Source organism: Arvicola amphibius, chromosome 12 (genome assembly GCF_903992535.2).
Source record: "Arvicola amphibius chromosome 12, mArvAmp1.2, whole genome shotgun sequence".
NCBI classification, from domain to species: Eukaryota; Metazoa; Chordata; class Mammalia; order Rodentia; family Cricetidae; genus Arvicola; species Arvicola amphibius.
The window spans coordinates 32585223-32707118 of NC_052058.2; the positions used below are offsets into that span (position 1 = coordinate 32585223).

The following is a 121896-nucleotide window of genomic DNA, read 5'->3' on the forward strand; positions in this document are numbered from 1 at the left end:
AGCGTGGAGCATGTCCACTGACATGATGGGAGTGTGTACATTGTGGAACATGCCCGCTCATATGAGGGTAGCATGTACAGCATGGAGCATGCCCACCAATACGAGGGTAGCATCCACAGTGTGGATCATGCCCACTGATATGATGGTAGTGTGTGCATTGTGGAACATGCCCACTCATGTGATGGTAGCATGTATAATGTGGAGCATGCCCACTGATATGAAGGTAGCGTCCACAGTGTGGAGCATGCCCACCCATATGATGGTAGCGTGTATAATGTGGAGCATGCCCACTGATACGAGGGTAGCGTCCACAGCGTGGAGCATGCCCACTGACACCCACAGAGTGCTGTGATGGGTGAAGCCGTCAATCTTCCTCTTACCATCAGGAACTGATGCAGTAGACACGCAAGTTTTGAAGCGGCTAATGACGGCTAGGCGGAATGGCTGCTCACACTTCTATTTAATTCTGGGGGAAATGCCCATTAATGTCCTTTACATTTTGTTTCATTTCGATAAGACGTAGAGAAATGCAACTGCAAATTGAAATTTGTTTTTTTTCTTATTTTGAGGTAAGATCCAAGGCTAGTCTTCAACTTCTGATTTTCCTGACTCTGTCTCTCAAATGCTGGGACTCTAGTTAGCTACCACCTACCACTGTAAGCAGTAAGAGATTTGTCAACCACTAAAGTGATGACAGAGACCCTCAAAGGGAGCATGCAGATGGTTCAGGGGATAAAGGCAACTGCTACCAAGCCTCACAACCTATGTTTTCAATCCCTGCGGCCCACTAGGTAGGAGAGATTTCTGTAAGCTGTCCTCTGACTTCCACACACATGCCATGACGCATGTGTACCCCTTTCCCTGCTCCCCACTTGCAACACAAAATAAACAAGCAAGTTGTAATAAAAATCTAAAATAAGAAAGACACATGGTGCTTGTGTGAACAGATTCCACTTAGTAAAGCCTCCCTAAAATCGCACAGAAATTATTTTTCTCTATTTACACTTATTGTTAAGACATAACCCCTGAGCTGTCTGAAAAACATTGCAGTTGTTTCACATGAGGTGAGACCTAAGCTCATCTTTTTACGTACTGATACAAACTTTTAGGATCGTTTACTGGCTGAGCACTCTTTCCCCCCCAAGACAGTTGTTTATTTGCATTATCGCTGAAATGTTCTAACCTTCCTCTGCCCTTGATTCAAATGTTTGCTAGAGCCTTTGTTTCTTATAAGGCATGCCTTTGTGTTTATACAGAAAGAAAGGGCTGGTCTCCCCCCCCCCCCCCCCCCCCCCCGTGTGACTTCCTGGCTCAGTAGGAGTTTGCCAGAGGATGCTGAATATGCCGGTGATGGTCTCAGCAATCCATCACCTTTTGTAACTGCTGGGAATTTAGAATTCAAAGGACTAAAGCTGGTGAGACTGAGCAACGGGTGGGTGTGCTGCCGGAAGTGTATGCGGAGCGAGGATGTGCCAGAAGACAAGGTGATTCTCTAAGTCTTTATGTCTGGGAGCTTCAGAGCTTTGGGGTGCTGAGAGCAGGCAGCTGCAGGAGGTAGGGCATAGCTTAGTCAGCCCAGTGTCTTCAGTATTTTGTCACGAGTTTGGCAAGTATTTCTACAGCACGTGTTAATGTGTTGAATGTTGCTTAAGTAGGAGCCATATGAGAAAGATGAAGGACCTCTCAGAATCTGCATTTCAAGAGAGGCTGGATCTGTTGTGATAACTACCCCCCTCCCAGGACGCTAAGTTGGAGGGATGGGTAGTTTGAGGCCAGCATGGGCTGGTTCAAGGTTGACTTCAGCTACATAGGGAGATCCTATCTCCAAAAACAAACAGCGAAGATAATTGTGTGTGTGTGTGTGTGTGTATACATATATATATATGTGTGTGTGTGTGTCTGTGTGTGTATACATACATATATATAATGTGTGTGTTTATATATACATACATACATATATATATGTGTGTGTGTGTCTAATGTCATCAAGAAAAACAAAGATCTTAGTGCCTGGGACAGACAGGAGAGACAAGGTCAAGAGTTCTGAGCCCAGGGGAGGAGGTTCCAGGATGTGTGGGCAGCTAAGAGGAGGTGAGGCTTTAAGAAGTGTGCAAGGCGCCCAGAAAGGGACAGTTTAGCTACTAGGGAGCTAGGGAGTGCTAGGGAGCCTACACTGGCCAGGTGGGCACTTTAGAAACAAGCCTTCTGATAAACTGCTTCAGTACTGTGGCTAGGCCATGTTGAAGTTAGGGGATGGCTGTCCATTCGTGAGCATATCTATGATTTGGTTCATATGGTGTGAGATCATGTGTGTGGATGTGTGTGTGCGGCTCAGAGTATGTTCCTCACACGCTGAGTATGTCTGTCAGTGTGGATACTGTAAACATATATACTAACGCGCTGTGTCTGTGTGCATGTTCACATTGATGTGTGTAAGAACCTAAGTGCTTGTCTGAATTCTTCTTTTTATATAATGTTTATAGATATTTTGCCTGCACATATCTCTGCATTTTATGGGTGCAGTACCCACAGAGGCATGAAGAAGACATAGGATTTCCTGGGGCTGGAATTACAAATAGTGTCATGTGATTGCTGGGAATGAATTCTGTGTGCTCTCAAAGTATAATCAGTGCTATTAACTTCTGAGCCACCTCCCCAATCCCTGGGCTTGAGTCTTTATGTTTGTACACAGGCTTGAGAGCACGTGCCTGTGTTTGTAGACGTGTTCCTAAGAACACCCCAGACAGCGGTCACAGAGGGAGATGAGCTCACAATGGGGCCCTTTCCTGGTAACCTGACACAGACTTTACCCTTGTCAAAGGTCACAGAACAGACCCGTGTCACTGATGACATCACAGAATAAAGCCAGGATTCTAGTGATCATGTGGTCACTCAGGCTGGGGCTGGTTGGGGGGCTTCAGCACAGCCCACACCAACTCTCATCAAGATTCTGGGTGCTGGTTTGAAGTCATGAAACACCATCTTATGGAACGCAGGGGAGAACAGACACCAGTCAGTGGGACCACGATCAGCATGGCCAGCCCAGAGTCCACAAAGGAGAACACGGGCGTGTGCTGGCCAGGTGCAGGTGCTCAGTAGATGGGGAATGGGCAGGTTGGTCTCTGATGTTATCAAAGAGCCGTGTTGATCTTACGAAGTAGATGGGGGAAGAGCGGTGAAGAAAGAGATCGTTGGGGGAAAGCTGGTTCTTCCTAGGCTGCTGTGCATCTAAGGAGTTATTTCAGGAGATGTGTAGATGAGAATGTAACTGTTCTCCTTCGTATATTCATTTTAATGTGTTTGAAAACAATGTGTCAAACCTGTAGTAATATAAACATTCCTTTATAGTAAGTTAATCTAGAACGCCAACTCAATGGCCACAAGGATGTGTCTTCGGGCAGCATTTTAGGATAAAATCTGCTCTTGGAGTCAAGAGACTCTGCCAGACATGCACATCCTCTTTGTCTTAATTTCCTTATCTGCTGGATAAAACTCCAAATAGATTCCTTAGGCTTGTTTTAAATCTTGAAGGACTCAAGGCAGGGCATTCACTTGGATGGTGAAAGGGACATAATGTGTGTCCACAGAGTGGATGAGGCAGAGAGAAGTCACAGAGGAGAAACTGGGGCTTCACCACTAGCTCCATTCTTGATTTTCAAGTGAGTTTTATTGAGCTGGTGTTGCATACACAATGTGTACAGTAAAAAGAACTGTTACGTTGTCCATCTGAGTGGCAGCTGCAACCAAAGCACACAATGTTATCATGATCTCAGACGTTCCTGAAGGCACCCGTATGTCTTGTCCACCCCTCCAGCTCTTGGTAATAATTATTCTGTCCCTATAGATTTTCTTTTTCTAGAACGTCTTCTAAGTGGACTCATGCGGTGGCTTTTCCCATTTAGCAGTTGCATTATTTCTTGGGTCTGTTCTGTAAACATCCCTGGTTCATTTATTTTATCCATGAATATAGTCGCATCCTGTGGTTGTACCACAATCTACTTTTTTGGTCTCCTGGGTGCTGGCCTTTTACACATCAGTTGATAAGATTCACACACTCTTTTATCGTTATCTCCCTATGAGGTAGCATTATGGTCATCTCTGATGAATAGTAGGCACCTTTCCCAAAGCCACCAGAGCCTGCATGATTCTATTTGTGAAAGTTACGTATGGCGACTTTAAAGAGCACTGATGAAACTGCCCTTCCACTTCTCAGGGACCATGAGGAGGAACGAATCATCTCCGAGGCCAGGGCCTGCCTTCCTCCCAGAGGACGACATCTACTTGGCAGCCCGGACACACAGGATGCTGGGCTGGAGCAGCTCTCCATCATCCCAGTCGTCCTCAGAGTACCAGTCTTATTCTCAGTACCAGTCCTGGGCTTCCAGCAGGAGCGAGGAGGAGCAGGAGGCCCCACCAGAGAGCGTGTGTGCCCTGTACACGCATGTGCAGACCGTGCGCGGCGTGGCAGTGGCTTGGGAGACTGACGAAGGCTTCGAGCCCGTCACCAGGAAGCCCCTTATCCGTGAGGCTGAGTTCATCAAGCGACAGCGGCGGAAAGGCTCCTCCTTCGAAATGGCCTCCAACACAGACCTGCGTTGGGAGCTGGAAGCCTGCAAGCACTACTGTCCGGAGCCTGAGGACTCTGTGGACTGCTGCTTGCAGGAGTTGCGAGCACCGCCAGACTGGTTGGTCACCACCAACCATGGCCTTCGCTGTGTGGCCTGCTGTAGAGTCTTCCCCACGTTGGAGGCGCTGCTGGACCACGCCCAGCATGGCATCCGCGATGGCTTCAGCTGCCAGATATTTTTTGAGGAGATGCTGGAAAGGAAGCGGGCCCGGGATCAAAGGCAGGACCAACAGCCTGTAGAGGAGGAGCAGAGCCATTCTGACAGTAGTGAGTGTTCCAAGTCCTGCACCAAGGATCTTCCCCAGCAGACACAGCAGCAACAGCAGCAGCAGCAGCAGCCACAGCAACAGCCACAGCAGCTGCCACAGCAGCAGAAGCCAGAGCAGACGCCACAGCAGCAGAAGCCACAGGAGCAGCCACAGCAGCATCCACAGGGGAAGTAGAGATTGGAGGTGAGGTGCCCACCCTCCCTCCAGCATCATGGGCTGCTGCTCCTTTTCCAGCCAGCAGGACCAGAGCCACCAGAGCAGGGGGAGAGGACCAAAGTGGTGGTGGGGGGAAAGCCATCCACGTGGAATGTGTAGCAACAAGGTGGGAGGGGTAGGAACCTTTCCCAAAGGTGCAGCATTTCCACCAGAGTCCATTTCCAAACCAGAATCCAAAGAAGAGGGCTTCAAGAATTCCTGACGGTGGATGCAAAATAAGAAACATGCAAGCAGGTGGCCACGGGGGTTTCCATTTTTGCTGCCGGATCCGATGCAGTCCGCATTTGCTGCTCAAGCACATGTGACTCACAGGGGAGCCAACTGTAAATGAAGCTTCAGCCCTATTTTTTTCATTGTTAGGAATCTGTCATATGCCCTAATTCTATGTCTTATGTTGTTGGGATTAAACTTGAATAAGACAAAGTGGTTCCAAGTGTCTGAGTGAACCATGCTACCTGGTTGAGTAACCCTTATCAGAAATATTTCCCTCTCTCCCAGAAGTGTGACTATTTGCATTTGCTTAGTGAAATGTCTTGAGAATGGGACCCAAGTGTAAACAAAATCTGTCTCATAAACACCATATACATTTATCCAGAAGGGGTCTGTTTAGCATCTGTCCTGCCCTTGTCTGTCACTGGACTCAATCACGAGGTCAACTGTGACGTTTTCCACTTGTGACATTATGTCAGTGCTCAGAAAGTTTCAGACTGGGGAGCAGTTCAACAGTTTGGATTTTGTTTTCTAGGGCTGGGGATGCTCAACCTGTATGCAAGCTCCATGCTGCCCATGACAAAGTCAATTGCAAAGCAAAGGGTTAATCTCATCAAGAATGTCCAAGGACCCAAGAGGAGGGGCCCTAAGACAAGTTTTCCGATCAGAAGGTGCTTGCATACAACATAAGCCAGGCAGAATACCATGCAGGTTTTTACAAAGACAGCGTTGCCAACACTATGAGCTAAATGATTCTTTGTGGAGGCCAGGCATTTTCCTTCCTGTGACAATCAAACATACCCAGGTAGTAACTGCCACAGAGGTAAGGTTGCTCCGGGTTAAGAACCCATGAGCTAGGTACAATGAGGACCTTGGCTGACAGAATGCCTCAGTGCATCCAGAGGAGTGCCAGCCGCTTGACCCAGCTGCAAGGCTGGACGTATTGCTCTGCCTCCCTTCAGTGAAGACAACACTGACCGTGTGGCAGAGACTGACCAGGCCCAGGAGTGAGAAGAGGAGAAAAGGAATGGTAACAGTGTAGGTGCTGTTTGGGGGGGGGGGGAACTGTAAGGCCAGTGGGGAGAATGAACTGATTCAAAATAGTAGCAAAAGGGGTTTTCCTTGACCTGCTGGGCCCTGCAGAGGTCACCAGGGGCACTTTCCATCTGCCTTAGCATTATCCGCTTCGCTTGCTATGTTCTAGCCACACTGACCTTGCTTAAACTAAGATTTCAAACCTCAGAGCCCTGGCACACGTACCAAAGGAGATGCCGTTCTTCCCCTGTCTCCTGGCTGACATGCCGCTCTGCTCTGGAATTTTATCATTCATGCTGCCATAGCTCATTCCTCGTTCCATGTGCTTGTTTAAGAATGCAGGTGACAGGATCAGGCCCACACATTTAAACGTACAATCTAGAGTGTGAGATTGGGAGAAGCAGCAAGAAAAGAAAGCGGGAGGTGGGAAGGTTTGTAATCTGGTGCAGGAGTCTAGGCCAAGAAAGATGGTGATTTGGATGGGGCAAGAGGAGTGAGTTGATTCGAAATTTATTTGGGGAATCAAGTGTGGAGGACTTGGAGATGAAGGAACAGGTGCACCAAGGTGGAGTCTCCAGCTGATAGCAGCAAAGAGTCTGCTGGCTGATATGGGAGACTTAGGTGGAAGATTGGAGTAGGTCTGTGAAAACGTGTGTGAACATGTGTGTGAACATGTTGTGAGCACGCACATATGCCTTATCTGACCGTGTTTGTGTGTGAGCATGGTCTCCACATGGACATAGTTCTGCCATAGTGGTCGGTTGGGGCATATGAATTCTCAGTGCTAATGGCAAGTTCAGTAGAGGTGTTGGCTATGAAGTGGTTTGTGAATTAGACACAGAACAGCAGACAAGTCTGAGTTGGAACTGCGCATGAGGATGCTAACAGAATTCCAGTAGGGGACAGATGAGACTCTAGGGGGCTGACGTGGAGTTAGACTATGTGGGTTGGGAAGTAGAACTGGGTAGGTAAGGATAGGGAGAGGGCTCAGCAGGTGAAAGCCAGGCTTCCAACTAAAAGGTCAGGAAATGGGGAGAGGATACTTCACAGAATTTTTCTTTGGAGCCAACTGATTTAAGGGAATTCGGTCTTCAAGGGTGGTTAGCGGTGCCAACTGCTGGGGGAGTTGAGTGAACCGAAGACAAAGCTGTGCTATATCCTCTGGGTTTTAGGAAGCAGGTTCAGTGACTAAGAAGAGTGGGGGTCAGATGGGCACTGGTCAGGTGAAGACATGAGACAAATCTTTAGGGGCCAGGCTGAAACTACGCTGATGGCAAAGCAACCATGGGCCAGAAGGGAACTGAGAACAGAAACAAGCGCGTACGCTAAGGAAAATAACCTAGAGGAGAGAGAAAGGCCAGAAGAAAGTCAGGGAAATCCAGGACCCAGGCAGGGAGGGGTGAAAAGAAAGTAAAAATTGACCCGGAAGTAATCAGCTCTGGGTCCTGTTGCCTGTGGATGGTAGTTAGGTAAAAGGAGGGCTTGCGAGTGCAAATTATGGAACTTGAGTTCCCACCCCCTGGCAATACCAAGGAGCTCTTGAGTGTTAAGCATGTCAGACTGCCTTTGTGAAAGACGCTGGTAAACATGGTGGAGAAGAGGAGCAGCGTGGCTGTGGACAAGGGGGTCCAGGTGTTCTGGCAGCTGAAGGGACTCAAGGGGAATTCAGAGGACTGTAACTATGGAGTCTGCCTAGTATTCGCTGAGGGAGGTGACCTGGGGTCTATTCTGGGCACCACTCTGGTGGTGAATGTTACCGCTAAAAGAATGGAGAGGGGGTTGAGGAAAGAAGGAGCAGGATTAACTAGCATGCTGAATGATAAGTTCAGAAGCATCTAGAAGGGAGCTGGTTTGAAAAGCGCAGAATGTGGAAGAGTGGTACTTATGAACAGAGATGATTTGTGACTACCTACACATGTATGGTTAACTGAGCCCACGATGTGCCCCATGGGCCTCATGTAGGATGTATTCCCTCTGTTGGTTGCAGAGAATCTGCCGTGGGAGCCTAATCTGTTTTAAAAGGCTGTCTGAATGTACTTTGGAAGATGCTAGAGGATCTAGATGTGACTCATAGAAAAGCTATTTCTGAGGGAACTCAGTTGGCTGAGTGGGTAGGTAGAACCCACAGACAATCTAGGAAAGAGGAGACTGCTGAGCCCCAAAAAACACTAGTGAGAAGGGAAATACCTTTATATCGATTTCAGTAGGTGAAGAAACTAAAGTCAGACAAGTTCAAGTCTAGAGCTTCAACCTTTGAAAGAGATGTTTACACGTGTTCACCCCTGACAGTCTAAAGGCCTTGTTTAAATTGCTGTATTCATTTTAAATCGTATGCATTCTCTACACCCCCACAAAAATGTAGCTCGCAACCTCATCTCTTTTTGTGTTGGTGAGTGACCCAAGGCTTCATCAAGGTCATATGGCTATGCATGGCGGGGTAAGCTTTCTCTTCCAGCAGCTTGACTCCAAACCTTCTTGTAACCATGACACTGAAACTTTAGCTTGGATGGGGATGCAGATGAAGGTGCCTAGGAAAACTCATTGTGCTCATCCTCATAGGCTGTGCTGGCTTTAGATTAAGTAGCAGCAGCCGGATAACAGAGAAGAGATGAAGGGGATGTAGGACGAATAAAGAAGAGCGGGTGATATGGCTGGGAGAGAGGATGAAATGATGCCGAGCACCGTGACCGGCCCCTGCAGACCCCTTTGCAGAGATCTGGGACCTCCTGGGGCCTCCACGTAGGACTTGTACCAGAGTGTGAAAAACCCTTCTAGAGTTGTAAAGGGGCCACAAACAGTCGAAATGATAAATCACTTCAAACTCTTTATTTCCCCAAACCATAGGGGGAAAATAGAACTCATGTCCCCAAACCTACATAAAGCCGATGACAAAGGCTGGAAAGGATGGCACTAAAAATCAAATGATGAATTAATCTCCTACGCACACATGACCATCAAATTTAACAAAGTATAAAAGGTATAATTCACCTTGACTAAGTTCGGGTTATCTCTAGACCAAGGATAGTTAAAAAATTATTACATCTGGCAATAATTAGTACTGAAAGAACAATCATATTTCAATAAATATGAAGTGGACATGAAAGGCAACCTTTTGAGTCCACGCCCATTCCAGGAATGCACGACTGTGCACTTATGTGTCTCCTTTCTCATGATGTCTTGCTTAAATTTATATTAAACCCTTTCCTACTAAACCCCAGTCTTGCTGCAAAAAATATAAAAGATGATATCATAAGTGGAGGTAAACGTATATATTTGTGATCAATTGTTTTTCTGATACAGACATCCAGCAAAAATTCATTGGGGGAAAGTTAATCTCTCCAGCAATTGAAACCAGACACAACTGGGTATCTGTAGTCAGACATTGGCGTTGAGGGGCTGAAGAGATGGCTTCAGTGTTTAAGAGCACTTGCTGCTAGTGTAAAGACCTAGGTTCAATTCTCACCCCTCATATGGCAATTTACAACTTCCGGTAACTCCAGGGGACCTAATGCTACCTTCTGACCTCAGTGGACACCTGAACTCATATGACACATATACATATATTCAGGTACATAATCATGCACATAAAAATAAGTCCTTAAAAATAATGGAGTTGGATAGCTATCATGTCATACACACATGCATACACTCATACATACACACATGCACACATTCATAGACACACACACATACACACACACACACGGGATCCACAGATGTAAAATCTGAGACTTGAAGACTTGTCTACACAAAAGCTTATATGTAGCTATTCAGAAGCAACATTACTTATGGTATAAAAACATGAAATCACAGCTTGCATGTCCACCCAATGGTGAACAGATAAACAAATGTAGTGTATAGGTACACAGTGGGACATGATCTAGGCATAAAGCATGCAATGACCATATGAATGCGCTTGAATGCCCTGTGCAAATGTGAAAGAAGCCAGCATAAAAGGCTTCCTAATGTGCAGCCTTGCACACGTTAAATATCCATATAGGTGAATTTACAGAGATGGTAGCATATGAGTAATTGCCAAACAAGCAGCCAAGGGGAGGCAGGTGAGCGATGCTAACCTCTATGGTGCTACTTCGTGGCATATAAATGCATTTCCAAATTGGTAGTGACGGGTATGAAGCTTTGTTACTGTAACAAGGCACTCAGTGGTAAACTTGAAAAAGTCAAACTTTATGGAGTATGAATTATATCTTAATAAAAGAGTTAATAAACACAACCACCATTGTGGGTCAGCAATGGGCCTTAATGCAGTGTAACTGATGACCTTACAAGAAGAGAAGGTGAAGGCATAAACAGCAAGTTCACATGTGTTAGTCGCTCTGCCCCTTCTCAGAAAAAGAAACGCAGTTAGCTTTCTTTATCATGACAAATATCTGGGATAATCCACTTAGGAAACAAAAAGGTTTGTTTTGGATCACAGTGTTGGAGATTTCAGCTTATCATATTGGTTGGTCCTGTTGCTTTGGGGCCTATGGTGGGGCAGATCACAATGGTGTGGACACGGAGCAGAAGAAACTTGGTTACTTGGTAGCTGGATGGGAAAGAGGGAAAAAGGAGGGTACAAGGTCCCACAACACCACGTAAGGAAACACAGCCAGGGTCTAAAGCCTCCCTCTAGGTCTGTCTGTCTCTCTTTCTCTCTTCTCTCTCTCTTCTCTCTGTATGCAGTATATGTGTCTGTAGGCATGCATGTGTGCATATTTATGAGTATATGCCCATGCGTGCTTGAGTGTGGCTGTGGAGGTCAGAGGTTAACCTTAGACATCTTCCCTCAGGAGTTGCCCATCTTGTTTGCTGGGTCTCTGTCTGAGACCTGGGACTTAGAGATTCATGGCCCTGAGGATCCTCCTGTTGCCACCTCCCCAGATCTTTGATCTCAAATTTACACTACAGTTGCCAGCTTTTCACATGGATGCTGACCATCAGACTCGTAGTGCTATGATTGCACCACAATCACTTCACTGGATATTTCCCCAGCCTCATAGGCTCTACCTCCTAGAGAGTCCGCCACCATATAGTGCCAACCTTAAGGTCAGTCCTTTAACACATGGGCCTTGCAGAACCATGTAAGATCTACACTATAGGAGAGGATGGCCATCTATAACCCAGTGGGGAGGGCAGGACTCAGAAGAAACCAACATTGGGTGATCAAGTCCGGAGACTCTCATCTTACTTTCAGACTTCTGACCTCTGGGTCTGTGAGACAATGCATTGTCTTCTTTTAAATGTCCTGTGTGTGACTCTCTGTGACAGCCCATGCGACGGAATCTGAGAGGCAGAAGCCAGAGGATGGCAGCAACAGCCAGGGATGAGCAGGGTTCCCTTCCTGCTTGGGAATCCTCAGGATAAGCATAAAGCAAGTGCTGTATAGTAACTGTGGGCGTAGGCACTAGAGATAACGGAAACTTCATGGAACAAGTGGACGAAGTTCGGTTCTGAGTGGCCTCAAGTCTAGAGCAAGCACTGTGTGGGGTCCCCTGTCAGAATGTTTGTAAGAGTAACAGCATGGTGACACTCTACGCCTGTCACTCATGATTCCTCTCTGGGGAGCCTGCTCAAGAGGCCCTCACAGAGAACGCAGCCAGACACAGGGATGAGGACGTTGTGCTGAGCTGAAAGGAAGACGGAGCGAAGAGATCTGTGTCACCTCTAGATCCCAAAGCCTAGCAAGCCCATGTGTGTGTGAGCACAAAAGCCCATGTGATCCTGTGTTGGTAGGTGTGAGAGTGTGCGTGCAAGAAAGGCTGAGTGTTGGTACACTTGGGAGTGTGTATACATGTCTGTGACATCCTGCTGGCCTGCACTGACACTAACTTGAGGCTTGGGGCAGAGCGCAGACCTATGGAAGGTCCACAGATGGTACATGCTCCCAAGGGTTTTTACATTCTCTGCAGGGTTTTCTGGAGTCTTCCAAGTGCAAACAAGGCAGTGTGAACTAAAATACTGTCATCCTCAGGAGAAGAGCACAAGAGGTCTAGGAGAATTGCCCAGGGGCTGGAGAGATGGCTCAGCCGTGAAGAACAATAACTGCTCTTCCAGAGGACCCAGGTTCAATTCCCAGCACCCACATGGCAGCTCACGACTGTCTGTAAGTCCAGTTCCAGGGGGTTCCGACACCCTCCCTAGACATACATGCAGGCAAAACACCAATTCGCATGGAATAAATTTTTTTTTTTGTTTTTCGAGACAGGGTTTCTCTGCAGCTTTTTTAGAGCCTGTCCTGGAACTAGCTCTTGTAGACCAGGCTGGCCTCGAACTCACAGAGATCCGCCTGCCTCTGCCTCCCGAGTGCTGGGATTAAAGGCGTGTGCCACCACCACCCGCCATGCATGGAATAAAATTTAAAAGAATTGCCCAGAGCAATGTCAAGTGAAGTCGAGCCCTTCCTTTCTTAGGGTCAAGAACCCATTTACTATAACTGCACTGACTCATTACTGCTGCTGAAGCTATTTAAGCAGCACAGACATAGAAATCCGAGTTGGTAGTTGCCTTTCAACTGCAAACCAACATGTTTATACATTAAACACACACACACAATTACACTAACAATGAAATTCAAAATAACAACATTAATTTTATATGATGGCTTGTGAAAGGGTTGGTCACGGCAGAGAGTGTTCTGGATTAGTGGTGTCTCACCACCATGTTCTGGATAGTGAGGCTGTCACTCCCAGCAGGAAGCTGATGGGCTTCGTGGGCCCAACTCCATTGGCCACCCTGCCTCTCTTTGACCTCTGTTACTTCCACAAGCCTTTTGGTATGGAATTACCCCAAGCTGGGAGTCTCCACTCTTGCAAACAGATAATCATAATTCTGCTTCAACAAGTGTGCACCATTGTGTCAAACATGGTATGATGTTTTCTTTTTCCAGATTATTAGGAGGCTAAAATGGGAACTTTCTGATAGTCAGGACATATATATATATATCTATAGATATATATATATCTATATATATATCTATATCTATATATCTATATATATATATATATCTCCTACGAGATCCATTGTGTGAAAACCTCTCTGAAATTAGAGGGAGGATTGTATACTTAATTACACCTTAAAATAACTGAACTATGAAAATTTGCATGGCATCTTAGATAACCATAGGGTGCTTGTATTTAACTATCAGTCACACAATAGCAAGAATATCTTGGGGCTGGAGAATTGGCTGGAGAGATGGTTAAGAGCACAGGCTGCACCTCCAGAGGTCCTGAGTTCAATTCCCGGCAACCACATGGTGGCTCCCAGCCATTTGTAGCAGGATCTGATGCCTTCTTCTGGCACAAAGTACATGCAGAGCACTCAGACATAAATAGATCTTAAAAAAGAACTTTTAAAGAGATTATTTTAAATAGTTTGTAAACATTTTGAGTGTATGTATGTGTGTGGTGTGTATTCATAAGTGTATGTGTATTTTGCATGCATGTGGCGTACGTGTATGAAGGTGCACGTGCATGTATGTATATGTGGGAGTGGAGACTCAAGGGTGCTATCCAGTGTCCTCCTCAATTACCCTCTCCATTTATATTGAGACATCCCTTGTGCTGAACATGAAGTTTACTTGGACTGGGATTGCAGGTGGACTGCCACACCTGCCGGCTTTTACACGGATTCTAGAAAGCAGTATCCCAGCCCTCAAGCCTACAAGACAGGCCCAGTACTTTCTGAGCCATCTCCTCAGCATGTGTGTTTGTGTGTGTGTGTGTGTGTGTGTGTGTGTGTGTCTGTATTTTAATTAAGATGAGATCTGCTATTGCCCAGGCTATCTTTGAACTCCTAGACTCAAACAGTCCTCCTGCATCAGCCTTCCAAGTAACTGGGACCATAGTCACATGCCAGCACACTGACCATATCTGATGCTCATTTCTAAATTTTATTTCAAAACAGAACAAAACTTGTAATAGCAGCACAATAATGTCTTTATGCTCCTTCTTGGGCCCTTCTCTCCAAGTGTGTCTCTCTACAGATATTTTAGAATACATGTTACAGATACATATTGGGTTTTTTTTTTTTTTTTTTTTTTTTTTTTTTTGGTTTTTTCGAGACAGGGTTTCTCTGTAGCTTTGGAGCCTGTCCTGGAACTAGCTCTTGTAGACCAGGATGGTCTCGAACTCACAGAGATCCACCTGCCTCTGCCTCCTGAGTGCTGGGATTAAAGGCGTGCGCTACCACCACCCGGCTACATATTGTTTTTTTTATATCATTTGCTTGCTTATTTAAGAATAGTTTGTCAATATCATGTCTGTTAAGCCCAAACACCAAGTGCCATCATCAGCACCTTGTCTTCCAGAACCACATCTAGGAAGTTAATTCACATACTGTATAGTTTGCTCTGTCTGTGTACAAATTTTCCAGTACTATCTTTTTTGGCAATTATTTTTTTTCCTGACTGTTGCTTTTTTTGTTTGTTTGTTTTTATTTTTGTAGACAGAGTTTCTGTCCTGGATGTCCTGGAACTCACTCCATAGACCAGGCTGGCCTCAAACTCACAGAGATCTGCTTGCCTCTGCCTCCCGAATGCTGGGATTAATGGGGTTCGCCACCACACGTAGGCAATTATTTTCTGATCCATCATACACTGAGTCTTTTTAACGGCCTCTATTTTGTGTAACTTTTGTATCTCTTTTATGCTCAGCAAGCATTTTATTTGGCGAAAGTGTAAGAACTGGTCTGAGGAGCCTAGTGTGGTGTCTGAGAATTGATGGTCAGTTGTAAGGGCAGCGTGATCAGGTCAGATGGCCTGACCCATCCCTACATGTTTTATTCTAATCTCCTCCCTCTAGAGTCTCGGACTCTGGGGCTCCTTTTATCTGCCTCCTGGGAACCAATGCAGACTGTTGTATCTAGTAAGCCTGCAGAGTCCTTGGCACTAGTGACACTCACTGCAGAGGGCATCGTTGTTTAAGTACGAAATGTCCCCAACAAGGAGGTGTTGAAGCCTCCATCCCAGTTGGTGGGCCTGTTTTGGCAGATGATGATAATGTTGTGGTCTCTGCACATGAATGCATGGGCACATGCATTAACACACACACACACACACACACACACACACACCTATATACAAAGAAAAAAGAAAAGAAATCATGTGGTCCATAAAACCCTGGGCATGTCTTGGGCCCACTTTGCATCTCAGTTTATTCAGCCCTGGGATGGGATGGAATAGGTTACTGGCTCATTCATGCAAGTAAAGTAGTTTCTGTGCTGTTTTCTGGAAGCCTTGGAGGGATGTTTGCATTCTCAAACAGTAGGACCCTGTTTGACCCTGAACTCCGCCCCACCCAATGTGTGCTTATGTGTGTGTGTGTGTGTGTGTATTACTGAGGATCAAACTCAAGGCCCTACATGTGCTTGGCAAGCATCGTATCACTGAGTGTCACACGTCCCCATCCTTTCAGGGTTTGGGATAAAGAGACAAGGTCTTGTTAAGTTAACCAGGCTGGAAATCCTCCAGCATGAGCTTCCCTATAGTTGGGCTGGCAGTCACTAGACCTGCTAGTCCTTACTTCTTGCCCTGGCACCAACTCAGCCGCTCTGCAGCTGCCTCCCCGTCAAGGTCGCCTCTGCTTCCACAGACCTGGCTCTGTAGCGGAGGGGCTGTTTCAATCCTGGCTGTCTGAGTGGTCAGTCCAGTCCCTGGGAAGCTCTTCTGGGGGGGGGGGGGAGAGTAATCCCCTAGGTGGCAGGTCCCAAAGGAATCAAATAGCCTGTTGGCCTGGCCAGTAAGAATAGAAGGTCCATCCTAGAGTTGTCCGAGTATCAATACCCACTGGCTTCCGGTACCCACTGACCGTACCTCTCTTCCTTCTCCCTGTATCTCCCCCAATCTTCCTCACAGCCTCTGAGAGGAAGGATGTGAGGCTTCTGCTTCCTCTTGTTCCACTCCTCTCCGTCCTCTTCCCACTCCCACCCTCCCTCCCCCTTCTCCCCGCTTCCAGGGACCCACAAGGGCCTACTGGCTGTTCCTATTTTCTGAAACCCCACAAAGGAGCCCCAAATAAGGGACACAACATGATTGCTGATGTTCACCTTGAGGCGTTGGGTAAACAACACTAGTCGGGACGGGATCATTGCCCTGCAACAGAGATCGGAAGACTCAGAGACACATGGAAGATTAGGCTCCTTCCAGGCTCTCCCCTGCAAAGTTCTTTAACACCTGCCAAGCCAGACCCAGGGAAGCAGAGCCCTAAATGGCTATTCTTGTCCGTAGTTTCAAACTTTTCTGTGTGAACCCTTTAACTTTCAAAGAATCATCACCCATCTCCTTCTGCAAGGTCAAGGTAGAAATAGAGAACTTTCTCTCTCAATTGCTATAAGCCTCAATGGGAGTTCCTGGGGAGCGAATATGTGAGGTTCAGTGTCAGGGTTTGTGAATGAATTCAGACTGTGGGTGCCTGGACCCCTCTTAGGAATGGCCGTGTTGGGGGATGGTCAAGGAGACGAAAAGGCCTCAGGAGACCACAACGTCCTCAGTTCTGTATGCCCTGAATCTCCTGGGTCACCTCAGTTTTCTCATCTGAGACATGGGCGTGGTGAAAGGGGACACCAAGGGCTGGCTGAGCCTGTTGATGGAGAGGCCGCTCCCCCAGCCCGGCGGCACGGACCCAGGGACCCAGCAGCGCTGGGCTGGCCCGGGCTGTGGCAGGAGGCGGAGGGGCGGGCCGGGTCCGGCGGGCGGAGGCGCTCTCCCGGGTCACAGCGCCGGGCGGCGGTGGGAAGATGCGGCTGCGGCTCCTGGCGCTGGCGGCGGCCGTGTTGCTGGGTCCGGCCCCGGGTAAGCGCGGCTTGGCGGGCGGCTGCGCGGGAGGCCGGGACTCGAGCGAGACGGGAGGCCAGGGTTGCGCGGGGTCCTGGTGGCGCTCTTCTCCCGGGCGATCTGGGCGGCGCAAGAGCTCCGATCCAGGTCTCCGCGGTTCCCTAGTTCTGTCGGCGTCCGGCGGTGGGGACCCTCTCTCGGGACAGCTCCCGGTCCCTTCTTAGCCGCAGGCCGCGGAGCACAGGGAGAAGCCAGCCGGATCGGAGCCCTAAGTTGGCGGCTTCTGTCTTCTATAGCAGTCAGGACCCGTGGCTGTTGCCAGCACCAACTTCCCTTCAACTATCTTTGGAGACGCTCCGAAAACGAGGCCAGGAAACCTGATTGTCCCAGTCGGGTGGGCACTGAGTACTTACATTTGAGTCTTCTGAGATGGTCAGACCTTGTTAGAGAGGGTGTTTGTTCTAGGCTTCGTCCAGGGGGTCCTTTCCCACAAACACACTGCTCTGGGGAGTACCTCTGCTTGCTTGCATTGAGCTTTACGGTTCCCACTTAGGGTCGCCAAAGAACCTTCTCTTCCTTCCCCAGGATCATGCTGGCTAGAATAATAGTCGTAGATACATTAGTGGCTCTTATTTCCCAGGCGACTACCAGTGCCTGGGGCTCACCGCCTCATTTAATCACAACGGATTTTCAAAGTAAGAACCTCAAGTGTTTATTGATCTAAGTACTTCGCAAATTCCTGGCGCTGTTTACCAGCCTACCAAGCTCTGAGGGTTGTGCAGTTTCCCCCTATTTTTAAAACGAAGAACAGAGACACAGATCTTAAAAGCAGAATCCTGGACGAACCTAGAGCCACCCTGTAGCGCCTGCTTGTGTGACCCTCATCCTGGGCCTGCCATTCACTCTTTTAAATGTCTCTTCCAGGTTTCTTCATCTCCATTTGCAAGGGAAAGCCTAGCACATTGGCTTAAGTATAAACCCATGCTTCTAGCTTGGGCAGTCTACCACATTCATTTGGGAGGTGTAATGGGAGTTTGTTGGTCACACCATGCTACCCCTCACCATACAGAAAAGAAAACTGTCAGTTCAAGAAGTCCCTAAATCCGGGCTGTGGAAGAGAGTGGTGGTTACGATTTGAAGTCGGCCCTCTCAGGCTTCAGTTTCATCCTGGCTATATGCTGTGTGAGCTTGAATAAACTGCTCAGCTTCTCTGGGCCTGTCTTGGCGGTAAAATGAGAATTAGCAGTCAATGCAGATAAATCAAGAAAATACTTCTAATTGCCTTAGAACTGTGTTGGGCCTGAAGTTCACTTGAGCAGATGTCCACCTCTGTATTCTTAGGTGTCATTTTTGGCTCACATTGAGTACCACGTGGGTTAGGTCTAGAGACACCTCGGCTGGGTGCAGCCCCAATGCCGCAAACCACTCAAGCAAGGCAGTGGACTTCTTCAGAGATGTGCTGTCTGGAATCAGACATCACTTTGCGGTCACTTAGAAGTTCCTGGCTCCTGGAAATGAGTGGAGCATTTCTTTAGGCAGAGAGGAAGACAGGCCGCACTCACAGCGTGCTATGCCCACCTTCCTGGCCTGCTCAGAGCTGTGGCCGCTTCTGCATCCGGGTGAAGCCTTTGGTTCCTGCACCTGAGGATGGCTGCTGTTGCTTCAGCGCCACCTGGAGCTCCATGGATTTCCTCCCAGAGAGCTGAGCTGTGATAATCCCGCTCATGACCTCATCATCGTCATTTATGCCCTGGCAATGCTTGAGCATGCACGGGCAGCCTGTTTGTGGTGGGCTGTTGTTCTCCAGTTGTTCCTATCCTTGGCAGTCGTAGATATTTGTGTGATTGTCATACGCAAGGTTCCACAATCTTCCTTTATGCTGTCTATCCAGCGTTTTTTTGGGCCTTCCTCTTTGCCTTATCCCATGCAGTCTTCCAAGCAGTGCTGTCTTCGGGTATCTGCTGTCCTTCAGTCTCATAACATGGCCGAAGTATCTCAAGTGCCATTGCCGTATCCTGTAGTTTACTTCCTTCTGTAGATGGAGATGTTTCTTAATGTCATTGCTGCACGTATTTAGTTTAGTCCTCATGGCCTCCCCAAAACACAAAGCAGTGCTTAGACTCAGGAGACACAAAACAAAAATTTAGGGGCTGTTCTTCAAATATATTAGACTTCCAAGCAATGACCAGTAAAGGCTAAAGGCAGTGGGCAGCTGTGGCTCTTACGTGCATGGAGCCTTCCTTGCTCCAGGGCAGTGTGGGGTCACTTTCCATGCCCCCCAAGTGACACGCAGACTTCAGATTTACAGCTCACCACAGTGCTTCACTTGCCCTTGCCATGAATGCTGTCATTTTCCCACCATTCGTGTGAAGAAGCCCAGGTTGACAGAGCCCCATTCCTTTCTTCTTCTTCTTCTTCTTCTTCTTCTTCTTCTTCTTCTTCTTCTTCTTCTTCTTCTTCTTCTTCTTCTTCTCCTCCTCCTCCTCCTCCTCCTCCTCCTCCTCCTCCTCCTCCGCCTCCTCCTCCTCCTCCTCTTCCTTCTCCTTCTTCTGGTTTTTTTTGAAACAGGGTTTCTCTGTGTAGCTTTGGAACCTGTCCTGCAACTAGCTCTTGTAGACCAGGCTGGCCTTGAACTCACAGAGATCTGCCTGCCTCTGCCTCCCAAGTACTGGGATTAAAGCCGTGTGCCACCACCGCCCAGCCCTCATTTTTAACAGAGGCAGGTTTTGAACCAGGACACCATAGGACACAACCCAGGCTCTCTACCCATCGTTTCTTTGCTCTCTGCTTCTTCTCTGACAACTGGAAAGGCCTGGGACCCTGTGACTTCCAGTGCCCAGCCCTTAAGGGATGCCTGGGGCTTTCTAGAGTCCGAACACATGCATATTGAAGGAATGGAATCATGGCTGCAGGAATCTTGTCCTTCTGCTTGGATCAGTGTCACCCATTTCTGTATGTCATCCATTGTCACTTTCCTTTCGTACGAACTGGCCTTTGATTGGGGTAGAGTCCCTGCCAGAGGACTATGAGCAGGAAGGGGCATCAGTCTAGGCAACAGTGGGGCATAGGTCGCAAAAGGATAGCCATCTTTCCAATTCTAGCCTGCATCCAGTTCTTCTTGCCTTGGGGACTCTGCACAGTGAGACCCTCTCTCTTGGAGGTCATTCTTGGCTGTTGGGTTCTGCTTCATTGATTCCAAGATAGACTTCCGCTCATGGCCATATTCTTAGGTTTCTTTAACCCTAAGGCCAGGATCAGCATTGTTCCGGGATATTCTTAAACCCTGCATGTTTCCTCCATGACCAGTGATACTGTAGTTGCAATCCCCATCCTTTGTCCTGATCAGACACTGTCTCAATCTCTAGCCTATTAGCTCATAAGGTCAACAGAGGCTGTGGAGACAAGGGAGCAGCAGAGACTGAGTGAGGAGGATTAGTGCGGAGAGAGCGTACCTTATTTCTCGGTAGGCAGCGAACATTGTCTTCTGCTTCAGGCTATTGTTGCAGTTTTGTAGGTCAGAGCGTGAGAGTTAGCCCTAACTGCTATATTGTGTCAGCTGGAGGAGGAGCGGTGAGTGACACCTACCCTATAAGGGTGTCCCTTGTGCTGGGGCAACAGTTCCTCGGGATACCTTTTCAGCACACAGGTTGTGCATGCTCTGTCATTCAGTCTGACCTGTGTGTCACCCCCCATCCCCCATCATTCTTTCTATTGCTCCCCCTCTTTCTGCTGAACCACAGGGGACACAATGACCATGGTGAGACAGGAAACGGTTCAAGCTTCTCTCTCCACATATTGAAGGAAGCTCCTTAATTTAAGAAGTCTCTGCTTGCCTAAGCTCAGCCTTTCGTGGCTGGGCCTGTGCTCCCATGGTCTGCATGTAAGCTGAGCTTCCACGTGTATGAGTTTGGCATAAGGAACCTCCAGCTCCAGTGCTGGGGGCTGCTTGCTCGTGGCACCTGGCTTTGACAGGGGACCCCATTTCTGAAAGCCTGTGACTTTCTGACAGAGCCTGAGGCACTTGACCATGTCAGGTTCAATGTTTCCAAACCTTTCTGAGCCAGTGCAAGGATCAGGGTCGGTGGCAGGTGAAAGGTTAGGGTGAGCCTTCATAGACAGGGCTGTATGCAGTTACCAGCTACCGGTAACGCCAAGTGGCTTTAACAACAGACATGCATTGACTAACAAAGGGTGAAATCTGAGATCAAGGTGTCGGGGCTGGTGTGTGTGTGTGTGTGTGTGTGTGTGTGTGTAGGCTGGATCTCCCAAGGCATCTCTGTTTAGCTTGCAGTATCTTCTCCCTATGTGTTCTGTCTTCTTCTCCACGTGTCTATTCTTACATGACCACAGTCTGAGTGGTTCCCATTGTCTCTGGGCACACCCTCAGGATCTCATTTGACTTAGTCTCTACCTCCGAATACACCCACATTTGGGGGTACTAGGGGTTAGTATTTTGATGTATGAATAGCCTAGGGTTCCTCACAATTCAGCCCATGATGAATGCCTTTGCACTCCCATGGGGGACAGCTATGTTTGGACCATCTGTAAGAGAACATGAGGTGAACCGAAAGGCAGAAGGGCATGCTAAGAGAAAAGGGTGCCCTGTGAACTCAGGCCCTTCGCTGCTTCCGGAAGCTGGGGATAGGACATTGAGCTGGAGCCATGGGAGGACAGGAGGGGAGGGGTTACGAGTTTGCCTCCAGGATGGAATCTGGCCTCCCATGGGGACTGGAACACTTGGCACATTCTCTTCGTTTCAGTCACTGTAAATAACCCCCTCTTCATGTAGAGCTAACGGGGAGCCTGGAGCGTAGGGTTCAGTCTGCTTTCATCCCACCCATGTTGTTTCCATTTCCTCTCTTCCCAGCCCCTCTGGCTCCAGTGGGGAGCCTTAAGGGGTGGGCCAGGCTGGCCTTGGATTCTGGAAGCCAGCTGCTGCAGTTTGGTGCTCTCGCTTCTGTCTAGTTCTTGGGGGCTAATGGAATAGGGGTTAGCCAGGGGTCTGAGACGCCTCCTTATTCACCGGGGAACTCCCACATGAGGCTATCTGCACTTCAGATGCACCTCAGCCATCAAGAGGAAGTGTTGTCCATACAGCCAGGTGCCAGCCAGGTGGGCAGGATGCACGGAAGGTGTAGGCCACGGCTCTGGTTCACTGTGGTTGGCCTCTGACAGCAAGGGCACTGTCCCTGGGGAAGGCAGGGAGCAGCCCATAGGACACTTCGAGATAGCCAAAAGCTTCTACTTAACCGAATAAGTGTAGAGAGCCCCTTGCCATGTGAAGTGACACTCAAGGTCCCTAAGCCTAAGGTGGGCCTTCTCAGATACCTGTTGATGTGCATTTCTCAATTATCCCTGCCCAGCTCTGAACCTCATTGCTGGAAAGAAAGGATTGGGGACCTCACACAGGTGCATAGCACCCAGCAGCCCTAACCAAAGGCTGTCGTGGTGTGGAGTGCAGAATAATGCACCCCAATATGTAACATCCTAACCTCTCTAGCGAATGTTACCTTGCATGACAAAAGGAACCAATAGATACAACTGAGTTAAAGTTCTTGCATTTTTCTGGAGGGTCCTGAGTTTAGCACCTGGCTTCTAAGAGGGCCAAAGGATAGAAGATTGATCCTTAGAATGTAACTTTCTGAATGTTATTTAAAATAATAAAAAACATGGCTACTGTGGGTTGAATGTGGCGTTTCCCCTCAGAAACTCTGTTTGTAATTTGATCTCCATTGTGAGATACTAAGAGATGAGGCCTGTAGGAAGTGGTTAGGACTCTGTCCTCATGAATGGATGGATCCGTTCATTCAGCATTTGGCTAGGTCTCTTAAGCACCCTGTCATGACCTGTGATATCCTGTGCTAAGTTGGGGATTCTTCTAGCAAGAAGGTCACCTCCTATCCAGTTTATGGTAAGATCTCTTAAGCACCTATGCCTTGATGTGTGATTTCCTGTGCTATCCTGAGACCCTGCAGAAAGCTGTAGTTTAGAATGGTTCTGAGGATACCTGCATGTGAGACAGTACTTCCCATGAGTTTCAGGGTGGTATGCCTGTATTGCATCACCCATGGTGTATAAATGGAAGTTTCTGTCCCACCTAGTCTCACAGTTGTTCAGTCCTAAAGAAATACACAGAGGCTCATATTAATTATAAACTGTTTGGCCTATTAGCTCAGACTTATTATTAACTGGCTCTTACAACTCAAATTAACGCATAATTCTTATCTATGATTAGCCATTCAGTAAGGCATTCTCATCTTGCTTCTTCTCCATGCAGGTGGTGACTGTACCTCTACCTTTCCTCTTCCCAGAATTCTCTTAGTCTGGCTACCCCACCTATACTTTCTCCCTGGCTACTGGCCAATCAGTATTTTAGTAAACCAATATGAATGACAAATCTTTACAGAGTACAAGAGCGTTATGATTGGGTGAGATGAATAAAAAAAAGCCTTCCATCTATAATGGTTCACCACAGGAAGTGGTTCATGAAAAAGGTACTAGTGTTCAGCTTCTTTAGGCTCAAATAGTCTGGGTACCCTGGTAGGTATCGGGGTGCCCAAATGGAGGTCAGTCAACTCAGGAGTAGAACTGTAGTTCAAATCAACTGTAGTGGGTTGATCAAAGGGCAGGTTGTAGGGAAGAGGACCCAGAACTCTTAAACATCTTTTGAGTTTTTGGGGAAACCCCATTTCCCTCTGGCTCCAAGGACTCCCTTCATGTTTTATTTTAACTTGTATGTTTCTGTTCCAAGTCGATAAGTCCTGAGTCCAAAGAAGCCACCAAGAATCCCCAGTTTCTCCAGTTCACTAGCTTAGTATAGCCCTCTGCTTGACCATTGTTGCCTATAGATGGACACACTGAGACTAAGAAAGTGAATAGGGAGAGAGACAGGCAGTCTCCTGGTTGGACAAGCCAAAAAAGGTTGCAGATCTGGCCTGCCTTAAACAACTGTGACCCCGCAGCCCTGCCAACATTGATTAAAACATGTCTTGGGGAGGTTAGTGGAGAAGTTGGGGTATGAGCTGAGTTTTCAAGAGATTCCCCAAGTCCATAGTCATGTATGTAATCTGAATGTTAGTGGCAGATTAAAACATTTTTTTGAGAATGTGTCTATTTGGATGGCCAGTGTTCGACTAATCACATGAATGAGACCAGCATAGTGAAGAAGGTTGGTGTCTGTGAGGCCCATAGGAGAGCTAGCCCTTTGCTCATAGCGAGACTGGGGAATGAGTGTAGGAGTCCTGAGCCCTTTGCCTCTGACAAAGCACCTAGATGCCAGCCGCATGCAGCATATCCCTTGTTCCTGGCAGTGGCCCAGCTTCATGAAGTCAGGCTGCAGCCTTCATTCATCTTCATCCATTTACTTTTCATTTGCAGAATTGTGTGGTGCTCTCAATGTCACTGTGTCCCCAGGACCTGTGGTTGACTACTTGGAAGGGGAAAATGCCACTCTCCTCTGCCACGTCTCCCAGAAGAGACGGAAGGACAGTTTGCTGGCTGTGCGCTGGTTCTTTGCCCCTGATGGCTCCCAGGAGGCCTTGATGGTGAAGATGACCAAGCTGCGGGTGATTCAGTACTATGGGAACTTCAGCCGTACTGCCAACCAACAGAGGCTGCGCCTGCTCGAGGAACGTCGGGGCGTACTCTATAGGCTGTCCGTCCTGACCCTCCGGCTGGCGGATCAAGGGCAGTATGTCTGCAAAGTCCAAGAGATCAGCAAGTACAGGAACAAGTGGACAGCCTGGTCCAATGGTTCCTCAGCAACAGAAATGAGAGGTAAGAGTGGCACTGGATCCCTGAGGAGGTGCAGAGTGTGGGAGGTCGGCGGTCCCCGCGTTTGTCATGATGTATATATTGGTTGGCTCACTGACTCCATTAGCAGAGTACAAGTCTTGAGGCCTCAGGTCTGTGAGTCAAGTCATGCAGATGAGGACGGACCTTGGACACTGTGGCTGATGTGCAGTGTAGATGTGGAAGTAAGGACAGAGGAGCGAGTGACTACCCCCATGCACATTTTGCCTGACATATTGGGCTATGTGTGCTGTCAGATAAAGAAAGCTGGACCCCACTTACAGCGGTCAGTATCTGTTAGAGCTCAGCCTGAACTGTGCCTGCTTTGGACTTCTGAGACTTTGTGGTTCTGGGAGAGAGTGAGGAAGATGAGGGGAGGTGACTGCTTGGGACATCGTACACTGAGTCGGTTCTGGGGAGCAATGGTCTTTGTTGCTTTTCTTGGTGCAGTGACCGAATACCAGACAGAAATCATTTAAGGGAGGAAAGATTTATTATGGTTATTGTTTTAGTGGTCAGGATGCAGCCACTTGATCCCATGCAGTGGGCCAGATCGTCATGCAGTGGGGGGATGGGGTGGTGGAGGGCAGCTGCTCAAAGTACGGTGAACACAAAGCCAAGGGCATGGTAGGGTGGGGCTGGGCATGGTAGCCCTCCAGTCTACCAGGGACCCACCTCCAGGGACCCACTTTCTCCAGCTAGGTTCTACTGCCCACAGTGTCTACTAGCTTCTCAGTTAGCACCTGCAGCAGCTGGGGACCAAGCTTTCAACAGTTAATCCTATGAGAACATTTCAGACTCAAAGGATAATGATATTGGAAAGTAAGTGGGGTCTTTGGACCATGTGGAAGTGTCTAAGCGTATAAGAAGCTTCCAGAAGCAGTATCCTTCCTTCTGACAGAGGCTGGAAGGTGAGGTATTTTCAGATATGATCAGGTAGGACTGGTCTTTGGATACCTTGAGTTTTCTCAGGTGGGCACTGTTGGCCAAGTGTGTCATCACAGACACAGTAACCCTGTCTGTTCAACTGTCCCCAAGCCAAGGCTGAGCCTAATTGGAAAACGTCCCAAGGAACTAGACTATGCTTTAGTTAGGAAAGAAACCTGTGTTGATGCCCAGCCCATTGTTCAGGGCTATGTCTCTGTGACCACCTTAACTAGGGCTACCTGGTACCCTAAAACAGGTGCATGATGGGAGGGCCTGCTATAAACTTCTAGCCCTGTTAATGGAGCAGCCTCATGCTTCTGATCTGCTGCAAGGCTTGGCTCAGCTAGCTGTGAAGTTTGAAAGTCAGGAAGGGTAAAGGCCCCAGGCTGACCTTCCCTTCTATAGGCAGATAGGGAGTGAGTTTGCATTTTCCAAATATCTTGGCTACCAAACACCACGTGGGAAGGCTGTCATTTTTATCTCCAGTGTTCAATGTTCTAATCACGAAGACACCTCTGGCAATTTCAATGCCTTTCTGTTGTGCACTCAAATCATGTCTTTGATAGCCTCAAACTTGGATTAAATTCCACACAGGATCAAGAGATTCACGGAGAAAAGCTGATTGTTTAAAATATGAGAGAGAGGCTAATCTTATCAAACACAATGTATAATATTAAAGCCTTTAAGCTACATTGTTTGGGTGAGCATTTTGAAAGGGGACGTTTTTTCATTTGTGGAAGGTGTTTTTTGCAGCACTGTGTAATAAGGGGCATGTTAAAGGGAGCTACTCCATGTGGGAGGTCTTTGAAGCAGCCACTTGTCTTTGGGCCTGGTGTTATGGTTTGTGGTATGATGTATTTGCAAAAATGCTGTGTGCTTTCCCTCCTTAAGCAAATTAATTCAAGAAAACAAATGACTGCTAATATAAATATATATTTTGGAAAAGAAAACAAGAGCAAAGAACTTCAGTGGCCGAGGACGCAAGCCACAAAGATGGTGTCTTGGTGCTAGCTACAACATGAGATATTTTGTTTAAGAGTGTGTGCGTGTGCCTGTGTGTGTGTGTGTTCAATGTGTGCATCCACATGTCCAATATATCCTGGAGTCATGTGCTAAATCTCTTGGCAGTGGCAAATGCTACCAATTAGCCTATGTAAAAAGGCCTACTGCCTTTAAGTAAGCAATCATCCAGTTTTTTACTTCATGTGAACCTGCTTTAAGTGAATGAAGCCAGGCTCCTTCCACAATGTTTATTTGAAAACTTGTTCTAAAACTCCGAGGTTGTTTGCAAGACTTCCCCAGAAATAAGGATCTTTTCCCTTCCTCTCCCCACTCCCCTTCCTTCTCCTCCCATCTCCAATCCTTCCATTTCTCCTCCTTGGCTCCCTTTCTCTTTGCTCATTTTCTTTTATATTTTTTCTCTTTTTTCTCTTTTTAAATGGAGTAACACTCCATTGTGTGTAGGTTCCACATTTTCATTACCCGTTTGTCAGTTTGTGGACATATGGGTGGATTCTATTTACCAGCTGCCGTGAATAGGGACGTAATGAAGAAGGCTGAACAAGTGTCTTCCCATGAGCATATAAAGACCTTTAGGTATATGTCTAAAGGAGCGGTAGAGCCAGGTCATATGGTAGATCTATTTTTGCTTTTTTGGGAAACTTCCATACCAATTTCCAAAGAGGCTTTGCTCTTTTAGACATGCACCAACACCATGTAAGCATCCCCTCCCCCAAGCGGGTAGTCTTTATCATTTGTGCTCCCAGGGCCATTCTGAGTGGCTGCAATAGAGCCTTTGATGCGGTTTTAATCTGTGTGTTCTTGGTGACTAAGGATCTTGAACGTGTGAAGGTGTTTACTGGCCATTGTGTTCCCCCGCTGAGAACTTTCTATTCAGTTCCACAGTCCACTCCTCAGTCCTGTTGTTTTCTTGGTGTTTAATTCTTTGAGTTCTTGGTATGGTCCAGACACGAATCTTCTGCATAGCTACAAAGATTTTCTTCCATTCTGTGGGTTGTCTGTTCACTTAGTTGTTAAGACCGCCAGCCCTAAAATAATGACATGGAATCTTATTATTAATTATGAATGCTCAGCCCTAGCTTAGGCTTGTTTCTAACTAGTTCTTATAACAAATTAACCCATATTTTTAAATCTACATTCTGGCACATGGTTCATTACCTCATCTCCGTATTGCCCATCCCGCTTCCTCCGTGTCTGACTAGCAACTCCTAGCATGCCTAGATTCCTTTCCCTCTTCCTTTCTCTCCCCGGAAACCAGAAATTGTGCCTACTCTTTCCTGCCTAGCCATTGGACGTTCAGCCTTTCATTACGCCAATCACAGCAGCAAATCTTCACACAGTGCACAAATATTCTGCAACATAGTTGACTCTTATTTTGTTGGGAAGAAGCTTTTTAGTTTCCCGAGGTCCCATTTGTTAATTGTTGGTCTTCATTCCTGTACAGCCAGAGTCCTATTCACAAGATTCTTATCTATGCGTGTTCCCTACTTTTTCCCTCTAACCAGTTTGGGCTATCAGGTCTTATATTAAAGTTCTTTATCCATTTGGAGGTGAGTTTAGTGCAAGGTGGTAAGAATGTAGTTTTATTTTTCTGTATGTTGCAGTCCTGGTTTTTCAGCGCTATTTTTTGAAGGTTCTGTCTCTTCCCCAGTGTATTTTTTGGTGTTTCTGCCAAAGATCAGGTATCTGTCATTACGTAGAGTGTATCTGGCTCTTCTAATCTTTTCCTATGATCTACGTGTCTGTTGTGTGTCAGTACCAGGCTGTTTTTGTTGCTATGGCTCTGTAGTGTGATTTGAAATCAGACATGGTGACACCTCCTTTTGTTCAGCCTTGCTTCGACTTGATCTTCTTTTGTGTTTCTACACACATTTTGAGATTATTTTTCTTAGTCTGTGAAGAAAGGACCTGGTATTTTGATTGATATTGCAATGTATCTAATCTGTTGATTGCTTCGGTACTGTCTTAGTTCCTGTTCTATGGCTGTGAAGAGGCACCATGAACAAGAAAGTTCTTATAAAAGAAAGCGTTTAACTCGGGGCTGGCTTATAGTTTCAGAGGGTTAGTACATGATCATCATGGCAGGACAGACAGACGTGGCACTGGAGCAGCAGCTAAGAGTTTTATTGCCTGATATGCAAGCAATAGACAGAGAGACACTGTGCCTGGCACGCATGGGTTATAGAAACCTCAAAGCCCACTCCCAGTGACACATCTCCTCCAAGGCCACACCTTCTGCAAGACCAAAGACCACACTTCCTAACCTTCCCCGAAGAGTTCCACTGCCTGGTGACCAAACATTCAAGTATATAAGATTATAGGGTCATTCTCATTTAAACCTCCACGAGTAGAGTAGCCATTTTCATAGTATTGATTCTGTTGGTGCATGGATTGGAAGGTCTGTCCATCTTCCAGTATCTTCCTTGATTTCTTCAGTATGTTCAAGTTTTCATTGCAAATGTCCTTTGTTTCCTTAGTTAGATTTATTCCCATGTATTTTGTTTTAATTTTTATGACTATTGTGGATTGAATTGTTATGTTTTCCTAACTTCTTTTTAGTACGTTTGCTATATATATGTATATATGTACCTATATATGTATCTATATATTTAACCTATGTATATATATAGATAGATAGATACATATATGTATATGAAGGCTACTGATTTTTATGTGTTAATTTTGTATCCTGTCACTTTGTTAAAAGTATTTATCAGCCTTTTTTGGTGGAATCTTTATGAACTCTCATGTATAGAATCAAGTCATATGCAGATAGGAATACTTTGGCTTCCTCTTTTCCTCATTGTATGCCCTTCATTTCTTGTCTTATTGCTGTAGCTAAGACTTCAAGCACTATACTAGACCACGCTATACTAAACCACACTATACTAAATGGTGATTTATGTAGTCTAACTTGTCATCATTTTCCATTGTGGTATTCCTTTTTCAGAAGCTGTTTTTATTCAGAAGTTGTAATTACACTTGATTAATTATACAGAGTACCTTTTGGTGTCTAATCATGGAAAGTATTTCCAATCTCATACTTATAAAAGCTTATAAAAGTATTTTTAATTTTCTCTTACACTTTAAATGTTAAAAACATTTTTATCTCCTTAAGATATATTTTTATATAAAGATAAATTATTTTTGTTTCCTACGATTCCAATTATTAGAGTAAGTTCCCGAGTTTCAGTGTTTCAGATTTCTTATATATTTCGTTATTTTTATGTGATTTATTTTTCTTTAAAATAATCTTGAGAAACAGCATACCTAGTTTTGTGGAATATTGTTTAATGTTTTGACTGGTATGTTGACTTTTAAATCTGTTATTGTGTTGATAAGTGCAATTATATTTTTTGTGTGTTTTGTGCTGCTATGAAAAAAAAATGCCCGAGGTTGGGGTTTTAATAAGGAAATGGGTTTATATAATTCACAGCTTTATAGACTATGAGTCCAAGATTGGGTGGCTGGATCTGCTTGGCTTTGATGAGAGACCTCTTGGCTGCAGCACAGTGTGACAGTGGGCATCATGATGGGCACGTGTGCAAGAAGCAGTGTTTACATGTGAGACAGGAAACCAGAGGGAAAGTCTAAGCCATGCTTGCTCTTTCTGTAACAGTCAGCTTTAAAGGAAACTAACTGGGGCCTGAAAAGAAAACATTAATCCCTTCTGAGGGCAGCACCCAATAACTTATGAAATGTCTCCATTTCTCCAAGATTCCAACACCTCTGAAAGTCCTTAGCTGGGGAACAAGCCTCTGGCACCCAAATTCCTGGAGAGAAAACTCATAATCATAGATACATTTTGCACATCTTTGCTATGTAGCTGTTCTTATCCAGGAGCCCTGTATTCCTTTGTCTATTCCATCTTTTTAAGCACCTTATGAAAAAAAAACCCACATATGACTCGAGCATTTTTATTTTATTTACTCCTCAATATTTCATTGTTGTAACTAAAATCCAGTCCTCCCTTCCATGTGTGTGCACACACAGTTTGGTTGCTGGCAAGTATGGAGTTCGACTTTTGTTGACTTGCTTTTGGCAGTGCATGGAGTTCTGTGTACTTCAGGTGTGGTCTTTTAATTTGCTTATCAGTGTGTCTGTGACTTTGTGTGTGTGTGTGTGTTTTAATTTTTTTATATTTATTTATTTATTTATTATGTATACAATATTTTGTCTGTGTGTAAGTCTGCAGGTCAGAAGAGGGCACCAGGCTTCATTACAGATGGTTGTGAGCCACCATGTGGTTGCCGGGAATTGAACTCAGGACCTTTGGAAGAGCAGGCAATGCTCTTAACCACTGAGCCATCTCTCCAGCCCTGTGTGTGTGTTTTAATCCGTGTCCCAGTACTCAGTACTTTAAACCATTTGCCCGTGTCCTTTTTGTACAATTCTACTATGAATTTAACTTCTCTGTTTGGGTTTCCGTCCCGATCACATTTTCTATTAGAGACTGTTAGAGACTCAGTTGCCTTAGGAAAAAAACAAGCCAGATTTGAGATATCTGTGATCCTTACTAATGCACTCACCAGAAAGGTCAGAAAGGTCATTGGGGTTGTCCTGGAGAACCTTTCCCTCTGCGGTTTCTAAAGCCCTTAGACGTCCGTTCTCTAAGCCTGTCAGAGAGAGAAAGCTCATCAGGTAAAGTGACATTCACACACTTCCAACCATCTGGCATTCCTATTCTCTAGGATTTCCCATCTTCCTTAGCTATAATTGCTTCTGCGCCTGTGAGTGGCCATCCCACAGAAAGGACAGAGTTGTGTTTTTTTCCCCTTGGAAGGGGAGGGAGGAGAATAGGAAGTCTTCTGGCTGTAAAGGGTCATCGCTAGGAAGCCCAGTCCAGGCCATTGAGTAGATGAAAGCCATCGATATTATTGGGGCTCGACAACCAAGGCTCATGCCTGTGGTGTAGGGTACTTAGGTAGTATTCAAAGTATTCATGTGTCTCACGATGCAGGGTCTGATATCACAGCACCATTCATATCACTGGGCTCTGGTTCGCATCTTTGAGTGGGAGAGCTAGGGAAAGCTGATATACAGGGACAGACTGCGGAACTTTCACCCTGCCCTACCCGCACCCACGCTGCATCCTGTGGGTGGTGGACTTCTGTGCTTGTTAAATGCACTACGAATATCATGCACAATAAAAACGGGAGCAACAGCAGTGAGAAGTCACGATCCAAACAATCAGCACACCCCTTGCCTAACTTTGTTCTGTGTCTGTGCCTGTGATTTTTCCCTAGGTCGGGCCAGACCCTGGAGCCTGTGTGCATGAAATGAGTAGCAGTTTAGTGGAGTAAAGCCTATGCTAACAGAGCTGCTGTTTTACATTTTCAGTGGAAAATTATTAAGCTGTGACAGAGATCAGGGATTTTGAAACGCGGGGAAATAGACAAGGGGCCCTGTCAGGAAATCACGTGCTGGATTTTGGCCATTGCTCCTGGATGCTCTCAAGGTTGCTAGTGTGATGTGACGCAAATCCATAGGCAGGAATGACGAGTAAACACTTGAGCCTCCTGAGGACCATGAAGTCAGGCTCGGCTTATTGTAGAAAATCCATCAGAGCTGATAAACATGTGAGTGGTATCTTTTTTTGTAAGAAGGCAAAAGCCAAGGCAAAGTGTGAGGCGCCACATGTCATGTGTTACTTGCTGGGTGAAAAACCCTGCTTAGAGAGAACTGGGACTAAGGCGTCCTCCGTGGTGCAGGGTGTCAGAATGCTGCTGACCCTGTGCAAACATCAGGGTCAATGTTAGGTTTGAGTGCACTTAGCTGTCTTACCAATGGTCTTAAAAAGGGTGCTCATATCACCCTAATGAATTTTCAGAAAATACAAAATTGAGAATTTTTTTTTTTAAAAACATCGACGAGGAGTACAGCATAATAAAAATGATTCCAGGGAGGTAGGAAGTACAGGCAGGAAATAACAAAATGAGATTCCATTTGAAGGCAGGCAGAGTAATACATTGGGGGCACATGAATCTTCAGCAATGTAGGATCGTCATCAGGAGGCTGTCTCCATGAAGGGTTGATGGAAAGCGATTATATGATCTTGTGCAACGTGACACCACGGTGTGTCCACTGTTGTCATTTGTATGCTTGAACGAATTAGCCTGACATCTCTCGGAAGTCAGGCAAGTGGGCCAGGCCCTGTATGGGTGACATTTCGTGAGACCATGCAATGAACTCTGAGAATACATTTCCACAAAACACAGATACAATCAAAAAAGAAAGATAAAGGTGAGAAAATGAAGGACAGCCCTGGGCGAGAATCTGCTCTTTCAGTCCATGAAGCTGTGGTTGGCGTAGTGAAGAAGTTGCCTTGGAAACATGCCTTCTGGTGCTCATTTCTTAGTTCACTTTTCTGTCATGGTAACAAATTGCCTGAGACTGGGTAAACTCATAAATACTAGAGATTTATTTAGTTCATGATTCCAGAGGCCAAGAAGTCAAGAGCATGTTGCTGGCACCATTGAGGGCTTCCTGATCATCGGTGTGGTCTAGGGCAGAGGGCTCACTTTTATAACAGAGCCATCCCTGTCTAACGCAACTTATTGGTCATGTCATTAATCAGTGAATGGATTTGGGAGGGGCCTATCCAATCACCTTTCTAAAGTCCTACCTTTCAGCATTGCTGTGTTGGTGACCAAGTTGCCAATGCAAGAACTTTTGTGGTACACAGATCACAGCAGCCTCAATAAAGTGACTAAGCCATTGGAATTCTTGGGGGTCTGGAAGCACAGGGGTGGATCCATTCTGCAGAGTGGACAGTCCATTGTGAGCTCAGTGGTGAAGGACACGGGACACCATGGCGTTTCAGAGGGCCCCTTGCTAGCCAAGAGAGGGGGCAGTGTTGGGGCTGACACTGATGGCTTATGATGGGGTATAGTATTGATAACTAGGGGATTACAGACTGGCTCACAAAGGTGCCTGTAGAGAACATTAATGCGTTTCCATTGGATGTCGCAGGACGGTGTTTTCAGCCTTGCCTGATAAAAGGCTTTACTGGAGGGTGTGGATTCCCAACTGTGTGTGGCGCTTTCGGCCATGGAAAACTGTAATGTATCCCACAGTTTCAGGTAGCTCTACTTGTTTGCCGACTGAAACATGGGTTTGAGGAACAAGATGAAAGGGGCAGAGACTGTTTTTCATAGTTCAAAGGAATGTTAAATTTGGCCAAAGGAAAAGAACGATGCTAAGGTGTCAGGTGAGAAACATTTGCTAATGGACCAAGTGGGGTTATGAGAGAGGTCTTTGGGACCTCAGGGCTGGGTGGAGCCCAGATAAGAGGTATCGTTTGAAAGGTTCCTCCCGGGGTACCCATATGTGTGGGCCTGCAGTTTCTTCCTGGGGTACCCATATGTGTGGGCCTGCAGTTTCCTGGGGTCTCACCATTGTGAGCTGATCTCTCTGTTTTGAATGGGTGAAGGTTTCTGGGAGGTGGGTAAGGTGGTCAAAGATGGGGCTGTGGGAAACACCAGTACTAGGGCAATGGAAGGGTACAGTTTGGCTGCATAGGCTCCTTTGGTCTGGTGGTAGAATCTGCTTTTCTCTTGTTGTGATAAAACACTTTGAACAAGAAGCAGTTTAGGGGAGGGTGGGGTTTATTTGGCTTACACTTCCGGGACATAATCCATCATTGACTGAAGCTAGGGAAGGGAATCAGGTAGAAACCTGAAGCAGAACCCACGGAGTAATGCTGCTCATTGGCTCATGCCCAGCTGCCTTCCTTATACAGCCTAGGCCCACCTGCCTAGGGATGGTGCCACCCACGGTGGGCCAGGCCCTCTCAATCAATCATCAGTCAAGATAATCTCTCACAGGCATGGCCATGGGTAAATTGGATGTGGACAAGTTCTCCACTGAGGCTCCCTTTTCCTGGGTAACTCTAGGCTGTGTCAAGTTGATAAAAAGCAAACCAATACAGGGGTATTCAGCGTGTTCTAAGTTGGAATGGATTTTTTTATCAGGCAAACATGATAGATAGCTCAGTAGATTTCCAAATGCCATTGGCTTTTGGTACCCACAGGCATAAAATGAAACAAAATAAGAAATGAACAAACCAAAATAGAGCTGTGAGGGTTTTACCAAGGTAGTTAGTGATTGGATAATCATCCTAAGTATCTCTGTCAACAACAACAACAAAAAAAAACAAAACAAACAAACAACAAAAACTGAGAGCTTTGGGTGTCTCCTAAGAGTGAGACAAAGCGTGCTTGTTCTCCTCAGGGTAAAATTCCAAGATCACCTTGGAAATGAGACTAAGATTCCATATCCAAGAGGTTCAAAACCTCTCATACATGTGAGAAATATGGTCAACTGAGTATCCTTTCTCTGAAATTCTTGGACCGGAAGTGTTGCGGATTTTAGATTTGCTCAGATTTGAGAGTGTTTTCTTATACTTTACTGTTGGAAAAAAAATCTCTAATCTGAAATCTTAAAAAAACTTTGAAATATGATAAAATTTCATGTTAGGGAGAATCAACCTGTCTTTGGCTGGTTACTTTTGTCAAGTAATGATATTTTCTGTATAATGGGGCTTTGCTCCTATAGATAGGAAGGCCTTGACAGAACCCATCTGTGCTTCCCGTCTAGTACTGACTGATCACTGATCACCAATCATATGTATGGGCATGGCAGTTTGCAACTCAAGCTGTTGTCTTCCTGGGCTGGAGCATGAGAGTCCCAGCTACCTTTCAGCAAGTTCCTACCCCTCACCCTCTGCCCGTGTCCATGGTGCTAGTCTTTTCTTCATTGATCTCTGAAGACATTCTTTTCCTCATTTGGCCAATCAGATCTCTTGGAACTTTTGGAGTCTCCCCACTTTGTGATTCCTCCAAACTATGTTGTGTTCCATAACCCATAGACTTGTCTCACTAGGGCACTGAGCTGTCCAGGCCCTTCCCAGGAAATGCAGATTCCATAGCTTGGTCAGCATGGCCCTGGCCACAGTGGGATCCTTGCTGTTTTCTTCAACTGTCTACAGTGGTGTTTCCAAGACGAAGTCCGAGGGTCCATAGGGTTCTGATCCAGAGTAGGCCTAGCCTTTGTCCTGGTGTCACATCCTGTGGTCACCAATTAAAAGCTAGAGAGGCTGGTTTACAGGCTCATACTGATGGCCCTGTATGAATGCAAGGCATCGCCTTCGGCTTTGGGTTGAGCTGTGAAGACTGCAATGGCTTTGGTCCTCTGGAGTTTGTGAAAAAATGACCTTTGGTGGTTTTTCAGTCGAGTTTTTGCAGGCTGTGGAATCAGAGGCAGTCCAACATTTGAGGTGAAATACTTCCCCTCCCTCTGCCCCGTATTCAGAGAGAGATCTCTTCATCAACAGTGCAATGTTCGGAACAGCAGCCACCTGTAGACTTCTGCAGTTTAACCAGGGTTTTACACTAACCACAAACAGTGCAGTTGAAGGAGCCAGACTGTTGGTTGATTTAATGTTACATAAGTCAGCTTTCAACGGGAAAATGCTGTTACCTTAAAAGTTTAGCGGCAGAGCTAACAAGATGACTCAGTGTGCAAAGCATTTGCCAGGCAAACGTGAAGACCTACATTCCATCCCCCAGAACCCACCTGAAAACTGCATCCAGTGGGAAGTCTGCCCCAGCACATCTCTGGGGAGATGAGAGGTGAAAGCAGCAGAATCCTCGGAGCTTTCTGACAGCTACCTGGGTTTCTACAGTGGCAAACGGGAAATCCCACCTCAATAACACAGAAAGTCAGGCACAATAGCCAGGTCTTCCTCTGACTTCCACATGAGCTCTGGGCATGTGTGTGTGTGTGTCCACATGTGAACACATGAGTGAATTAATCATGTCTGGATATATCATACACACACACACACACACACACACACACACACACAGAGAGAGAGAGAGAGAGAGAGAGAGACAGAGAGAGAGATGGAGACAGAGACAGAGACAGAGAGACAGAGACAGAGATAGAGAGAGAGAGAGAGAGAAAGAAAGAGAGAGAATGAGCATCATTTACAAGAAAAAATGAAATGTTTGGGGACAAAGATGAAATCAGAACATATTATCATCTGAGCATTTGACCCCACAGTGTGAGAGGGGACTTAATAATTAGATTTGAACTTAACACCACAGGGAACAGATACTTCCAGTTTCCGTGGAAGAAGTTAACTAAATCCCTTCTCTCTAGAGACATGGGACAGATAATTAGGAATGAGATTTACTGAACATTTAGGGCTACTGCTTAATTAAGCAAGCACACATCATGGTGTTTACAGTGTCAACAGGTCCAGACACTCAGAAAAAGCAAATTGACAACCAGAGTATAATTTAAACAACACTCAGACATATTCTTCATTGGACTAAGCCACAAGCCAACCACCAGTCTTGCAAAACACCAGGAGATTAAAATATCAGACTCCCAAATACGTAGGAAGCTTTCATTTATGAAGCTGTCCTTGGGACACTGTGTCCAAAGAAGCATGAGGTAGACAGCTAGCATCTCTGCTGACCTTGGACCACAGCCTCCTAATCTAGGAGAAGGGCATGAGGAGACAGGATGGAAAGGTAATACTGTATAGCAGGTGCCCTTGACATGGAAGGAAGGCAGGGATACAGTTTTGGGATGCATATGAGATCACAGGAGGGCTCCAACAGAAATGCTGGGCCCCGCATGTCAGAACCAAAGACAGCTCAGGCAAGCTGAAGCAGGAAGAAGAGAAACTCGAAGAATTCAGGGGATGCAAGTTAGGGGAGTGGGCAGTGACAAGCAGACAGGCTGGCGAGGTGACCTGGCCAGGGATTTCGGCACACTGTCAATTCTGAGGTCATTCCCCTGTGACTCTGTACCTGGGCACAGATGAGGATCCAGAACATATTTGACACGTAAAAAGTGAATGAGTGATTTAAACTCTTGGGTAAAATGTCCAGTTGAAAATGGCAAAAAGGGACAGAAAGGCGGGTGCTGAGGCGGATTCTGAGAGAGGCTGAGTCAGTGAGGAAGTCCCGCTCCCTAACTGTACAAAATGCTGACCCTTGTGTTCTGTAGCTGGCTCCCTTGAGGAATGTGAACTTCCTTTGCAACAGCCTGGGCACCCTGGGAAGTTTATTTATTTTTAATCCTTTGTTTTGTTTGCTATGGCTTGCCTTAGCCTGAGTGCAAAAGGCAAGAGGGGCTGAGGCTGAACAAAGCAGAGCCTCAGTGTTTATCACAGTGGCCCAAGCAGGTCACCCAGTGGTCTTTCCAACAGTCTGGCTCTGTCAGAACTGCCAGAGGGGCTGCCCCTGAACTGAGTCTTGCAGAAGCAAAGGGGAAAAGAAGTGACAGGCAAGCCTATCACCAAGTCTTTGTGTCAATGGCTCCTTCTCCATCTTGTGGGTCCAATTGTACATAGTGGGTACATGGCTAAATTTTAACAGTTCTTCCACTTGGGAATCCGGCCCTTGAAAACGGACAAATAGTGAGAGCCTCTTCACTTTGAACTGGGAGCAAAGGGGTTGTTGACTCATTCCTTTATTTTCTGGTCACCTACATATATGTTTCTTCACATGGATCTGTGTAGTATGCAGTCTGAGGAAACTGAAGCAGGGTGGCATCTGCTCCCCGCTGGGTACACGTTTACAAGGTTCACATACCAGGGAGCAGGTCTTAGACGTCTGCTCTTCTTGGTAGAAGCTACAGATCATCCTCTGCTTAAGGAATCCTGCTTCCTTCCTGTAGATCTGTAAATAAACGCCCATGAGGGGCAGGGCCAGGGCCAGCACATGTGGGCACCGTGAGCCCTGGGGCAGATGTGTGGCTAGGTCTCCATGGCTTCTGAGGTTTCAGAGAGGAAAGGAGGCTCGGGAGACATGGGGCTTCTGCCCTGACCTCTTCCCTGATGCTTCCAACATGTAATGATGTCATGGTCCTGCTTTCAGTTCCTTTTGAGTAGCCTACTTCTCAAGTATGCCCCACTGTACCGTACATAACCACACCATTCTATGCCATGCCATGCCATGCCATGCCATGCCATGCCATACCATACCATACCATGCCATACCATGCCATACCATGTCATACCTCACCACACCACGTCACACCAGGCCATACCATACCATGCCATACCATACCATGCCATACCATGTCATACCTCACCACACCACGTCACACCAGGCCATACCATACCATGTCATGCCATGCCATGCCATGCCATGCCATGCCATACAGTATGGTACCATATCATGGATTGACTAATTGATTCATTCATTCTTTTGTTTTCTACTAAGACATAGTCTTGATATATTGCCCAGCCTTGCTTCCAACTCCCAGGCTCCAGGGATCTTCCTGCTTTTGCCAAGAGCTCCGGGCACACATTCTAGAACCACTTCACTCCTGTGAAATAACCAAGGAGAATCCTAGAAAGTGAAGGAAAAGACAAAGATGCAGATAATACAAGAGGACATCATGGCTGGAACACACTCTGTAGGCAGTGATGCATTTTAAGACAGTACATTTAGCAGGAGTGTGGTACTGAGGTGGTGGATAGTCCCTGGAGGAAGGATTCTCTGACTCAGGATGCCTACAGGGCCCCAGCCTGGAGGTCCATTCTCTCTGGGAGACTGTGGAAGGCTGTCCTACCATAGCACCATTGTTATCTCCACCAGAGCAGCTGCTGTTGGCACAGGAGACCTTTAATATCCAGGGTTGTGTTTTCTCATGGAAGGAGGGATGGAGAGACTCATTGGACCCTTATCTGAGGTTCTGACTGCCTCTTCCTCCTATATTTTCCCCCTATCTATACGTAATTTTACCCCAACTTCAAGTGGTCTTGGGAAGTGCAAGTATCTAAGAAGTGGAAAGTTCATTAAAGGGGACTCAATTTATAAAGCCACGGGGAAGTTGTCCTTCTTTCTAGGTGAGACTTTCCTGTGTTGTGACTATTTTGAGGCCATCTATGCTCCAATAAGTGGTCCCAGTGAATTCTCTGGTTTACTGAGACAGGCTTAGGTAGAGTTGGTCCTTGGGGTCCTGTTTGAGGAGAGTAAGCCATGTTCACATCTCCCCAGGGAAAGTGCACACGGCAGAGATGTATCCTCCTTGTAGATACCCTCCCAGTTCTTTGGATGTAACTTCCCTTAAAGCTCTCCTGTGCACGTTTTCTGTGATGGTACATGACTCATGAATTCTGGAATCATTGAGAACACACTGCTGTGATAGGCTCACTCCTATGTGCTGTTTTTCTTGCTATCCCTGGGCTGTATTAAGGAGGTATTGTCTATACAGTTCTACTTGGGTACTAAGTCCAGCCCTGAGCTGGACAGGAGGCTAAGGCCCAAGGCTCCCATGACCTAAACCTCCACTCCCATATCTTCTTGGGCTTGGCTCCCATGTCTCTTCCAGCAGGGCTACTCCATGTGGGGTCCTGAGACCTGGAGCCTCTGATCCTTCTGAGAGGTGTTCACAAATTGCCCCTCCCCTCACTCACCCCCAGAAACCCAGGGGCACTGCCAGAGAATCTTCATTTTCCCAAGAACCAGTTGATTGTCTTGCATGTTAAGTGTTTCCCGCCTTGGCCTACTGGGTACCAGGCAGCTTCCCCTGAGAGCCACTCATGCAGAATTTAATGCTTTAGCCAGCCTGGCCAAGAAGCAGAGACAGAAAGGCTGAGGGGGGTCTCCCCCTACACCCTTCTAGGGACTTCTCTGTGGCTTTCTTTTCAAGTTAGGATTCAAGGCTGTTGATGCCCCTGTCTAGGCCAGGTTCCCTAAGGCCCTATCAAAGGATGTCACTAAAATTTTTTCCCCTCTCCTTGCAATGTACTTCCTGCAATCTTTTCTTTCTTTTTTCTTTTCTTTTTTTCTTTTTCTTTTTCTTTTTTATCTTGTGGCTGCTTTCTGCCAGCAGCTCACCGAGAGGCAGCAGTGTGGTGGATCTCACAACTTATTAGAATTTGTCCTGTTCTGCTCTCCTGGAGAGAGTCTAGAATAACTGGCAGCTTAGTTGTCTGGGCCACTGCCTCCTTGAAAAGATACACAGGGATTTTCTGCTGGTTCCAGGTCCCAAGGCAATGACAAAGCAGCCAGCAGTCAGGAGTTGACTGGGGCAGAAAGAATCTTGTTTCTTCTCCTTTTCTGTGATCTTTGAACCAACTAACCAATAGTCATAGTGGTCTGGTAGATCAAAGCCATCTCTATAGCTGATGTAGCTGTATTGAGAAAGCTTTCTTCCATCTCTGCATCCCTCTTCCTGCAGGTCCACAGAGGAACTAGAGGCCCTAAATTCTGTAGGTCCAGTAGGTTGGGTCCTACACCTGACTTTCCTGGATACAGGTAGGATTGATGAAAAGACAATACATAAATAATTGCAGTGTGAGGCAGGCAAAAGCCTCTCATTTGAAGGAGCTGGAGTGGTAAGCAGTCTCAAGGCATGCTTAGCCTCTGCCCAGCTACAGAAAAGCCTACCAGTGGCCGTCAGGTTACAGAAATTCCAGCAATGTGAACACAGGGGCTGTTTGCTGTCCCTCCCCACCACTCCTGTCTGACTACACAGCTGGTTTATAAGGAGAGGAGACCAATAGCCACAGTACTCAGCCTTGCTGTCTTCTGCTAAAGATCATGTAGTCTTCTGATAGTTAGCTAGTTCACTGGACGAGAACTCATTTTATTTCAGAATGTCTTGGGCCCTATGAATAATCTGTGGTGGACCACGTGGGACATTTTCTTTCTGTGTCTGTGTTTTGTGGTGGGAGGAGTCAAACCTAGGGCATCACACATACTGAGATGTCCTTGACCACTGGCTGAGCGATAGCCAGCCTCCAGCAAAGTACTGTCTACAAGCATTTGGTCTTCTCTTTCAGCCCATCCACCCTGGAGAGGCCTCTTTTACTCCGTGCTCATAGGAAAGATTGGCCAAGGTCAGTTTCTATCGGATTTGTGCATGTGCCACAGAGGGAGGGACATCAGAGCAGGGATCAGAGCCATGGCGGCTCCACAACAAAGCCCTCGCTGTGGACAAGCTGTATCAGACAGCCAGGGTTCCTTACAGTCTGTGTTCTCAGACACATAGTTTGACATTGTGTCAAATTCACTTGAGATAGCACAGGATTCACAGTGAAATAAGATAGGCACAACAGAACTTTGGGGGAAATTCCTGAAGCCCTGGCATGGTTCCTATGCAATTTTTCTCTCTTGTAGAAGCAGATAAGTGTTGCTAGTCTTCAGGCACCAAGCAAAATGACTGTCTTTCCCCATCAAATCGCGTAGACTGAGAAGGCAGGGAAGAGTCACCATAGTTTGGAAATCCCCAGTTATGAGAATTCTTAGATGTGTCTCCATGTTGTACTAAGTGGAATTGGCTTCCTGCTGTCAGGCATGAGGCAGAAGGACCTGCACTCAGATCAAATCAGAACCATGGGTTCCTTCCCTGAAAGACATATGGAGGTGCTCTCTGGATACCTGCCTTGGCTAAGTGGATGGAAACCTATTTCAACTCAGGGTTAGTCATAGGAGGGAAGAACAACGGTGATGCTGCTGACTTTTGGACCACATTGGAGCGTGACACTGATGCTGCTGACTCCTGGACCACACTGGAGTGAGACACTGATGCTGCTGACTCCTGGACCACACTGGAGTGAGACACTGATGCTGCTGACTCCTGGACCACACTGGAGAGAGACACTGATGCTGCTGACCACATTAGGGGATAGTCTCTGGCCCATGATAGCCATCTTTCAACTTCTGGACCTAAGCTATTCAGAGGGGGTTTAACACCCGTTCTGTGCTGTCTTCATTGGACTCTGTGGTATCATCACCCTTTCCCAGGCTCAGTAGATTGAAGATTGAGGTTGTGAAACTACTCAGGATAGTTCAGGAAATGGATGAAAGGTTGAAGGGTACGAAGTGCATGAAGAACATGCAGAATAGATAGCACATCAAGCTTCCTTGGACCTTGATCCCCATCAAGTTCAGGTCTCCACCTATACCTTCCTCTCTACTGCTTCTTTCATCAATTCCAGCTTGTTCTCTGCCATTCCCACATAACCGCTTCACTTTAAATGTACCCCACCACAGTTCAATAAACACATGCTTATTATTTTAAGTTCTGGAATCTTGGTTGCTCTGTCTGTCAGTAGAGTGAAGGAGTTCTGGATTAAAATAAATTGAGCAGGAAGAAGAGGTTGAGCTTGGATAATATATTTAACACACACACACAAACACACACACACACACAGAAATAGACAGAGAGAGAGAGAGAGAGAGAGAGAGAGAGAGAGAGAGAGAGAGAGAGAGAGAGAGAGAGAGAGAGACAGTCTACTTACTCCAGAAAAACATCAAGTGAAGCTGAAACAACTAGTTGTTCTAAAGAATTTGGGTTCTTCTGGGACAGGGGTTTCCTTTAGGAGGGAAGAGAAATCCCTCTGAATTTCTGCTTTCTAAACAGCATCTCTGTGTGTTCCCCAATTACACCTTTATTTATTTATAATTTCGATTTTATATTATATGTGAATATTTTGCCTGTAAGCTATGCCTGTGTACCATGCGCATGCTGATGCCCACGGAGGCCAGAAGAGGATGTTAAGTACCCTGAAACCGGAGCTACAGACAGTTGTGAGCTGACACATGGGTGCTGGAAACGGAGCCTGGTTCCTCTGGAGGGGCAGCCAGAGCTCTTTACCACTGAACTACTTCTCCAGCTGCATACACAGTTATTTATGACCTTCTGTACCTCGGCTGTCATATTTGTTCTTAGAAGGCCAGAAGCTTACAGAGGAGTCATGGCATTAGGCACACGATTCTTCCAGAAGTCCATTTCCCCATTTCCTGGAGCTGCTCGGCAGGAGCTGCAGAGAAAGCCACAGCCAGGATGTTCTGAGGGCAAATAAGTTTGGGGTATTCCTGTGGCAAGCAGTTCAGGCTTCCTGCTATGGGAGCCTGAGGGACTAAACCCAAAGCAAGAAATGGACCAGACTAAAAGTACAGCTCCTAAGCAACCCAGTCCCTGAATGGTTTAAGGTGATCGTCAATCTTCCCCGTCTTGCTCTCGGGGAACTGGAGACTTTTCTAGAGAATCTGTAATTTTTTTCTATCAATGTCTGACATTCACTTTGGAAAAATTCTCAGGCACACTAAGACAGTGTCTAAACCAAACCTAGATGGGAGAACAAGACCGCCGGTCACATGTAGACGTTGTCAGGCGTGGCTGTTGAAATGAGCTTGGCTAGGAAATTAGGTGAGAAACTTGAGGATTCACTGGAGAACTGGGCTGGTGAAGAAGAATTGGATAGATAATCCAGAGCGGGAAGATTCCATAAATGAAAAGGAAGACTGAATAAAGAAATTTTGTGACAGATTAGACACACGTGAAGAAAAGACTAACTGTTTAGAAGACACCTCGAAATCAAATATCCCATAAAGGTACAAAAAGACAAGAGGTTAGGAAGTAAGAATTGAGATCCATGACAATGCTAATTCAGAAACATACAGGAAGTGCAGTAAGATGAATGAACGTACAGGCCATGCCTACCTTATTGCTCACCTCTCAAAGTAATTCCACCTTCATTCCCCCTGCCTTTTCAAAATTCAAGTCCTTGGTTCTCTTGTCTAGAGCTCTTCATGTATGAGAGTTTAAATCTAAATTACCGAAATGGGATTCAATTGTCAATTTCACGTCTTGGTCAGACTACCGATGTTTTAAGTGCTCCACAGCCACACGTAGCTGCGGGGTAACACTCACGTGGAACCTTCCTGTTGACACATAAATTCCTATTGAACAGTCAAATGAGTTCCTGATGCTGTATGTGTTTTGTTGTTGTTGTCTGTGATGATGTTCAAGGTTTTACATATTATAGCTCAACTTTTTCTACTGGAAGCAGAGTAAATCCAGGTATCAACCACCAAATAGGTGATGTGGGATTCCCCTCTGTATGCTGTGAATACGATTGGCTAATTAACAAAGAAAACTTCCTTGGCCTGTTAATAGGTCAGAACTTAGGTAGGTGGGGAGGACTGGACTGAATGCTGGGCAGAAAAAAGGGCGGGATCAGAGAGAAGCCAGGGAGCCTCCACCGGAGACAGACATGTTAAAACTTTGCTGGTAGGCCATGACCTCATGGTGATGCACAGATTAATGGAGATGGGTTAAATTAAGGTGTAAGAGTTAGCCAATAAGATGCTAGAGCTAATGGGCCAAGCAGTGATTTAAATAATATAGTTTCTGTGTGATTGTTTCGGGGCTGGACAGCCGGGAAACGAACGAGCGGCCTCCTACTACAAAGAGGAGAGGACAAAATGATCTCAAGACTAGGAGCCTGTCGTATTTCAGAGTGTCGTACATTCAGAGTGGTGCACAGGCTCTGATCCCCGCCATTGCAGGACTCCAGGTGCTTCTGTTTGGAAATAAACACCCAGCACCGCACCATGGGAGATGCTCAAATCATTAAGGAAGTGATGATTCGGTTTCAGCCCCATCTCCGATCTATCTATATTTGAAGCATGTGGGGCAGGCAATGATTTCACTGAACTGAACTTTGGCCTTGCCAGTTACTGGCTTTTAAACTCAGGTTTTTGTTTGTTTTGCTTTTCCATGTCCTGGGGCCCAGGTTTCTCAGCTGTGCCGAGGATGCTGCTGTGTTTCTTCTTGGTATCTGGGTTGTGATGACTTAAGGCAGTTTTGTTAATATGGACATTGTAAATTTAAGAGACATTGGTACCACGTGGCCCCACTGGAGATTATAGCGGGTCAGGACTGTAAGGTGCTGTGTGTCACTCTGTCCTGTCTCTTTTATGTTTCCAGTGATCTCTCTCAAAGCTACTGAAGATCCATCACTTGAGAAAAAGAAAGCCACCTGGTCATTATTTGAAGGTAAGTCTGGTATCTTGATGCAGCCTCGTTTCCAGACAGTAAGAAGGGACTAGGAAAAAAACAAGGATTCTAGTTCCTTAACTGTTTCATAGTATCCAGTCATGTGCCCAGACTGATCTTTGCAGGAGTGATAGGGGAATCCCTAGTAGAGAAAGTGGTGTGAAGCCTTATGCTGCCCAATTCTGTCCCCCACCCGCACCCTGAATCCCTTTCCTGGGTGATACAAAGGAGGGACTTCCAAGTGATGTAAAATTAAAGAATATGCCTACTGAAGCGACCTTTAATTCTTCTTAGTTGTTTCAAAAGCTTGGGGGTCTAGAAGAGTTTGAAAGCTGCAAACAATGTTTGTTCACCCTATGGCAGAGCCAATCAAGAAGCCTTAAAAACAAGGTTGCTTGCAGGAGATTCTGACTTAGTTGAAACATACTAGTACCTCCCATTTGATTCCAGCACGCAGCAGGTCCAGCACGCAGCAGGCTAGGAGCCACGACCTGAGAGAAGGTTCCTGGCAGCAGCCCCACCAGGGAGCTTGTTATGAATTCAGGCTGAACTCTGGGGTGGTGCCCTATGCGTTTGGAAGGACGGTAGTGGCCAGTTTTGACACACTTTGCCGCATGATTTGAATCTCTGAGACACTTTGTATAATGCAAGCCTCTGGCATACATTCAAGTTTGAGTCCTGGAGTGGAGTTCTCTACAGGGTGTGCTTTTGCCCCTGTAGGGGACATTTGCTGATGTCAGGAGACAGTTTTGATCACCTCAAGTGTGGGAATGACATTAGCAACTTGGAGATAGAGGCAATGCAAAAGACCCTTTCCCCATCAAATGATTCTGCCCCCAAATGCCAAGAGTTGGGAGCTTACTGGTCTCTGCCCCAGAGAAAGGACAGTAGAGAAATGGTCATCACAGAGGATTATGACCATAAACAATGACATCATGCTCTCTAAGTGCTCTGTCAGAGCCTTTGATCAGGGGACAGGGCTTGTCAACAGGGGCAGGACCTTGGGAAGGATTCTGTCTTGTGAAGCCTTTGGGTTGATTGATGAGGAATGAGCTAGTCACAGGGATGAAAAAGAGGTGTGCCTACTCCCACCCGGGAGGCAAACAAGACAGTAGGTGGCAGAAGGAGAGCCAGCCTTGTGGGAAAGCACAGGAATTCAAAGCAGCCTTTTCCATAGTGTGTTAGACAGACACTGTATCTCTTTGAAAAAAATTCAACTCTAATTGTGGTTGGCAATCCATACACTGTGACATAATCCCCAGTTTGCCAGGACTTATTATTTAGTTTTATAGTTGTAAGTAGTTTCTTCTTTCTTCTTTTTTTCTCAGATCACCTTTTATCCAATAATGAATCTTTGTATTTCTGGAATTTTCTTCTACACTATATATACAGTTGCCTTTGTCTGTATCTGAAGACTATCCTAGCAAAACAGTCTCTAGCTCTCTTCCTTTGCCTCTCATTTGGCTTCCTTGTGGCCAGAGATAAAAGTGGCTCTCTTCCCGCAGGGGGAAGTTGTAGGACAGAGGAGCAAGGTTTTCTCTTCTTATTGCGGTTGTGTAAGATTGAGACAACCTGGCTGAGCTTTACCCCATATCTCCAAAGCTGTCTTAAACCCTGGTGTTATGATGGGAGAGAATGCGGGGAAGGCTGTGGGACTCTCTAAGGAGAATGTGCCAGAGGAAGTCCTGACTCTGCCTCTGCAGCTCTGATGGTCACACCAGGAGTCAAGTGTTCACAGGAGTGTGAGGTGGTTTTGATGGGGTGGTTGTCAGGACCATATTTTAAAACTGCAATGATATAATAATAATAATAATAATAATAATAACAATAACAATAACAACAACAACAACAACCATTTGGAAGGTCTATAGCAGTTAGTCTTGACACACTTTGCAGCATGATTTGAATTTCAAAGATACTTTGTATAAATGTCAACATTTTATAATTCCTCAGATGTAGACATTAAGTGCAATTTGTGTTCCAGCATGGACTTCCATTTCAGTAGAGACAATCACATCCTATCAAAGACTGGGAGCTGGTATTCTCACCATGCACCATGCATGCCCCAGGGCAGCAGTTTCCATGCCTTTTTTTCCCTGTGCTGCTGCTGTTGCTTGTGATGGTCATGGCACTGGAGGCAGCAACAGTAGCAACGTCCCTGTGTTCTGCATTTTTAACCCGCCATGGCTTTGGCAAGGTCAAGAGTGTAGTTGAAACTCTTTGGCAAAGGATCTCAGGCCTTTTGCCCTTTTGTTCCTGATTGGAAGAGCTTCAATGTGGGTTGTGGACAGATACCCATCCTCCTGGGGCTTAGCTGGGCCTGGCTGTGTGCCTGCCCAACAAAACAAGCATTGATTGTCAGGGCTCTGAATGAGATATTGGAGCGAGTTAAAATCCCTCAGGGCCATCACTCAGGTATGTTGCCCTGAACAAGATGGTATTACAGGCTGCATTAAAAACTAGTGGAAGTACACAGAGTTTTATTGCCAAACAGCTATTCCCTAGGTGTTTGCCTTAGAACTGGAAATGTGGTGTGTGTGTGTGTGTGTGTGTGTGTGTGTGTGTGTGTGTATGAATTGGGATGGGGCGGTGCTTGGCAGGACTAAGTAATGCTGGGGTCACTCAGTTTCAAAGCAGCACTGAATACTCTGCTCTGTTGCCAAGCAACAGGTGTCTTTGTCCTGCCTGACTTGTTTGGCAGTCTGGGAGGATGGGCAGGAGCTGGCACAGGAACCTTGCCACCCTGTGTTGGTCTCCCTGTGGTGTGCACAGTAACAGCAGCCTGCTGGTCCCACCATCTGCTTTGAGGAGACCTGGATTTTTTGCCACTTGTCTAAAAATGACAGTGATGTCTTTAGCAGTCCAGACAAAAAATAAAATTGCAAACAGATTTGGAAACTAAAACGTGATATTAGATATTGCTGTTAGGTGTGTAGGTATAAGTAGTAGTTTACTTTGTTATTTATATACCCATTTATTCATTTATTTTATTATTTATTTGGACAGTCTTACGTGGTCATTCATTCCTTTATTCATATCCTTTATTTATACCCATTTGGTACCTAGGGCCTCATGCATGCCATGAGCATTCTGTGACCAAACTACACACCCAGCCTCCCTCCCTTGAGCTGTTTAAAAGCTGATATTGTTGAATTTAGGCTTAAAGTTTTAGTTTTACTCTCCAAACAATGCTCAAATAGTCAATGACTAGGCTCGATTTTGAAACTTTTTGAGCCATCTTTTAGAAATAGATTATTTTTTTAAAACATTAAAAGACACGATAGGGTACGGATAGCATGACACCAGGACAGAATGCCAGCCTCCAGAGCACAAGGCAACTGAGCTGTCTCTGTGAAAAGGTGACCCTGGAGTCTTCTGATCTTGTGGCCCTGGCTTTGGGTTAACTTTTGTTGACAGAGAGACCTAGGGACAGTGGCAGGTTCACCCTCCTTTGTGCAGGAAAAGAAGTGCTTGGAATAGGAGATGAAATCAGAACTTCTCAGCACTGCTTGCTCCCTGATCTGGGGAAGACAGGGTGCAGTTTTTCCCTTCCTGTGAAGTGGCATATTATAAGGGTCCCATAGCTCCAAGAGCAGAACAGAGCCGAGCAGAGAGCATCCACTGACACTCATGCATTAGGACCCGCATGAGGGTAGATGGTGCCTACTGGCGAGTGTCCATTGCCCCCAAGGCCTTCATGCTTGGTGGAGCAGTGGAGCATCACACACTGGGCAGATGTTCTATGATTCTGCAGTCACAGCTGCCTGTGGAGAGCCAGCTCCCTCTTCACCATTTCTAGGCTGAGATCAGCAATCACAACCAGACCTTGAGTCCTTTGCCTCCCACCTGGAGAGAGCAGGCCCCGGATGTGTGTGATGTGTTACAAGGAAATCTGGCAGGAGTGGCAGACCTGAGGGTTTACCTGCAGCCTTGTTCCTTCTTGGTCCCTTTAGCCTGGAGACCATAGAGAGAGCATATGAATGCATGGACTGGTGGGTGAGGATGCTTTTATTGTGAGGCATAAAAACTTTAGCAAGCCAGTTTTTCCTCTCATCCAAGAAGGAAATAGAAGTCAAATTACCCTGCCTTTTCACCAGGCCTGACACCGGACTCCCTCAGAGGCAGGCTTTGTCTCCATCTGCCCCAATTCTGTCTGGTCCAGCAAGGCAATTGAGTTATTTAACACTTTTCCCCCCATGCCAGCCAAGTTCCTGGAGTATTTTGCTCAACAATGACTAAATCAGGACTGGCTGTGGTGTCACAGGATTGGGACTGTCCTGTATCCTGGTTCCTTGTCCTTAATTCGGACCTGTGACCTTAGCTGGTAATGGCCTATCTCTCTCAGAATCCATGTGTCTTATTGTTGAGTTTCACATGTTGAAGCAGAGGGACAAACCCGTCCTCCCTAAGGATTCCGACCTTGCAGCCCATGAACTGAGACGAGGACAGATGTGTCCCTGGACAGAGCAGTTGGACTTTACTACAGGGGAAGCCACTCTTATTTCCAAAATACCTCCCCACGCCCCATGACTTTCCACCCACTGTAGACTGGCTTCCACTAGGGTTTTCCCAGCAGCTTCTGTGGGGGGAGGATCCCATGGTTGCTTCTGTCCAACATTGGATGCACTAAGGAACCATCCCACAGTGCTCCATTCTTGTGTTCAGAACTCTCCCTCCAGTTCCCCTCTGCTTCCATTGTAGCTCCAGGATCCTCACAGAAGAGCCCTCCTTCTGTCCACCCATCTACTGACTTTCTTAGGTGCTAATAAAAGTGGTCTGTTCTATACACAAGTCCCAGGATAGGCAGGGCTACATTAAGAGACCCTGTCTCAGAAAAACAAGCAAACAACAAAAAAACAAGTATTTCTCCTTGTCCCGTGGTACTTCCGATACTTATACTCTTCCCTTGGTATTCATGGGGATTCTGTACCATGATTTCTCCAACCCAAAGATACCAAAAACACATGGGTTTGCAAGTGCTTTAAAGAACTCTTGTAGTATTTGAAAATAAGCCATGCATGTCTTCATCTCTAGATGACATATGATACTAGTACAATGCCTGTGCTACATACATAGTCCTAATACTGTGCTATTTAGCCAAGTATGACAAGAAAAATGTCTACTGTTCGATGCAGTCAGTTTCTAAAAAAGATTTGTTGCCTTTGTTATTTTTCTGTTGCTATGACAAAAAACCACGACCAAGGTAACTTATAAAAGAAAGCATTTAATGTGGGGGTTTGTGGTTCCAGAGGGTTGGAGTCCGTGACCATGGTGGTGGAGAACATAGCAGCAGGCAGGCAGGCATGACACTGGAACAATAGCTGAGAGCTTGCATCTTGTTCCACAAGTACAAGGTAGAAAGAGCTAACTGGGAATGGTGTGGGCTTTTGAAACCTCAAAGCCCACTCCCAGAGACAAACCTTCTCTAACAAAGCCACACCTCCCAATCCTTCCCAAAAGTTCCCTCACCTGTGACCAGACCAACTTTTCAAATATACGGGCCTCTGGGAGCATTCTCGTTCAAACTGCCTCCTTTCCTTATGTTTATTTTGTGTGTATAGCTGTTTCTCTGCATGTACATCTATGCACCACATGTGTGCAGTACCTTCAAAGGCCAGTAGAGAGTGCTGGCTCCTCTAGAACTAGAGTTATAGACAACTGTGAGCCGTGATGTGGGTCCTGGGAACCAAACCTAGGTTGCCTGCAAGAGTAACAACAAATACTTTTAACCACTGAACCATCTCACCAGGCCCCAAGGTTGCTGTTGTTATTTTAATAGTTTTAGTACATGATTGATTGGATTTGTGGATATGGAAACTGGAGACACAGAGAAACAACTGTGCTTAATTTTCAATTCAATCTTCTAAGTAGCCAGAAACAGAAATCTACTCAGTCTAGCTTAGATAAAACTGTGGACAAACTCTAAGAACATGAAAGGGCTTACTGACTCCAGGCATGGATTCTGCCAAGCTTCCCAAGGTCTCTGATCAAGTAGGAGACTTAAGAGAACCTGAATGTGTAAGTCTGTTTTCTCTCCTTTCTCTGTGATTGGTCACCTGCATCTTGGAAGCCATCCACTGCCACACCTACAACACGCCACCCGGGGACACTGACTTTCTTTCAGTGAAATAATTATCTGTCTGCTTCTCCAGAGCCCAAGGGTTTTGCAAGGGAGCATTCCTGTTGCCTCTGAAGTTCTTCTAGAAACTCAAATCTTGAGAACATAATATGAGATGAATGAGGTCACATTTATGAATACTTAACCTAGACCATACTATGAGAGGAACAAAGTGTCACATTTATGAATACTCAACCTAGAATTCTTTGTCATGGGGAAAAGTTAGAAACAATGAGTAGCCCATGGCAGATGGTTTGGACAATCATTTAGGGGGCTGGAGAGATGGTTCAGTGGTTAAAGGCCCTTGCTCTTATTACAAAGGGCTGGAGTTTAGTTCCTAGCACCCACATAGAGTGGCTCACAACCTTCTGTAACTAGGGGATCTGATGCCTTTATCTGGTCTTTACAGGAGGTACTTGTATACACACACACACACACACACACACAATCTTAAAAAAAAGAAAGAATTCACTATTTTCATTTCTTCAATTTTCCAAAATAGCACTTCCATTTTCAGTCACTAGCAGCCCAGCTGGAGTGGCCCAACTTAGGTGAATCCTTATCAGGATTCTGAACGGTATGTAGACAGTCTCACTGTGGCGTCCTTTTACATATCTTCATGACTGAGCAAGTTGGATATATTCATGTGTTTATTTACCACCTCGGTATTCTGTCTGGTGAAATGTCTCTGCATGCTTTGCCCACTTTCCAGGGAGGATTCTTTGCTGACTTTTCAGAGTTGATTTTTGAGAGCTCTTGACGTACGCTAGATAGTACTCCCTGTTTGGAGCTCTGGTTTTAAATCCTCTTTTCCAATCTGCAACTTGACTTTTCACCTTCCTCATGAGTTTTCAATAACAGCGAATCAGATTTACCTTTTCTAATGATGGAACATGTATTCTGGGTGGGTGCCCTATCTCTGAACTGTGTCCCTAACCATCAAGGTTTTAGGGAGAACACCTCTGATTACAAGTCTAAGAACTCTTCAGATATAGATCTGACGTTTTCTTCTTGTGCATTTTTTTCCAAAAAAAATCTTTGTAATTTACATTTGAAATCCTTTTTGTGGTTTGTTTTGAATTAATGTTTATGACAATGTGCCCTTCAGATCTCTATATGTATGCCGTCCTTGTGTGCTGTGTGGGGATCCTCAGCGTTCTGCTCTTCACCCTGGTCATCGCCTGGCAGTCTGTGTTTCACAAGAGGAAATCTAGAGGTAAGGAAACAGATAAGGTCATGTCTGGGATGGGTAGCCACCCACACACAGGCGGAAGACAGCGGACAAAGTATCACCTTGGTGGGAGAGCATCTTGGGTCAGTAATTGTTTGCCTGGAACCGGAAAGCAGCGAAGTGAGCGAGACTTGCTTCTCCCAGGTGCTGCTGAAATAAACTCAGCTCTGTCACACCAGCTAAATTCCCCTTCCGCACATCTCTGCCTTCCTGTGGCTTGGGTCCCTTAACTACTATCATGTTATTCACCCCGAGGGGGCTGTGGCTGGAGCAGCCTGGCACTGCATTTTGGCTCCCCCTCTTAAGAGTGAGTCTGGGAGCCAAGTATCTGAATGGAGAGACTTGCAAATGTCTTCTTGGCAGGCAGGTGGGCCTGGAGAGTCTCCCTCTGTTCTTTCCCTGTCTGGGGCCTCTTCTTTTCCTGTCAGTGTCCCTGATCCCTGGAGTCTGTCCTCAGTCCTTTCTCTCCTGCTTTCTTTCCAAGGCACTGCAATCCACGACTATCTCCTTAGAAACACTGTCGATCCTAGCCACAGTCCAGCTCTCTTTCTAAGCTCAGCTTCCCAGGTCCAGAGGTTCCGAGAACCTGCCCGCTGTGTGCCTCTGGTCTCTTCTCCAAGGATGGCCCAGTGGACCTTTATCCAGGGTGTTGCCTCCCTCCTAGGGGCCTCCTCAAGCTTTTCTTCCTTTACAGCCCCCTCTGAATGCACCTCGTGCACACCCTGCCGCAGAATTTCCATAACCAGTTGGTGACACAGTTGCTCTCAGAGGTGACCAAGACAGACAGAGCCCAGTTTCGATGACACCTCCTCACTTAGCAGCCAAGGACCCAGCTTCTGCCCCCTCCTTCCTCATGGAGACTTGAGGAATGGGAGTGCCCCTGTCTGAGAGGTGGGAAAGGAGCGATGCTCACAGCCCTGAGCACATCTCTGGTGACACAGGAGTAAATCATACATCACTGTCACTATTAGCCCTGGGTTGTGAATCTGGGAAGACCTAGCTTCTGTTTGTGCTCACAGGGAAACTGAGTGACAGCTATGAAGGGGATGTCCAGAGTGGACAAGACTGGGGAAAGCAGGAAGAGAGATGGGCATCTAGGGGCTGATACCATGGGAGATTGTCCCTCGCGGGTGAGGAGGAGAGGGTCTGGAACCTGGAGGAGCTGCTGTTGTCACAGCGTGTGGCAGCTGAGAGCACTTTCCTCCAAAAAAACCCAGGTTCAGTTCTAACCACTGACATGACGGTTCATGTCGGTAACTCCAGTCCCAGGGTATCAGATACTTTTTCAGGGCCTCCTCCAGCACCAGGTATGAACATGGTACACAGACATACACCCAGGCGAAACGTTCAGGCACATAAAATAAAACAACAGGAATTCGCTGTTGTGGGAGAAGTGGTACCCAAGAGCAGTTCTGCCGATGTCCAGTTGGGACAACAAGAGGGCCCAAGGATCCTGCATTCTCAGCCTCCCTTCTCCAGCACAGAAGTCCCTGGGTGCTTTTTCCCCTTGAAGTTAAACCAAAGCCAGCAAGCATGGAAGACAAAGGTGCCATCGGTAGATTCCAGGGTCTAGATGGGGTTGACAGGGAGCAGAGAACAGCATGCAGCCCTTGAAAGGGAGCCAAGGGTCCAGGCCAGCTCTCCTCCACGAGAGCCTGAGTGTTTCCCACATGACTTGTGTTTCATTGTTCTGCCCTTGGGTACCTTTCTCCACGGCATCTGCCGCCCCATCAAAATTGTCCCAGCATTTCCCTTGTTCATGGTCCTCAGCTCTTCTCCAAGCTTGTGGCAAATGTTGCTCGCGGTGTTGGCCCTTTGCCCCCCTTCCAGAGAACTCTGTGTGAGGCAGAGTCCATGCACGTGACCCGTCCTCCTTGGGAGTTGGCTCATGACAGATGCTCCACAAATGGTGAACAAACAGATTTGCTTCCCAGCTGCTCTGCTTCCAGCTGCTGGAGCTTAGAAGGCCCTAGCAGTTTCTAGGCCGGGTGTGTACATAGGGCAGCTCCACCAGGGCTTGGGCAGACTTGAGATGCCCACCCTGTGGGACTTCAGGCAGGACCCAGGAATCAAAGAAAGTCCAAGAACGGCAGACTGGACACACAGGGGCACCTGACATCTTCCCCCAGACCTCACAGAGAGACCTCAATGAATGAGGATGATGACATCATCATCCCCTGCCAGGGTGGGCTTGAAGGTGACCTCCTTTGCTTAGCATCTAAAGCCCTCCTCAGCTGTTAAGAGCATTATGTGAGCATCTGTTATAGCTCAGGCATATGGCTCTATACCTCCATGTCCTTGTGTGGCCTGCATGACCCCCATGAGACAGAGAGCGTGATAGTATCCATATAGTAGGTAGTGGCCGAGACGAGGCTCAGTCTCTAGCTCTATCTCAAATGCCCCACTTTTCATCTGAGGATGACCTTTATGAAGGACCTTTCCTCCAGTTTTCTAGGGAGGTTGTGAGTAAGGTTCTTCCCACACGGATCTGCCTGGCTCTGTGGATCCGGGTACATCTTTTGATACGTCTGAGTTTCAGAGAGGACAGTAGTCTATTCTAGGCGATTCCTAAAGGCTGCATGGGATGTGTTTGAAGACATGGCGTTAAGGTTTGGACATAAAATGTCTCCACCCAGGATATATGTGGTTGAGGCTGGGCCTCAAGCTGACAGAACTGTCTTGGGAGGTTCTGGGAACTTCAGAAGGTGGCACGTAGCTGAAAGAGGTGGGTCACTGGGATCAGTTCTTGGGGTTTTCTCATCACTGGCCCTGACCTGGTTCGTTCTCTGCTTTCGTTCACCAAGAACTAAAGAGCAGTCTCTGTCACTTGCTGCCCCTTCCATGGTGTTCTGCCAGAGCACAAGGGGCCACAAAATCATGAGCAAGGAACTCTTTCTTCCCTTTCAAGTGTTCTTCCAGATATTTTAGCCACAGCTATAAAAACTCAATAACACACTTGATGTACATGCGACAGAAACAAGTATGCATGGTTGCAGGGGCAGGGATCTTCCTAAAAAATGCTGGTACAGTTTCCAGGAAAGTGCATAACAAAGCCCACATGCTTGGTTTGTGGGCCCTTGTAGCATCCATAGTATATTAAAAGGGAGCAAAACCGCACTTAGAGACATTTTATTTAAATTAAATGAGCTTAGGTTCTAGAATCTTTTGAATAGATTTCTTCCGATTTATCATGTGAATTTCAGAAGGTCATTAAACTGGGATGAATCATTTGTGAACCGTGTTATTACTACATGTCCAGCACCCCTGTCCTCTGCCAGTTAAGTATAGTTCTCATCAGTACCATAAACAGAATTATCCTTAACAAATCCAGATTGTTCCCAGCTGGTGGATTCTCCTTGAATACCAAAGCCATTGAGCAGAGTATTTCCAGCTCTGATACTCTGTGTCCTGAGTTCAAGGATATCAAGTTTTTAGACACTGGAAGACCAGTCCAGCAGAGGGGGGAGGGGTGGGGCAGATCCATGAAAGAGCAGCCCCTGTAGCTATTAGCAGAGGAGAGAGTGCAGAGTGATGGTGATTTCCCCCAGTATTGCCGTCTTCCCAACTCTCAGACTGGAAACAAGGTAGATACCAGCTTGGGGAGAAAGAAGGGTTACAGCCCAGTTACCACAGGTAACTCAGGAATAACTGATGGCTGACTACAAGGGCCCTGGGCTAATGGAATCCTGGTTTGTTTCCATGGCAACTACCTGGCCAGGGTATCCTACAAGAAGTGGCCCCTGTTGTGGGCTAGCTGTGAATCTCATTGAGAACCATTAAGCATTTTGTGGGTCATACTACATGTGTCCAAATGATTGTGTGACCCTCAGATACTAAAAACCAATGACACTTGTCAACTTTGTATAGCATGGTCTCACTTCCCATGCCTTGAATTATAACAAATTTGCATCATTTTGACGAAAGCCAAACTGTAAATATAAGGGCTGAGAATAGTGTTTGGTTTGAAGAGGATCCAGTTCTTACTGGGGTGGGGGTGGGGTTCTGCTGTGAGCCTGTTGGTTTGGGTTTTTTCTCCTCGAAATACGTTGCTTGGGCTTTTGCATGCATGGTTGTGGAAGCCGGCCCTTCCTGTAGGCATGCGGAGCACTGAGGTCTGTAGGTTGCTCCTACCCAACAGTGCTTTCTGGTTCCTGCAGCAACATCTGGACAGAGGACATCAGAGTAGCAGACCCACTCCTGAGGACCCTGCAACATTCTTGGCTCTTCCCAAACCAAGGGCAACAGGCCAGCTTTTTTGGCTGCTGTTCTGCCTCAGCTATGTTTCCAGGACACCCAGCTGGGCTTTGAGGGAAGCTAATTGTACCCATGTGTTACCAGTCCAGCACAAGCATACACCATTCTTCCCCCTAGCACAAATCCCTGTCCTTGCTCTGTGTTAGTGCCTATGGTGCCCAGGACCTGATCCCAGGGCCCCTTTAGCTGGGTCACTCTGGAGAACACCAGTCCTGGGGTCCAGGACTGAGCTCTGAATTCTGCTGTTTTCTCAGGACACTGGTTTCTAAGGTTTTCAGGAGCTCACCTAGTCTTGCTGGCCCAGGGAGCTTCCAGTGATCCCCCAGCCTTCTGTGCTCAAACTTCTAAAAGTACAGTCTGTAAGGCATTTTAGAGCCAGGTAGGAGCAGTGGCAGCCTTTCCTTACCATCTGAAGTCTTCACAGGGAGTTCTTGTTCCTTCCCATTTGCAGTCTGTCTTCTAAGACCAGAGACTGGACAATCCAAGGCTCATTACAACCTATCCCTCCCCTGTGTGTCTCTCTGCCAGGAAGAGCCAAAGGGTTTATGGGCTTCTCCTCCAGAGGTACAAGAAAAAAGGAACTAGGGATTGGGTCCCACTCATAGCCGGACTGGGGTGGGAGAAGAGACCACAGAAGACAGAATAGGTGATTGGGGTGACAGAGACCAGAAGGATGACCTGAAGAGGTCAAAGGGCTCAGCAGTCTGGAGTCACAGATAGGTGGTAGCCCCAAGGTCAACCTCACACCCCCCCCCCCCCCCCCCCCCCCCCCCCGCGCTTTAGGCTTTCATCCTACTGGTTCTGAACAGGCCCGCTGAGAATGGTGGAAAAGAGGCCATCTTACCCTTGTAAGCCTGTTAACCTCCTGGTAGCTTCCTTAAGAGTTCTGCCCTGAGAGCCTACCTTCAAATTCTTGTATCTATGAAGCAAGTCTTATTTTTGAGCCCACAAATCTCCCAACTGTATACCAGGAAGAATATTCCTCTTTTCATTCAGGACTGTGGGTGTCCTGGGTGTGAGCAGAGCGGGAATCCTGTTAGACAGCCTTCCGTGACTGGAGAAATCCTGAGGAATGGCAGCCCAACGGAGGAAAGGTTTCCTTTGGCTCCCAGTTCGGAGCTTGCAGTTGATGATCACTTAGCCCCATGGCTTTGATGCTCAGGGAGGTGGACCCTCATAGCAGAAAGCATGCAGGGAGCAGAGCGCTCATCTTGTGGTATCTTGGAAGCAGGAAGGGAGAAGGGAGTCAGAAACATGACATAAGACAACTTCAACCATGCTCTACCGCTTAAGTTTCCATCACCGCACAGTATCTCATCACCCAATCACGAACCGGCTAACAGATTGAGTCATTGATGACGTCAGAACCCTTGTGATCCAATCCTTCCCCCAAGGCCTTACGTCTAAACATTTCCGTGTTGGTGGTCATTCAGTTTCATTTCTGTTACTGTGACAAATGCTCTAACCAAAAGCAGCTCTGGAGGACACCAGGTTCGTTCATTTGGTTTGCTATGCCAAGTCACAGTCCAACATTGAGTGAAGTTAGGGGGGTAACTAAAGGCTGGAATGTAAAGACACGCCCACTTGGTATTTCACATAGCACTTCCTTCAACTGAGGAACTCACTTCCTTCCTAACCAAAGATGGTGAGAATCATGGCAGAATATGCCTGCTATCTGGATCACGGGCTCCTGTTCATCTAGCTTTCTGATACAGCGCTGGACCAGCTGCCCTGGGAATGGTTCTGCCCATGGTGGAGTGGGTTAGGTCCTACTACACCAATCTAAAAATATCAAGACACTCTCCACAGTCATGCCCATAAATCAGGCCAATCTAGGCAATCCTTCAATTGAGATTCCTTTCCAGGTGACTAGTCTGTGACAAGTTGAGAGCTAAAACTGACTAAGACAATGCTCAAGCTTTTAATTCCTGAGCCCTTGGGGACATTCCAGATATAACTGTAAACAAGTACCTTCTCCAGTGATGGCCTTATCTTCCCTGGTCACAAGGTTCTGTTATCATGCTGGCCATCCCACTGCTAAGGCTAACACACAGACAGAAACAGGTGACAGCATCCTGGTGGCTGCAGTGGCCCTGAGGGGTTGTTTGGGCATGTCTGCTTCCTGGAGGTGGGAGCTCTTGGGCTCTACATGGTGAGAGGACAGTGTTGTGCACAGTGAGGGCTGCAACCTGCCCTGATTCCTGGGAAATGTAGGCAGGGCTGTGGACTGGACCTAGACGTCAGGCTGTGCTTTCCCAGGATGCGGGGCTCCCTCTGGGGACTTGAGAGGGCAGGAAACGCTCTCTGCGCACATGATCCTGGGTGTGGTGGAGATCCCGTCCTAGGGCTGCTTTGTTGTGAGAGGAGATAGCCTGTGAGCAGAGCAAAACCGCCCACAGGCCTGACAGGGTCTCTGCAAGGCCTAGGAAACCAAAATGAATGTAAGGGAAAGAGTGTGCATGCATGCATGTGTGTGCGTGCATGCGTGCGTGTGTGTGTGTGTGTGTGTGTGTGTGTGTGTGGGTGGGTGGGTGGGTGTGTGTGTAGTCAGACACACACTGGCGTGCCCAACACTACAGTGGAACGGATGAGATGGCGTGTGGTTTCTTCAGCTTGTCTTCCCACTTCCAGCGAAGGGGGTGACCGTGAGACCCGGCTGGAGCAGTCACAGCCTGATTCAGGCCCGACACACTTTTGGGGGCTTAGCCGCCGGTGGTGGCTTTGAGCAGTGAGAACCTAGTGAGAACTGAGGAGGAAAATGGTGGTTGGCAGGAAGAGGCTAGTGACAGTGTCTCCTCAAGAGGGATGAGAAGCACTGTTTTTTTCTTCCAGAACCTCCGGAGATCGCCCCAAACATGACCATGCATCTTGTGTTTTCATCTCTGAGGATAAACACACTTGGTGCCGGGAGGCAGTGACGGAAGATTGCTGCTTCAGTCACCCCATGGGCTTCTTCTCCATCCGGGCTCCTAACCGCTAGAGCTAGTACCATAATTAGGGGGTCCTGTCTCCCTGGGCAGCCTCCCACACACTCCTGAACCCTTGCTGTGTGGGCTCTGTCTCTTCGGAGTCTAGGGTAAGCTAGGACACGGATATGACTGGCATATTGCTATGACTAGTGATGGGGGACTCTGGGGACATCCGCTTCACAAAAGCTTACAATTGCCCGGAGTGACCTGTAGTCCTGGCGGCCCATCTCCATCAGCCCAGGGTCCACGCAGCACAGACCTCGTGGTTCTCTGTCAAACGTATTCCTGGAACATCCCGCCAGGCTGGTGGCCCTTCTTAGCCACTCCCCCACCCTGGGGGAGGTTCCCCAGCTTCCCGCCTGCCTCTTCACCCCTGGCCACTATCTACCCCATTCTGTTCCCTGCCCCTGGACTCCACCTCCCCAAACCCGGAAGCTCCTGGTATTCTGCCAGGTCTCCGCCCTGCTCGGCCACCTGCAGCTGCAGCATGGATGGTGATTCCAAGCCATAGGTTCTGTGGGACTCAGTACGTCTGTCTGTGGGTGACACCAGCTCTCGGCATAGAGAAGGTACAGAGGTCACTCTGCCGGTGACCTGGAAGCACTTGCTGTTGGGTTGCTGTCACAGGACGGACTGGGCTGCACTAAGGACTTGCATGGCCTCACTGTCGTGGACACTGGAGGCCTGAGGTGGAAGTGTTGTAGCATCAGGGATGGTTTCCTCTGGGGCTTCTCTCTTTGGAGTCTTCCCCTTATGGGTCACCTAGCTTTCCGTCTGCATTTGTGGCCTGGTCCCTTGCTCTAAAGACACCAATCTTGTTGAGTTAGAACTCACCCTAATTTTAACTAAACTCTTTCTAAGATCCTATATCCATTGGCAGTCCGATCAACAAAGTGCTGGGGATTAGGTCGTCAACATGTGGATTTTGGAGGGAACACAGCTTGGTCCATAACACCTGCTGTGTGGCCGTGGATAAGTTTGCGACCCTCTCTGTGCTTTCGAGTCTTTCATTACAACACACGAACAATGGAAAGAGGTTATTTATTTATTTATTTATTTATTTATTTTGGTTTTTCGAGACAGGGTTTCTCTGCAGCTTTTTTTAGAGCCTGTCCTGGAACTAGCTCTTGTAGACCAGGCTGGCCTCGAACTCACAGAGATCCGCCTGCCTCTGCCTCCTGAGTGCTGGGAAAGAGCTTATTGTAAAGCTGGAGTTGGAGACTAGAGCTGTGAGTTTTGAACGCGTGCTGCCTGAATAATTGTTTCAAACTCCATGACCTTGGTATTCCACTTTACGCACTGTTGACTTCTCAGTGTTTTCTTTACAAACATGACTTGTTTCAAGGGCGGTGCTCTCCAGAGCATGGCAGAAATAGCCATCTTGGAAGGCTATCACTCCATCACGTCCTTTTGTATCCTTCTTTTTTTCAAAAAATAAATCTTTTTTTTTAGTTCATTTTTTAAAAACAATCTTTTCTCATTTACATACCTATCCTAGTTCCCACTCCCTCCACCTTCTCTCCAACCCCCATCCACTCCTCAGAGAGGGTAAGGCTTCCCATGAGGAGTCAACAAAGTTTCACACATCACTTTGAGGCAGGACCAAGTCCCTCCCACCCTGTGTCTAGGCAAAGCAAGGTATCCCTCCAGAGAGAATGGGCCAGTTCAAGTACTAGGAATAAATCCTGATCCCACTGCCAATGGCCCCCACAGTCTGCTCCAGCCACACAACTGTCACCCACATACAGAGGGCCTATCTGGTCCTATGCCCGTTCCCCAGCTGTCAGTTCAGAGTCAGTGAGCTCCCACTAGCTCAAGTCAGCTGTTTTAGTGGGTATCACTATCATGGTCTTGACCACTTTGCTCACATTATTTTTTTTCAAGGTAGGGTTTCTCTGTGTAACAGCCCTGGCTGTCCTGGAATTTTATTTGTAGACCAGGTTGGCCTCATACTCACAGAGAACCGCCTTCCTCTGCCTCCCCAGTGCTGGGATTAAAGGCGTGCACGGCTATCAGGCTCCCTTGTGTATTCTTGATTTCGGTCACCAGCCCTGTTGGTTTCAAGCGCCCCATGAAGGAAGTAAAAAGCAGTCTGTGAAGTGGGGGGTGAAGAAGGCCTCGCACGGAAGCCACGACTGGTAGGGATGCCTCTTGTCCTTGCCTCCTTTTCCCTTCATCCGCTGTTGCACGGAATTTTATCCATTTTCACATAGCTGCCGTGCTGAGCAACTCTTGTGCTTGCCTGCGCGTGCGTTACACGCCCACAAATATGAGTTCATGACTTCTCCATTCCCTTCTCTCTGGTCTGGGTGGTAAAAGATTGTTATAAGAAGAGGACTATAAAAAGAACAGCGAAAACATAAATGGATCATTTGTGTAGATAAATAATTAATAAGCGCAAAGTAAAACTTTATCAGAAGCGCATTTCTATTGAAATAGATTTTTATTTTTACTTTATATGTTTATCCTCATGTGTAAATGAGGAGATGAGAACTCAGGGTTTGCTTAGGGTGCATTTCTCCATCAATCCCATTCCTGTTTTGTTAATAGATGTGAACTTGGGGAGTTCGCCTTCAATACCAAAGGGGGCAAGAATAGATGGAGTTTTCTTTCATAAGCTACTCAATACCATGCACAGCATTTGAATTACATATGTTAGGGGTTAAATCCAGCAGCAAAGATGCTGTTTAACGTGCTGCCAGTTGACACCTTGATTTGGTCATTATTCAATCCTTGTTGGAAGCAAAACATCGGAAACTCCCTCCTCCTGAGTTAGTTACTAAGCTGTGAGTTATTCAGAGTCTCAGTGGACAAGGGTGCTTCACGCCAATCCATGCGTGCTGCTCCCTGTGTCAGGTGTCTGGGGTATAAGTCCCCATGAATAGACAGCATGTCTCGGCTTTGTAAAGTGGAAAATATGATGTTACAAGCAGAGAATAAAAAGAATATAGTCAGATCTCAGACACATTGCAAGATAACCCAGAAGTTGTTTCCTTTCTGAACCAAGCATGTTCTAGGATTTACAAGCCAGATACTAAAGTCTATTGACCCATATACAGTTTACAACACTGCCATAAACATGAACGTTCAGTACATACTATGTTGCTAGTGTTGCGTCCATAAACCATCTAGCCCATAGTAGGTGCCCAGTAAACGGAATGCAGGTAGGGTTTAGACATTACTGGAGAGATGGTTTATATATCTTTTTAGCTCTTCAGGCTGACAGCCTTGCTCTGGACCTTACACTGGCTAACTGGATGGCAGAGCACCCCAAACCTAAGAGCGTCAAACAGCCATCTTATCTGCTCATCCACAGGTTGGCTTGGGAGACTGAGCTTAGCTGTGCAGTTCCGCTGCTGCTCTCAGCCAGCATCATTCATGCAGCTGCAGTCTGATGGGGGATTGGATGGGGCTGGTTGTTCTGGGACCTCAGCTACCATGGTTAAGGCTGTCCCTGTGGGGAATCATACTCCAGTGGGCCCACAGGATAGCTGGTAGCAGAAAAGCTGCCTGTCATAAGGCTCAGATAACGGCACTTTTTATGCACCTTCTTGTGGTACATTGGTTAATGTGCCTTGGATCTAAGCAAGACATGTGACCAAGTTCTATTTAGCATGAGGTAAGAGATGTTATACATAGGTATAAACAGATCAAGAAGGTGGGATTCACTGGGGCTGGCCATGTAAACATTTATCACACAACTCAGGAATTCCCCTGGCTTTTTCAACTCTTAGATCAGACACATTCTGGATTAGGTGCCCATATATTCTAATTTTTCCACTATAGATAGAAGTCTGCTTCAAAGAGAGCCGTTGTAGAAAGGTATCTTGCTCTAAGACTTGTTTCTTAAGGACCTCTTGTTGTTGTATTTTGTTTGGAAACAGAGCCACACTACAGCCCGAAGCAAGTCTTGATCTTAAGATCCTCCTTCCTCAGGTCTCCAAGTGTTGCGACATCATATCTGACCATCTAAGAAGTTCTTTTGACACTATAAAGAACATTAACCACATAATGAAAGCCCATTTAACAATGATATGGTTCTAAGGAGAGATAGCCTGTCCCATCTGGTCCAAAAGGCTGTGTTCATGACTCAGAACTCACAAGTTGTAGGACTTCACCACTCCACGACTCTTTAGCATAAAATGCAACTCAACTTGTCCTGGACAAAGATGAATAGTGTGATGTCTGGAATATGTAGCTTCATACCTGATATATAGTCCAGGACTGAAATAATATCAAGTCATTGGGGGTTCCCTCTGAGGTCTCTGTCATGATTTCCCCCAAAGTTGTAGATAAGAAGACCCACGAGTTGACTGGTGCAGCCCTATTACCTGAGCAAGATCTGAGTCCCTGCCTTTCAGGTAATGCCAAGCTAACTTGTATTTACCAATTATTATTCTGTTTCCTTTTACAGTGAGACATTATTTGGTGAAATGTCCTCAAAACAGGTAAGAATATTTTTTGTCATCTCCCTTTGATCTTTTGTTTTCTTTTTATATTATCAAGAAATTGGTTAAATATATATTTTTACTAAAAGATGTTGGTCACAAGAAAGTCAAAGAATATATGTTCTGCATAGGTTTGCTTATGTGAATAGTCCACATGACAGTCATAATCTTCACAGGGTCCAGATGACGTTCAGCTCATGCTGGCCTGTATCTTTGAGGAGCTTAAAAGGTGTCCAGTAGGGCCATGTGGGAACTTTTGACAGGTCTGAGCCACCTCAACACCTCCTCACCACTAACTAATCTCTTTTCCCACAAACACGGACGTGGCCTGTGTTCTGCTTTAGCTACTGACAGGCCTCATTGGGAATGTAGTAATTTTAAGATAGATTCAAACTCATAGCAATTTTGGGGACTTCAAATTTTAAAAAACGTCAACGGGACACAGAGCCTCTTATTGGAATGATATTAAAATCACCCAATGACAGTGAAAATACACCAAAATCATAACTAAAATGAGGAAAGATAATTGACCAGATCAGCAGGGAGGTTGATCAGATATTGGAATAACCTGAGAAGGATTTTAAGCCAGATGTCATAAATCTGTTTAATCAACTGAAAAATGAAAAATCTTTTGAAAGCAAATAGTAAGTAAAAGTGCCACCCAACAAAGTGAAGTTATTTTAGAAAGTAGAAGTATAGAACTGAGAAAACATACTAACAAATACAAATCTTGTTGAATAGACTCACTAATAGGGTGACAGTGTCAGTAGGTAATTAGGAAAGGGAAAGACAGAGTAGTAGAATCATACATGTGAACCACAGATACAAACAGACTAAAAACACCGATAAACAGCTAGTTCCCAGGAACCTGGGGCAGGGATGAATCCTACCGTCAGGTTACAGAGAGAGTGAAATCTAGAGGGGTTGACCATTAGTTATCTGGTAGAAGGAATAATAGGTGAACACTTCCCAAATTTTGCAAAAGAAAAAGATTCATAGATTCAAAAATGTTAATTTCAGCTAGGATGAGTGTACTAAAATCTACAGGAAGACACGGCACAATTAGACAAGAGGTGAAACTGACTGTAAGTGCCCTTGTGTCAGAAGACAGACAGAAAGAAAAGGTGTTCTTCTCGGAATCTGAAAGAACAACAACCAGAAATTCTATACTGAGAAAAACTCTCTTTAAGTAATGAAGGAGGAAGAAAGACATTTCAAATTCAGGAAAACTTAAATGATTTGTTGATAGCTCACCAAGTACTAACTAACAGTCACCTACTTGAAAAATCACATCTAAAAGAAATTCTTGAACCCAAAATGAAAACAACCTTGAATAATTAAGAAGGAACAACCTAAAGAATGTGTCTGTTTTTATTAATTCATTGAGGATTTCACACATGTCTACAATATATTTTGATCCTAAAAATGACTATAGACAAATCAAGATAATTCTTTAATATATTCAAGTCACATAAAGAAATAGAATAAACAGAACCATAGGAAAGGAGGAGAAGATAAATCATAAATTACTTCCATCCTACCCATCTTTAGGGCATCAACTGATGCTCTAAATATATCAGTTTAATCACAGAGCCTAGCATAGTCAATAACTATGTCTCCCAAATAAATTCTGTTTATAACAAATTCACTCCAAACTCATTTATAACTAAGGTGAAGCAAATCGATGGAAGAAAAGAAACCATGCAGTAAACAGTCTATGTGCAGATATCACACAGCTCATAACGTAAAACACAGAAAAAACCACTTAGGAAGGATTGGGTGGGACATTAGGTGGTAAAATGACCAGTCCACCAGGAAAACAAAGGTCCTAAATTGTATATGCCTTAAACAACAAAGACCCAGAACTCAAATAGCTAAAACTGGAGAGATGAGGAAGACGGGAAAATTCAAGGTGATTTTTAGCAACAAGTAGGCTTGGCTTAGGTCTCCTATCTTCAAAGTCACTGAAGGCATAAATGCTGCAATCAACAAGACTCAGTTGATCCATCTACAGCAATCAGCTTATGGAAGAGCACTTTTTCATGTCCCCATGAAGCGCTCTCCAAGATATATCCTAGACCGAGACAAACGAAGCTCAACAACTTGAAAGACTTGGAATCGTACGGTATAATCTTTGACGACAGCAAACCAAAGTTGAAAGCAGCAGTGAACTAACAGCAGGGAAATCTCATCGTGAAATTTGTTTAAAGTTACACGCAGAGTCTCGACAGCAAGGGACCAGTGAAAACACAGGCACAGCAATCAGGGAAGCATAGCCGGTACAGAGATCAGAGGATACATGGGATCCAGAAGGAAGCTTCCATGCTGAGCTCTGATGGGTCCAGGGCAACTCTAAATAGAAGGCATGTACTTTTCATCAAATGGTGTGAATTCCATAGACATCCACAGACAGAAACCTGAGCTGAGACCCCTTTTCTCACAGCATCAGCAAGCTTAATTAGTCGTAGTCCTAAGTAGAAAAGCTAAAATGATAAAATTTTCCCAGAGAAAATTCTTGTGTCCTTGGATTAGGTAAAGTGACACTGTGCAAGATTCATAAATGAGAGAGTGGTAAAAAAAATTAGTTCCACAGAAACAATTATAAAGATGAAAAGACAAATCACCAAACAGCAAATATCTGCAAATCAAATAGGTGGCAAGGAATGTGTTTCCAGATAGAGAGTTCTTCCAACTAGATAATAAGGTGACAAATAGCATAATTAAAATAGACAACAGTGATTAGAATAGGTATTTCCCTAAAGAAGGTGTACCCGTGGTTCATAAAAATGGGGAAAGATGCCCAATATCTTTAGTCATTAATTAGGAAAATGCAAATTAAACAATAATGCGATTCCAGCATACCACAACCATAATGCCTACAATCTAAGAGACAGACGATGCCAAGTGTTGGCATGCGTATGGAGAAACTGGATCATTGTACTGCAGAATGGAGCACCCAATGGGGAATGCAGTTTTGTGGTTTCTTAAGGTGTGACCCTTAATAATACAGCCCAGCAACTGTGCCTGGAGGGATATACCCAAGTGGCACGAGAGCACATGCCCACTCAAGAACCTGTGTGGGGTTGCTCACATCCGCTCTCTTCAGAATAAGCAGAGACTGGAGACAATCCAAACATGTTCATCTGCGGGCGAGAGAGTGAGCAACCTGCAGCAGATCGGTCCCGTAAAGTTCTGCTTGGCAACGAAGCAGGCTGTGGAAAGAGCCCGTTCTCCAAACACCAGCGTGAAAGAAACCAGGTGCAAAATGTACGGTTGTGCGCGGTGCTAATGAAATGCCTGGAAAGGGGAGATTTATGGAGCCAGCAAATAGAGCGGTGCTTGCTTATCGCCGAGGCTGAGCGTGGGGACTAATTGCGGGTGTGATTAATGCGGTAGGGACTAAATGTAGAACTTTGCAGGGCTGTGATTGTGATGTCCTAAAAACGGGTTGTGCTGATGACTGCGCAACTTGTAGGTCTACACAAATTGATGATTTTGAGCTACACGTTGTATTGGAAATCAGCCAAGTCTCAACAAAGCTGCTTCTTTTTTTTAAAGACCATGCCCCCTCACTCTCCAGGACTAGGGTGAATCAGGCACATCATTTGGAGAAAGGGTTATAGCTGGGCCAGTCACTGCTGCCGAGAGGCCAGCCTACCCGCCTCTCTTTATTCCTGGGATACCTGGCTGTGTTTCATGGAGGGCTTTCTATTTCTCCTGTGTTTGGTCCTCCTCCCTGCTCCTCATTACCTCTCCCCATACAACGGTCACATTCTAAGCTGGGGACTACTGGGATGAGGAGGACAGCAAGGATGTCATCCTTGTTTAGTAGACGTTAGAGTTCAGTATCCCTAGCCCTGGAATATACAAGTGTATCAGTCATCTTTCTATTGCTGCGACAAAATACTTGAGAAAACCAGCTCACAATGGGGAAAGGCTTATGGTCTTTAGAGAATGTTTAAGATCCACACTATAACCCAGAGATCAGGGTCATAGAGTTCTGCCCAAATGTTGTTTCTGCCTCTGTACCGACCACACTGGGGACCGCCAGTGATATAGTGGGGTGCCCGGTCCAAAACTTTCACCATGAAATGCTTCCTGCTGAACCAATTACACATTTTATGTTTAAGACACACATTTAAGTCTCTGTAATATCATTTTCCTCCTTCAGCCTGAGACCATGGTGGGGTCAAGTCTGACCATAGATCTGCCAGGGACACTCACCCTCCTCACTAGAGCCTCATGTGACCTCATGTAGTTCTGAGTCCCTCCTGCAGTGCCTGACTAGGGAAGGAGTCAATTCTTTCCTTCACCATGGCTTCGACCTGTGTCCTGGGCTGCAAGCCCGGGAACTTTAGCCCATCCTTTTCACGACAGAGACCAGGCCCTGGTACTCTTTTTGGTTGCTGCTGTGGGAACTGGACCCCAGGTCTCAAGTTCTATTCATGATCAGTGTCCTTTTTCTGTCCTTTGACCACTTTCTTCTCAAGGGAAAAGGGCAGAAATCACAGGACCAGGGCCAGAAGCCAGGAAAGGAAACCCTTAAGCAAGGGAGGGACCCTCAGGAAGAGTCCACATGCTGGTGTTGAAAACACTGTGGTCACAGAGAAACGTCTTGCCAAGTGACCGGGGCAAGATGGAGATTCTAGGGAGTTCCATGGTTTGAAAAAAAAATTCAAAGAAGAAAAGCAAAGCTTATCATGACTATGTCCTGTCCTTAGTCAAGAAGCTGCCATAGTCTGGCAGGAGTGGCCTTGGCCTTTAGGACTGATGGACTCTTCCTCCTCCAGTCAGTGTCCTTAGGAAGCAGATGGCCCAGAAGTAAGCAAGCACTTCAGGGCTCCCTGGGGTTTTCAACATGCTTTCTCTGGAAGGGTCAGCAATGAGAGCCGTTCAGTTCATAGGAAATGGCTCAAAAGTGTCCCCGAAGCCCAGCTTTAAAGCAGAATGTCAGTGATTGCTCAGAGCTGGGATGCCTCTTGTACAGGCAAAATTTTAAAAGGCTGTGGAGAGAGAGAGAGAGAGAGAGAGAGAGAGAGAGAGAGAGAGAGAGAGAGAGAGAAAGAGAGAGAGTTGGGAGTGCAAAAAATTCAGTTCCAAGCGTGGCCATCTCCTGGGTATAAGACCATGTGGGCTCACAGACCCACGAAGGTGGCAACATGTTTTCTGATTCAGCCTTTCTTCAAGTGTGTGGCACACAGGGCCTTTTGGAAAGACAGGGGTTGGAGTTGCATCTAATTTTTAGGATGTGTTAGAGGCACAATCTAAGGTGATTTCTGAGCTTCTTTTAATGCCTTTTCCAAATTTCTCTGAACCATCAAAGATTTTTTTAAAAGATTTGTTTATTATGTATATAAAATTCTGCCTCCATTATGCCTGTGTGCCAGAAGAGGGCATCAGATCTCATTATAGATAGTTGTGAGCCATCATATGGTTGCTGGGAATTGAGCCCACAACCTCTGGAAGAGCAGCTAGTGCTCTTAAACTCTGAGCCATCTCTCCAGCCCCCATTAGAGATTTTTTAAAAAGCATCCCATGACAATGGAAGCAAGGGACTTCATCCATAATGACACACCAGAATCTCACTGAAGGTCTTAAAGAAAGACCTTCCAAAATGATGTGGAGTAAGAAGCACTCAGGAGGCTGAGAAGGATGCTGGGAGGATCTAGGCAGCATGATTCCTTGAGTCCCAATTGCTAAGGGCTCCCTGTGTCTAGATCTTTGGTCTCTGGCTGTCTTATTTCAGACTATAATATATCTCCATGTAGCATGTGACATACATCTCTACCCAGTGATGACAAACACTGCTCATGCAATGAAGGACAGAAATGACAGACCTCAAGGAGCATGCACCTCTTCGTGGTAGGGTACTACAAGAAAATGGCCTTGAGCCAAGGGTAACACCAGACATCTGCAGTGTGGCTCCATGTGTGTGCTCCACCACTCTCACTGCAAGCATGCCTCACAGAGCCTGGTATCAGGAAGATCATTTGGTTGCCAGGACACCCTGAACGGACCCATGCGGTGGATCAAGATTTAGTTAACAAAGAAGTCTGTGGTTGGGTGTAGAAGGCTTCACTGTAATTATGTTCTCTGGGGGAACTGACTTGGTGTATGGTAGATTTTTTCCCCCTTCCTCTCTGTTGTCCCAAATGCTCCCAGCTCTGAAGCAGACACAGAGTTTCCACATCTGGCCCGCCATGTACACTCTTGGGTAGCTGACATCATTCATTACAGACGATTTTTAGGAACATGCTGTCCTCTGCCCACTCCTACGCCAAAATGACTTTGGTCTTGGGCACCAGGCACAGTTCCCAGCCCTCAAGACTCCAGCACTTTGTTGACCCACCCTCTTTCGACGAGAGGAGGAGGCTAAGCAACTATACTCAATTTAGTACAAACATAGAATGTACTAGGATGTTAATGCCACCTTCTGGTACCATCCATTTAAGAAACTGGCTTAATCCCAGAGCAACTGTTCTAATCTAGCTCAATTGGCAATCTTTCTGTCTTAGTTTTCTAGTTCCTTTTTGTTCAGGCTGGTCGCAAGATTCTTGCTTCAGGGTTAGTGAGTCAGACCAGCCTGGACTGAATCCCACATCCCTTCCTTCGGAAGGGCCCGGGCCTTCATAAGGTCTAGTTTCTTACCGAGAAGGCTAGAGATAACAGGTACCCTCTCCACAGTGGCTTGCACCGAAAAGGCACAAACACAGCAATTACTACCAACTTTGCTTTCTGAAAACGAAAAGTTTCCTAAGAATTTGTTCAAAGCCCTGCATAATCCAGGTCACATGCTTTGTTGTCATCTTGGGGAGACAATGCAGACTCAGTGAGTCTGTCTTCCTCCCTTATTACCTGCCTGGTCTGCCCTACATTGTACCTGACTCCGTGTGGGAGAGCGTGTGTCAGAGCTGAGCATGGTACACTATGCTGGGCAGAAAAGTTCCTCATCAGTGTTCAAGTTGAAACTTGCAGTCCTTCCCTCAGGGCTGAACCATGGGCACCGGGATGTCCCGTAGTGTCAACACCACATTTCCAATGAGATGCTGTCAAATGTCCACATCCTTTGCATGCGCTGGACACGTGTTTGAGTTATGCAGCCCTTGAGTGCCTGGGGTAGCTCCTTATGTCAAATTTAGAACCAGCTGGGAGATTATTGACATCTCCGGCTGTGTCCATAATGGAGCTTCTAGGGAGAATTATCTGAAGAAGAAAGAGTAACTGTGGGTGTGTACGGCACCATCCCGTGGACTCGGGGACTGGACTGAATAAAAGTGAGCCAAGGAGAAACTGAGGCAGCCATCTCCCCTCTCTGCTTCCTGCTGCACTTTGGGGTGTACTGTTCTGCTCCTTGAGCCAGAACAAGTCTTCCCTCTCTCACATTGCTTCTGACACAGCCAGAGAAGCAACTGATACAATGCCCCATCTTATTTATGCATGCTATTCCATCTGACATCACAATGGCCCCAAAAGAAAGCTAGCAAGGGCTGGTCACCCATCCAACAGATTGAGGAGTAGAGGCCCATAGAAATGAATGACTTAGCCAGAGTCACCTTTGCAGGGTCATTGTCATCTTCTACCCCATTTCCATCGTCTGTTCACTAAATCGGCTTCTGCTAGTTCTGGAACCGAGATTCTGTGTTCTTGTGGGATGGAGACTTCGGGAAGTGGCCCTTCTTAGGAGAGACCCATACCACATGTGCCGCCGCCGCCTGCCTCACCCATCCTGGAGCCAGAAAAGCAGTCCCATTTAACAACAAGCTCCCCACAAACAGCGCTTCTCTCTGATGGCACTGCCCTCTAACTCAGAGGTAGTTTCCAGGCCTGTTTCCCCCTCCCCTCTCTCTTGATTTGACTGCCACGGGCGCATTCTCCTGTGTCAGAGACCGACTGTAGCCCTGTTCCGATTCGAAATGCAGCATAACTTTTCTTGTAAGTTAATCACAAGGTGGGGTCTTGGCTCAGTGGGAGAAATGGGACTCGGAGGGACAACCGTAGACCACATGTCACCACGATGACTCACTGTATACTTGAAGTCTTGTTGAACTATGAATTAGAACTAAATTTAGTTGGACGCAGCCCTACTGGTTTGGAGGAAAATGGCGATGACAGGACATATCTCTTTCAGCTTTCTAAAACCCCAGGGCATAGTGGCATATGCTCATAGAAATGATGTTCCAGAAACTTCTGCTGTGCATGAAAGAGCTGAAGAATTAAATAAAAAGGAGAGAAAATGGAAACATTTAATTCTCTAGTGTGTGAGGTGCCCTAGGGAGACTATCTGAATTCATAGGTACAAAAGAAAGAATATCAAAAGATTTTAGCAGAAAGGAGTAGGGGGTAACTGCATTTAATAAAAGTCTAGGCTTAAAGGGACATTGGGAAAAACTGCAATCAATGTGTTAGCTTGGTGGAAGAGATCTATGTAAATCAATATGAAAAGTCTAAGGCCTAAAGTAATAAAAAGTATGAGGCACTGTGGAGACAGACACAGGCCATGGCCATCCCGTGACAATCCAAGAAACATAGCAAAGGAGGTCACATGTTCTGCACGAAGTGAACTGAAACACTCGGTGGTGAGGACAGTCACATGCTGCAGTTCTCCACTGCCGGGACAGCCATAAACTAACTAGCCAATCTGGAAATTGCTTTGAAAACAGGTATGAAATAGCCTGGAAGGTGGTCCTCTCTGACATAGTAATTCCAGTGTTCAGGTTTAAACCTCAAAGTGGGAAAACATTCTGCACAAATATATTAGAAAATGAATCAGTGGTTCATACGCTAGAGAGTGGGTTTGTAAACTATAGCTTATCTTCTCATTAGAGTAATAGGAGAATCTGAAAATTTGAAAATTATAGGTTAATTAAAAAGAAAGTATCATATTACAATTTAATGCAATTTTTAAAAATGTATAAAATATAGTGTTAAATGTTTTACTTATATAAAGACTTGTTTATAGCAGCTTTATTACTAATTCCTCAAACTGAGAAACAATTGTTTTTTTAGGTGAATAGAGGAGAAAGTTGAGTGACAACCATACAATGGAACATTATAAAGAAATGATATTTTTATTACATATATAATTATATACCTTTTAAAGAAATGAACCACCAAACCAGGAAAAAACATGGAGAAAAAAAGTCTTACATGCCTATTACCAACATGGAAAGAACTGGGCTGAATAGGCTAATATGGTGTGTTGACAGCCCTATAATGTACTGGAACCAGCAAAACTATGGAGCCAGTCAAAGCAAAGATGGACGTTTTCTGGGGCCTGGAGGGTGTGTACAGGCAAAGCACAGAGGACTCTTAAGACTGTGAAGCCCTCTATATAATGTTATAATGTTACATGTTACTGTATATTCGTCCAAACCCACAGGACACAGGAAAATGACCCTTGACACGACCTGTAGACTGTGGGTGCTCCCGAGGTTTCTTTACAGGCTTCCCTGTTGCAGAGCCTGGGAATGCTGGAAAAAATCTCTGTCCCTTCTCAATTCTTCTGTGAACCTAACACTGCTCTAAAAATACTCATTTTTCTTAAAAGGAAAAGGAGCTGTGGAACTATTTACAAAGGTCGCATTTTGGTCATGACAGGCTTATTTCCTTTCCTTTCAATGCCTACAATTACCATTTAATCCACGAACCTGCCTATTTCTGTTTGAAAAGAAAATTAATAAACATGTCAAGCATTTAAAAGGCTGCAGAACCAAGCTCTGTCTGTTTGTCTGTTTAAACAATCCCTTGTTTGCTCTTGGCGGTCAGAGTTTTATAAACTCCTGTTCCTTTTAGCTGTTTGTGAATTTACACAGTGGGCCCTGCACTCTACAGTTATGACCACTTAGTCTGTTCCCAAAGAAAATAAGTCATCCTTGGGGAATCTCAGCGGAAACACATCCTTAGACTTTTTCCCACACTTCATGAGCAAGTCTCGACTTGTTTCTAAATATTTAGGACCATCATTACAATAGCCTGTAACTATATGTCTACACTTGTGTATAATTGCAAGTGCATCCAGCAGTAGTCCTCTATCCTGTCTCCTGTCTGTGTGGTTTCCCCAGCATCCCTATTCTCAAGACCCTTGACTATTTATTTATAAAGTTTCTTTATACGCAGGTAAGTTTATCCTAACTTATATCTCACTTCCCCTATTTTTTTATGGAGTGTGGGGTGTTTCATAGTAGATTTTCTCCTAGAGATGTGTCTAACACTTGGAATTTTTCTCTCAACAATGCCTCTTACTTCATCACTGTTTTAACCCTGCTTCCAGCCACAGACGACCAGCGTAAGAATACTTGTTGGGAGGTGGTGGCACACACCTTTGATCCACTTGGGAGGCAGAGGCAGGCAGATCTCTATGAGTTTGAGGCCAGCTTGGTCTACAGAGCGAGTTCCAGGACCAGGGCTACACAAAGAAACCCTGTCTCAAAAAAACCAACCAACCAACAAACAAACAAAAACCATAGTCTACTTAACTAATCAATTGGTGACTGTTGGGCTGTCCTGATGACGGCTGGAATTTTGTAGTACTATAATGCCGGAGTCTTATCCGCCTATCATTTCACGTGTACATAGTGACATTCACGCAAGGAATTTTCAGAAGTGAGACTTCTATGTCATAGAGTCCAAGGTTCTGTCGTTTTGATAGATATTGCCAAGTTTCTTTCCACCAGGGAAGGTCTGTACTCAGCGAAACTCTGCACGCTTGTCAAGAGCGCTTACTCAGATTTGATTCTTGCCATTTTGGCATGCAGAGAAAGAAAGTTCCCTCTCTTTCTACTTTCTTATGACAAGTTTGTCATGTTTACACATGTGGGGCTCTTCTTTGGGACACAAATTACCCCCCTTACTGACTATTCATTTTGATGATTGATCATGGTCTCGCCCACTTCAGAGGTTTTTCATGGCCTAGAATGATAGACTTTCTTGGGAACCCTATCTACTAAGCTGGCCCTGTGCCTGGGCATGAAGGATTCTACGGGGAGCTTGTAAGTTGCTGGAGCCAATAGAAGTTTTGAAACAAGACTGATGGTCATTCAGAGAAGCCTGTGGACCTCAGCACATTAGGAAGGCTGAGATGACTAGCCTTCATTGTCAACTAGAGGGGATTCGGAATCAATAAGGACACACCTCTGGCACATCAATGGGGGCCTTTTCAGAGAGATTTAACTGAAGTGGAAAGTTCCCCTTAAATGTGGTGTCACCATCCCTTGGGCTTATTAACACCTTTGACTGAATAAATAGAGAATATAAGCTGAACATCAGCATTTATCTTTCTCTGCTTCCTGAGTATGTGCCCAGCTGCCTCATACGGATGCTGCCATGACTTCCCTGCCACAGTGAACTGGGCCTCAAACAGTGAGCCAGAATAAACTCTTTCTTCCTTATACTGCGTTCAATAGCAGCAAGATAAGAGAATTAGGTAAGAGCCCAGAACAGCTTAGCTCACACGTTCACTGTTTATTAACAGGTTCCATAGGCTCTGACTTTCTTTAATATGAGGTTTGTCGTTCCCATCACACCATTTTATCATGGACAGTACCTAGAAAGAAACAGATACTTAAGTAGCAAACCCTTTGTACTTATGGAGGACCCTGAAGGTGCAGCTCCATGAGCCCCTTCTTATTGGGCTGAGAGGCATTTGGTTTGGGGATTGTGGAACCCAAAGACATGGTCAAAGAATGTTGGCTCTAGGGGAGCTAGTTTGAGTACATGTATATTTTTGGTGATGTTGTTAGTAGCCAATCATGGAGTAAGTAGCTGGCTACATTGTGCACAATTAATGTAGATATAAGTCTTCAGTTTATACATCCCTAAATAATGTGAGCAAGCTGGCTCGTCTAGAGAATTTGAATTTTGAGCAGCCCATCAGAAGTCTCAAACCATCTTACCTCATCATCTTTATCTTGGCCAAGAGAGAGTGGAGACTTGTTGACATCTCTGGAGACAATGTCAAGCATTTTCTGTCTAACTGCGAGGTGGCCCTTCCGTGAACACTTCCACAGGGAGCCTTCAAGAGCTTCTGAGCACCGCTAGTTCCTTTTCCATTCTGGTTTTCAGCAATGAATAGACATTGGATTCATCTGAGCCCATTTTTTCCCCTGCAGCTCAGGGGAGACTGTCACCAGTGTGACCAGCTTGGTCCCACTGCAGCCACAGAAGGGCAAGAGGCAGAAGGAGAAGGCAGATGTCCCACCTGCAGTCCCTGCCAAAGGTAAGAACAGGACCTGCAGTTTCTCACGTGAAAGCCACCTTGATTGATGCAGGGGTGGGCCTGCAGTCAAATGTGGCATCAGGGCAGAGGAATAGTAGATGGATGGAGGACTTGCCATTCAGTGCCACTATAGTGCACAGCCCCACCTAGATTCTAGACATAGTGATGAGGTGGGAAGCAGGGAAATGTAGGTTTGACCAATGGCATCATGGTAACTCAACATGCACAGGAAAGCCCATACTGAATTTACTGTGAGGTGAGGTAGGGCCTGGCAACATCTTCTTGGTTCTTAAAGGGAACGAACACCTCTGACGTTTTAAAGATGTATGCACTCCATTTCTGACGCATTCTGCTGATGAAATGCTCTTTCTGTGATAGGTTATTCTATAGTTGCTATTTTTATTTAGAGCAATAGGAATGAGCAAGAAAGGGATTTTTTTAAAGGAAAGAAAGGTGTGGCTCTTACAAGGACCAAGACTGTCTGTGGACAGACCCTGTTTAGATACTTAACTGCCCTATCTAGATGCTCATGCATCAGCAAATTTGAATTATGGCTATAAGAGAAAACTTTAAGTGCATTTTATCTCTTCCCTGGGTTCTGCTGGTACCCCACTGAACCCTGTGAAAGAAGCCAGAGGAGACGTAGCTGGAAGGAAGGAAGTTTGGGAGGTGTGAGGCCTTGAGCAGGAAGGGGCGCAGGTCACTTCAGATGGGACTCACCCCTCTCTCTTGTGTCAGTCACTGCAGGGTAGATACTGCGCTAGTGACAAAGATACAAATTGCACTTGGGAAACTAAGTCATAGAACTGGGCTTTCAACTCCAAGTTCAAGGCATGGCAGTTAGGACTAGTTACTACACTGGAGGAAGAGCCTCTGTGTGCTTCTACTAAACTGGGACATCAAGGAGGGACTCCTCCTTGATGAACTCACGGGACTGGGTGAGGGTCAGCTGTTGTCCTTGGGGTCTGGGGGAGATCAGTGTCTCCAGGGGAAAGTCCTACATCAGCATTAACCAAGGGCTCTGGTTGTCTCCCACACCTTTGACTTCTGTCCAGATGGCAGAGGCCTGTACAGAACTGTCATGACCTGGTCCAGGGGAGGCAGTGATGTGTCTAAAGATGAGGGGATAATGCCGGGTGGTGGTGGCACATGCCTTTAATCCGGTAGAGGCAGGTGGATCTCTGTGAGTTCGAGGCCAGCCTGGTCTACAAGAGCTAGTTCCAGGACAGGCTCCAAAGCTACAGAGAAACTCTGTCTTGAAAACCAAAAAAAAAAAAAAAAAAAGTTGAGGGGATAATTCTCTTCCAGTTTGGGGTACCCAAGGATACCTGTTCCAGAAGCTTGAGCTCTTTTTTGGGGGTAGGAAGGCTCTGTTGGTCTGCAAACAGGGTGCCTGTGATGGCCGTGGAAGGTGGGCATTAGGAGGCCTTGGAGGAAGGTTCTGTCGGTCTGCACACAGGGTGCCTGTGATGGCCGTGGATGGTGGGCATTAGGAGGCCTTGGAGGAATGTCAAGCTAACACTCGGTTCCTTCCACAGCTCCAATAGTCACCACTTTCCACAAACCAAAGCTGCTGAAACCACAGAGGAAAGTCGCCCTGGTGAGTAAATGTTCTCTGTCGCTCTGCTCCCTCTAAGATAAGAAACAGTGCAAGCGTCCAACAGTACCTCTCTGGGCTCTAAATGTGTTAATAACTCTGTTACCTCTGTTCCCAAAGGCACACTCTCTTCTCAGATCAGATTTTGAGTCATTTTTTCTCCAGCTTAATTGCTTCTCTGAGTGATCTTCCAAGAAAATCCAAATGAAATTGTCTTTCACTATAAGTGTTACCTTTCAAAAACAAGAGCAAACAAGGCACATACAGAAGGGTATAAAACAGAAAGTGGATTTTTTTGCATCAATTTCCCTGATCTGAAGAATCTTCTAGGGTATTTCCAGAATAAACAGGCTAAACCCTTTTTATAGTGCAATAACTTTAGACTGAGGAGTCATCTTTGACGTATCAGAGTTTTGTGTGTCCTTTGCCCACTACTGTTAACGTCTTACATACCTGGGGTGTATTGTTGTAAGGCACTGGTTCTCAACCTGTGGGTCATGACCCCTTTGGGGAGGTCAAATGACCTTTTCACAGGGGTTACATATCCGATCTCCTACAGGCTATATATTTACATTACAATTCATAAAGGTAGCAAAAGTACAGTTATGAAGTAGCAACAAAATTAATTTTGTGGTTGGGGGTCACCACAGCAAGAGGAACTGTGTTAAAGGGTCTCAGCATTAGGAAGGCTGAGAACTACTGCTCTAAGGTATTAACCTCAGTATGATGTCTATCCACCACTTCCACTGGTTGTCCACTTTGGATACATTCCAGCACCCACAGCAGATGCCTGAAAACCGTAGACTGTGCCGAACCCTGCAAACGCCTGCTCCATTTTCTTCACACATTATCCTGATAATGTTTAGTTTCTAAGTTAGACACGGTGGAGCAATAGTGGCCGATTCTAACATGGAGTGATTATAACACGTTATAATAAGATTTATTTGAAATGGTTATTTAAGAACTTATGAATTATTCAATCCTGGAATTTTCCTTTTAAGATTTTTCGAAGGGAGGTTAACTGCCTGTAACTGAAATTGATGATGGGGGAGGGGCAGCAGCGTGTCCTTAGGATGTGACGTCCATTTTAAGCCATGGCAAAGGCCATGCCTGCCAGGTTCCTCTCTGTTTTCTCCTGTCTGGCCACCTCTCTGTCGGAAGCCAGCCCCAAAGTCCAGCTAACACTCAGAGCAGGCAGAAGAACTTAGGCGCAGTCTTTAAGAGGAGAAGAAATCAGAACTTGTGGACCTGGATACCCCGACAAGGATTACAAATTGTTTTAGAGAGCCGCGTCAGGCCTGGCTCACTTGGGTCACGTTCAGCCTGGCCTTTGTCCGAGGGATTTTCCGCGGTGGCGTTCTCAATGGCAGTTTTCCACTTCCTTCAGCCTGTCTATCTTGGCTGCTTAGAGGTCTGTAAGAAAGAGAGGCCCCCTTCCTCACTTCTCATCCGCTGGTTCCTTTGATGCCAGTGTATGCATGAACATTTCTATGGTGTTTTTAGAGTTGGATCATCTGTGATTTGTTTTGTTGCTAACATTGTTAAGCAGCCGTACTTATGCTATATGTGTGTGAAAGAAAAAAGATTGTCAAGCTATTCCAGTGTCCATGACAGCAAACAGCAGTTTATTGGAGCTCTCTTTGTGTTCTGTGCTGGACATCCAATGGTGTGCGTATAATAATTCCTGCATGTCCTTTTGTTTTTTACATGTCACCAGATTTAATTTTCACAGCAAGGCTTGTCCCTCATCTTCCAGTTTTTTCTTTGAGGACACTCCATTTAAGGGGCCCCCAGAGTGACTGGGAGACAGTCACCTGTCTTGAATCCTAAAACTTCCTTTAGTCTATGGCCTGCTGGGCCCTTGTCCTTTATCCATTAAACAAAAACCTGGTTGTGCAGTGCATGGCTACAAAATGCTGTCTTAAGTGGTTGTTATTTTTGTGACTTATCAGAAGATTGGTTTTTAACAGCACTTAAAATACTGACTGCAGTCCAGGCACAAGGGTTCATTGCTGACCCCTTTGTCTGTGTGTCTGTACGAACTGATATGCTTCTGTGGATGGGGAATGGGCGTAGGAAATTAAAAATAAAACTCATTTCAAAGTTTTTCAAGAAGCATTTAAACTAAAGGTTTCCGTGTGTGTGTGTGTGTGTGTGTGTGTGTGTGTGTGTGTGTTTTATTTAGTTTATTTTGTTTTAGTGTATGGGTGTTTTATCTGCATATCTGTCAGTTCACTACATTCATGCAGTGCCCAAGGAGGCCAGAAGAGGGAGTCAGAGATCCTGGAACTGGAGATGGTTGTGGGTTCTGGGAATACTACCCAGGTCCTCTCAAAGAGCAGCCAGTGCTCTTAACTGCTGAGCCATCTCTCCAGCCCCAAGACTTCATAGAAAAAATTTTACATAAATATGTGAAGATATAAAGCATGAAATAAAATATGTGTAAATGGTCAATGAAGCTCTTTTCACAAAAAGTAGATCAAGGTGGTTATAAATATTTCAAAATAATTGTTTTTGATGAAATCTTCCCCCCTTTTTAGTTTATGTATTTTATTTTATATATATGAGTGTTTGGCTTGTGTGTGTGTGTGTGTGTGTGTGTGTGTGTGCGCGTGCGCGCGCGCGCGCGTGTGTCTGGTGCTTGCGGAAGTCAGAAGAGACCATCATGTCCCCTGAAACTCGAGAGGCAGATAACTGTGAGCTACCGTGTGATACTGGGAATGGAAACTGGGTCTTCAGCAAGGACGACAGGTGCTCTGAAGCTCTGAGTTGTCTCTCCAGGCTCAATAAGATTTTTTTTTTACTAGCAAATCTTTAAATACAAAATTATCTTTTGATCATTTAAAATGTAAAAAATTTTAAAAAAATTTATATCAAACTTTCATAGTCGAGTTAATTTTGATACCAGTTTCCACAAATAACAAATCACAGGGGAAACAAAAAGGACTGACCTCAACCAGGACTGTCTGGCCAATATTTTAGAGTCAAATTACCAGGTCTAGTATCTGTAGACTTGAATGCATATTAAGATTTATTGCCCCAGGACGCTAGCATTGACCTCAGTCTCAATTTGGTCGATATTTATTTCTCAGATCAATAAGTCTTGATGGTAGCTGAAACTTAAGTCAATAGCTACTTGTTGACTCATATAAGCCTTAATGGATAATTTAGATACTAACTTAAAAATACACACACACACACACACACACTGTAAAAGGGTACATCCTGGCTGGGTCCTAGGCTCAGTACCCCACAGTCCTTTCTAGAAACTCACCACACTGTTCTTCGAGAAGAAGGCCCAAGAACCTCCACTCACTTATTGACCACCTAATGTATGCCACCTTCTCTTCTAGATTGATCACCTACTGTATACCAGCTTCTCTGCGAGGTGTTTCATGATTCCTGTCACTTGTCTTCACTATAGTGTCAGCTAGGTGACACGTATTAATCTCAGTGTTTGCAGCACTCAAGTGACTAGGAGGATGGCTTATGTTTTTAATGTTTTTAAGACAACGTGACCATTTACAAGAAATGCATATGTTAGAGATGAATGGTGATTGGAAAGGTTTGTTGTTGATTTTGTAAATGGTGAAGGAACAAGAAAGCAAGCTAGGGAGAGGCCTTTTAAAACCAAGGGATCAAAACTGCGCTCCCCTGCGCTTATTTAAACAATACCAAATGTGACAATCTATTTCCAAATTCTGCTAGCCGGGAATGAGGCCCAGTTTGCAGTGGTTCTTCCTGGCCTCTGATGTTGCGGTCTGCCTGGTAAGTCTGCAGGCTTACAAGGACTCTTTATTCTAATATCGGTGTCCTTCATCTTCCGGAGAGTGAGAGCCCACACTCAGAAAAGTGGAAGTGTCTCCTGGAGACAAACTCAGAGGCAGCACATTTATCTAGCAGGTCTAGGGTCCTGAGTCTCACCACGACCGTAACAGACAAATAAATAAAACAAAGCAAATAAACAACAACAAGCCCTCTGGGCCCTCAACACACTCTGGAAACAGAGGTACCTGCTCGTTTGCTTTTGTAAATTGGGTTAAGGACCCCAAACTCACTGAAACCTCTGGGGACCCCTGGTGTTCTCAGCCTAGTCAAGCACGGCCCTGGCCTTGCCTGGGAGCCTGTGAACTAATTCCCACACTTCCAGGGAAAGCTATGACCACTTCCTTGTTTCAAAAGAGTCAGAATGCTCTCCTACTGCATCTGATTTGTTTGGTTATTACGTTAGGCCAGTTTATTGATGTAGAGGGTGAACAGGGGGAATAAATACAGTGTCTGGTGTGGAAGCAAACCCAAGTTTAGAGGGAGAAAGAACATTGGAAAAGGGTGACGTTAGTAGCACCCCAAATTAGTGAGAAACAAAGTGAGAATCATCCTCAGGGTTGAATGAGTTTGGTGCCCACTGTGCCCCAGTCAGCGTCCTATCCTCTACAGCATGCCAGCAAGGTCCTCCTCCCTGTTATTAACCCCCCTGTGCCAGGGTGGCTGAGGGGTCAGGCCACCCCTATTTGTCCCAGAAGAAAATGAGTTCTTGTGAGCAAGAGAATGAAGACAGAAAACAGGAACATCGTGGGCTTAATTACCACGAGTTTCCCAGTGGGTCTCATTCCCACTGTCTTATTCCCTCCGATCCATCCACAGCATTGCTGCCTGGGGGCCTTCCTAAAACTGCTCCAACCCTGTCATTTCCCTGGCTAGAATATTCCAATGGCTCCCCTTTGCCTCTGGCATGAAACATGGCTTCCTGTGCATGGGAGGGTGGAGGCCTGTCATCATCTGTCACTGCTTCCTAGGTCTCGTCCCCCCTCCACCGCTGGGAACATGATACCCCATGTGGTCCAGGCTTTCCTACCTGCATCTGCTGCCCTTCTCATGGCCCCCCCCCAGAGCTACTGTTTGATCCCCACAAGGTTCGTCCTTGAGGCCTCCTGCTCCCACTCTTCCACAAATCTGGTTCCACCCGTGATTTTAATTTGGGCTCTTGGTTGAATATATTTGACTGGCTTGTAAGGTTGAATACCATGCCTTCCGGATCTGGGTCTTTATTCCATGTTGTAACCTGTTAGAAGTTCCTTTCTTCCTAAGAGAGAACTACATGCCATTGCATGGATGTATCATGAAACATTTTGTGCTCCCATTGGGCTGTCAGTACACAGTGAGTTGACACCCATGTCCAACTAGTGTGAATACTATAAGTATAAACATGTCTATTTAGATCTCTCCTCTTATTTCTATTAAGTATGCATACAGACGTAGGTTTGCCAGATTGACTGACATATCGTTGGTGGGGAGACCCACCACATTTTTGTGCCAAATCAGCTGCACCATTTACACCTCCACTAATAATACACAGGACTCTGATGTCTCCACATCCCTGTCTTTTCTTCCCTTCCTTCTCCTTTTTCCTGCTCCCCAATAACCTTCCTTCCCCTCTTCAACCCTCCTTCCTTTCTTTTCCTCTAGTTTTTTCTTTGTTTACCTTCCTCTACTCCATTTTTCATAGTGGCATCCTAATATATATAAAATAGCATTCCACTGTGATTTTAAAATATGTGTTTCCTTGATGATAAGTAATGCTGCACATCTTCCCAGGGTCTTGTGGGCTACTTTTGCCTTCTCTGAGGAAATACTAATCAAGTTCTTTGTTTTTAAGTTGAACTAGGTGTGTGTGTGTGTGTGTGTGTGTGTGTGTGTGTGTGTGTGTGTTCATGCACATGGGAAGGCTCCTTATATGCTCGGAGCACTAACTATTCTTCCTAGAGCTGATTTGGCAGTAGTTTTACCCATTACAAAGTCTTCAGTAAACTCCATCATCTCACAGAAACCCAAAGATGCGAATGCTCAGTGGTCAGCAAAGTCACTCCTTCCACCACACTCAGAAGGACCCTGTCCACGAAGTCTGATTCTCTGTGCCTGATTGAAAACCAGGCACTGGTCAGCCAGGGCCAGAGCCCCTGTGCTTCTTTGTTTACACGGCGCCTTCCTCCAGCCCTGTTTCCACCACCCAGAACATATTGCCAAGGCCAAAAAAGCCGTTTCCTTCCCTCAGTAGCAGAAAAGGGCTCTGAGGCCCATTAGGCATCAGTGATAGAATTCTGAGAGGATTTTAATAATATTCCAGATCCCAACAAAATTATTTCCAGAGGACATGCTTTTCAGGTTTCTTGAAGGATGTTTATAATAAGCCAGAGAATTTCTCTTGTTGTCGTTAATGTGCTAGAACTGGTTTCAGCTAAATTTTACATGAAAAGGATATATTAACCTGCATAAAATATGTTCATAATCTCAATTTAAAATTAAAAAGAAGGAAAAAACCCACAACCACATGTACAATATATTGCCCCAAGTAAAAGCCTGGGGAAAAAAACAAAAACTTTGCTTGTACCAAGCTAGTACCATTTTTACAGAGATAAAATCTCTATGTCCCCCTTGGTGCACATGCACATCCCATTATTGTCACGGGGAGTTATGTATGTTGACTGGAGGGGGAATCCATGCTGAAGCTTTGAACGGGATGAGAGTGGGGAACACAGAAGTCGTTTGGTTTCATGGGCCTCTCCTCCAGAGAGAGCAGGCGCTGGGGCTTCCAGAAACCGGAAGTGATCAAGAGCAAGTGGAAATGAGTGAGTCTTGTGCTTAGGGAGTCTGCTCACCGGCACGCGGGGCTGTTATTTCCACGCAGCAGGCCACAGAGTGAGCGTTGAGTCACGTGTCAGTATCCATGCACACCTGCCAAGTCAGGTGCCTTTCTGCTGTTTGAGAGGCCAGTGGCAGTAGGTTGAGGCGCTGATGATTTGTGGTGTTTGTGTGTATGTGTGTGTGTGTGTGTGTATGTGTGTGTGTGTGTGTGTGTGTGTAGGGACGAAGGGAAGCTTCTAAGACAAGGTAGTGTACTAGGGACTCATTGGGAACCTCACTGTGTATGGGGGGTTGGTGGGGGGAGAGTGTGCGAGCCTGGCTGTAGAAGTGCCACAGACAGAGGCCGCCTCTCAGTTGTGAAGGCCAATAAAACTCTGGTTCTAAAGGAAGGCAAACTCCTTTACCCGCTGCATAGCTGGTCCATTCAGATCACCCTTCCAGCCTCCACCCTCATTCTCCCCAGCGTCCACTGAAAACTGAAAGGCAGTGTGCAAGGAGCTGGGCAGGGCGGAACCTGAGCCTTGGAGCGACCTGGGAAAGGTGATGAGCCAGCCTGCAGAACAGCCCAGGTCCCGCCCCATCGGTGACTTCTCCTGGTGTCTAGTCTACCCAGTGCTTCAGGGTCAAGCCGGGCCCGGCTCTGGGCAGCCTATCCTGTGTCTGCAGGGGCTGTCCCTTCCCTGAAGAGCCCTGGCTTGCCTTCCATTTCAGCCTAGCTGATTGGCTGCCTTTATTGGGCACTTCATTTCTGAGATCATTGCACTGCTGGGAAATTTTTTTAAGAAACTTTTTTTGCTCTATGTTGTTTTTGTAATCTTGTGAAACAATATCATTTCTGCGCTCACATTTGATGCTTTTAAGCCTATTTCATTTAAAAGCTCAGTTTTGAACATAGTACGTCGGAGTTGTTATTAAAAGACTTTTTCAATCTCAGATGGAGAACACGAGAAATGAAATGCCATTTTTGGAAAAAAGAGAATACAAACCATCAATATATCTAAGACTGCATCCACGGTATCATGAAATCTCTGTGTGAAATTCTGAGCTCACGGACAAACAGTGGTGCCTCTGAGTGCTCCTTTCCCTCTGACTGGATTAAATTATAATTTATTATTATACATGTCTAGAGATAAATTTATTCCCCTCTCCTACCAGTGATAAGGACTGAACCCAGGGACTTTTGCTTACAAGGCAAGTTTGGGCTCTAGCGATGAGTTAAATTCTCAACCTCTAAATCGATAAATCATCAATGAACACATATGATGGCCAAGTCAGTTGTATATAGCTTGGAGTGTACATAAAGATGAAGAATGCAACTTATTAATATAGTCTATGCACACTCATTGCCCACATTTCATATTCTAAAGTAAATTTTACAAGTGATCAGGCATCTTCATTGTCATTTGAGATCTGACCTTAATACTTCGTCTGTGCTCTGTGTGCCATGACAATGGCCTGGTGCTGCCTTGATGGTGATGGCTGTGACAATGGTGGCAATGGTGATACTAGAGGTGGTAATGGTAGTGGTGATGGTAGAATGGTGGTTAAGGTGATGGTGTTGGTTGTAACGGGGAGAATGGTGGTGGTGGTACTGGTGATGACGTCGATGATGACGATATTTCAGTGGCCTTTTCCATGTTCAGACCCTGTTCTGATACAAATCAATAAGGAGACACATTTAATTCTGGGACAACCCCCTTATTGCCTCCGTTTCACAGATGGGATGGTAGTGAAGGATCAAGGAAGACACAGAACGTTAACCTCTGGCCTTTGCACACAAGTCCATATTCCCTCGCTGGCATGTCAGACCTGATCCAACCAGGTGCTTGGTGACAAGTCCCTATTTCCCCTACTATGAGGCTGTTCCTCCTGTCAGAAGCACTCAGTTAAGCTGGTTGGTTCTAGGGCATTATTTTCTGCCCTGACCTCACCGGACAGGTAGGACTATTTTGACAAGTTAGAATTTTCACATGTTACAATACAAAATACAGTCCCTTTCCTAGGCTGTCATTTCTCTGTCATGGCCTCTGATATATTCTTCTAAGTATTGCCTGCATATGCACAAAAGCCTATCCATATCTTTGTTTATGTCTCTAAAACGTACAAATATACATACATTTTTAAGCCTGAAAGTCATGTCATAGAGCAAAACATAGAACTCAGTTGATCTACTTCTTAGTACCATGTTACAGTAAAGTCCCTGAAAACGCTGAAAGAGAGAAAAGAGTTCATGAGGGACAGGTCTGGGCCCTCTTCCTAAGGTGGGAGACCTCTGGAAGTATTTTCAATGATAACATACTGGCTTTCTTTCATTGTCTTATTCGATTCACACAATTAGATGCATATTCTGGACCAGGGAAATGGATTTGTCAATAAATTACTCACCTTGAAAACTTGAGCTCAAATCCCAGGAACTTGCATAGAAGCCAAGCATGTTTGCACACACCTGTAACCCTGAGATCAGCGAGAGGTCCTGTCTCAAGAAGATCATGTATAGAATAATAGTGGAAGGCTCCTGCTGTCAATCTCAGGCCTTCATGTATACCTGCACACATATGTGCATACACATGCACTTCACGTGTTCTACACATGCACTACATACACTACACATGCACGACACATGCACATGGATTCACCACACACACACACACACACACACACACACACACACACACACACACACTTGGGTGTGTGAGAAAGAAACAAACAGAACCCCCCAAAGCTATTGACCAGCCACTTTAGACAAATCAGTGAACTCAAAATAGAAAGCAGTGATGGATCTAGGAAGACACAGAATGTTAACCTCTGGCCTTCATGCACAAGTGCATATGCACATACACAAACATTAGTCCCCCCCCCTTTCTTTCTCTCTTTTTCACGTGTACACACACCCATGCTTCCCTAGTCATATGTCTTTCTGGAGCTCAGTGCAAAGCCAGTGTGTGCTCCAGTCCACTCTTACTAGAGAGAACAAATGTGTCTGTCTCTGGCAGCTTAGAGTCAGCCACGATGGGCTTTTTCACATTTGCACAAGTCAACCAGAAAAGCTATCCTTCAGGGCTGCTTTGGTTTTGTCCTTTTGCTGAACACTTGCTGGACGCAGCCATGAATAGATTTGAAGTCACTAGATGCTGGGATGGAGGACCACGCCTGCTACTTACTAGCCATTGGTCACAAACAGGCTGCTTCTCTTCACTTCTGCACTTGTGGGATGAAGATGGCTGCAAGGGTACCTTCTGCACAGGGTTGTCATCACACCACGAAGCGATAAAGTGCTATCGTCACATTCTAATGGAAAAAGCCAGAAGACAAAGGATAGAACCCTATAATGCTGTGACAACAGTAGAATCGGGACTTTGCTTGATAAGGATGATACCACATCCAAGCGAAGGCTTGATCAAATGAGGGGTCCACCAAGGTACAGAGAGGATGGCACCAAGGTCCAGACAGAGAGGATGGCGTAAGCAAAGGCCCTGAGGTCATCCCTGAGCAAGGATCACTGCTCAGGTGTGTGCAAGAAATGCACACAGACTAGGATGGCTGGATTCTGATCGGCAAGGAGGAGGACACATGAAATAAGCATAGGAGAGGTGCAGGGCGAGGTCCTCAGAGCCTGATGAGGACACTGAGTCTTACTGTGGGTATTACAGGTCACCTCTGGAAAGCCTGTTCCAAGCAATGCTTTAGCTTCTTCCTTAGCAAGGTTCTATTGTATACTGAGTTTATTTGGTACTGACTGGCCTTGGACGTCTGTGGCTCCTAGCATACAGTGCTTCTAAGGTTGATAAATGTTTTTTCTCTCCTGAGTATATCCAAGAAATTGTGAAGCCCCAACACTTGGGGAAAACCTCTATAAAAGTGATGGCCCTGATGGTGGCAGCAGGCCACACACACAGCATTAGTCCTGGCATGAACTACTACTCTGTGGGGCGTCACGTGTGTCATTGTGTTCCATCCTTGAATGTCATCCCGTATGAGAGACATTATATAAATACTACACTGTAAATGAGGAACACGGGCCTAGAGAGGTTGGATGCATTGCCCGGAGCCATGTGGCTTATGAATGGCAGCCTTCTTGTTTCTGAGAGCCAGGCTCTTGAGCATCACCGGAGAGACCCTTGAGTGATCCAGTGTGTGAAGTCTTATGAGGATACGGTTAAAACTGGCAGATTCTCAGGTTAAACCCTCACTGTTGGAGCAGATAAGCAAACTCTCTCTTTTCCTAGGCAAAATCATCATCCATGGTACTGCCTGTAGAGGCACTTTGGGAAGGGGCTGGGGATTCATGCATCCCTGGTTCACGTGGGGAAGAAGATGAGTATTGTGTCAGCTTATGGAGCAGTCTCTGTGCAGCCAGGAGGAGTTTCAAGTACGGGGGCCTCACTGAGACCATTATCTACAACCACATTTCTGTTTGCAAAATGTGGCTTGTAAAATCTGGAGGCATTTGTCTGTCAACTTGCAAAATCTTGAACCTATAAGGTTTATCTTTGGTCTTTCTATGCTGGCTTCAACATGTCACATACACAGATGGTGACTTGTAACTATTCCGAGAGCTGTTCGCCTGGGCATGTGGCCTTCTATAGTACTGAACTGAGGATGTTCTTTAACAAATGGACTTTGAACTCTTTGAACTCAAGAGCATTGTGTGAAATTGCTTGGCTGGAGACTTCCCGGAAAGTTCATTTAGTCCATGGTATCAGCAAACTCCACTAGATGAAATCTTTGTCTCTACTTCTCTTCTGAGTTCAGACTTTCTCTCTTCTGTAGTCCTAGAGCACATTGAGCTGTTGGCTGTCAGACTCTATGTGAGTCCGCAGAGGTTTGAAACGGAGGCGAGAACCTTCTGGGTTCAGACTTTCTTCCATAGTCATCGAACACTGTAAGTCCGCAGAGGTTTAAAATGGAGATTAGATCCACACCTATGACCCTGCAGGTCAAGGCAGCAGAACAAGAGGGTGCTTTGTGCCGTGGACTTGGAGGTCCCTTGTGTCTCTGGACTTTAACTCATTCATAACATCATAACATCATAACATTCATAACATCAACGCATTCTTTGGTGAGAAGTCGCAGCTCCGTACTAGCTTTGGGAATGTAAGTCATTCAAGGTCTTGAGGCTGCTGGCCCACCTGGCCCTCTGGCCCCAGCAGCATAAATCATCTCAGAGGCTTCAAGTAGACACTTTTCCTGGAGTGGATATCCTGGTAAATGAATGACCCCTACTCCAGGGAGTCGGTGACATGATCTGGTGACTGACTTAGAGTCAGTTACTTCAACTTCTCCAGTTCTTCCCATTCAACTCACAGCTTCATCTCGCCACTATCCAGCAGCTATTTCCCACATGCACTGACCAAGACAGAGCTTCTCTCTTGTGACCTCCTTCTACCCCATACTGGTCAGTACCTGCTTCTATTCTAGAAGCCTCGTGTCTTGTGTGAGATCAGGGAGGTAAGAGCCGGGGGGCTTTCTAGCAGAATTCTTCCCTGTCCCTTTGTCACCTCCTCTCAATGATGTCAGTTCTGTATGGCCTCGTGTTGTGTGGCCTTTGGTCTTCCATCTCTTCACGCCAAGCCTACCCTCTGATGAGGATGAGGTAGGTTGTACTCTTCATCCTCAGACCCTTCGGTTGGAGCTCATACTGCCTGGTGTGTGATGTGAGTCTCTAGCCAAGCCTTATGCGGTTTATGGTCCTTCTCTCCTTTCCCCATTGGTGTCTAATGCCTGCATCTTAGTTAGAATTTCTATTCCTGAGAAGGAACACAATGACCATGGAAACTCTGATTTTAAAAAAGCCTTTAATTGGGGGTTTCTTACAGTTCAGAGGTTCAGTCCATTATCATCATGGCGGGAAGCATGGCGGAGTGCAGCTAGATGTGGTGCTGGAGAAGAAACTGAGACTTCTACATCCTGACCCACAGGCAACAGGACGTAACTGTGTGCCACACTGAGTGTAGTCTGAGCACAGGAGACCTCAAAGCCCCCCCCCCAACACACACACAGTGACATTCTTCCTCTGACAAGACCGCACCTACTCCAACTAAACCACATCTAAAGTGACACTCTCATTGGGCGCCATTTTCTTTCAAACCACCACAACCTGCTTTTAGGGAAAGGGACTGCTGCCCTCCTGTCTGGGTTCCCTAGATATGAGCCTGTACTTCCAGCCAGGTGCACTACCTTGACTTGAACTACTATACTGCTCATTTGATTTTCCAAGGGACCAGATCTTAGGCAGGATGGATGGCAGGATGGATGGCTCTGACTCCCGCATATGTACCTGGTACTGTGAAACAGATTTTTACAATTTTGTTTGATTAGTTTGACACAGGGTAGTCCATGCTGGCTTCCAGTTCATCCCCCTCTTGCTTCCCCCTCCCAAGTGCTGGGATCATAGGTGTGTTACCACTCCTAGCAGCTTCTTGCCTTTTCAAAGCTGTCTATTCATGGGTAATGTGTGGCCAATGGCCACACCTCACAGGACAGAGGTGAGAACCGAATGGGATGGAGAAAGTTAGCTGTCAATAAGCTGAATTCTGTTCTCAAAAGGACCAAGCCTCAGCCACCACACTGAGCTACCTCCCAAAGCCACTCTGGGTCATTTACCATTTCTGTCTTGGAAAAATATTTCTTTTGCTGGTTTTCCTCCTTGATTTTTATTTAACACCACACCAAAACCTCCAGATCCTCTCTTCAGAAATATCAGCACATATGTTTAGAAGCGACCAACACAGCTCAATAATGTCAAGTTCATCTCCAAGGCATGCTGGTGGCAGCATGATTGATGGGCCTAAGACATACTTTTCCCTCGGAGTATGGGTGTTCAGAGACCACCGAGGCTCTAGGTGGGGGACAGCAGATTTTGCTAAACACTCAGCTTCAGTATCCTTACCGGCTATGGTTGTATGTACAGGGACTTTGGGGAGACTTTGTTTTTTTTTTTTTTTTAACCAGTTCCTTCTCTGTTGAATAAAAAATGAGCACTTATCTTGAAGAGAGAAGAGGAAGTCTGCCCCTGACAATTCTCTTAGTCTCTTGGGGAAATGGATTACTGATCCTGCAACTCCGTAGAACTGCTGGCTAGGTTGTAGCTCTAAGGTGACGTGAGCGCAAAGCTCCCGTGTCCTGGGTATTGATCTGTTGCTGTGGTAATGGTATTACCTCACTGAACTCTTCACATTGGCAACGGGCAGCCGCTGCAATTGCATTTCTGTCTTATTCCTGCAAACTTAATTCAACATGCACACCCAGCTGCAAGCTCTACAAGAAAGTATTGTTTTGCAGAAGTCTGCATAAGAGATCATTAAACCCCTGTTCACCTAGGAAGGGTAACTTTCAGTTGACTCCATGGAGATCCGTGCACAAGCTGAAATCCTTAGAAAGTGCCCATTAGGCACTTGAGGTAAGTGTTGTGAAGAAATGCATAACTCTTGGATCTCTTGAGGTCGGCTTTCCTGGAGCCAGCAGGCTCAAGTCATTCCTTCCCTATGGGTGTACTTTCCATAACCATCACCCTAAACTGGGGCAGAGAAAGGCTTAATTTAGAGCTCAGAGAGGCAGCCTCAGCTGGTATCTGTGGCCTCCGCAGCACCTCACCACGGGTGGAGCAGAAGGATGAGGATAGGCAGGCCATCGGGGCTCGGAAATTCTCGTTCGTGCTTACACTTAGAATGCAGAGACTTCCCGCTGCATCCAGGCTGTAGCCCATGGATCACAGTAAGTCACAACACATCCTTCAAGCTTCTAATAGGCACTCAGCATGAAGAGAAGAGAGGTAACAATGCAAAGTGGCCTTTGTTGAGCTGTAGATGGCAGGTGGGCACACAGGGACCTGGCAGAAAACATCTACCTCCTCCCTGTTCGGTCAGAAAGGTGAGAATGACTTAGGGTTCACCCCAAGGCTGGGGTCCGTGTCGCCTGGAGGCCAGGCCCCCTAGCTAAGATGGAAGCAGTGCATCTCTGTTGCTGTTGTCTGACTCCTCACTCACGTTGGAGTTCACCACCCTGGCAGCACAGAGATGCCAACGTCCCTATTGTCTCTTCCTAAAGGCTGGCAGTGAACGTCGGCTGCCCACCATGTAGCTGGATTTATTGCAATTCAAGAGTTAAGGCCAAGCTGTAGAGGACTGGACAGGAGGAAGAAGGCATGTGTCTGGGAGGATTGCCTGAGGGGTGCTTAAACCTCCCATTTCCAGCTTGCCTCCTCACTCAATAGCACCAGACATCAGTCTCTTTCTCCTCCAGTGTTAGCATGGCATGACTTAGTGTGTACCTGTTCATGGGAAGACTGTTCATCTCTTCTTTCCCCAAATAAAGCATTTCCTCTTCCTCTATTCTGTGATCAGTAGGCTAGTATGCTGAAGATGCCATAATTGAATTCCATAAACAAAGTAACTTAAAAACCAGAGATATATTTTCCCCCAAAGGCTACATGTTCAAGGTTAACAGGATCAACATGGCAGTGGGTCTGACTTCTCCTGATTCTTCTCTCCTTCACAGTGCCATCCCAATGCTTGCTGCAAAGAAGTAGTCCCATCGGGTTAGCGTTAACTCTATCAACCTCGTCTTACCCCTTCTCCAAATGCAGCCATGTTCTGAGGTACTGGAGGATAAACAACACAGGAGTTTGGAAGTGGGGGTAGGATGTTGTAATTCAGCCCATAACTAATTTCCCAGAACCTCTTACTGTCAAAAAAGATCCTGGCTTACATGGTCCATACTGTTCTTGTTAACGTGTGAAGGATTCAAAGTGTGCGTAGGTAGAAGACATTTAGCTGACCGGATGGAAAGTGATGACGTCAGAATGTGGACTCACTCAGCACACGTGTATTTAGCACCTTCTGTGGGGCAGAAGTTGTGTCAAAACACTCACCTGCATCTCCTTTACACACTCACTAGTTAGTTACTAGTAATAGTAATTAATTAACTAGTTACTAATAATAGTAATTAACTAACTAGTTGCTATTGCTCCTGAGCACCGATGGGAGGAGTGCCCAAAGTCAAGTAGCCGCTAGCACACGAATCTCGTCCACATTTCTCTTACCCCTCAGCTCTGTGGGCAGGTGGGGGCCATGCTAAAGCTCTCCCCCCTCCATGAACATGACTACAATGACTCAGAAGAATTTGCTGCCTTAAGTGGACTGGTACTTCACTGCGTCTTCTCTGTCGCCTCTGATTAGAGAACGCCCTCCTTCCCAACGGTAGGAAGGAGCCGCTCTTACTAGTGAGAAATGTATGAAAAGGAGATCAAAGGGGACAGACAACAAAGGGCTGAGGGTGTGTGAGGTCCAGGTGACTCCACACAGATGGCAGATGGGTCCTGGATCTTGCAGACTCAACCAGTCCCATGCTAACGATATTTGGGGCAAATTGCATCTATACTGAACTTGGACAAACTTTTCCCTTTTTGCTTCTCGTTATTCCCCCAATGATACAGTGTAGCAATGATTTTCAGAGATTTTACACTGTACCTCATGTTATAATTCATCTAGAGATCATTTAAAGTGTACAAGAGCGTGTATATACAAACATGTGTACACAGAGCGTGACACTTCTACACAAGGGCCTTGGGCACCCGAGGACATTGATGCCTGTACAACTTTTGGAACCAACCACTTGTGGATTTCAGGGGCTGCACATGCAGTCAGTATCTTTGAGGAACAGCAGGGGAATCTGACCAGGCATTTCTGAGGTCTGGGTAAAAGACAAAAGAACCTAAGGCCAGAGTGCCCTGCAGAGGTGCTGCTGATCAGTCCCGAAGTTCTACTATCTGCTTTATAAAATTCAGCAGCATTGTGTATAATGCATGGTTAGATGAGAGGCCCCTGAGTCCCACTGGGAAAGTGTCTGTTAATGCTTTCAGCACAGCCTAAGGCTGCAAGAGGCTTAGCCTGATTGAAGCTCTGCTCTAAGGTGGCCTGTGTATTGTCTCCCTCTGATTGCGTATCTGCATCACAACATAGCTTCCCTATATCCTCCATCTACTCGGGATCATCTCTAAACTACTTATCATATTAAATATAATGCAAATACTGTATAAGCAGTCAGTGTACTGTATTATTTAGGGAACAATATGGGGTGTGTTCACATATTTAGAACAGATGCAACTTTCCCCCAAGCATTTTCAACCCACAGTTTTTTTTTATAGGACTCCCAGCTATAGAGAACTGACTGCATCATCCAGAGTACCACACGGGCCTGAAAGAGCCGCTTTGAGAGCTGGTGATCTGTAGAGAACTCATAGAGTCTAGGACTGGAATTGGTGTAGATACTGGGAATAGTGTTTAGTTGAACTATGTTGAGTTTGTCTAGCCAAGGTTGCAGTGGAAGTACCTGGACTATAGCAACTGAGGCCTTGCCACAGGTCCCTTACCTAGTTTGGTCCCATGACAAGCCCTTGCTACCTGTGATGGTTACATGACACTCTGTTCCTGGCCCCTGGCTTTACTATATCCACTAGTCTTACCTAGTCATCCTAAGGAGGGAGAAACCATCGCTAAAGTACTCCTTAGGTAGACCTGAGCTTTCCTGAGGCATCAGTGTAAACAAAGGCAGGTTGGTGAAAAACAGTGAGAACACATTGATCCATTTTTCTTGGCTGTTAGGACTTTATTTCCAGTTGATCAAGCTGGGGAGCATAGTTAAGCACATGTTTGATGGTGCCAGCCAACTGTGCCTGCCAGAAAAGCAATAGGTTCTTTAAAGGTGCCAAGCGCTGGTATTATGTATGCATCTTCTGCTGTAAACTGTATACACTTCACAGCCCTCAGCCTCCTGTGTGCGGCCTCATATCTTCAATCAAATTATTACACTCCAGAAATATGCATAAGGGAAATGATTGTACACATTTTATGGTGGGTTGTTGCTTGTAGCAGTAATTGAAGTACCTTTTCCACTTATGAAAGTACTAATTTTATTTGTTTTTATTGCTTTTCTAGATGCAATTATTTATTTAGTGTGCTTTGGTTTTATTAAATTATGTTTACTATAGGAACATCATAAAAATGTATGAAAACAACAGATCAGCCAAGCCAGCCTGGTGACCTGTATTGAGAAAGCTGGTGTTATTTTTCATATCCAAACATAATGAAATAACTTAAGAATAAACAGATAATCTACGCTAGAAAACAATACAGTTTCGAAGTAATGCAATAAAACAACTGGACAATATGATTTCATAAACCTGGGTTCTAAAATTTACATGAGCTGGGTTTTGAGTACTTATTGGAAGACACGCGGTGTTCCTAAGTGGAATCATTACAATGTGAAATGTAATTAAAGCAAAAGGCGAGGACGTACGTGGGGTTTTGTTGGCTGCTAAACTGTGGATGACTTAGAAGCAATGCAAAGGCTTTTGGTGTCGATAGGTAAACGGAGGCACCATGTCCCTACATATGTACTTAACTTTGAACTTGAAAACTGGCTAGACCCTTGTGCACATTGCTTGGAAGTCTCCTGGGCCGCATAAGCTGGCCTTAAGTTCTTTCTCCACCCTTTTGCCCCTTATTTCCTGTCCTCTCAGCATGCTGTCTCTCTGCTTTGACATTCCATTTGAGAATCTTATATCCGATCAACGGTTTCTTTGTCCTGGACTTCCATAAGATAAAAAAGATAGAGGCATATAGGTTTCTTGTTTTGTTTTTTAAAGAGTGTGCTTCAAAATAACAATAAAACAAAGACTGAAAACCTAAGCCTCAAATCTAACATCTAGGTTAGAAACACAGAGTTACTGAAGCGAAACAGTCGAAATGACTCCAAATTAGTGACTGCTTTTCCTCATCTAATTACAAATTTAAATTAATCAGTGCATCAGGTAAATAGATTTCCTACTGTAACATCAAAAAGGTACTAAGCAGATAATATAAAGTATGAGTCTTCCCAACCACCCAGTTTACACCCCTTGGTGTGCATGGCTATTGGGCTCTCCAGTTGCTAATTTCCAAGGGTAACATGTGTATTTGTTTGCTTACTTGCATGTAGGCACACATAGTTTCTTAAATAACACTACATACAGACCATGTACAGCTCCATCAGTTTTGAATGATATTTGTGATACTTAGGGTAAAGCCCTAGACTTTGCATAAACTTGGCAAGTAGCATACAACTGAGCTACACCCTTAGCCCCCAGCCCCAGCTCCATGGCTATAAAAGATTACTCCATCGTGTGTTCAGATGCCGGGGTTCTACTGAAGTTCTTAAATTCTCTCTCTCTCTCTCTCTCTCTCTCTCTCTCTCTCTCTCTCTCTCTCTCTCTCTCTCTCTCTCTCTCTCTCTGTCTGTCTCTCTCCAAAGAATAGAATAATCTCAACAGGAACAAATGAAAGAATATGACAGTTTGGGCAACTTACAAAGTGTTTGGAAACTTAAAGATGAAAATGCACACTTAAGTGTGATTTAAAACTGTGACTTTCAGTAATAGTGATTATGTCAGCATGCACGAGCCCACCCAAACCTGACCAAATCCAAGTGTGAAGAGAGGAGAGGAACACGAAGTCCCACGCCCAGCCCAGGGGCTATGGAAATGGACAGCTCCTAGAACAGGGACAGTCAGTTCTTCGAGAATGAGACTACTGATCTTTTGATCATGCTTCAGTAAAGGCCACATATCCAAGACTATATTGCAGCGCACATTGGAGTTGATGGACACACACACACACACACAGAGAAAGAGAGAGAGAGAGAGAGAGAGAGAGAGAGAGAGAGAGAGAGAGAGAGAGAGAGAGAGAGAGAGAGAGAGAGAGAGAAGTGTGTAGGGAGCAGGGGTATCTGGGAGAAGTTGAGATGAGAAGGGGTGGTTGTGATTAAAACACATTGTAGGAAGTTCTCAAAGAACTGAAAACAAATAAAACTGTGGATCTCTTCGGGTGACAAGGTTGTCTCACTTCATCTGTGCAAGAGCTATTGTGTGTCCTTCCCTAGGAGCCATGGGAGGCCTTTGCCCTCCTCTGCTTTGTTTTCCAGTGATTTATTGGTCAGGATCTTTGCTGAACTGTTAACTCTTTAGATACGAGCTGCAAACATCTTCCTTGGTCTTATTTATTTTTGTAGAAGGAACGGCGGAGGGCCACTTCCTGCCACCAGGCTAGCTTTACCCAAAATAATTACATGGAAAGTGTATTCATTTAAACACTGCTTGGCCCATTAGTTTTAGCCTCTTATTGGATAATTCTCACATCTTGACTAACCCATATTTAGTAATCCATGTAGCACCACGAGGTGGTAGCTTACCAGGAGAGATCTTAACCTGCGTCCGACTCAGAGAGGAGAGGCATGGCGACTGCCTGAAGCGTCTGCCTGAATCTTCTTTATTTCTCCCACAATTCTGTTCTGTCTACTCCGCCTACCTAATTTTCTGTCCTATTGAAGGGCAAGGCAGTTTCTTTATTAACCAATGAAAGTAACACATAGATGACTCTCCTCCATTATATTTTTATTCTATTTAGAGACTATTTTGCTCTCTGTAGCAGGACAATGCGCCGTTTGTAAAATTGTCTTACTCCTAAGATGGTTTTCCTAAAAGTTCTCCATATGTTCTTCTAATGGTTTTAGGAGTTTACATATTTTAAACTTAATTTGGGTTGATATAGAGTGTGATTTACTTTTTTCTCTCAAATATCCCAACAGTATTTACTGAAAAATAACTTCTGGGGTCTCTAGCCAGTTCCACTGATAAGTGTGTCTATCCATCTGCCAGCATTACCGTATTCAAATTGGTTCAGTTATATAGTTTTAATATCACCAGACTTGGACTGCCAGTTATTCATTTTCTTAACATCTTAATCATAACAATCTCTTAATCATATTAAGAAAGCATGCAGCTGTGCCTGTGTCATTCAAAGATTGATTTTGTCAACAGTGGTTTTTAAATGTTATTGAATGGCTTTTCCAGCGTCTCCCGAGATAATGATGAGGTTTTTCTCCTTTGATCGTTTACTAGTATAAATCATCTTAAAATACTGCACCGTGTTTGTGCTCCAGGATAACAATCAACCTGAACATGATTACCTCTTACTGATGTGCCTCCTCCTTCTCCCAAATTAATCTGAGTTAAAATCTATATGAACACAGAGTTTGTTCTAAACCACATCAAGTTTTCCTTCGTGCTCTCTGATCAGTGTGGTAACATGAGGTGGTCCTTCTGCACGGGAGCTTCCTTCGGAGAGTCCTGCCAACAGCTCTCCCCATGCTGCTAAGAAGCAACCCTTCCTTGCTGCCCCCTGAGGGCAGTTAGCAAACTCAGATTGCCTACACTTAGCATTTACCATTTATATTTTCTGGGACATCATTGTTTTACCTGTGTTTCAGTTTTCCTCTTCAGTGTGTTGAGCCAAGCAGTCTTCTGTCTAAAATGGCCTTCGTTTATATTTTATTATCTTTCTTGTTTCCTGTTTTATTTATTCTTGCTTTCTTATATTTTTCCTTTTATGGTGATCATTTTTTACAAAAAAATATATTTTCCAAGCACTTGGTTCTAGATATTTTTGTCCTCACCACTTTGTTTATTTTTGCTCATTTTGTTCATTTCCTAACCTAAGTTTGATGTTTGAGTCCCATGTTATTAAAGAATAAATCACTTAATGTTCCATGACCATTGTTCTCTCTATACTCTTTAGCATGTAACAAGAAATATATTCTTCATTATTATTTTCCAGATACTCTGAATTTTTAGTTATGTAATTTCATCAATCGCAAAATTTTCTAACTTTGCTATTGATTGCCAGTAGGCGTATTTCTGTCTACTGTGCATTTCCTTTTGGCTACTGTTAGTACTCTGTTTTGTTTTTCAGAATTAGGTATTGTCTGTGGGCTAGAGCCCAATGGCTTGTGTGAGTACTTGATACCAAGTTAAACATTAATGGCACTGTCTCTTGGCAGAGTATGGCATTCTACATGAGGCAGTGAGCTATATCTTTTTATGTTACTTGGTTTTGCCTGTGTTTTATTTATTTTTGCCTACACATTTCTCTTATCAACACAGTGAAAACATGCACTTGATCCATGAGTACACAGTAGAAAACTTGACTGTGGTCAGTTTCATTGTCTTTTGCTTTTCTTTCTCCATACAGCCAAAGATTGCTGAGGAAAACTTGACGTATGCCGAGCTGGAGCTGATCAAACCACACCGCACTGCCAAGGGTGTCCCCAGCAGCACTGTGTACGCACAGATCCTCTTCGAGGAGAACCAGCTGTAGTGACGTCTCTCTTCTGGCTGTCGCCTTGCTCCCACTTACGACACACAGAAACAAAGGCCCTATTTTTGTATCTTCACTTGTGCCTTCAGTGTGATGGGGAATCCCTTCCCATGACATTCTCGTGGCTTCTGAGAGGTACGCACTCCCCAGGAAAGAAGGGGAACAGTCTTTGGCCATGTTTCCTCAGACCAGAGGTCCCTGGCCTGATCCTGAGGTGCAAGGACTCTGCTTCTAAAAGCATTTGCTGAGCCAACCCTTATCACCTTCCCTTCCTTTCTTGAATCTTAATTTGTTGGAAAACAAATTAAATCTTAATTTTAATCTGCCAGCCTTACCGTGTCTAAGACATCAAGTGCCCAGTTTATAGACACAGGAAATGCCTGTGGGATAGATGGACTCACCGATTCTCTGAGGTTCAGGTGGCACTGCTGGGACACCCAAAGCACAGCAAGCCCCTGATGGTGACAGCAAGCAGCAGCTTATGAAGGCATCCGTTGTTGTTAGTAGGTGCTCTGAAGCTGGCCATAGCAGGGCACGGGTGCTGATGATTACAAGTCTGAGGTCTGCCTTGGGGAATTCTGGTACTCCTCTTTAGACCCATCCTTCCCCAGGGCCACAAAATCACCACTGTAAAGTGCTTGTCTTCCTTTGGCATGGACCTAGAATGATAGGAAAATATATTGTTCACTCTTTCCCAAAGACTCAACTGTGGGACCAGTGGGTACATCATGGAAGTGGGTAAAGTGTGCCAAACTTGGTCACCTCCCACTCGGGAGAGAGCAGGCTCTCTCACTGTCTCTTCCATGTAGAAGCAGAAGTACAAGCCATGCTGGAAAACTGTACCCAGGAAGACTCAACTCTTGGCAACTGCTTTGTCCATCTTAATCTTGGCTGTGAGCTGTGATGGTCTTGTGTGGATGTCAGTGGACCATGGGGGTGTTTCTCTGTGGACCTAAACAATGTAGAGAGCCGTCAGACTTAATGCAAGTAGACCTGTTCTGCGAGAGTCACCTCGATAATCCGAGTGCTGTTCAGGATGCTTCTTGATATGTGTGTGTTCTGCTGGCCATTTACTACACTCTATAAGCATTGTTTGGTTATGTAATTTACCATGTATATATGATAAATTATCTATTTTAAACACAACTGGGTGTGAGTTTTGCCCTTTATATCACTGGGTGGCACTTACTTGAGTTTCTCGCCTCTAATCACCTCAGACTTTCTGTGTGTGTAAAAAAGAATTTAACGCTTTCTAGGACTCTTGAAAGTTAAATGGAACAATAAGCATTCTGACATTTTGGAAACGGTAAAAGCCACTTTGCTGAGCCACTTTGCATTTTAAAACAAACAAAATGACTGAACTTTTGTTTGCAGAATTTGGGTTTGAACCCAGGGCTTTGCCCATGGTCTAACAGGCCCTCTACCCCTAAGCTGAATTCCTAGGCCTGTTGGTAGATTTCAAACACAAATTTTTACCTGTAAACTTAGTCCTAAAGCTGTAGCATTCACACAGATCCAAGGTTCTTTGTGAGTATTTCCTGTGTTTATTGGAAAGGGGCCAAATGGGGCAGCTCTTGGTTTCCTGCAGAGATGGATGTGGAAGTCAATTCTGAAGACACTTGCTTCTTGTTCCCTTTCTCTGTGCCTGATACATGGCAAGAAGAAGAAGAATGAGAGGAAGAGGAAGAAGAAGGAGAGGAGGAGGAAAAGGAGGAGGAGGAGAAAGAAAAAGAAGAAGAAGAAGAAGAAGAAGAAGAAGAAGAAGAAGAAGAAGAAGAAGAAGAAGAAGAAGAAGAAGAAGAAAGGCTGTTTAGAATAATGTACTAGAACTTTCTAGGTCATCTTTGGAAGGGGGAAAACCACAATTAATGCACAATAGATCCCATGATTATCATAGAAAATATTGCATTTTGTAATGACAGGGTTCTAACAGGTGGATAATAGTTTTTTGAGGATACAAAGTGATTTACTAATTTGCACACAGCCATATAGGCAAAAGAGGGACACTGAGGAACCAATTGGGAGTCAAGAATGGGGCAAATGAAAAGGTGATAGGAACACGATAAGAGGCAATATTTTCTGAGACCTATTAACCCTCAAGTCCACCCTGCTTTGAATACAATGAAATCTTAGGGCCATCATACATGAAGATGAACACACTCTACTAAGAACACCCATGCATTTAAGACACATCCAGAAGCTGTAACTGTTACAGACTTACTTCAGCCTTTTTTCTCTTATGTTCTAGTCACAGCTGTACAAGTCCGCACCAAGCTGTAGGAATGGGGGAACCTACTGCACATTCCCCTCAAAGGGGAGAAGAAACCTCACAGCATCCCTGCAGAGCTTGTCTCTGCCATCTCCAAGGGAAGCCACACCAGCACTTTTAGAGCAAGGGTAATGAGTGATTTGTACCTGCAGCTGATTTAAAGTGACAGATTTGGGCATTCTTGCTTAGGAAATGTGTCTAGTCACTCATTCTTTACTAAGATAGACCACTCACCATGAATTGACGTTTGTGAAGCTAAGTGAGGGGAAACATCCAGAAACTCAAAAGTACAAAGACTTCTTGCTATAAGGCATCAATAGGAGCAATGATGTAATCATGAGTAATTTCATTCAAATCAATTAAAACAAGCATGGACCCATTGTTTGTAGTCATGGCTTCTCAGGGATGGAGTGCTGATAGGCTCAGATTTTGGGAAGAATTTTGGCCTAGGCCACAGATGGAAAGGAATCTTTATAAACAGCATGAGAGGGAAACAGAGAGAAGATCTCATGAAGATGTGTTACATACAAAGCCCTGAGCTGAAACAACCTTGGCTTGGGGAGGGCCGAGATTCTGTTTGATTCCTTTATCACTACAGTGCTAGATAAATCTCCTCAGTACTCAAAGAACAAAAGCCACACTGGGTCTGTCACCTCCTGATAGGCAAGAAAGTGACAAGGGTACTTCATAGGTTTTAGTGCATTATTTCGTGGGTTGGCCCAAGACTGACTTCAGAGATGGTTCTTGGTCACTCTGATCTAAATGGGCCAAGTAAACTTCTTGGTGGTTTGAATGTACTTGACCACTGTAATCTCATAGGGAGTGGCACTATTAGGAGGTGTGGAATTGTTGGAGTAGGTATGGCCTTGTTGGAGGAAGTATGGCCTTGTAGGAGTGGGTTTTGAGGTTTAATATTTGCTCAAGATATGCCCAGTGTCTCAGTTCACTTCCTGCTGCTTATGGATCAAGATTAGAACTCTCAGCTCCTTTTCCAGCACCATGTCTGCTTGCATGCTGCCATGTCCCACCATGATGATAATGGACTAAACCTCTGAAACTGTGAACTACCCACCCAATTAAATGTTTTCCTTTCTGAGAGTTACCATGGACACTGTGTCTCTTCACAGCAATAGAAATCCTAACTAAGACAACTGACGATCCTGGTTGGGGAGGTCTGGAATGGGCCCTGGGGTTCTGAGTTTCTCAATAGTTCCCAGAGAGAATGTCCCACTTCTGGCCCCAAGGCCACACTGATATAATAGCAAGGATATTGAGTACTGGAAACAGAATTATGGATCCTGAGCTCCATAGGACTGGGGTGTCCTCTGAGTGATAGACCAAAGCTGGAGCCTGGACGCTGGGCAAAATCCTCAGGGAGATGCTACCCAGTGATGAAGCAAGGTGGCAAGCTCTGAATGGTGAGAAGAGTCTGGAATGACATGTCTAGAGAAGGTGAGGAAACCAGAGGAGAGCAGAGAGGCATGGGAGAGCCAGAGATGCTCTGAATTCCTCTTCTCAGAAGAGCTCAGTGGTGGGAACTCAGAGACAAAATGGAGGAAAGGTTGTGCCTTGGTGCATTCTGAAAGATTCTCATTTTAAAAATGTGCTATCCAGGGGAAAATGTCCTCAGATGCATGAGGCTTTGACATGGAGTTATGTCAAATTATGAATTTACCTAGCATTTCTTTCAGAAAAACAATCTGCATCTTTTCAAGCTGTGATCTGGACAAGACTCTTAATGGACGCACAAGGTGGGGCATGAGGGATGGTGTGACGGAGTTCTGCCCCTTCTATTGTCATTGGTAAAGATGACTTGGTACCTGCTTTTTAATAAACACAGCTTGATTAGTTCCACACCAATTCCATGTCTGGTTGTTAAGCGTTAATGCACTGCACCCTATAGTTTTAAATAGAATTAGAGGTGTTTACCTCTTGGGTTATATGCACCTTGTTCTTCCACATTAAACTTTATTACTAGTGTTCTCCATCAGCAAACAGGGGCAAAGCTCATTAGCCCCTGGTTTGTGCGGGGGCTGTGTTGCGACTGAAGGAAATGCAGGTGCTTACTTGCAGGTGTTTATTGCAGCTTGCTGCTGCTACAGACAGCTGGATAGGATTCCTCACATTGCTGGATGAGAGCCTCAGACTCTTCAGTCTAGGGTGGGTTTTCAGAGCCCACCTACAGCTTGGTGTTTGGGAGCAGATTTCTGGGTTGTGGCTAAGAGTTTGAAGTTCCTTCTCTTTAGTTTTCTGAAGGGATCCGTGGTCTAGAAGATGTTGAACTTTTAGAGACAGGATCCTCACGCCAGGGTCCCCACTGCCATTATTGCCATGATGAACCATGAAGGCTAAGAAGAGAATGGACAGCCAACTGGACCTGGGTCTTTGACTCTTGGTCTTGTGGCCTTCCCACATGCGTTCATTTTATTATTCATTTATTTTAGCTAGTGCATAAAGCAGTGGGATTCATAGCAACATTTTCCATGTTCATACACGTATACCACTATAGATCCCATACACATTAACCATGAGACCCACACTCCGTAACCAAACTCTGGCTCCAGGAAGCCCTTTACTCTTCGTGCCTGCCTGGTACACTCTTTCATTCCTGTCCCGCAACTGCACTTGGCTCAGCTAAAGCCAGCGGCCCATCATCCTCTTCGCAAGATCTCTGTTTCATTCCCCCATTCCTCCCTCAGCCTAGGCAAGTTCCAAGTTCCCTCAGATTGCCCCAGTCACCCCAGAGTCCTGGACTTCACCTCAGGCTGCCATGTCTGTTTGTCTCCTTCATCGGGCTCTACCTCCTACTCTCCTGGAGGGCGTCTTCCCAGGGAACATCTCTGCTGAGACGTTTTTTCATCTTTAACTTCTCCCAGAGTCTCCCAGTGGACAAGGATCTTTCCCCAGGAGAGACCTTCTCCCACGCTGCCAGCGTTCTCCTCTGCTCCCTCCCTCTACCACCCAGCTCTGCTCCTTGCAAGCCCAGTCTCTGTTTTTGCTGCTGACTACCCTTCTACAGCTCAGCTGTGCTTACCAGCTTCCAGGATCATTGCTGACACGTGTTCTAAAGGACACACACACACACACACACACACAGAGAGAGAGAGAGAGAGAGAGAGAGAGAGAGAGAGAGAGAGAGAGAGAGAGAGAGAGAGAGAGAGAGAGAGAGAGAGAGAAGTAAACTCTCCTGATTGTTTGGTCATACATTCCTCTCCTTTGCTTGGGACAACAGTTATGTTCTTTTGTGGCACTCATTCTTCTACTCAGCCATTCGCTGAGGGATCACCCTCCGCCATTAGTTCTTCCTATCTCATTCATACCCACGCTTCTGACCATGGCCCAGATGCAGCCTGGGAACTTTGAGGACTCTGCACCTGCAGAACCACCTTCCTGAGCTCCGCAGCTGCCCACTAACCTTTCCCCCTTAGCATCTCTTCTCTTTGCTTCTTTGCCTTCCAGTGAGGAAGACTTCATGAAGGGGTGAGAAGCAACCCAGAAGTAGAAGGCAGGGACTCACATAACCACTGGAAGAAAATGAGAGCAGGAATGCCAGGTCTCTGGTAGCCCCTCTAAGGGGCTGGAGAATAGAGTGAGACCCAAGTCTAGAGACTGCCTAGAAAATGACCTGGGCCATGAGATTTTTTTAACTGGGACCTCCAACAGTGAGTAAGATAAGACTGCATTGAATACTCCATGTTTCTGCCTACTGTGGACCATGAGACTGTCTGTTCCTTGACGGGGAAAGAGGCCTTTTGCAAGGTGAGATAAATGTCTGGGTGCAAAGGATGCTATGGCATGCCCACAAGACGACAGCAGGGGGAGGGGTGTTGGGGGAGGGTGCATCATACTCACAAGTAAATTCTTAATTCTGGAATACTTCACATAATCATGCCCAGCAATGGGCGTTGGGTGGACGGCTAGTTTTAACCCTTACTCTTCGGGTTTTGGAAGATTAGGGCACAGTTCAGTCTTTTGTCATCCATGTGCTATTCCACATATCCGCATAAAGATGGAGGCATTACTAATGCATAAACTCCTTCTGTCCATTGCCAGGATGCAGCTGGCATTCCGGGATGTGGAGCAGGTGGCGGGGATCTTATTCATGTGCAGACTGGGGGCTTCTGACTTAGTGGACACGGGTGTGTAGACATATACAGTGTCCTTGGCTTTCTGTGGAGCCCAACCCAGGAAGCTTCTTGCCCGTGTCTCCCTCCCATCTCTGTGGACTCTGGGCAGCAGATATGCTTCTTGGTGTTGGGAACATCCTCCAGCCCATATTCGGAGATTGCAAACCTCCCTGGCTATTTATATGGCCTCCTCCCCGTTTCTTTAAAGCTCAGTTTTGCCTGCTTTCCTTTATGTTCCCACACATTCTCTTCTTAATCTAACCATCCAAATATGCTTTCTTAATTTCATTGATTCTGACTTCTCCCGTTCCTTCTCTCCCCACTTTTCAGTTGCCGTCCTCATCTGCTAGGGGATGGCTGACTGTGTGTAAACGGTTCTTACTGACTTGGTCCCCAGATGTGGCATTAGAACCCCAGTGGGGCTCAGTGTCTGGTAGGATCTCTCCATGCACATTTTCATTTGCTGCTATCCTGACAGTTCTCACTCAATAGCGCAAACATTGCTTTGTATGTGATGAGATCTGGCCCGAACCTGGATCTGTCTCTATACTGGGAGGCCATTTGACCTCTTTTATTCCCTGTGAAGGAGCAGACCCACCTCCAGGGTGATACAGGCCTCAGAGGAACAGGGATGTGTGAGGATACTTCAGGGAGGGACAGGCCTTTGAGAGACTTGTAGCTGTAACCCAGGGACAAGCTGCCTTCAAGGCCGGGACAGGGAGTGGTCATGCTGACAGGGCTACTAGCCAGCCTATATCCCCTGTCAGCTTTTCCTCATTGGAGACTGGAGATAAAACTCCTTGATCCAATCCTACATCCCGAGAACACACAAAACGCTGTGCCAGTCTGGGGACTGCTCAACCAAAGTCAGACCCTGCTGACCTTTCTTGACCCCTTCCTTGCTTTTCTTCCCTAGCATGCCATCCTTTTCTCTCCACTGGGGACAGGGTTATGAAATGCAGCTTTCTTCTCGGCTAGAACAGCAAGCCTTCTGAGGGCAGGTCCCTGTCTGCTTTTTCACCATACGACCCTACTGGCTTAATCTCTTGCTTAGCTTCTCAATAACCCATGCAAAAGGAATATGAACGTTCTCTGAAATGAAAATTTGAGGAAAGAGACAACCCATGCAAAGGGGTGGATGGGGTGAGTGTTCTTTTTTTGCCCCTGTAGATTCTATTTCTCTCTAAAGCCACCATCTGAGCCTTCTGCCCAAACCACACCACCCGGGGTCCAAACTCAGCAGAAAGACACTGCTATATTTAGCCTACTGGCAGACTCTCTGCCAGTTTCCATGGGAGAGCGGCCTGGAATAGCACATTTGTCTGGGGGTGGCAACAGGCTGTATGGGTTTGCCTTCTGGCACCCTCGGGCTTGTGTCTGTGATGAGACTCCTGGGAGTGCTCACTCAGAGGGCCTGCACTCATTCAGAGGGCCTGCACTCACTCAGAGGGCCTATACTCACTCAGAGGGCCTATACTCACTCAGAGGGCCTATACTCACTCAGAGGGCCTGCGCTCAGAGGGCTTGCAGAAGTGCCTCCTTTGGGGGGTCAAGAAGGAAGCATTAGATTCTTTCCAGAGAAGCTCAGAACCTGTGAACCAAGTGGCCAGTCAGGGCCAACCCAGAGACTCAGAACTTCCTAACAGTGCCTGGAAACATCTGTCAGGAAACTGCTTAGACTCTTAGGCCTGGGGGGATGCCCGAAGATAGCTAGTCTTGGCATCTACTTACAAGCCAGCATGTACCTCTTGGGTCTGTTTCCTAAGTTGGCCAGGGGGTCAGGTGCTGCTAATCAATGGGAGAACCCTTGTAGGACAAATGTGAGGCCCTGAGCCCTTTCCTCATTTACTGCTGGTTGAAACTGTTTAAGATTTAGAAATAAGCTACTGTATTTTCTTGGGTGAAGTAGCCACTCTGGGAGAAGGCAGGGGTAGTTTCTGTTTACAGGTAGCTTCTAGTTCACAGAGGCCTATGCCAGAGTGGTGCAATAAATGCAATATACATGTTTAATGGGCCAGGGATCAGACCCAGGGCCATGCCAAACACATGCTTTATCCCCGAGGTATAGCTCAAGCCTGAAGGCACATATTTTTGAAGCATTCTTTCCAAGGAAGGATCAAGTTCCCTATCCGTTTATGATGCTTCCCTCTCCATGCCAGCAGGGCTCAGGCCTCTCCTGCTCATCGTCTCAAGCGGGGGTGGGGGGGTGGGGGGGGGTGGACTCTATACCCATCCTTTGCTTTCCAGCCTGCTGCTCTGAGTCCCATGCAGTTTTAGTCACACTAGAGTGCAGGATTCTTTATTTTCCTTATTCTTAAATTTTTTGTTTATCATGGAGAATATACCTAATGCAACTTTTTCTGTTTTAATAATTTCCATGGGCACAATTCCATAGCATTAAGGCTATTCATATTGATGTGGAGACATCACCACCACCATCACTAGTAGAGTTTTATTTTCCAAAGGTAAACAATCCCCCATTTGCTGGACCCACAGACCATGGAAGCCACTGTTGTTCTGTCTGTTCCCAGAAATGTGACTGCTTGAGGGCTCATCTAGTGGGATTATGTTGTCTTTTGTGTCCTGTCTGCTGGCACAATGTAGTCAAGTCTATCAGTGCTAGAGCACAGATTAGACCATCCTTTGTGAGTCTGATCTGCTGTGTGTGTCCACTCGCTTGTCCGTAGACCCTTGTGTCTTGAACATTGCTGCTGGGAACATGGCGTACGGTACCTGTTTGAGCCTTTGTTTTCAAATTGTCCATGTCTCCCTCAGCACAGAGTCTCTTAAAGCATGATTGTCTCGATGAATATACCATGAAGGACTTGTTCACAGCATTTGCTGTGGTTTGAATGAGTTCCCACTCCGGCAGTGTCGAAAGGTGGGGCCTAATGAGAGGTGCTGAGCTCAAAAGGGCTCTCCCCTTATGAATGAATTGATGCTTCATGTAAGACTTAGATACTGTGTATTCAGCTATGTGGTAGACGTGTTTTCTTGCCTTTCTGCCTTTCACTGTGGGACAATGAGGTTAAAAGTCCCCATTAGATACCAGCTCCTGCATAAAAGTCTCCTCAGATATCAACTCCTTGACCCTGGACTTCCAAACTCTCAGAATCATACAAAATAATACTCTGTTCTTGATAAACCAAGTTTCAGGTGTCCTATTATAGCCACACAGAATGGACTCAGACCCCATTTGTCTCTTCCCAAGAGCAAAGGGTTTCCTAGTTTTGAAGAACATACCTTTGTAAATAAGTGTCTCTGAGAGACACTGAAAAGTTGTGATATAGTAAATTGATAATAAGCAAGGATATTTTTTTTACCGGTTCAGATAGTAAATTGGTTTTATAATCCATAGCTTAAAGCATCTACTTATTTAACTCAATAATTGGAGGCATGGAAAGTTGCGATCGCTGCATGAGAACTTTAGCAAGGTGTGACGACAAGCATTTCTGGTAGGACATTCCAGCAACCGCATTTGTCGAGCATGGCTGGAGATCTGGATTTGCTTAGACCCTCAGGATTACGGTGACACTGATGACCATGGAAGGGACAGTGTGCTTCAGGCTGGTGACCAATAGCCTGCCAGATGTGCTGGCCTCTAGCTGTCCTTGGAGTCAGCACACTGCCCATCTGATCTCCCTCCCAGGAACCATTGCTCTAAACCCTCCATCTCGCGCATTCAGGCAGCTGTGACCCTGGCTTCCATGCTTTTAGTGGAATGAATACTAAAATCACAAGGACTTAGACTGAGGAAGGCTTGGGACAAAGAGGAAGGAGGCAGATGGAGTTGCTTAAGCTTTAAAGGGGAGAGACTAGGAGCCGGTCATGGAATCTTTTAGCATTTCTGGCCACTCTTCTGCTGTGTCCGGTTTCCCATCCTGTCATAAGAGGGGCTTCTTCACGGGCTAGTGATAAACTTCACAGGATTGACATAAGCCAGGGACACAGACTCCCACGGCCTGCTCATGCTCATTGTGGCCTGCTCTGGCCTCTTCCCGCCCCCACAAATCCCATCCCTACTGTTTCCCTGGGGGTAGCCAGTTCTGCACTCTTCCTTGGGATGACTGAGAGCACAAGCTGCACAGAATGAACCAGTGCAGGGGCATCCGTTGGCAGGTGCTGAGTTCGTGGATTTGGGGTGTCAGAGGCTTTTCCTTCTTCCCATCCTGCTCCACACATTGGCTTGGCTACCTTGGACCTCTGGTGGGGGCTGCTGTGTGGGAGTCTCCCTGGCAGGCCTCTACTCAAGCGACACTAATTGTACCAGAGAGAACGGCTCACTAGAGTGGAAAATAGTCGTCGTATATCTAGCCGAAGACCGTAATGACCTTTTAAATAACAGAAGCAATTTTATTTCAATACCTCAATTACTCTGAACTCTCAAATGTCAAAGTGCTCGGCACTTTCAAAAGAGCTTAATATAGACATTTATAGCACTTAGACACAGCTAGTTTCTTATCTAACCTAATTATGTGTTGTACAGGAAATGGCGCAGCTGGCCGTCTGTGTTATGTTTCACGGCCGTCCTCTAGCGCAGCTTTTATGCTGGCCTGGTCTCAGTCCACAGGGATGTCTCGCCAGGGAGAGCAGCTATTGCCTGAGAGAGAAGATGGCCGGGCCTTGGAGGGTAGGGGGCTGACTCCAGATATCACAGGGAGAAGGCTAGAGCGGCCCTCCCAGTTTGTTGATAGCAGCTGCACTGTGCTCTGCCTCAAAGGACCCGCATGTGTCAGGTGGAAGGACCCAGAGACAGAAGGAAAACCTAAGAAGTAAGCCAGTGTCAACCCGGGTAGGGCAGTGGGGCGCTCTGCCTACCTCATTCAGCAGTATTAAGGGTTACCTGTTCAACACGTGTGGATAGGGTGTTCTGACTTGGCCACCAATGGCTTCTTTCTTCTCTCTGGCCTGGTCTCTGCCACCACCATGTCCCACCGGGATCCCACTGGGCATTTCTATTTCTTGCAGTAACCTGTATCTGCGCTAAGATGTATACCTGGCCGTTCCCATGCCGGGACACACTCTTTCTGATCGTCTAGCCCAAGTGAGGGGTGCCCGAGTTTCCTGCTCTTTGCGGCAGCCAGTCAGCATCCTTCTGTCACAGTTGGCTGAGCTTGGCACAAGGACTGCGGAGAGAAAGCAGTACCCGTGTGAGCATAGGGGGTGCTCAAACACACGAAGTGTCCCCTGCCTTGTGCTGTCCAGATAACACATGTCAAAGGCAGAGGGGACACCAATGACTGGGCCGGGTTAAATGCGGAAAGGCATGGTGGGCTGCATCTCAGAGTCAAAGGAAGGCTCCTGGACCAAGTGGTTCCCTGAAAACTTCTGTTTGTGGAGTTTGATTTCCTGGCAAGGCCCCATGGCTCTTGGCTACAATGCCCTGTGTGGCCAGAGACTCACTGAATCCAGGACTTTTGACTTGAATGTGGTTTGAATCTGAACCGCCTTTACTGTAACGTGAGGGCATCGATGGCACCAAAGAACCTGGATCATTTTATGGATTGGCTCCCAGAGCTTTGAAGGGTATATGCTACTGCCTCCCTCAAGGCGACCCCGATATCCATCTCCTGGAATATTCACCAGGCACCATGCTTCTCCATAGCCTTGAGCCATTTCCTGAACTCCTTGAGTCTAGCTGTGAGGACCCCGAGGGCAGGGCTCTGTTGTCTTGTCCACCCTCTATAAAGACACCTAGAACAAATGGGTGCTCTACTGGCAGTTCTCAATAGATGTGGGATGAATTTGTGAGGTGCCCGGGAGTAAAGTCAGTCCAGCTGGTGAGAAACTTTGTGCCCATCATTCAGAATGCAGAGGAACTTGGGCTCAGTGGGAAGCTATAGTCTGTCTCTGGCCCCTACTCACATAAGACAGAGACTACCCCTTGGCCATGAGTCTCCCCGTGGGAGTAGCTATAAATGAAAATGGATTCTGGAGTCAGTCAAACAGCGTGAACAACAAATGCAGCCATCAAAACAAGTAGCGGGGGATGGAGGTGCTGTTGCAAACTGTGAATGCTGCCCATGACTCTCAAAGCACTCAGTTCACAGCCATGTTCAGCACTGTGTGGTCACAGAAAAAACATCCACAGTATCTGATGGAGGAGTGTCTATGTGTTACTTTCATTTATTAATAAAGAAACTGCCTTGGCCCTTTAAGAGACAGAAAATTAGGTAGGCGGAGTAGACAGAACAGAATTGTGGGAAAGAGGGGAGACGCTTCAGGCAGTCACCATATGCAGTCGCCATGCTTCTCCTCTCCGAGATGGACGCAGGTTAAGATCTCTCCTGGTAAGCGATCCACCTCGTGGTGCTACACAGATTACTAAATATGGGTTAAAGCAAGATATGAGAATCAACCAATAAGAAGCTACAGATAACAGGCCAGGCAGTATTTAAATGAATACAGTTCCCGTGTAATTATTTCGGGTATAAAGCTAGCCGGGTGGTGGAATGCAGCCCCGCCGCTCATTTCTACAAGTATATGCATTGCCCCCGGAGCTGCCAAGTAGAGAGCCTCTCATGATCCTGGACCACTGTTTAGCATCCTGAACCGCAAAGTGCTGGGTGCACAGCTGGTGAGGGGGATCGAGCGCCATCTGCACCACAGGACCCCTAGGTCCTGCTTCTCCAGTTATAGAGCTCAAATGATGAGCAAGAATATCCCTTCCACCTGGAATGCATCCTCCCTGCAGTATGGTCATTGATTTCAGGTCCTTGGTTTCAAGAAATTATATTCTCTCCACTTCCTTGACACCTCTCTCTCTCTCTCTCTCTCTCTCTCTCTCTCTCTCTCTCTCTCTCTCTCTCTCTCTCCTCTCTCCTGTCCCTCTCTCTCTATCTGTCTCTCTCTCCCCTTTCTTTCATATTTCTCTCCCCTTTCTTTCTTTCTTTCCACCCTTCATAATCATTCCTTCCTTCTTCCTTTCTTTTTTCTTCCTATTTCTCTCTTCTCTCTTTTCTCACTTTCTTTTCTGTCCTTCCTTCCTTCCTTCCTTCCTTCCTTCCTTCCTTCCTAATCCATAGGAACCAGACTCTAGGGCTCCTCTGTGCCACTTTTCTTGTGCCTGTCACCTACTTGCAGTTCCTGAATTATCCTTTACCCACTGGCCCTGCTACAGGGCCTTCTGAGTTCTATGCATGTGCCCCTCAACCTTGCTGAAATTACACCATAACTCACCCAGAAATAAATAATGACACCCCCTCAACTTGGAGTTGACTTTGCCATCTCAATCTTTAAAGCTCTTAAGAGCTTCTCATACTGCCCTAGACACTGACCCAGGCTCAACCCTGATTAATATAGCCCAAGGGTAAAAAGTGGTTTTGGGTTTTTTAAAATTTTTTTTTACATTTTTAAATGTTTGAAGACAGCTAATATTATTTTGTCACATAAAATGATAGAACCTCAGACTTGGATTTCACTCTGGTCCTGGGCTCATGCTATACTGGGGAGCATCCTGTAACTTCAGCTCCAGTCTGAAGCCCTGATGCTCAGTCTGCGGAGCTGCGCAGCAGGGGTGCTCCTGCCTGAGGGGAGTCTAGGCATTCTAGACTTCTGCTTTCTGTTCATTGTCGCTTTGGGAGGCACAACCGGATCACCACACAGCAGCACTTGAGTTTTTTCTATTGCTGCTTCACACTCTGAAGACCGCACTTCCTTCAAGTTTGTACCATTTTACATCCCAGGGATGTGCAGAGCCCAGGGTCCCTTCGGCTCTGGCCAGCACTCAGTGTGCTCAGTTTTCTGAGTGCTAGCTGTTTGTACAAGTGCTGCATGGTGTCACTTGGGTCCATGTGCTTCCTTTCTCCTTCTTCCTTCCCTCCATTCCTCACTTCCTTCCTTTTTCTCCCTTCCTTCCTTTCCCTCCTTCCCTTCTTACTTCCTTCCTTTATTTTTCTCTTTCCCTTAGTTTCTTCTAATCATTTTTATTAATTCAATTTATTCATTTATTTTACATTCTGACTTTAGTTTCCCTTCCCCCATCTCCTCCCATTCCCTCCCCCTAACACCCCTCCACCAATCCACTCCTCGGTTTCAGTTCAGAAAGGGTCAGGCCTCCCATGGATATCAACAAAGCACAGCATATCAAATTGAGGTAGGCTCCTCCCTTTATACTAAGGCTGGGCAAGGCAACCCAGTATGAAGAATAGGCTCCTAAAAGCCAGCCAAAGCCTTAGGGGCAGCTCCTGCCCCCACTGCTAGACTAAACCATACAACTGTTACTAATGTGTAGGGGGCCTAGGTTATCTCATTCAGGCTTCCTGGCTGGGGGTTCAGATTCTGAGAGTGCCTATGAGCCCAGGTTAGTTGTTTCTGTGGGTTCCCTTGTGATATCCTTGGTCCCCCTGGCTTGTACAATCCCTCTTCCATATCTTCAACAGGATTCCCCAAGCTCTTCCCAATGCTTGGCTGTGGGTCTCTGCATCTCTTTCCATCAGTTACTGAATGAACGCTCTCTGATGAAAATTGGGGCAGTCAACATTCTCTAAGTATAGCAGAATATTGTTAGGCATCACTATGTTGATTTTTTTTTCTAATCATGTTTGGTTGTGTCCTAGGACTCTTTGCCATCTGACCTCTGGTCACACCAGGCAGTCTTTGCCATCTGACCTCTAGTACCTAGCACACCAGGCAGTGTCAGGGGTAGCCTCGCTCTCTTGGTATGGTATCAGACCAAATTTTGATTGGCCATTCCCACAATGTCTGAACCATCCTTACCTCTGCACATACCATAGGCCGGACAGATTGTAGGTCAAAGGTTGTGTGGCTGGGCCTCTGCTGGAAGTCCCGCCCAGTTACAGGAGATGACCAATTCAAGCTACACACCCATCATAGCTGGGGTCATTTTTGTAGATTTCTGAGAGTTTCCCTTGCCCAGGTTTCTACCTGGCAATCATGAAATACCCCCCTTTCCAGTCCACTCTTTCAGTACTCCCCCCTTCAACCCACAACCCGATCCCTCAGGTTCCCAGCTCCACCTGGCTCTAGTCTTCCCACACAACCTCTTTTATTTCCCCTTCTGTGGGAAATCTTGGGTCTTCCTTGTTTTCCAGATTCTCTGGGCCTGTGGATAGCACAGCTACTCTTTATTTTACCACTAACATTCATTTCTAAGTGAGTGCATACCATGTTTGTCTTTCTGGGTCTGGGTTACCTCAGTCAGGATGGTTTTTTTTTTTCTAGTTCCAACCATTTGCCTTCAAATTTCTTGATGCCATTGTTTTTAACAGTTGAGTAATACTTTATAGTGTAAATGTACCACATTTTCCTTATCCATTCTTCAGGTGAGTGACATCTAGGTTGTTTCCAGGTTCTGGCTATGACAATCAATGCTGCTATGAACATAGTTGAGCACATGTCCTTGTGGTGCAGTTGAGCATCCTTATGATATATGCTCAAAAGTGGTATAGCTGGGTCTTAAGATAGGCTAAAATTTTCTGAGAAACCTCCATATTGATATCCAAAGTGACTGTACAAGTTTTCACTTCCACCAGCTATGGAGGAGTGTTCCCTTCACCCCACATCCTCTCCAGCATGAGCTGTCACTTGTATTTTTGATCTTAGCCATTCTGACAGGTGTAAGATGAAATCTCAGAGTCATTTTGATTTGTATTGCCCTGATGGATAAGGATCTTGAACATTTCTCTAAGTGTATGTAGGCCATTTGAGATTCTTCTGTTGAGAAATCACTATTTAAATCTCTATCCCATTTTTAAACTGGATTTGGCTTTTGACGTCTAGTTTTTAGTTCTGTTTAGCAGCACTCTGTCGGATGTGGGGCTTGTGAAGATCTTTTATCATTCTGTAGGCTGCCATTTTGTCCTATTGACAATGTCCTTTGTAACTGTAAGGTACAGTAACTGTAAGGTCCCATTTATTAATTGTCAATCTCAGTGTCTGTGTTACTGGTTTTCTATCCAGGAAGTGGTCTCCTGTGCCAATGCATTCAAGTCTATTTCCCTTCAATCGGGTTCAATATAACTAGATTATGTTGAGGTCTTTGATCCACTTGGACTTCAGTTTTGTACCTGGGGATAAATATGGCTCTATTTTCAGTCTTCTACTTGTTGACATCCAGTTATGCCAGCACCATTTGTTGAAAATGTTTTCTTTTTCCCATTGTATATTTTTAGCTTCTTTGTCAAAAATTAGGTGTTCATAGGTGTGTGGATTAACATGTGGGTCTTCAATTCTATTCTATTTATTTGATCTGTCTGTTTTTATGCCAATACCATGTTGGTTTTATTACTATAGCTCTATAGTAGAATTTGAAATCAGGAATGGTGATACCTCTGGAAGTTCTTTTATTGTACAGAATTGTTTTTAGCTATCCTGGGTTTTCTTTTTTCCATATGAAGTTAAATATTGTTCTTTCATGGTCTGTAAAAAATTGTATTGGAATTTTGATGGGGATTTCATTGATTCTGTAGATAGCTTTTGGTCAGATTGCCATTTTTACTGTGTTAATCCTACTGATTCATGAGATGGGAAATCTTTCCATCTTCTGATACCTTCTCCATGTTCTCTATTCAAAGACTTGACATTCTTGTCATACAGGTCTTTCACTTGTTTAGTTAGAGTTATCCCAAGATATTTTATATTCTTTGTGGCTATTGTGAAGGGTGATGGTTCTCTGATTTCCTTCTCAGAAGACATCTACAGAAGATTTCACACAAATACAAAAGAATATACCTTCTTCTCAGCACCCTATGGAACCTTCTCTAAAACGGACCACATACTCAGTCACAAAGCATGTCTCAACAGATTTTTAAAAAAAAAAATGGAATAACTCCCTGTATCTTATCAGATTACCAGGGTTTAAAGTTGGAGTTCGGCAAACCGCAAATAACAGAAAGCTTACAAACTCATGGAAATGGAACAGCTCTCAACTCAATTACCAATAGGCCAAAGAAGAAATAAGAAAGAAATTAAAGACTTCCCAGAATTAAATGAAAACAAAAGCATAGCATGCCCAAACATATGGGACCCAATGAAAGCAACACGAAGAGAACAGTGCATATCACTAAATGCCTGCAAAAAAAAAAAATTGGAAAAATCACATACTAGCGACTTAACAGCACACCTGAAAGTTGTAGCACAAAAAGAAGCAAACATACCCAAGAGGAGCAGACAGCAGGAAATAAACTAAGGACTGAAACCAATAAAATAGAAACAAAGAGAACAATACAAAGAATCAATGAAACAAAGAGCTGGTTCCTTGAGAAAAATCAATGAGGTAGACAAACCCTTATCCAAGCTAACTAGAAGGCAGAGAGAGGATATCTAAATTAATAAAGTCAGAAATACTAAGGGTACATAACAACAGACACTGAGGAAATCCAGAAATTATTAGGTTGTATTTTTTTTAAAAAAAAATCTATATTCCACAAAATTGAAAAATCTAAAAAAAAAGAACAAATTTCTTGATAAACCATATACCAAAATTGAGCTAAGACCAGATAAACAAATAGACCTATAACCCCTAAGGAAATAGAAGCAGTCATGAAAAGTTTCCAACCAAACATTTATTTTTAAAACTATTTTGAGTTTCAAGTATACCGAGATGGCTTTGAACTCACTAAGTAGCTAAGGATGACCTTATCCTCTTGCCTCTGCCTCCTAAGTGCTGGAATGACAGACAGCCTGTGTCAATATGCCCAGCTCTCATTGGCATTTTCCTAATGACAATGACATTGAGATACTTTCTGTGTGCCTATGTACCAAGCAGAGATTTTCTGTGACGAGGTATAAGTTCAAATACCTTGCATGTTTTTACCACACTATTAATCAATAAGCTTAAGAAAGTTTTCAGTGAGATAGATAGATGTCTTTGGCAAGATAAGGCATTTGCAAATATTTTTCTCTGGCCCTGATACCCAGGTATTGTAGAACATGTTTGGGGCCTCTTCTGGGGTATCTGCTTCCTAGACAAAATTCAGCACCTGCCCTAGGATAAAGAGAATCTTCCAGAGTGTCATTGGGGGCCCTAGGAACATTTGACTGCCTAGACAATGCTTTATTTTCCATCCGTCTTTATGTAGTTAGAAAGTGAACTGCATCCAACCTGTGATTTCACAGGCAATTGATGCTTAGAGAAAATTAGCGCTGAAAATAAAATGGGGACCAGAAGATACATTCTGTGGAAGTGGCTGTACTGGTGGTGTAGACAAACCCCGGAAGTGATACAGCAATGAGGGTGACTGTCAGCATCTCAATAGAGATTCAAAAGGGGCCAAGGCACTATTCTCCTACCCGATCCTGTGTGAAACCTGCATTCACTCTCATGCCCGTTACTGTTTCCTAGGCCCGTGCTTTGTCCCAAGAGTTTCACACAATCACCTCATTTAACTTTCAGAGGAACTACAGGCCATTAATTGCATTTCTATGCTGTAAGATGATGACAAGAAGAAAGGCCAGCTGAGCCTGGCCGGGCTCCTAGGAAGAGGGAAAGGGGTTGTCTGGAGGGAGAGGATAAAAGCCCTGCTTGAGAGGAGAAGAGGCGTGTGACCTGCGGTCAGTAGAAGGACCCTCTCCATCACAGTGCTTGCCTGCGGTGGCACTGAGCTCTCTGCCACAGGAGATAGTCAAGCCATTCTTCTCTGGTATAAAGAAGGTTTATTTTGCCCCCATCAGCCAATCACCTCTTAACCACTCCCACTTTATACCCACTGGGAAGTGGGAGAGACAGTTATTCTTAGGTGCAATGCTGAGGCTCCAGATCCTACATGCAGAGTTTGGAGTTCTCTCTGCCCATGGTTCACCAAGGGGCAGTGCTCCTGTGCACTGCAGAGGGCATCCTGGGCTTTAACCTTGACCAGTTCGGCCGCTGTCTAGTCCTGTGCCTTGAGCAAGACCTCTCCTCTGTGTCTTTCTCCATGTGTGAAGTGACAGAGCTTGGGGTCACGTGTGAGCCACAGTGGCCACAGACTTTGAAGATCTGTGTGTCGGGCATCTGAGCCTGGACCCGGTGCTTTTCCATCAGTCTCTCAGCTTGGCATAGACCGTATACTCAATGGACCCTGTGCAAGGCAGGTGAGTAGGTGTCTGAGTGGCTTACCAGGTGATTCAGTGGAAGGTAACACTATCCCTATGCCAGTGAGAACTCCTTGGCGCCCAATGCCTGTGCAGAGCTCAGGCTGCAAAGCATCACTTCATGGCACTGATAGGGTGGCTCATCGCCCTTTCTCATTGTAACTGTACTGTGAAGCAGTCCTGGCAAAGCACAGGGAAAAGTCGTCAATAAGGATGTCACAGGATCCAGCACTTTGGGAGCAGTCAGAGATCTCAGATCAAGGCAAACACACGTGTTCTCTAAACCTCCAGGGCATACAGGTGGACACACACCCCCATGTACAAACACACGCCTACCTCGGACTGACATGTGATATGTACCCGAGAATCTACTGATGGAAAGCTGATTTGGGCTCAGAGAGATCTGATTTTCACACTAAGCAAGTTTCATCTAGATTTACATCGGAAGGGTCTATTCCTCCCCAAAAGTACCCTGCCTGGCTGCATTCTAATGTGGGCAAATCCAATCCCTGAGTTCTCTCCAGGTCCTGTGACCGAGTTCTCCAAACTGGCTCCTGCTGCTGGCTTGGAGCAGCCAGTTGCTGTGTCTTGCAGGGACTGAGTTTCTCTTCCGGAGCGTGAAGGAATGAAGGGCAGCGGCCAGTGTCAATCAGGAGGCTGTGGCCCCTGAAAGATTTCCAGAGGAACCTAGAAGTACTTGAAGCTTGGTGGTACCAAGACCTCATGGGGCCCTCTCTGGGCTTCTACTTTTAAATGCCAGTTGTCTCTCTATAGGAAATTCATTTGTCATCCATAGAGTTATGATAGCTATCTCCCTGTCCAGGCAGCAGCTTCCTCATTTGGCAAATAGAAACACAAGATACCTGGTTAAAGTCGAATCTCTTGGGAAATACTTGGTTGGTGTGTGCTTGCCTCAGGTAAAGTCAGGCCTGTCCAGACTCAGAGAGGGGTCTGGCCTGAGCCTTTGGGTGAAGCCCATTCCCAGAATTCATATGCCCACCATAATGCCAACCCTGTGCTTTCTTGGTGAGCCCTGTTCTCCTCAGTCCTAGCGTTAGAAAGAGTCCAACCACCCAGCTTGCCTTTCCTCATTCCTCAGAAGATGTAGCAAACTGAGGGAGGCCCTGAGTATGCCTCTGTGTCAAATGACTGGGCAGGAGCATGTCCTGGCAGGGTGACCAGAGCTGACACTTCCCTGGGGAACAAAGGCGCTCATCTCGGTGGGATAAGCAGGAGCTGTGGAATCACCTGGTGGGTTGGGGGTTGGGGCCAGAGTTTTAGGATGTTGTGATGAAAGGCAGCTCAGCTGGATAGAAGGCAGTCCCCTCTGTGTGTTGTTTGTATTGGTTAATTAATAAAGAAACTGCCTTGGCCTGATAGGCAGAACTTAGGTAGACGGAGAAGACAGAACTGAAATCAGGGAGGAAGAAAGCAGAGTCAGAGGGACGGCATGGATCCATGGCCAGAGGCAGACATGCTGAAACTTTTCTGGTAAGCCACTGCCACGTGGTTATACACAGATTAATAGAAATGGGTTAAACTAAGATGTAAAAGTTAGTCAATAAAAAGTTAGAGCTAATGGGTCAAGCAGTGTTTTAATTAATACAATTTCTGTGTGGTTATTTCAGGGCAAGCTAGCCAGGCGGCTAGGACGAACAAGTGGGCCCCCCTCCTACAACTGGTGAAATGTGGGTTCCTGACCTCTGCGGCTTTGGACCTGCAGCCATCTGGCCAGCCGGGTGGCAGAGGTGGCTGTCTCCTCATCCTGTTACTCTTTTCTTGTTATTTGACGAGAAGGTCTTCTTTTCAGGACTCCTGAAAGCCTGGCTTTCACCCCAGCATGCTTCTGGGCAACACAATCCAGTGTGCACGGCTGCAGTGCCCTGAGATGCAGCCGGGGAGCCAGCGCTGATGGAGGACTCTCATTGGTTAATTAATAAAGAAGCTGCTTGGCCTGATTGGTTAGAACATAGGTGGGTGGAGTAGACAGAACAGAATGCTGGGAAGGAGGGAAGTTAGTCAGATGCCTCAAGCAGTCATCATGACTCTCCTCTCCAAGATGAATGCAGGCTAGAATCTTTCCCGGTAAGACACCACTCATGGTGTTACATAGATTATTAGATAT

The 121896-nt window shown here is 45.8% G+C and overlaps 2 protein-coding genes across 2 annotated transcripts; both read left to right on the plus strand.

Moving 5' to 3' along the window:
- Positions 1 to 2970: 2970 nt before the first annotated feature.
- Fam170b (family with sequence similarity 170 member B) lies at positions 2971 to 5070 on the plus strand. Its single transcript, XM_038348534.1, has 2 exons — positions 2971 to 3088; positions 4214 to 5070. The coding sequence occupies exons 1-2, from the start codon at positions 2971 to 2973 to the stop codon at positions 5068 to 5070; spliced, it is 975 nt and encodes a 324-aa protein (XP_038204462.1).
- An 11989-nt stretch (positions 5071 to 17059) lies between these two features.
- Vstm4 (V-set and transmembrane domain containing 4) lies at positions 17060 to 101412 on the plus strand. The gene is made up of 8 exons (XM_038349771.1): positions 17060 to 17146; positions 24506 to 24904; positions 45614 to 45682; positions 52909 to 53016; positions 64669 to 64702; positions 76810 to 76916; positions 78455 to 78516; positions 100218 to 101412. Exons 1-8 carry the CDS (start codon positions 17092 to 17094, stop codon positions 100341 to 100343), a joined length of 960 nt encoding a protein of 319 aa, XP_038205699.1. The 5' UTR covers positions 17060 to 17091; the 3' UTR covers positions 100344 to 101412.
- Positions 101413 to 121896: the final 20484 nt, after the last annotated feature.

Bases quoted from the DNA above. Each gene is read 5' to 3' on its own strand.
- Fam170b (XM_038348534.1), top strand. From the start codon at position 2,971: ATGAAACACCATCTTATGGAACGCAGGGGAGAACAGACACCAGTCAGT. The intron at 3,089-4,213 runs GTGCTCAGTAGA...TCCACTTCTCAG, and splicing joins CGTGTGCTGGCCAGGTGCAG to GGACCATGAGGAGGAACGAA.
- Vstm4 (XM_038349771.1), top strand. From the start codon at position 17,092: ATGCGGCTGCGGCTCCTGGCGCTGGCGGCGGCCGTGTTGCTGGGTCCG. The intron at 17,147-24,505 runs GTAAGCGCGGCT...TTTCATTTGCAG, and splicing joins GTTGCTGGGTCCGGCCCCGG to AATTGTGTGGTGCTCTCAAT. The intron at 64,703-76,809 runs GTAAGAATATTT...TTTCCCCTGCAG, and splicing joins GTGAAATGTCCTCAAAACAG to CTCAGGGGAGACTGTCACCA.